This window comes from Mytilus trossulus, chromosome 2, assembly GCF_036588685.1.
Source record: "Mytilus trossulus isolate FHL-02 chromosome 2, PNRI_Mtr1.1.1.hap1, whole genome shotgun sequence".
NCBI classification, from domain to species: Eukaryota; Metazoa; Mollusca; class Bivalvia; order Mytilida; family Mytilidae; genus Mytilus; species Mytilus trossulus.
In genome coordinates, this window is record NC_086374.1 from 14,835,377 (window position 1) to 14,954,377 (window position 119,001).

General features: G+C 31.3%; 4 protein-coding genes across 8 annotated transcripts; 2 read left to right on the forward strand and 2 right to left on the reverse strand.

Moving 5' to 3' along the window:
• Positions 1 to 2,415: 2,415 nt before the first annotated feature.
• On the reverse strand, positions 2,416 to 8,163 carry LOC134706568 (uncharacterized). The gene is made up of 7 exons (XM_063565608.1): positions 8,024 to 8,163; positions 7,029 to 7,148; positions 5,688 to 5,757; positions 5,194 to 5,298; positions 4,392 to 4,499; positions 3,719 to 3,796; positions 2,416 to 3,126 (listed from the first exon to the last, which is right to left on the reverse strand). The coding sequence occupies exons 1-7, from the start codon at positions 8,110 to 8,112 to the stop codon at positions 3,070 to 3,072; spliced, it is 627 nt and encodes a 208-aa protein (XP_063421678.1). The 5' UTR covers positions 8,113 to 8,163; the 3' UTR covers positions 2,416 to 3,069.
• Positions 8,164 to 8,327: 164 nt separating this feature from the next.
• On the forward strand, positions 8,328 to 53,465 carry LOC134706566 (nostrin-like). 3 transcript variants are annotated; one of them, XM_063565606.1, is made up of 16 exons: positions 8,328 to 8,453; positions 20,796 to 20,881; positions 23,239 to 23,319; positions 40,026 to 40,088; positions 41,048 to 41,129; positions 41,730 to 41,792; positions 42,540 to 42,647; positions 43,428 to 43,544; positions 44,254 to 44,361; positions 44,853 to 44,972; positions 45,625 to 45,733; positions 50,630 to 50,718; positions 51,620 to 51,748; positions 52,279 to 52,405; positions 52,742 to 52,834; positions 53,111 to 53,462. In XM_063565606.1, exons 1-16 carry the CDS (start codon positions 8,427 to 8,429, stop codon positions 53,212 to 53,214), a joined length of 1,506 nt encoding a protein of 501 aa, XP_063421676.1. In that variant the 5' UTR covers positions 8,328 to 8,426; the 3' UTR covers positions 53,215 to 53,462. The 3 variants fall into 3 exon arrangements, with proteins under 3 accessions (XP_063421676.1, XP_063421675.1, XP_063421677.1); XM_063565605.1 differs by lacking the exon at positions 8,328 to 8,453 and adding an exon at positions 15,615 to 16,051 and having other exon boundaries at positions 53,111 to 53,465; XM_063565607.1 differs by lacking the exon at positions 8,328 to 8,453 and adding an exon at positions 16,863 to 16,950 and having other exon boundaries at positions 53,111 to 53,463.
• A 9,076-nt stretch (positions 53,466 to 62,541) lies between these two features.
• On the reverse strand, positions 62,542 to 81,555 carry LOC134706570 (uncharacterized). 3 transcript variants are annotated; one of them, XM_063565613.1, is made up of 10 exons: positions 81,496 to 81,555; positions 70,890 to 70,974; positions 69,660 to 70,409; positions 68,944 to 69,141; positions 68,350 to 68,565; positions 67,933 to 68,070; positions 66,997 to 67,382; positions 66,314 to 66,431; positions 65,721 to 65,800; positions 62,542 to 62,882 (listed from the first exon to the last, which is right to left on the reverse strand). In XM_063565613.1, the coding sequence occupies exons 2-10, from the start codon at positions 70,972 to 70,974 to the stop codon at positions 62,847 to 62,849; spliced, it is 2,007 nt and encodes a 668-aa protein (XP_063421683.1). In that variant the 5' UTR covers positions 81,496 to 81,555; the 3' UTR covers positions 62,542 to 62,846. The 3 variants fall into 3 exon arrangements, with proteins under 3 accessions (XP_063421683.1, XP_063421682.1, XP_063421681.1); XM_063565612.1 differs by lacking the exon at positions 81,496 to 81,555 and adding an exon at positions 72,654 to 72,720; XM_063565611.1 differs by lacking the exon at positions 81,496 to 81,555 and adding an exon at positions 72,570 to 72,693.
• Positions 81,423 to 116,665, forward strand: LOC134706569 (multidrug resistance-associated protein 1-like). Its single transcript, XM_063565609.1, has 31 exons — positions 81,423 to 81,569; positions 83,813 to 83,989; positions 84,308 to 84,430; positions 84,827 to 84,955; positions 85,596 to 85,727; positions 86,208 to 86,269; positions 87,193 to 87,330; positions 90,271 to 90,549; positions 91,002 to 91,191; positions 92,601 to 92,787; positions 94,560 to 94,693; positions 95,468 to 95,605; positions 101,828 to 101,974; positions 102,481 to 102,565; positions 104,096 to 104,162; positions 105,537 to 105,663; positions 106,250 to 106,426; positions 106,825 to 106,992; positions 107,583 to 107,784; positions 108,647 to 108,734; positions 109,017 to 109,167; positions 109,510 to 109,741; positions 109,978 to 110,288; positions 110,596 to 110,795; positions 111,754 to 111,877; positions 112,254 to 112,355; positions 112,888 to 113,034; positions 113,431 to 113,589; positions 113,917 to 114,083; positions 114,492 to 114,686; positions 115,510 to 116,665. Exons 1-31 carry the CDS (start codon positions 81,528 to 81,530, stop codon positions 115,622 to 115,624), a joined length of 4,695 nt encoding a protein of 1,564 aa, XP_063421679.1. The 5' UTR covers positions 81,423 to 81,527; the 3' UTR covers positions 115,625 to 116,665.
• Positions 116,666 to 119,001: the final 2,336 nt, after the last annotated feature.

Below are 119,001 nucleotides of genomic sequence, written 5' to 3' on the forward strand. Positions count from 1 at the left end.
TAATGAAAAACATACTACAAGGAACAGCGCTTTTTTACTGTCCTTCATCTCAAAGTCACAGTGAGCCCTCAAAACGAATAAAAACAACTCGCACCTCACTGCAACTTTAATACCACCCCTAGCACCGGCACATGTAGAATTCTTTGCAAAAAAATTATTAGGATAAACTTTGTATAATGTAACACCAGCCAATCGGACACTGTCTAATAAGAACATATTTGAAAGTAGTATATTATTAAAACAGAATATTTCCTACGCACAGGTGTAAATTTTAAAATTAAGGGCATATAGCCGGTTTCTCAGATACGAAGTGCCTTGTTTGATGAAGCCTGTATCCAGTGCAGTGCGATCTGATGTATAAATACGGGTATATTAATCCCGTATCCATAATAAAATTGAGAATGGAAATGAGGAATGTGTCAAAGAGACAACCCGACCATAGAAGAGACAACAGCAGAAGGTCACCAATAGGCCTCAAATGCAGCGAGAAACTCCCGCATGCGGAGGCGTCCTTCAGCCGGTTCCTACACAAATACATGTACTGGTTCACTGATAATAATCGCCAGACTAAGTACACTTACAAGTAAAACACGGAAAATCTGGAGAAAATTTGGCTGTGGCTACTTTTTTTCCTGTGATTTTTTTATCCAAATTTCGTTAAATTGATTCTTGGTATTTAATTAATTACATACACCCTTAGGTATGTCAAATTGTTGTACCGTATTTAGATAGTCTACAATAAGACAAGGCGTGTTTGTGGCACAAGTTTTCACAGTAACTGTTTTTTAAACTAAAAATTAAACATTGCATTGTATAAAGCTTGATTGTATTTGAATCATGGACTCCAATTTTAAAAAATAACTAAATTGATATTTTGAGAGAAAAAAAAATAAAATCTTCCGCAATTGTAAAGGGCATTACTCTATAACAGTATAAGTGACAGCACCAAAATTCAAACTTGATCTGTAAATAGGGGTAATAAGCATTGTTTACAAGTTTCATAACATTTGGGTGAGAGAGCAGAAACAAAAAAAAATACAATTTTTCCATTTGTGATGTGGCATAACTCTAGAACGGTAAAGGTGACACCACCAAAATTGAAACTTGATCTGTATTTAGTGGTAATAAGCATTGTATATAAGTTTGATAACATTTCGTTGAGGCAACTACAGTTAGAGAATGGAAACCAACTTTGGACTAACTGCCCCCTCTGCTATATTGGGGGAATAAAAATCATGTTTTCTTCAAGTGGTCATTGAACCATTAAATGAGGTGAATAATAACTGGCATATTCTAGACTTAAGTTGTCTCTATCTCCCATAATATAAGACACTTGTAACTAGATAACAAGAATAATTTTAGTTTCTTGTGTATAATTTGGAGTTTAGTATGATGTCCCTTATCACTGAACTAGTATACATTTTTGTTATGGGGCCAGCTGAAGCACACCTTCTGGTGGGAAAGTTTCTCATTGCATTTAAGACCCATTGGTGGCCTTCGGCTATTGTCTGCTCTTCTGTCAGGTTGCTGTCTTTTTGACACATTCCCAATTTCCATTCTCAATGTTGTCATAAAAGGATCACAACATTCCTACTCTTAACTACAACATTGATTACCATCCCAATTCCATCATCTTGAGCAATTCAATTTGCGAAAATCACCAGCAGTCTTTTTAACAAGAGCTTTTTTAGTATAGCAAATAGAGATACACTTTTAAGTTCTTAGTCTGCAGCAAATGTAAGTTGTTATCTTCAATCTGTTGATTACAGACAGAAATGCAAAGATTAAACTATACATTGCTATCCTAAATTTTAGAGGAGCATAGAAAATAAAATAAAAGCAGTGTTGACTGGCTATTAATTACAGTGGTTACTAAATAGACCACTCAGCTGGCGAGGCTCCCTTAGCTTATGAAAATATACATGAAATTTTAAGAATGAACAGTAAAAAAATAGTTTTATATTTTGTAAGTTTTTATTTCATTTTTATGTAACATTACCAATTGTAAGAACTGCACGGGTTGGAAAACTGATAAACATATCATGCAAAAATAATACACCAGAGAGCACAACCATTTTGTTTTATATATATATATATATATATGTTACATCATTTTATTGAAAAAATATAAAAATTATTATTTTATCACTAAGGAAATGTGCTAGAAAAGAAGAGGGAAACCAAATATTAGTATAAGCATAGTGGGTAAAATACTTTTGTGTTTGCAAAAAACTAATTAAGTAATTATAACATTTAATTCTATGCACAGTAGGAAATGCAACATTAATGCAACATTGCATTTAAAATAACTTGGCAACATATTTGTCTTCTCTGGTCAAGTTGTTGTAAGCTGTTGGTAGTTTTCTACAGGCACTTTTGTTTAAAGCCATATAGATGAAAATCAAAGCAGAAAAACACATTTTGAATATTTATTCATTTCAAGAAATATACATTTAATTAATACAAATTAGTTGTTCACAGGACTTTTTACTTGTATGTTGCTAGTTATTACTAGTGAACCTTTGAAGGGATTATAAAGCTTAAACTGATATTTACTCATTTCCAGTATTAAGCCAGTATTAAGCCATCATTCATAACCCCTCTGAAATCCACTGATAAACATACAGAATTGTTGTATAAGAAAATGGCGATGTTGAGTCAAGATCAGAAGAACATTTGTATTGTTAGATGAATGATTATCATGTATGAGGCTGTATAAATGTTTCTATTGGATGAATAATTGTGGTGAATAAACATTCTTACAATTTTTAACAAAACAACATGATCCAAAAATAAACATTTAAAACAAATACTAACAAACACTCGATTTCCTTGACATGATCCAATGAACATTTAATATAAAAACAAATGTGAGTGGTTTTACAGTAATGAGGACATTAGAAGTCCAGGCTTAGGCAACATAAAACTGTTTTCTGTATATGTCAATCTCAATATGTGATTATTTTGTTATTTGTGATAATTAATCCAAAATTTTGGTGGAATTCTAGGCATAGTTTTTATATTGTTCCCCAATGCAGTCACTAGAAGCTATCAAAACTGGATTTTCAATTATTCTAAATCAGGTAAATCTTCATCATCACTATCACTGGATTCCTTATCATTCTCCTGAAAAATAAACATCAAAATCATAACAACAATCTACAGGTATAAATAGGATATATCAATCAAGGGTATTACTACAATATTTTTTTATATTACATGTACCTTCATAGGTAATACTTTACTTAACAAACCCAAAGTTTTTTTCCACTGGTGGCTCTATTTTAACATGCCTTTACCAAAGACATTAAATTCTTACACACACAGTAACCTGCACAACTATACCTTTAATTTTCATGGAATATAGTGTGAATACAGAATTTTCTTTATTTTTCATTTTGTCCTAGTCTTCAAAACTAATATGTTTTTCCTATTTCAACAAGGAAATGAATATAAAGAGTTATCTCCCATACACTACAGTTAAAGCCAAAACAAAAAGATATGTATGACTATGTCAGGACTCAAAATTAATTGGGTGTAAATTTAAGTAATCTACCATTAAGAACAGTTTGTGTGATGGCTTTAATTTTGAGTAAGCTATATTTCCATAAGACAGCAGTAAAACAACGAAAAAAAACAAATAAACAAATTAGCAGCAAAACAACACCTTATCCAGTAACATACAGACATATGAAAAAAATAAAATTCTAATACTTACCATATCACCGCCTGCATCCATACCTCCCATGCCGCCCATGCCTCCCATACCGCCCATGCCACCCATGCCCTGCATCATCTGTAAAATATCACATGTTCTCTATGAGAAATTTACAAACATCAAAACTTTTATAAATCATTATTTATGGGCACTAACTCCTTTAAATGTATATAGGTCACGTGTCAACTGATAATTTATGCCATATTAACAAATCTGTAGATTCTTTTTTGTTTTTAATTTTGCTTTTAAAAGACCAACCTACTATCTTTTTGTTGAAAATTGCTAAAATTTATTAACTTCATCCTGAAAGGCAATTACTGCAATACTGAAACAACCAAAACTTTTGCCATGTGTTTTTAAAATTTGGAGATCTTGAAGACCAGCTGTGGAGGAGTCTGCCAGATAGTTATTCTCCAAAAGAATTAGACTTATTGTCATGTATTTTTTTGTTCTGTGTTATCATCTCACCTTGATTTACTTCTTTACACAAATTTCATGGACATGATGGAATGAAGAAAACATATATTTTCATGGATAAATGATTTGATAGATTTGCCTGTATTAAAGCATTTATTGATCTTTCAAATTGAGGTTCATCCATATCCATGAAATCAAAAGAAAACTGGTATCCCACTCATCCTAATGAATTTACAGTATCCTGTGATTAACTTACAGACTCTAAATCCATATCACCGGCCCCTCCTTCTCCACCTCCTGCTCCTTCATAATCAGAGTCATCTTCATCTTTCCATTTATTAAAATCTGTCTTTAACCAATGTACCTACAATCAAAGATTACCACATCAATAAACAGATTATTCTTTATAATTTGTTTAACAAAACTTGTTTCTATGAACAATTCTATCAAAGTGTCAAATGTGAAAAAAAAATGTAAATCATATACATTTAAAAAAAAAAAACCATTTGTTTACATCATTTCTATCAATATCTTTCAAGATAAAGGAACAAGACCAGATGCAGGTGTATAATTGACTGAAATCTGGAAGTGAGAAGGTGTATAATTAACTGAAATATGAAAGTATTGCCAACAGATAGTAGCTACAGGGCAGATATGAATATTGCTTAATACACACTACATTTCACCATTGTCAAACTGAAAAAGCAAACATAAAACCATTCTATTTCAAAGAAGCCAAGAAAACTTTGAAGTTTTCTAATTAATTTTTTTTGGAAAATATGGACAGAATGATATATGGAGTAGAGCAGTTCTAGTTTCACACAATGCAACATAGGGAAAAAAAGAGTTTTTGTTCTAGTTCTATTGCTATTTCACAATTTCAGGTATTATTTTTAAGTTTTTCATAGATAGTTCTTTGCTTAAAAGATACCTGTATCTCCCCTTTCTAATTAAACACATTTGTCATATGACAAAGTGTATCTCTTTGTAAAATAATGATAAATTAATGGTCCATTCATTTGAATTTTACCTGGAAAGAATCTGTACAACAAACTTACTTTTGTTTTTTCTTTTAATAATCTCGGCCAAAAATGTTCTTCTGTGGTGTCTTTCTTTTTTAAAATCAATGATATATGTCTAGGTAAAACTGCATACTTTGATTCCTGCAATATATAAATAAAAATACTTGTGAAATATGTAAAATTACATACAATCCTTACCAAAATTTATTCTAAGAAAAAATATAAAAAATTTATCACCTAGATGTCTTACTTTGACATGGTGTGTAAATAATGGAAATTATTTGAAATCTTCATTATCATTCTGACATATATTAATTATCTGAAATCAACAAAAGCCAATTCAAAATTCAATTCCTGTTAAGGTACATGTACATGTATAAATGTACATGTACATGTATAAATGTACATAGGCATACTTTTTCTACAGAGCAAAATATTTTTTAATTCTATAGAGGACTCGTTTCAATCCTCTTAGTTTTGCTAAAACATCAGATTTAAATTTAAGATGCCGTATACTGATATTTTCTTACTTTGCTATCTATTTCTTTGAAAAAGTCTATTTTTGCTTCATGTAGTTTATTTTCTGTTCCTCCTTTGCCCCTGAAATAGATATATATGTTGTTTAATAACATGTTTTAAGTAGTGACATATCAAAATAAAGTTATAATAAGATGACTTGCATATATTGTTATACTATAATACATTTATTCTTTATTGATTTCATAGACTAATGAAGTGGTCAAGGAACATTTATCTAGTCTATCCTTTCACACATTCATCTATATGTAATTAGTTCACAAACAAAATGTTTTCAATTTCTCATTTAAAGACTTAAAACCAAGAGCTTAAATGTAACCCTGATAAATTACAAATGTAAAATCACAGTGCAACCCAAAAGGTGAATCAGTCTAAAATTAGGGATGGAAATTTCACAGGGTTCCATTGGCCCATTTATGTAATTTTTACTATACTTTTGCAGTTGCTTGATCCTAGAACAAATGCATTAACATTGAGTTGGCTACAACTTAAAAATCTTATACATTTACTCCATCCCTGAAATTGTGTGTTGCATGTACAAATGTAGTCCAAATAATTATGACGTCTTGAAAGGCTATGATATACTTTTTCTTTAACATCTCACATCTATGTCAATACACATAACTCTAAACTCATATTTTAAGTTGGACTTTGAGAGGCAATTTACTGTTTTATTAAAACATTTAGCTGACTTCTCCTCAAGATGCTTCATTTAAGGAGTACAAGATATATTTTTGATCCAAACTCAGTAAAATTAGACGGACCTGCATTTCCTAATAATGTCATACAAAGGCTCCAGAAATTCGAGTCTGTCAAATTTTACCGAGTTTGGTTCAATTTTTTTTTTACAATCTCCTAAAAAGAAATCAGATAAACGTTCTAAAAAAAGCAGTCCACATATTCCAATCGCATATAGATCATAACTTATTTTATTATTACTGTAGGGATTAATAGGAAATATTTTGCCCAAACAAACACGTAAAAGTTACGAATTTCTATATATATGCAAATTTTTGTAGCCTTCATGTAAATTTTACAGGTAATGTGGTCTCAAAGTTGAGAACAAAATATGCTCTGAAAGTCCAACCGAAAATGGTGGATTCAGCATTATGACGTCGATGTAAGGCGTCAAAGAAAAAAATTGCATAGCCTTTTAAGACGTCATAATTATTTGGACTAGTACAAATGGTAATCAATATATATAATATATATTGAAATCACATAACCAGGATTTTGTACATGTACATATCAACTGACTTATTTGGTCCTTAATAAGTCACAATGTAAGTTCCCAAAACTGATTTCAGGAGTAATTACATTGTGGAAATACTTACTTGAAGTGTAAACCTGTGTCCGTTATATCTATGTTTGGTTCTTTACAGTCTTCTAATACAATGGTCAGTAACACTCTATCTTTTCGTTGGGCCCATTCCATAGGTGTATGTAATACTTGACTGAAAAATAAAATCATTTAAAATTATGCTTGTACATACACATGAATGTTGACAATTTCGTTTGTCAATATGATCTCATGTTATTTAAGTTTTTTTAAGCTTCTTGATTTGTGCATGTTTTAAAACAGACCTATCTTAACAATATAAATGTAACAACTTTATCCCCTTAGAAGCCAAAGATATCCCTTGTTATCAATATTTCAAATCGAGTCTACCTTTGAGAAATTTTATAACAAATTGATTATTCTAAAGTTTATCAAGTGTTTTAATAATCTGTTACTACATTCCAGTGCTTCTTCAATTATTCAGACAGACCTTTAATCACTTCAAAGGTATAAAATTAAAAAAATAAGGCTTCTCTATAAATAATTAGTTTCTTTAACTCAAACAGCAGAGGAGGATGAAGAGGGTGGGTTAGGGTCCACATAAAGTAGTTTTGTGTATGCTGAGGGCATAGGTTATTCTTTTTACCAGTATTACACTCCAAACATTGGCTTGCCAGAGGCCCCCCCTTTTTTTAAATTCTGGATCTGCACTGAAAAGTGATTGATTAGGGAAATAACTGCTGTAACAGTAGGTATATATATTTAGTTCTTTCACCAATTATGCGAAATTTCATTCATAAATGGAAAGTACTAATGTGAACATTTCAGCAGGGCCATAAATGTTTCTCAAACTTTCTGGAATCTTCTAGAAGTTGTCTTCAGTATCCCGTGCATTTAAATAATACGTGGGATTTACACCCCTACTTCTTGTTTAAATCAATTATGCAAGAATATATGGTAAATATATAATGTTATAATGTCATCCATTCAAACTATTATTGAAAAACGTTCTTGTTTCAATATTTTCTTTCGTTTCCACATGTAACTTACTCTTGATCGGCCATTTTCAACGCCATGTGAATTAGACTGGTAATTAAAAAAAATCCATATGAAGAGTAACACAATAGAAACGAGATCATGATAGTAAACCAGTTTTTTAAAGTGCTTGGACTGGTTACTCTAAAATATTTTTCAAAGGAGTAAAGGAGAGAAAAAAAGCCAGATGGGTTTTTTAAGCGAAACCACGTTTTATTGTAAAATTACACTATCGGTATCACAAAAGCTCGATGACAAATAAAAAAAATATGACATGAAATAAAAAAAAAAATAAGTGATTACCTTTGATGATTTTTAAAAATAAAATAATTGACTGCAGAATTTGTTGACCTTGACACTTTGAATAACTGGATAGGTATTTCACGTAAAAATAATCATAAAATGGAATGAAAGTGACATGGCTCTTTTTACGGAAAATTTTAGAGTAAGTGACAGCTATGATGATCTGGAAAAGAAAGTATATAATATTGATTAAGGATATAGACAAAAATAAATCATGATCAACTCACTGATCAAAATTATAAAAAAAAAGAAATCTGCAGTCTACATAAATTATTAATCACAATAATGATTATACACATATATGTATATACATGTACAACCCTATTTGTACACAGAAGGATGTTTGTAAGGAAACTATGTGTCATTAGTCTTTTCTTCAGTTGTTTTCATTAGCTTTATCAAGTTCATGGCAATCTGTTTAGACAAGAGCTCTAACTTAGTTACTAGTAATATGAGGCAGGTGTTACCATAGGCTATCTGTGTAACCGTAACTCTTGTGGTCATTTTTTATTTTATTTTTTTATTTTATGGACTTAAGAGCTATGGTTCAGCAACTTGTGTTACCTGACACAGTCTATCAATTATTTTTTTTTATTCTAACACATTTTTTACATGTTTAATGTTAAAAAGAACCGGAAATACTGTAATGTTTGCAATGTTGGTCCTATTTTACTCATAGTCTCATGACAAACGAGACCGGAAAAAAGAGATTTCTAAAGCCTCGGTCACACCTTACCGGATAGCTGGAACGGACGCCTAACGGAGAACTTTTTTTCAATCCGCTGATGTCTGTTAGACATTCGTTCTTATCTGTTAGGCGTCTGTCCATATCCGTTGCATGTCTGTTAAGGGTACGTTTTATCTGTCGATGTCTGTTCTGTCTGGTGGAAAATTTTGAGCATGTTCAAAACTTTGAACGGATAAAATGTCCGTCAGTCGTCCGTTTCGTTTCCGTTTTGTATCCGTTACATGTCCATTATACATCCGTTGGAGGTCTGGCAGATAAATTCACAAACGGACTTCTAACAGACTTCTAACGGATAAAACGGATGTTGAACAAATGTGAAACGGACTTCTACCGGATTTATAACGGACAAAACAGAAGATGAATGAATCTGAAACGGATAAATGCCAATTGGAAATTTCTTGTCAGAAATGCCAATTAGATTTCTTTAAGGTTTATGAATTCTTATTATTCATAATCGATCTTAGAGTAAGGGCACATCTTCACAATCAAGCAGCTGTTATTCAGGTCAGACACTGCCCTTTAGCGGCATTTTGAAGAACAAACCAAAACCAGTTACACAGAACATTTTCAATATTAATGCGATGTCCATTTTATCCAGTACGCCTATGTTAGGTGTCCGTTTTATGCGGTACTCGTCTGTTGGATGTACGTTCGACATCCGTTCTGTCCGTTACGGTCTCCGTTTCTCGTCTGTTGCATACCTGTTGCATGTCCATTATGCATTCATTAGCCTAATAGGCGTCCGTTATAGTTGGTCAGTACATCAACGGATGCCAAACGGATAACAATTTTGTCAACGGACAACTTTTATTTTCATCCATTAGGCGTCCGTTCATCTTATCCGGTAAGGTGTGACCGAGGCTTAAGCAAATGCGGAAAAGTTAGAAAAAAAGTTAACAATTTTCAGTACATTTATCATGTTTATAGTACATTCGAATTTTTAATTTTTTTAATTGATTTTTCTACTGTTTGAGGGGAACTTTGTCTCCTTACTATTAATGTTTCTGTACAACCTCTGTCCTTTTCAAGGGGATAGTTAAAGCTCAAATACATGTTAACCATCCAAATACTTGTGGGTGGCGACTGTTTACAAGGTGATAGGACATGCCACTGGAATATGTGAATTTTTCAGGCTTAAAACTATGAATAGGTCAGGAAAACTATCAGAAATATATGATAAGGTCAATAAAGTTCTCACAACATCTTCATCTTTTTTGTCGTTCCTGCCTGTGTTTTATCAACCTATTTCCCCCCTTTTGGCACTTTGGTATTACACTGTTTCATTACACACCAAACAATATGGGAAAAGAGTAACACTTTTACATACGCAATACATGTATATATATACATGAAAAAGTATACATTTTTGAAATTTAAATTGTATGAAAAGGGTGGGGGTAACAGAAACCAAAAGGCACCCCCTATCAATTAAGTATTGAAGTGGCCCCTGAGCTATGACTTACGGAGGCAGATGTAAGCAAATTTAAGTTGTGGTACAGATTAAAAATTTGTAACAGCAACTTATTTATTGGTTTTAAATAACAATTTTTATCATTGAATTATATAGAGTTATTGCCCTTTGTCCTTTAGCCATGATTTTGCTGATTTATTCACTTTTGACAAAATTATAGAAATGAAGATATACTGTAATCAACAAAAATAACCAAGGCAAAATTTTTTACAATTGCGTCTATATACATGTACATGTATCATATATATTAGTGTTGTCACTAGTTAACCAGTTAATCTGTCGAACGACCAAATACCGTATACCAAAAACGCTAACCGGTTAACAGGACTTCTTTTGTAATTTCAATAGATTTTATATAAATTTGTGTTGAAAATCAAATCATTAAAAATTTATGTTTTATTTAAAAATTGTCGTCGAGGTTATTAGTTTGACAGATCAATTGTCCAGTATATTGATTGCTATTGTTAATCCTTAATAAATTAATTAGAGTTCTGGGTAGGATCTTTAAAAAACATAATTAGTAAACATGTTTTTTTTAACAGTAACTTTAAATCAGTTATGATTACTGATTTAAAGTTACTGTTAAACTAATGAGATTTAATTTTACTAATTACTTCATTATTTTGTTTTTGATCTTATTTTGTGTAAACCTAAATTTAAATGTGCAACCTCCGTAGTGCAAGGGTTAGTCTTACTTTAAATTCAAAAATTGTGAAAAACAAACCAATGTGAATGTACTCAATGTATACGTGAAAGTACAAGTAACATGCTTAAAGAAAAACTCGGCGAAGAAACAGGTCTTACAGCATGTACAATGACCTATAGTTGTTAATTTCTGTGTCATTTTGGTCTCTTTGAAGAATTGTCTCATTGGCAATCATACCACATCTTCTTTCTTTAATTTTAAAATCATTTCAAATTGAAACACACTCCATTATTTTTGGAGACAACAAGAGAAAAGGAAAGAATAATTGGTTTCAGACATATGACATATTCAATTCTACGAGATTAAGATTGTTTTTTTGATTTTTTAATCTGAAGTTGGTACAAACACTATAGTTGGATATGGTGTTTTTGATTATTAAAAGTCAAACTTCGCCAGGAATCCTCACTGCCAAGCCTTATAATGCTAAAGAAAAGATCAATTCTAAAAGCGTATTTATGACTTGGATGAAAGGTTGTCAAATTGACACTCATACCACATCTAATATCTATGTGTAGGGTTCTATTGATAAGGCTTTCAAACACCAACTTTAATTACCGGTTAATCGGTCGAACGATTATTCGAGTAACCGGTTAGGCAAAAGTGTACGATTTGACAACACTAATATATATATATATATATATCCAATTGTTTTTTAGAAAGGTTGTAATGCATGTAATGGTAAAACATTCTTATTACAGTTCTTGTGTTGATATGGTTTACAATTGGATAGGTATATAGAAAACGAGATGTTGTATGACTATCATGACTATGATCATGATGATAACCAAGTATATACAACTCTTCAAAAGAGACCTAATGAAATAGAAATCTTATAGCTTTAGGTCTCTGTACTGCCTTAAACAATGAGCAAAGCCTATAGTGCATAGTTAGCTATAAAAGTCCCATAAATCACAAATATGAAATAACTCAAAGGAGAAAAGTAAGGGCCTTTTATTGTAAAATAGGGAAACAAAAAAAACAAATGTGACACAGCAAGAAATGACCACCACTAAATTACAGACTCCTGACTTGGGACAGGTACATACCTACATAATGTGGCAGGATTAATCATGATAGCGGAATCCCAACCCTCCCCTAACCTGAGACAGTAGTTTAACAGTACATCACAAGACAAACTATACAAATCAGTTGAAAAAGGCTCAACTCATCTGATGGAAAAAATAGAATTACATACATGTATAACATAACACAGAGTGCACATGGTTGGGTTATTTGTTTTGAATTATGCACCTTTTTGTGCTAATGCGGCGTAAAGCAACCAACCAACAATCAATCAATCAATTGAATTATGCATATACATGATATATGTGTTAAATTTGTTGGTATGAAATGTAATTTAGATTCACAAATTTAAATAATCAGAAAGGTCCTATGAGATGTTGTTAAAGCAAGTAACAGATCATTTATATTATGTATTTTCACACAGTTTAATAATCTCAGTTCTATAAAAGCATATGTTGCTATGTTGGAGAGTTGCCATTGTTGAAGATGCACACTAACCCAAGTGATCCTGAACTAAATGTCAGTGTCAATCTAATACTGACTACCATGTTACCGCAGTTTATGTACAATGCAGCTTTATTTACATGTACTTTCTTTCACAAAAGTAGGTGACAGCTAACATGTGTACCTTGATTTTTCTTTTTCTTTTGAGTGTGATCCATGATCACTCAATGTAATTTTAATTTTTTTTTAAATTCAACTGTAAAAGACAATAATGATAGGACATTACGTGTAATAAGTTAAATAAAACTTTGCTGAGAGGGTGATAGAGCAGATTGATACCCCTAAAAAAAACATTGTCAACCTTGGCTTCACCACAGTTGATAATGTTTCTAAGGGTAACAATCTGCTATGTGTTATTTATATGATATATATGAGGCAATTAGATTTGAAAAAATTTAAGGAAAAATGAATATACAGCTACTATTATATGTAAGTATGTTGAATATATATATATATATATTTAGATAAGCAGTTAATTTATTCAATTATTCAACTAGCCAGTCAACACTGACATGACTGAGGTTATGAGTTTGAACCCTGTTCGTGTGTGTGTACTTGACTCCAATCTTAGTTGTCTAAGATTATCAGTTTTCCTATCGAAGGTCGATGGTTTTTCTCCCACCACTCCAGCTTGCTTCACCAATAAATACTGGCTGCCATGAACTAGCCCAAAAGCGATGCTTTAAAGTGGCGTTAAAACACCAAAATCAATCAATCAATATTATTTTTTTTTAAATTTTTACAGACTTTGAAGATTAAGTTATCCAGTCTAACTTGTCTTTCATTTAGGACTGCCAGTGTTGCCTTCAATACGTCTTTTGGTTATTAATATTGTTGATGTAACTCAAATTCTTAAATGAAAAAAAATTTCATTGTGAAAAATTTAAGAAGCACAGTAAGCAGCACTCTATAGAACAGTCCCAGTGATAACCCCTATTATCTTACTGAACAGATTCAAATTTCTGTTGGACAGATCATCCATAGAGGCAAGGTATCTAAAAAAAATGTTTAATTATTTAATGGTGTACTAAAACATGGATTAAATTACAAATGTATTTACTTTCTCAGCGTCTAGAAATGTTCAGAAGTTGTTTTTTCCTAAGGTGCCAATAAACTGCAAGCATCATTAATATTGTTATGGATATAGTACAGGTAGAAGGCTCAGGTCTATATCTTAAGGATATACTATTAAAAATGTTGTCAGATTCACATTTACTTGTACAAGTATGATCAAAATTATACTATACTTGTATGAATGGAGTTTAGTTTTACAATACTGATCTTTTGAATCAGTGGTGATCATGAAGTTTTCAGAAAGGGGGGCCCAATATTCAACCATTTTTTTCCACTAAAAGGGGGGGTGCAAGCACTTTACCATTGATACTAAGCAGTAATTAAATTACATGTTTATTTGTTTCACAAGAATCTGTTAGTTGATTGGCTTTCAAAAACAAAACAACAAAATCACTTATGTTTTAAAGTTTTTTTTTATTTACAATGTATTTAATCTTCCTTTCATTTCCTTATAAAGTGGGAAAAGGTCAGGTATAGAGAGGAATTCTCAGTTTCTCAGTTTAACAGTTTTACCTTCAACTACCTGCTTTTCTTCATATAGTGTTTCCGGTAATTTTGAATGTATTTACAATGATATTCTGATTTAAACTTTTTGTTAGGAATGAAAGATACTGCCTGTGTATAGTTGCTATAAAACATACTGTTCTAAAATATTAATGAAAATAATGCTTTGATTGTGTAAATATTTATCTGTTATCTTCTTGTTGTAGAGATAATGTCTTATTATGAGCAGGCAGGCTCTACCATTGTCTACAGGTATTACATCTCTGAAGTATTTTAGGGTTAAGATTTGAATAGTTAGCCATTTGCCAAAAAAACAAGAACAAATTGTTGGTCTCAATGATAAGGGGATATTAATCAGTACCAATGTTTGAATTTACAAAATACATAAATGCTTGTTCAAGCATGGATTGTAACTCATGTCTATGTAAACAAACACTAGAACTTGTGTAGAATGATCAGTTTTATTTTTGTAGATAAATGTTGGTTCTTATAAGTCTGTTACTTGGATGATACCTTGTAACTATTTGTAGATGGTTTGAATAATGATAAATATATTAAATGACTTTAATAGTTGTTTTTCAAAGGATAACATTACCCCTTAGGAGCCTTTATTACAATCATTGCCAATTAGTTTGATTAACATTGTGGCACTTTTTTTGTGATGTTATGATGTTATAGAACAACCTGTAGGCTTATGTTTTACATAATAATGTTTTCTGTTTATTTCTAATATCTTACCAAAATCTTCAGACTTTTTCGTGTAATTAAGTTGTGTCCTCGGGTCATTTCATGTACATTGTATTTGACTTTTCTGATGGTCGGCTATTTATATTTTTTCTAATTGATTGGAAATATTAATTCTTATTGATGTCTATGTAGGGGGATATTGTGACAGAATTTATGAGTATATCAGATGTCTGCTGTCCTGGAAATGTCTCTATCCTCACTGTAATAAAAAAAATTGGACAATACGTAGATCGATATGAATTATAATGTTGGAATACAATTGTCAATATCACATAGACAAGAAGATTGCAATTTGTGATATCTTGGATAGTATTATAGACTACAATTCCAGTAATTCTATAAGCTAATGAATGGCATTTTGAAAATATTTGTCTTTGCAGTTTTTGATTGATGAAACTTGTGTTTACAACATTTCAAAATTATATGATAAATGTTTTGACAATATACTTGTGAATATAATATTTTTATATTATAACTTTGATGCCTATTCATACAAGTTTAAGAAAAGTGTTGTATATATTCAAAAAAACAAGTGGGATTTAATGAGTTAGGAAGCTATTACATACACAGATTTGGATTTATTACAACAGTGATGAAAATTGGATGTTAAACTTTCATGATGGGATTGAATATTTTTGAAAATTTGATCAGAATTGAAAACCTGAAAATTCTGTTATGTTTCAATCAACAAATCAGTGGTTTTTAGGTCTGTTGGAAATCACATGTTTTCAATTAGCATAAAATCTATTTTGAATTAAATGATTGTTTTTTTGGAATATTCCATTTTGAAGTTGTTAAAACACAATAATGAGTAATACCCATCCTTTCTGTAAACATTGCCACATATGTAACCCTCCTAGGAACAAACGTCCTTTACAAAGACAGAAAAGTTTCTTCCCGGAATCAGTTCAAAACTGGATTAGAGGAATGAAATCCCCCTATGGATTACATGATATAACACAGGTAATTAAACAATGTAAAGATAGTGCTGTAATTGATGTACACCTAATGTATTTTCATGTTTATATTGATCATCAGGTAAAGATATTCAATAACTGTAAGTGTGTAGAATTATGAATACTTACTAGCATCTTTAAAACATGATACATACATTTGGTTATGAGGGGGAAATCATGTTAAGTAACACATGTTTGACTTGGTATTGGGTTGGGGGGGTGGGGGTGGGGTATTTAGCTTAATTTCACTGAGGAAGAGATTTTGATGTGGATTTTGAAAATTCAGAAAATTATTCTTAGTTTTGTAAGATAATTTTATAGCAATTTGTAAGCAATTGTTTTTTTTATTATTTACTCAGGAGTTACAACCAGTTACACCTGTATGAGGTCAAAAGCAGAGCTTCTTTTTATTGTCCACAATATCTTCTGAATTTCAACTACAATTCATCAGAAATGGGTTCCAGGAACTGAATTATCAAGTCAAATATTTTATTTCTAATAACAAACACATTTTTTTTAAATCTTTTATCTTGACACATGTGCTCCGAAAAAAATATTGAAATTTGCATATTTTTAATTAAATTTGTTTAAAAAAATTAAGATTTATGCTTGTTATGACATCATACAAAGAAACCTGATATGTAAATTTACAAAGTATCTATTTCCTATATAGTCATTGTTTAATATTTGATACATCATGTACATCTTGATTTTTGCCATTCAATCCTAAATTGAAAGTTAAGATAGAAATAGGGGCCAAATAAGGGGTCTTATCAGTCATACTCCTTTATAATCTCTAACTTTTATAATCTAAATTTTCAATAAACAAATAATGTAAAAGTATTTCTTCCTGCTATCTAATATGTCTAACTTCCTGCTTACCTGTATATAGAAATGGAAAATCAGGTAAGATGGTTTATTTGATGCTTATTATCAATCATTATTTATATTTGCACATAAGTAAAAGATGTGCACAGCCTATAAGGTCATTACTTAATACAGTAGAAGTTAAGAGGCTTATAATTGAGTTGTATTTATATTCAGACCTATTGATTCATTCTGAGACTATAACACATAGAAGTAGCAGATACGTAAATTTGTATTGAAACCAAGTTAGTGTTCATGTCTGGTATGACTACTACAGATTTCTTTATTTGTGTAAAACTTAGTTTATGTGGAATGAGGAGACAGTTATTCACAATTGATTTCATTGTTTTAATAAATTCTACTTATAATCTTATAACTAATAGGAATTTTTTAGTTCTCTTTAAATGGAAAGGAAATCTTTATTTTGTTGAACATTTAAATTTATGATTCACTTAAACCCACTTACAACCAGGATTGTACCCCAATAAAGATATTATAGCCACAGATCATCAAACATGTAACTATTTCTCAGTAATCATGTAAATGTTTTATTTAACTTTTTATTTATGCTTTATGATTTAAAAATTTCAATATACTTTGTTGTTAACCTTCATTGCTTGTAAGAGTTAAAATTGTAATACCTTCTTACATTCTTAAGAAATCTGAATATTCAAATAGTTTATGAATGCATACATGGCATAGAGGCATGATTTTTTTTTCATGAGTAAGTGGCTTTGAAAGTTGCTGCCGGTAACTGCATGTTCTCTCAGATATGTACTTAATGTCTTTTTGTTGTTGGGATGTACAAGTACCCAGCCACGTCCACTCTGCATATTTGTTTTTAAGATGTATTTCTAATTGGTTTCCATCCTTTTTAAACTGATTTTTAATAGTTTGTTCTTATGTTGTACTGTGACACTCCTGTACCAGGGTACGGGTAGGGTAAGGATCCCTCCAACATGTTTTACCCTGTCACATTCTGTATATATATGTAATAGCCTGTAATTCAGTTGTTGTTGTTTGTTGCTGTGTTACAGATTAGTTTTACATGTCATTTTTTGGTCTTTTATAGATGACTAATAGTCTATGCAGTAGGGTCTTTCCTCAATGTTGAAGACCATAAGGTTACCTTTAGTTATTAATTGCTGAATCATTTGGTCTCTTATGAAGAGTTGTCTTATTGACAATCATATCTCATCTTCTTTTTGAAATGTCGGTGTTATCACCCTCTGGGCTAGCATCAAAATATTCACTTATTATACCTGTGAAAACAAGTTATGCAGGAGTATAATGGAATCAGCTTGTCACTGCATCTGTCTGTAGGAGTCAACTTTTGAGCCTTTAATTGTTCAATTTCATGCAATGTTCATTTGTATGTAAAACACTTTTAAACAGATTTTAAACCACAATGTCATGAAATAAGTCTTGCAGCAAAATACCTTACATACATGTACAACAAGAATGTGTCCAAAGTACACGGATGCCCCACTCACACTATCATTTTCCATGTTCAATGGACCGTGAAATAAGATAAAAAAATATAATTAGGCATTAAAATTAGAAAAATAATATCATAGGGAACATGTGTACTAAGTTTCAAGATGATTGGACATCAACTTCATCAAAAACTACCTTGACCAAAAACTTTTACCTGAAACATGCACTTTCATTTTCTATGTTCAGTGGACCGTGAAATTGGGGTCAAAAGTTTAATTTGGCTTGAAGATTAGAAAGATCATATCATAAGGAACATGTGTACTAAGTTTCAAGTTGATTGGACTTCAACTTCATCAAAAACTACCTTGACCAAAAACTTTAACCTGAAGCGAACGGACGCACAGACGGACGGACGGACAAACGGAGGCACAGACCAGAAAACATAATGCCCCTCTACTATCGTAGGTGGGGCATAAAAATGTATAGAATAGAATAGAATATTTTTATTTACCAAATTAGGGCCCCAGGAGGGCATATGATACAGACAATATTATTATAAACAATAACAAATGCAATACACACACAATAAAAGATATGTAACAAGTGTTATAAAAATAATAAAATAAAATAATATACCACAGAAAATTCACTCTACAAAATAGTAGCAATGTATTATTATTCAATGAATACTATGTTGAAATTGACTCAAGTGCACCCAGTAAGTGTATCTTCACTTTGAAAAGACAAACATGATGCATAAGTAGTTTGTGCGGAGAAATGTCAATATAAAAAAAAAATACAAAAAGAACCCAATAAAAAACAAAGCAATTAAGCACTCCCACATTTGACTATGATGTATACTGCAAATAACAAAGTATATTTAATATGACTTATCTGCAGAAAGCACCAAGAGTCGGTGCTAAAAGGGGAGTCCCTACTTGTACTTAATGTAGATGAGTCAAGCTCCTTAATTATTGAAAAAATATTTTGAAAACATATTTTTAAGATTATAGATTCTGTGTCCAGCCAGCAAAGATCATCAAGGGACGGTGCCAAAGAATTTGAAATTCTTCTTATGATCTGTGCAGGCTTAACAGGGTATCCAAATTCATATTAAAGAGTTATAATGAATTAGTTATTGCAGATGAAGTTGTACTTTAATTCTTAGTATCTTCTATATATTTGTAAAATGCAAATAGTACATTGGGATCCTCATTATTCATTATCCAAATTAATTTGTTATCAATATTTAAATTTTATAATGTATATACAAATTGTGAAAATGAGTCAGTAGTTCAAAATTAATATATTAATGTATATTATTTTTATATTGTTTTAGGCTTTAAACTATTTTAAAAGAAGCTTTTTAAAATATGCTAATACCTAAATTTATAACAAACAAACACCATAGAATTCACTAAAAGATAATTATTCATAGTCAAATCAAAACCTATAAAAAGTTACTTTTAATACTTTAGTACTTTCTCCTTTGAAACTATTTACTGTAGATTTATACGGTTTCCACATGTGGAGCAGGATCTGCGTACCTTTCTGGAGCACATGAGATCACCCCTTGTTTTAAGTGGGGTTTGTGTTGTTTTTTCTTTAGTTTTCTATGCTGTGTCATGTGTTCTATTGTTTGTCTGTTTGGTATGGTATCTTTCGTCCCTCTTTTATTATTATTTGATGGGACCCATTTTTCGTGGGTACAGGTAAACTAAGCATTCAAATTTTCAACAAAGTTTTAAATGTTTGTAGTTTTGTAAGGAGACATCATGAACATTGGCAAATGAAATCAATCAATTATTCAGAAAAATAGAATATTTTGCCAATCCAAAAATATGATATCCACAAAACTAAATAATTCCACTTTAAACAATTGAACCTTCTTTTACTGGGATAGGAAAATTAGCTAATTATATTTGTATTCATGTTGTTACATCTACTGTATAAATACATGTAGACTCTGGTGATAAATATCTATGTATTTGATTTCAATTGCAGTACATTGTTTTGTTTCCATGAGGAAATCAGAATTAAATATTTTCCCAGTTTACGTCAAAATTAGAAGAAAACACTTAAAAATCATTGATAAATTCAGTAATACATGTAGCTGTTCTTTAAAATTGAAAAAGATGAATCAAGCCATGAATTGGATATATGGAAAAGTTTCAAATGATTTTGTGAATGAAGAGGCAAATTATTTAATTGAATCAATTAATTTCTATATATATTTATAGAAAAAATATTACCAGTGTTTATAACAAATGTGTTTTCTGGAAGAATTTTATTTTACTGTAATTTTAGTGCATAACAGGGGATCATATGGGGGGATCCAGGAAAGATGTTGGATGTGTGGGGGAAAAAAGCAGGATGTGTTTCTTAATGAATTGCAGTTTATGTTACCTTTTAATTTATTTTACATATTTTTATTTTCTCTTTTTCAGAGCCTTAACGGGTTTGAAGAGCTTAGGAAGTACATAAAACATGGAAGTGAGTTCTGTAAAGAAGTGGCTAATATTTTACAAGAGAGGTTAGTCTATAGGATTTACTTATTTTTACATGGACACTGCTTTCAGATTTTAGAGACTTGTTGAAGAAAATGGATCTTGTTTGACTTCACCAACACTTTGGGCATTTATGACTACATACATGTACATTTGTGACTACATACATGTACATAAATGTCAAATTCAAGGAAGCATCAAATGAATCCAAGGTTTTTCATATTTTATAATTTACAAATTAAGATATCATTTTTAGGTACATGACTTAAATGAGTCATTGGTTGTCATGATATACATGTATATCTTAAACTTTGATAATTTTTATTTGTCAAGTTGAAGTTCAAATACAATGCAGTATAATATATTTGATAAAGACTTTTTTAGATTAGAATATTAGATTTATATTTTGAACTGTAGTGTTGTATGTTTTTTTGTTTTAACTGTATTTGTGATACTGATTACCATACTCTTTACATTTGTATGAAATTGTCATATTTTTTTATTATTTTTTTTGCAACTGAGTGTAAGCTCATTAAGATTAGAATCTTAAGAATTTAGAGTTTCAAATATCAGTTAAAACAAAACAGAAAATGAACGAAGTTTATTGATGATTTTACACAAATAAAATTAATATTGTATTCATCAAAAGGGGTTGTGAAGATGGACACTCCACCCTCTATGTTCCCACTGCTTCAATATTTTTAAATGTTATAAATTGCCATATTTAGTCAAATAGTACTGTTCACATGAAAGTTTGTAATTATACAGAGGAAGTGTTTTAATTATTTAGTGTGTACACATAACCCAGGAAGACATTCTCTGTAGTACACTGCTGTTGTCCTTAGTGAAGTAATTATGTCAGATAAAATTTGGGAACCCTCCGCCCTCATTAAAGTTTGCAATTCAGGAAGTAAGAATATATAAACCTTTTTGACTTAAGCCACTTCAAAGGGGGAAATTGAAACAGAGAATAAAAAGGAAAAAGATTTAAAGTTGAAAAAATAAGCTATAAGACACACTATAACTAACAGAATAAGTAAATACGCAAATCAACTCATCTGCAAATTTGACTTTGGTGGAGTTTTCTTCTGTCTTGGTTTCCACTGTCCTTTCTCTAGTCCTAGTAGAAATGTCTAACCCTTATCCATGGGTAAAAAAAGTGGAATTTCATTTGGAACAAATATGTTAGGAGAAATGAATTGAAGATAGAGATGTGGCTCCTCATATCAGACTGCACTGTACAAAGTATCTATTTAAGGAAAAAAAAAACTCCATTTTTAGGAGTTGCTTCCTTGATAAAAGATTTGTTTCTTGCAAATGCAGATAAACAGTGTTGCAGAGTGGAGCCAATCAAATGGATATTTGTAACCTTCGAATTCTAAATTTTTCATAACAGTATATTCATTGTATAGTTATTTCTATTCTTGTAATACTGTGCTAGTCAATTATTTGTAGATGTGCAAGAACTATAAGAATTTGTATATATTTTTTTTAAATATATATTTAATATTTAATATGCAAATATCTTTGGAATGAGTAAATACACATTTTATGGTCTCTTGAAAACTGGTAAAATGTACTTATTTGCATCAGATTTTCTGAACATGTTTACTGTTTTACTGGGTAAGAAAAAGAAACTCTTGTGCTCTTATCTGAACTACATTTTGAATTGATCTAGATTAAAACATGCTGCTTGATGCACTCGAACAAGATACCTTCTAGTAACCTATACATCAATCTCTATTTGTTTTTATTAATGAGTCAACTGGTGCAAATGACATCATTGAAAATCACCTAATAATAAATGCATTGTGACAAAGGAAATGTTCAGGGAAAGTGCATGAATTTGAATGTCTACTATCATGACTATAGTACACTTCAATATGAATTTAAATTTCCCATTTTCAAGAAGGTTTTGAATGCAAACTCTTTAGTCAAGCTTTACTGGTTTTGATAAATGTAATGTTATGTATAGATGTACCTAGAAAGTAAAGTATACTTACTTCTATATTCAGTTAACAAAATTGTAGTTTGATACCCATCATATTGCCGTTTTCTTTATATTTTTCATTTATATTTACGGTAAAAGTTGTAAGTTATAAGAACAAATTATAAAAAGAAGAACTTGTTTTTAGCAGGAAACAACATGTTCATGACAAAAGCTAGAATAATGTTTCATAGAAATGTCATGAAAAAATAATGTACTTCCATTACTTCCATTATGCCTATTACACTATATTATAGCTAACATAGATTTTTGACAAATAGCAATGAAATGATATATTTTGATAGTTCTGTGCAGGCCAATGAATGAATTCCAACGAATTTATCATTCAGCTGAAAACAATACCAGATGCTAACCATCATTTCTTAATTATTTCAGATCTGATTTAGAAAGCAATTATGCAAAAAATCTACAGAGACTGAGTGGAAAATTGTTAAAAGTTACTTCTAATAATATTGGGTAAGTTAACTACAGTGGAAAGAGTACATAGAGTTATAGGGCTTTGTTTTAAAAGTGTACAAAAGGTACAGATTACACATAAAGATATCTAATATAATTATTTCAAAAAAATTAGAAAAGTAAATTTGTAGACTAAACTGGTACACATCAAGATAAAAACAAGGTTAGTAATCTTTATATATATACCTATGAAAGAAATAAACAGCTGTTGGGGCACTCAGCCAAAACACCCTGAATACATAGTAGATTTTATTGTAGTTGATGTATTGAATTCTAATTAAAAAGCAAATTTCTGATATTAAAGTTTATATTTTAGTACATATATATAGTGTCTTATTGCCTTTTTTATGGTTTAATCAATATGTTTTAACTCAAAGAAACCACTGACTTTCCGAGTGCACTGAAAAATAACATGAATAAGTAGTGTATCATGTATCTTATTGTTATATGTATGGCACGCCTGAACCACTTTTATAGATAATCCTAAATTATCTCAGATAAACCAGGATTTTCTCAGATAAACTAGGATTATCTCAATTTTTTACATTAAGCTCAGATAAACCGGGATTATCTCGATTTTTCCAGATAATGCCGGTTTATCTCAGAATTTTCAGATAAACCGGGATTTTCTCCAGATAATGAATTTTCTATATTTTCTCAGATAAACTAGAATTTTTTCGAATTTGAATTAAGCTGAGATAATCTTAGTTTATCTGAGATAAACCGGGATTATCTGAGAAAATCCGGGATTATCTGAAAATTCTGAGAAAATTAATTATCTGAAAAAAGGAGCCAATAGAAAGTCACGACACATTGGAAGAAAATTTCATGGTCATAAGGGATAAGATATAGAGACCATGGAGCATCTATACAGACAGAATAATGAAAGATAAGGCTCTTACGGGAAAAGTTTTAGAACGTTTATTTTTTTTCTAAATTTTATAAAAAATACCAATTGATTTATTCAGGATGTACATGTATTATAAGTATTTCGATATTAATGAAGATCAGAGGGAAGTTGTCTTGAACGTTTCTTTTAAGAGAATTTGAACGTAATATCCGTATTTTTCCTTATAAAGATAAAGAAATGTGTTACATAAATCTGACATCCGCACAATTAACTAGGACAAATAACTTTAATGTTGAAATAAGTTAAGCACAGTTGAAATACACCATTTAGAAGTCCTAAAGAGTTTCCTTTTAGAAAGTTTTAATCTTAATTAAAAAAGATACCACGCTCCATTTTCTTTACGTAATTTTCTCTATTAAAACAGTGAAATATGGTATCATACATTTTATTGCTTAAATATACATTTTAGTACTTACATTTTGTGTTTAGTAAATTGAAATTTAAAATTTTAAGTGTTTTTGACAATTAGATAATCTAATCATGAAGATGGCAAATGCCCAATACCTGAAATATTTATTACCTTACAACTTTATTATATTGTTTATTGGTTTGTTATTTACAACACGTGCGACTGCCCAGTGCAATGTTAACCATTAAACAAACGCTGTTTATCTGTTTATACGGGTGTTTGATCGGTTCATTCTCATTTATCAAACTTTTAAAAAAAATATGTAGTACAGGTAAAAAAAAAAGTTGGATAGATGAGATCAAAGGTAATCAAGAACAAAGTTTTTTTTAATTAGAATTTGGGTTGAAAAATAAGAGTGAAAATTATACCGGATTAAATTTTCTGTAGTTAGCTGGCGTTCTTTGTTCCCGCAAATTGGCAAAAATTGACGTTGCGCACGATATTGGTGTCACTTTCGAAATACGGGTTTGAAGGCGGGTTATTCAAATTCAAGCACTTATCCTATACAATAACTATCCCTGTTATGCATATCATTCGAAAGGAAATGTACCATAGAAATCAATAACATAGATTATTTGATTTGTCTATTTTTTAATGAAAAACTTTGCTCATTTCGATGCCTATAACGTTATTTCAAGGGTGTCCGTTGTTACAATTTTGTTTTATGTGCGTCTTTGAAATCCCAGTGCGGTCGGATTCATAAGTAAGAAGAATGGTTTAAAATTTTACAACTGTATTGTATACATTTAAAGTTAAACGAAGTAGCAGACGTTTTTAACTGTAAGGGTAGGAATATCGTCAGAAGTGTTTAAATAAAAAATAGAAAAAATGTCCCAATTAGCTGCTCAACCCGCAAAAAAAAATTCTGCCTTAATTTTCATAGGATATAACGGACGAAAATAGATTTTAATAATATCAGATAAAAGATACATGTTCTGAAGAAGCTTTCTGCAGTCACCATTATCTAACTGCGGTCTGAATTTAAAAACATCGTCATTTTTCCCGTGTCCAATAAAATGTCCCGATGTACAAAATAACACAAAGAATAATTCAGAGGCTTTTTATCAAACGAAATTCTACTGTATCGCAAGTTTGTAACACATGTAAACTGATATGAACGGAAAATACATTTAATTTTCTTTAAATTGATATGATATATACTTTTGTTTGAATTGCAGGTAGAAAATCCGAAACGATCTAAGATGTCCAATGACATGTCCCCGTATTACGGTTTAACCGTAATTTGACGTTCGCGTTATAATAACGTTAAACTGATACGACTTTTCTTGCATATTTGTCATAACATAATTCATGAAATGGTCTGATATATATAAAATAAAGTTCTCGTTGAATAAGCATTAAAATAAAGATCTCAGAGTCATTGTTTCAAGGATACGATATGTCGAAATATTTAACTCGGATACTCAATAAAGGCAAGACCCCGGAGCTATAACAAAGAGACAACTTACTTATGACCACACTACCACTTTATAAAAGATGAATTGCAAAAGAAAATGCGATCAAAAGTGAGATCTCAATTTTCCTCCTTAGTCAGATAGTATTTGCAAAGTCCTAGCGTTGCTATTAAAGAGAAATCTTTCTAAAATATTATATACAAAAATATGTAAATTTTAATACACTTAATTTTACTGATAAACTCGTGATAATACTTAATCCATCAACACCAAATGATGTAAAAGCAGTTGTTTCTTTTATTAAAGAGTAATTAGAATTGAGGAAAGGAGAACAGTAACTGTTTTTATCATATTTCTTATAATATTGTCGAGTTTTCGTTATGTTTCATTATGTTTGTTTGTCAATGTATTTGCCACAAACAAAATTGGTTTTTGTATGTTTTGCAAATAAAGATATATATATTAAAAGATTCGAAGCTATACAAATGAATGAAAATTCTCAAAAAAAACTTATGAGAAAAAGTACTCCTTGGTCGTGAACCTTTCAGTAAAAAACGTGCAATCGACTCATTTAACAAAAAGTTTTATCCGAGAAATACTCGTATGTCGTATGTCATTTTTTATCAACTGTGAGTAGAACAATTCCTAGTCATCCACCTAGCAATGTGTGAATGAAAAATAAGGTTATTACATTTAGAAGTAGTGTAGCAGAATGAAGTTTATTTTCTCGAATCTCCAACAGAATTGCCTGGTACATAGGCATGTGATGAAACTAGCTAATTGAAATCGAAACTTTTTTTTATCATAATTTGAGAACTTGAGAACAAACGAGAGGGAGAGGGAGAGAAGTGGTCCGACATATATGATGGATGGCACATAAACATGCAGCAACAAGCTCCAATGTATTAATTTACAGATACTCCCAACTCTTTCGAGAAAAAAATATAACTAATCAATCTGCTGGGTGCAGATTATTCTATTTTTTATGTGTAAAGCAGACCTTTTTCATCTTTGCAGAGCGCCACGAAACATAGCTGAAATATTGATTTTTACATCGCGATGACCGTGAGGGCATTCGGATGTTTTGTTGCCACAGAGATTTGACTTTCGTTTTTGACTGGTAACCGATCGTATAAATACGTGGATATCATCGAGTGCAAAATAACATTTTTTATCACTAGTTATAAATTCATTTCTTCAATGAATACTCATAAGAACAGAAACTATTAATACAAAAATATTTTATCGTTAAAATATTAATAAGAATTAAAATCTATTGAAACCGAAAACATTGAAATAATCAGTTTGGGAACGGTTTTAAAAAAAATTGTCAAAGAAGATTTAGTGTAAACCGATACTCAGTTATATGCATGTTGAAAATGTAAGCGCTGAACCAAAAACAAAGTATTGTATCAAAAGTGCATGAAATGCATTCCTAGTCCATATATAGTTTTTTGCCTGAGAAAACACGTGTAATTGTAGAAAAGAGACAGAAACAAGAAACGAAATATTTACAATCTTACTAGCAAATATAGGAGACGTATTCTGGCAAATAGAACATTGCTTAATTATAAGAACTAGAAGAAACTGTTAATACACAAATATTAAAAAGAAAAGAAAATAAGACAACAAAGGTTATAAGCAAAGACAGCTAATGTGATATGGTGTAAGCACGCTCGTCCTAAGAGTAAAAAGGTTATACTCAGATTTGTCCTGTATTTGTTTCACTCATAGTATCAAACTAAATTTTAAAGATTTAAAAAATTCTGAAGATAAAAAAACGCCAAAAAATATACAAAACAGACTTTTCCGTTTAATTTTTAACATAAATTAGGCAGTTAGTTTTCTCGTCTGAATTGTTTTACATTGTCATTTCGGGGCTTTTTATATCAGACTATGCGGTATGGGCTTCACTCATTGTTGAAGGCCGTACAATGACCTATAGTTGTTAATTTCTGTGTCATTTTGATCTCTTGTGGAGAGTTCTGTCATTGGCAATCATACCACATCTTCTTTTTATATATTTAAATCAGTTTACAAGACACCAAAATTGCTATTGTGTGTTATTGTTGCAGACAATTCTTAAAACCATATAAAGAAGCAAGTTCGAAAATATCTGTACTTTAAGCGGCATTTTTACATGAGTAGAATATAAGGTCAACGTTTGAAACTTTCCGTGGAACAACGTCAAAATCCTTGTTTTATTAGGAACGTCGTGTAACGTTGAGTGGCACCAATACCGTGCGTAACTACTTTTCCGGAAAAAAAAAGATGACGTTTCCGGAAAAAAAAGTTTACGTTTCCGCAAATAAATATCTTACTTTTCCGGAAAAAAGTAACCATTCCGCAAAAAATAAATTATTACTTTTCCGCATATAATTATATATAACGAGTGGTGTTAAATATTCAGAGTGGTGATAGATATACAGAGTGGTGATAGATATTCAGAGAGGTGATATATATTCAGAGGGGTGATATATATACAGGGTGGTTGATAATAGACAAAGTTAGATAGCTATTCAGATCAGAGGTAGATAAACAGACTGTTGGTAGATATACAGAGTGGTAATAGATATACAGAGTGTTGATATACCTACAACGTGATGATATATATACAGAGTGGTGATAGATGTACCGAGTGGAATAAGATATACAGAGATGTGATAGATATACAGAGTGGTTATAGATATACAGAGTGGTTATAGATATACAGAGTGATGATATATACATACAAAGTGTTGACAGATATAGAGAATGCTGATGGATATACATAATGGTGATAAGTATACAGAGTGGTGTTAGATATTCACTGTGGTGATAGATATTCAGAGGGTCGATAGATATACAGATTGGTGATAGGTGTACATAGTGGTGATATATATTCAGAGGGGTGATAGTTATTCAGAGGGTTGATAAATATTCAGAGGGATAATAGATATACACAGTGGTGATAGACATACAGAGTGGTAATAGATATACAGAGTGGTGATATATGTACAGAGTGGTAATAGATATTCAGATTGGTGATAGATATACAGAGTGGTAATAGATATACAGATAAGTGTTAGATATTCATAGGGGTGATAGATACTCAAGAGTGTCGATATTTATATAGATGTACAGAGTGGTAGTAGATATATACAGAGTGGTGATATATATACAGAGTGGTAATAGATATACATAGTGGTGTAAGTTATTCAGAAAGATGATAGATTTACACAGTCGTTATAGCTATACAGAGTGGTGATAGATATACAGAGTGGTAGTGATACACATATAGAGTGGTGATAGATATACAGAGTGGTAATAGATATTCAGATTGGTGATAGATATACAGAGTGGTGTTAGATATTCAGAGGGGTAATAGATGTACAGAGTGGTGATAGATTTACAGGGTGGTTGATAATAGACAAAGTTGTAATAGCTATTCAGATCAGAGGTAGATATACAGAGTGTTGGTATTCAGAGGGGTGATAGATATACACAGTGGTGATATGTGTACAGAGTGGTTATATATATACAGGGTGGTTGATAATAGACAAAGTTGTGATTGATATTCAGATCAGAGGTAGATATACAGAGTGGTGATATTCAGAGGGGTGATAGATATTCAGAGGTTCCATAGATATACAGAGTGGTGATATGTGTACAGAGTTGTGATAGATATTCAGATTGGTGATAGAAATACAGAGTGGTAATAGATATACAGATAAGTGTTAGATATTCAGAGGGGTGATAGATACTCAAGAATGTCGATATATATAAAGAGTGGTGATAGATGTACAGAGTGGTAGTAGATATATACAGAGTGGTGATATATATACAGAGTGGTAATAGATATACAGAGTGGTGTAAGTTATTCAGAAAGATGATAGATATACACAGTCGTTATAGCTATACAGAGTGGTGATATATATACAGAGTGGTGATATATGTACAGAGTGGTGATAGATATTCAGATTAGTGATAGATATACAAAGTGGTGATAGATATACAAATAAGTGTAAGATATTCAGAGGGTTGATATATACTCCGAGTGTCGATAGATATACAGAGTGGTGATAGATGTACAGAGTGATAGCAGATATATACAGAGTGGTGATATATATACAGAGTGGTAATAGATATACAGAGTGGTGTAAGTTATTCAGAAAGATGATAGATTTACACAGTCGTTATAGCTATACAGAGTGGTGATAGATATACAGAGTGGTTGATAATAGACAAAGTTGTGATTGATATTCAGATCAGAGGTAGATATACAGAGTGGTGATATTCAGAGGGGTGATAGATATTCAGAGGTTTGAAAGATATACAGAGTGGTGATATGTGTACAGAGTGGTGATAGATATACAGAGTGGTAATAGATATACAGATAAGTGTTAGATATTCAGAGGGGTGATAGATACTCAAGAGTGTCGATATATATACAGAGTGGTGATAGATGTACAGAGTGGTAGTAGATATATACAGAGTGGTAGTAGATATATACAGAGTGGTGATATATATACAGAGTGGTGATAGATATTCAGAGGGTTGATAGATATTCAGAGGGGGGATAGATATACACAGTGGTGATATATATATACAGAGTGGTTATAGATATACAGGGTGGTTGATAATAGACAAAGTTGTGATTGATATTCAGATCAGAGGTAGATATACAGAGTGGTGATATTCAGAGTTGTGATAGAAACTCAGAGGTTCGAAAGATATACAGAGTGGTGATATGTGTTCAGAGTTGTGATAGATATACAAAGTGATGATAGATGTACAGAGTGGTGATATATATACAGAGTGGTGATAGATATTCAGAGTTGTTATAGTTATTCAGAGTGGTGATAGATATTCAGAGGGTTGATAGATATTCAGAGGGGTGATAGATATACACAGTGGTGATATATATACAGAGTGTTGATGGATGTACATAGTGGTGATAGATATTCAGATTGGTGATAGATATACAAAGTGGTGATAGATATACAGAGTGGTGTTAAATATTCAGAGTGGTGATAGATATACAGAGTGGTGATAGATATTCGAGAGGTGATAGATATTCAGAGGGGTGATAGATATACAGGGTGGTTGTTAATAGACAAAGTTAGATAGATATTTAGATCAGAGGTAGATAAACAGAGTGTTGGTAGATATACAGAGTGGTGATATACCTTCAGAGTGTTGATAGATATACAGAGTGATGATAGATGTACAGAGGGATTGATAAACATACAGAGTGGTGATAAATATACAGAGATGTGATATATATACAGAGTGGTTGTAGATATACAGAGTGATGATATATATACAGAGTTGTGACAGATATAGAGAATACTGATGGATATACAGAGGGACGATAAGTATACAGAGTGGTGTTAGATATTCACTTTGGTGATAGATACATAGTGGTGATATATATATATATACAGAGTTGAAATAGATATACAGATTGTAAGATATTCAGAGGGGTGATAGATATTCAGAGGGTCGATAGATATACAGAGTGGTGATATGTGTACAGAATGGTGATAGATATACAGAGTGATGATAGATGTACAGAGTGGTGATAGATATACAGAGTGGTGTTAGATATACAGAGGGGTGATATATAATCAGAGAGTCGATAGATATACATAGTGGTGATAGATGAACAGAGTGGTAGTAGATATACAGAGTGGTGATATTTATATACAGAGTGGTAATAGATATACAGAGTGGTATAAGATATTCAGAGGGGTGATAGATATACAGAGTGGTGATAGGTGTACAGAGTGGTGATATTTATATACAGAGTGGTAATAGATATACAGAGTGGTATAAGATATTCAGAGGGGTGATAGATATACAGAGTGGTGATAGGTGTACAGAGTGGTGATAGATATACAGAGTGGTTGATAATAGACAAACTTGTGATTATATTTAGATCAAAGGTAGATATACAGAGTGATGGTAGATATACAGAGTGGTAATAGGTGTACACATTGGTGATAGATATGCAGAGTGATTATAGATGTACAGATAGGTGATATATATACAGAGTGTGATAGATATTCAGAGGGGGGATAGATATACACAGTGGTGATAGACATACAGAGTGGTGATAAATATACAGAGTGGTGATAAATGCACAGAGTGTCGATAGATATTCAGACTTTTTGTCCTGTGATTTTCTACATTCGTTTTAAATACATTCAAACAGAGTCTCAGAGGATTATCAACTTCCTTAGTTTACTATTGTCATGTCAATTGACTGTCTGGAAAAATAAATAATTAAAACTTGTAGAATGAAATTTTAAAAAACATGTTATTTATTTACCTTAAAAAGAAACAAAGTGAAAGTGAGATTTTTTTCTTATAATAATCTTGACTTTTATTTTTGTAACGAGTGCCTCCGTTTTAATAAATTATCTTGTCTTGTTGGTAAACGGACAGAAAGTCACAGGAAATAAAGTCACAAATTTGATAGGACAAAAAGTCACAAATATTTTTTTGACAATTGTTCAAATATATTTTGAAATATTTTCTTTAAGTTTTTATTACATATAATCCTTTTTAAGTTAAGAAAAAAGGTCATAAACCTTGATAATTGAAGATGTATTAAATTTTAATCATGCAAAGAATATTTATATTGGCAAAATGAAGCCATTTAGGTTCCAAGTCACTTTGACATTTTATTTTCATAACAATTACTTGATCGTTATTGATATTTATTGAGAAGATTTTTATTACAAAGTTGCTTGAAGCATAAAACTTCAAGAAAAATGTGAAAAAAATATTTTCAAAATAAATGTGTTCTTGTTCAAAAGTAATCTCAAAACTGAATTGTGACTTTTTGTCCTGTGACTTTCTGTCATACGTTCGCCTTGTCTTACAAGTTTGATGAATTTATCTTGTCTTGCCAATTTTATGAAATCATTTATTTTTACTTATAAATCGACTAAATAATTGAATTGTCTCCTCCATTTTTCATGCTTAGGACCAGCATTTTACAACTTGGTAGAGTTATTTTAATTATGTACAAAATATGCTGAAACATCTGTGTTTGTTACAACACAGAGACAATACCAATATCATCAAGAGGTATGTGAAATTCAGATGGATTTTTGGTTGAACTGGATGAAGTTCCATTCTTTCTTTGTACACGGATTGACGAACACATTTTAGATTTCTTTTCTTTCTTTTCTATATGTTCTTCGTCAATTTTGAAGAGCTCTGAATTAATTATTATAGAAGGATATTTCCTGTGAGAAGGATCTAATTCAAGAAATAAAATTCATATCACTGGATTGTGATTTTGTGTCTTGTGTGTTAAAATATGCTAGTTTTTGAGTCAAGATTCTTTATTTCTTAAACACCATAAAGATACAATGGTACAAAGAAGTTCATCAAAAGTCATATATCATAACACAAACACACATGACAAGATGAGATGAAAATAACAAATAATAGATAATAAACAGTATAGTAAAGAAGAGTGGTGATTAACCAGGAAGACTCACTTGAAAAGTTATAATCCTGATAAATTTGCACAGCTTTTTCAACTTATTTTTTATTTTTAACTGAAATAGTTTTTAAATTTTAGTATGTTACATCTGTGTAAGAAAAAGTATCCAAATATTGTGCTTGAAAATTTGCCAAAGAACTACACTGCAAAGTGTAATGAAATTCATCACCAATCTCGTTACAATGACATAAGTTACAATATCTAAGGTTTCGCTCAATCTTATTCCATCTACCAGTTTCGATGGGTAACTTATGGTTACCCGTACGAAATCAACAATATGTAATTCTATCTTTATCATTTAAAATATTCAGATATTCCTCAAATTCAAAATTTTGTTAATACAATTTGTAGGCCAAACCTTTTGGCGAACAGTCAATATCAGCTCTCCATTTCTGTTGAAACTGATCAAATAACTTTTGTTTTAAACTAATACCCAACCACTTAGAATTGAAATTTCCTTGTGACAACCAAATATTGCTGTGTCCACATTTATCTAATATATTTTTAATGTGTTTCAACCAACCTGACCTACTGTTATCATCCCCGTTAACCATTTTTGACCAAAAATTAACCATACGCAGCTGTATATATAAAGACATGGGATAAATACCAAGTTCACCATAAATCATAAAATTGAGTGTCGACTTCTTAAGGTTTAATAATAGTTTACAAAATTTTAGATGCACTTTTTCTATAATATCAGTATTACTGAAACCCCAAATCTCACACCCATACAGGAGAATTGGCTTCACAATTTTATCAAAAAGATCATATTGTGATTTCACTGACAAGTTGTGCAACCTCCCATTTTTCAATACTTCATACATTGCTTTATTTGCTTTTCAACTAAAATCTTCTTAGCACTCATAAAGCTACCTGTTCTTGAAAAATTCAACCCAAGATATGTCAATTCATTGACTATCTCCAATGCATTTCCGTCATATATAAAGTTAATATTTTTGGGTAATCTACCACCAGAAAAAAATATTATCTTAGTTTTACTTGTGTTAACTTTTAATTTCCAGGTACTGCAATATTCAAAGAATACATCTAATTGCAACTGTAGATTGGATGCATTATCCGAAAATAACACTGTATCATCTGCGTATAATAACACAAACAGTTTTAAGTAGATATCAAACTCATTCTCTATTTCATCAGTAATACAATTTAAACCTCATACATTTTTTTCTTCAATAAACTGTTGAAGGTCGTTCAAATACAATGAAAATAAAAAAGAGACATATTTTCACCCTGTCTTACACCGATATTGCATGAAAAGTATTCTGACATTTAACCATTATACATAATACGAGATTTAATACCAGTGTACATATTAAAAATTACATTAAACATTTTATCGTTAATATCATTCACAAGTAATTTATGCCAAAGACCCTTTCTCCAAACAGTATCAAAGGCTTTAGCAAAATCTACGAATGCACAGAACAGTTTCTTTTTCTTATTTTTCATGATACTAATAAGCATGTAAATAACAAATAAATTATCTGTAGTAGAATAACCTTCTCTGAAACCAGCTTGATTCTGACATAGTAAACAAAAATCATCGGAAAATTTATTCAAACGTGAATTCAAAATAGAAGTAAATAATTTCCCAAAGCACCTTATAACTGTTATAGGTCTAAAATTGCTAGGATCATGTTTGTTAGGGCACAGGACGTTTGCGCTTTTTTACCTGTTAAACGATAGGACATTTGCGCTTCAAATACTATGGACATTTGCGCTTTTAATTTTGACTAGAACACACCCGCGAAATCGCGGGCATACAGAGCGTAGTTTAAAGTATGTAAAGTGTCGTTGGAAGAATTTTGTAAAATATTGAATGACTGGAGAATTTCAGCAAAAGTATCAGAAGTCATAGGTTATTGGGGACAGGAAAATATTTTTTTTTTATCCCTCCTCCTTTCCAATATTCCCATTTTTGGTTTTCTATCAATTTCAATATGAACATACATTAGTATGTTATGAACATACATTAGTATGTTATGAACATACATTAGTATGTTATGAACATTCAAGTAAGGAGCTGTAATTCAGTGGTTGTTGTTTGTTTATGTGTTACATATTTGTTTTTCGTTCATTTTTTTTTTACATAAATAAGGCCGCTAGTTTTCTGGTTTGAATTGTTTTACATTGTCAGTTCGGGGCCTTTTAAAGCTGAGTATGCGGTATGGGCTTTGCTCGTTGTTGAAGGTCGTACCGTAACCTATAGTTGTCAATATCTGTGTCATATTGGAGGGGGGATAGGAAGGGTCCTGATCCCGAAATCCCGGACTTAAAAAAAACGAAATCCCGAGGTCCCGAATTTATACAAAGTAAATCCTGACGTCCCGAAATCCGAAAAAAGGAATTCCCGGATCCCGAAACGGCTAATTCTGAAATCAAGAGCTTAAAAACACCCGATTCCGCAGTCCCGATAAAGGTATATAAAATAGTGTGTTTACTATCAAAAGTTCTCATGAATATTTTTAGCGCTTATCTGTTTATTATGAACATTCATTACTATATAAATATAGTGTGTTTACTTTCAATTCTAAGTTTACTAATCGATCCATAGTGGTCATTGATATAGTATGCAGACCCTCTCTATTTAATAAATTATGTGACTGCCGTGGATAGGAAACTTGAAAATGATAGCAGATAGAATTCTGAAAATATACTTTATTCTTTGTATATATATGTTCAAAGTATACAGAAAAACGAAAACCGGAAGTCTAATCTGACTTAAAATTTCGTCCAATGACGGGACAATATCCGGATGCTTTTTTTCTCGTTTTTCTCCAAAAATAACTCAATCTGAATAATCATATAAATGGATGACAAATGGCACTATGCACTGTACCTATAGGTTACAAGAGCGCAATTATTTGTTTACATTTTACCGGCAAGTTTTTTACCCGATGGTACTCAGAATAGAATCCTATACGGCTTCTGATTGGTTGGTACAGGATTGGAATTACATTTAATCGAAAGCTTATCCAATTATGTTTAAAAATTGCCGAAAATCATATTCACATTTTATGAAGTATAGAAAATATCTTCAATTTCTGCACGTCGGAGCCATTAAAAATATGCCTTTTTCAGTAAGCGAAAAAAGTAGACGATTTTTTTCAACTGCATTTTTAATAGGTCAATTTGAGCCGCATGACCCTATATTTTTTTTTGTTTGTAATGCAACACTGGCATTTCTAGTAACAGGACCTGCCACCCGTTTTTCCATAGTTTGTGTAGTCTTCGAGAAAAAAAATACGGAACACTAGTGGTATCCTATGGAAAATGCATTACGAATAATTGCGCTCTTGTAACCTATAGGACACAGAGGCGTGTTGATTAATTTATTGTGGAAAGAAGAGAAGCGACACCAAAAATTAGGTCTTCTCGTTTAATAGTATAGATAGATTCACATGTATTAAATTGATCGGACATTTGCGCTTTTTCCCTATAGTCGACTACATGTAATATTAATGAGAAGTTATCATTACGTAAATACATTTAACTTATATTTGTCATTAGTTAGTTCACATTTACACAGTCTTGATCATGGATTTTAAAGTTATAGAGACTAGACCGGGTTATGGTTGTTGTTAGAAATTTATTTCCATCAGCTCTCTTGAAGTGCTGCTGTTTCAATCTGTCCAAAGCCTGGTGGAGAAAATTTCAAGCATTAGGACTCTCTAAAGAATACAAGGAATGTACAACTGAAGTGGGAAGGAGAAACTCGATCATTTATTTGAGATGTGGGCTAAGTACCAATCAGGACAGATAACAAGAGCAAGATTTGTTCACTCATTGGGCTTCAAATATCAAGCTAAAACTGACCTGTACTTGATTTTATTTATTAAGAATGTTTACTTTTAGCTGTACATAAACTTTTAAACACATATCAACAATGTGCTATGAAATGAATTTTAAACTTTTAAAGCCCGGATAAAAGAGGAGGGAAGTCACAGATATATATATATAAAAAAGCGCAAATGTCCTATGTTTTGAAGCGCAAGTGTCCACTAAAAAAGCGCAAATGTCCTATGAAAAAGCGCAAACGTCCCGTGCCGGTTTGTTACCTTTATTCTTAAATAAAGGTATTATATTTCCAGACAGCCAATTTTCAGGGATAGTTCCACTGTCAAATATAATATTAAAAAGTTTCACAAACACCTGTGACATAACACTAAAAGAGTGTTTTAAATATTCATTTACAATCATATCATCACCAGAGGATTTATTATTTTTTTTAACTTTCTCGAAGATTTTTCAATTTCCTCTTCTGTAATAGGTGAATTTAATATAACATTTAAATCTTTTACATTGTTCTGATTTTCTAAAACAATCTCTTCATCTCCATAATTTCCTATATTTAAATTCTTAAAATAATCAAACAAAATATAAATATGTACACATGGATTGTTTCCCCTTTTACCACCGTTCAAAATCTTCCAGTATTCTTTCGGGTTAATCGATTTTAAGTTTTCTATCTTGTGTCTAATTTGCTTTCTATGTTTACGAATGCTCTTATCCATTACTCGCTTATAACTCTTTTTTAGTTTCAGTCAGAAGTGATAATTTAATTTAGAATAAAAGATAAGAGAAAAATATAAAACAGAAACCTTAGGAATGTTAATCTTTCAAAATATCTTTTTCGTGCATGAGTTATTTTTTGTTTTGTTTTGAGCAGTCTTAAAATAAACTTTTATTACTTTTTTCCTGTTATGTCAACATTTATTGGGGGAGGTTGTATATTTATTTCCCATATAACAGGCATAGGTTTGACAATCATGCATGTCACCCGTAATTACATTTACATGTAAAAATTTCCCTATTTGGATCCAGATTTAAAAACAGAATGAAGAGGGTTTCTCTTGTTTCTTAGCGAGTAAGCAAACATTTAGTATTTCCGACAATGTACATGCATTGTTTATATCCTACAATTTAAATCTGGCATTAAGGTTTAAACTCTGATTTGTGTATTTAATTATTTTGAAAGCAAAATGAAAAGTATGTCATATCAATAACCATGATGAAATAATTGTTTTCCCATTATTGAATCGTGCATTATTTGTGTATTGGATTACTTGATTTTCATCTCTATTTGTTTACTGACACATGACGAAATAGTTAAATTTAATTATTTTACAAAACCGTTGTCATTATCAAAAGATTAAAATCTACTGATTAAATGAATATGAGAGTTCAATTATTATCGGCGATGTCGAAATTAGCCGTCAGTAATAAACAGTCAGTTAGCGTCAAAACAGCTAACAAATGTGTTTATTAAGTATGTTTAAAGTATATGATGTTTAAAGTATATGATGTATATTGTATGTAATCAGCCCTTCTGTATTTCACAGGTTTTTTTTTTAATGTATTCAACAAATTACGCTTGTCCAGGTGTCAATAACGATGATGTCCACACCATAAGTAGTTTTGCGTGCCGTGTGCAGAACGTCGCCCCTCTTCTAAAAAAAAGGACGGTATAAAAACTATTTTTCATATAAAATCTTGCAAACGATTGTAGTCCAATTATAACACTCGTTACATTGTTCTTTGGTATATTTAGAATCCGTAATAAACCTTAATTATCTGGAAAATGAGATAATGAATTATCTGACGGTATTTTTTAAAATAATCTGGCAAACGATTGTCGTCCAATCAGAACACTTGTTACATTATTCTTTGGTATATTTAAAACTAAATTATCTGGAAAATGAGATAATGAATTATCTGGAATTCAGATAATCAATTATCTGGAGATAAATTAGGATTATCTGAAAATCGTTCAGATAAACCTAGCTTTTCTTAATATTTTCAAATAAACCGGGATTTTCTCCAGATAATGAATTTTCTGTATTATCTGAGATAAACTAGGATTTTTTCGAATTTGAATTAAGCTGAGATAATCTAAGTTTATCTGAGATAAACCGGGATTATCTCAGATAAACCGGGATTATCTCAGATAAACCTAATTTATCTGAGATAATCTAAGATTAATTAATAAAAGTGGTTCAGGCGTGCCATATATATGTTTAAAAAGCAGGTTAAATTATGTTAATTCCATTTGCAAATAAAACATGTAAAAGATGCGTGGGAAAGTAGATCATTATCAAAACAACTATATTACAGAAATGGAAATAAGAATGTATTTTTTTAAAGTATTTTTTAAAGTATTTTCAGTATTATACAAAAATCTTCAGTAAATAAATTACTACCAGGTCATATTATAATTCTTAAATATACTAATTTTGATTATGTATGTATCTCGTATAAATTTTCTTTGATGATGAGGTAGATCTTTCCAGAGTTAAGTTTCCTATAATGATTTGATATTTTGGCAGAGTTAAAGTTTCTGCATGCATTATGATGTGTAAGCAAAAGTTGAAAAATTGCAAAAGCTGGCATAAATACAGAAATTTGTCTAGTTGGATTTACATAAACTTTACTGATTTTATTTTTTAGAACATTAGCGGAAGGATGGAAGGCTGTAGCTTCTATGATGGAACAGGAGTCAGAACTCCATAAGTAAGTCATCAGACAATGATACACAGTCATGTCTACATTAGAGTATTCTATAGTTTGTAAATTACAGCTCACTTGAAAACTAAACTCAGATCAACAAACTAGCTTCATAGTTTTCTTAGTCTTCAAAAGTTTTAAATCAGTTTATGGGGTATTTTGTTTTCTTAAATCAAACTATACAGACTTAAAAATCAAGTACTTAAAAAGACCTGACTTGCAATAGCAAGTAGCAAAGTAAACAGACTTCATGCATGTTCTTCAATATTTCTCCAGATAATATTGTTTTAGAATTGAGCCTGCTTTTGTAAAAACACAGGCAGAATAATGATCAATAACATAACATGTAACATGAAAAGCAGATTAAGATAACTTAAAAGCCAAATATATCCAAACATATAAAATGTAAGCAGAAAACTTATATGTGCCTGAAATGAATTATAAGAAAACCTTATGTTCTATTACAAACACCTGAACTGCTTCATGATTTATAATTCTTTAAAACAAAGGTGTTTGGTTTGGTGCTACATAGAAGGTTAATTTTGACTTGCACACACGTTAAGGTAACTGAACCCCCAGAAAGACTTTCTCTATCATGGCTATTGAAAAAATAAAAGCCCATTTGTCTCATTTAAACTTTCCAACAGTTAATTTTATCCCTGAGTAATAGAAGCAAAGACTATTTGACTAACATTCAGAATAATGTGCCTGGGTTGGATGGAATGGGTGGCTACAAACTGTTTGCAAGAATGTGAAAAAATTAGGTTCAGCTTCTGGATGTACGTTAAAGCCGGGATAACACCATAAACAACATTTACGGCTTTTCATCCAAAGTTTTAAATGATTTCTCATAAGAATTAAAACATCCTTAATTAATGAAGGTTTTGTATTACTATAACATGTATTAGATACTGTATCTTCAAACAAGGATGTGTTCTTTGACATATGATAACCTCTTATTTCAGAAATCTAGCATTAGCGTTTGTTGAAGAAATAAGTAAACCTTTAAAGCTCTTGGTAGAAGCACAGATTAAAGCCAGAAAACCTGTGAGTTTATTGTAAAATAAAATGAAACATAGATTAGTTTGTATTTACTTAGAATTGGACAAAACATTGTATGTTTTGCACCACCTTGAGAGTACATTTTGATGTCCATATAAAGCAACACTAATACCTTGACCTGTGGTATTTATAGTATCTATAGCACAATAACAATACAAATATCTAATAATAAAGATATCAAAGTTCATGTCCTATAGTGTTAGGTAAAATGTTTAACATAATTATGACCAGTGATAAAATAATTATTACTTTTTGATGTATCACTTATTGCCTATAGATAAATATAAAGTTGTTTGATTTTACTAAATCAAGATACCTAGTTGAGTTGTTATTGATAAATACTTTACTATCAGTTTTTATGAATAAATTTACCTTAAGTCAGTCCATATTTTTGAAATATTGTACATTTTTAATTTAAGAATTTATCCTGAAAATCTGATAGCTGATGAAAAAAATAACAAGTTTTTAGGTAAATTTTTGCTTTAATTGTAGTGTATACAAATATTGCCTCCTCCTTGTTGAAGACATTGAGTAACCAGTAAACAATTAACTGGTCATAAATTGTGTTCTTATTTGTGTTTGCAGATTGAGGTAGTTGTTGATAAAAGTTTAAAGAATCTAACAGACAAAAGGACAGAAGAATATAGAGTAAGTTCAGATAATGTTATAAATATAATAATCAGGTTAAAATCAAAGAGGGTAAAAAAAATGCAAAATTGTTTAAAAGGTTATAGAAATTTCAGTCAGAACTTATTCAAAATTTGTGTTTTATACTACAAATTAAGAATAGAAAAAGACAATGTGTCAAAGAGACAACAACCTGACCAAAGAGCTGAAATCCAAGACCACTATAATTAGTTTTCGAAATAGCGAAAAAAATCACACACCCAGAGGCGTGCATTAGTTGGTTGTCTGTATCCAAGCTAGAAGTATTTTTGCATAAAACACTTTTAAAATATTGTTTATGTCTATTGACATAGGAATATGAATACAATATCAGGACTTCTTTTTGGACCCCTTTCATGTTAAGTCTATGCTTATTCTGTCAATAAACAGGAAGTTGAAAAGTGAATAATTCAAGAATTCAAACAGCAATCAATATGTGCAATAAAGAATCAATTAGAGTGTTTAAAAAAAATTCAAGAGTTCAAAACTCAAACATATAAGTTGAAAGGGAGTTATAAATACGAATCTATAGAACAATACATGAAGTAGACAAATCATAAACCTCAAAACAGGTGTACATAGTAGACAAAGACCAAGGTAAAATTATTAAATATAACCTTAACATCCAATTCCAGTATGTGATATGTGAAAAAGTGAAAGGCCTTAGATATAACATGTATTAGCATCAGACATTAGACATGTAACTTTGTTATATATTTATTTATGTAGGCAAAGAAATCTGCATATGCATGTGCTAAAGATTATGAGAAAGGAGAAGAATCCAAAAATGACTCAAAGGCTGGAAATAAAAAACACTCCGACAAAGATAAAATTAAGGTATAATTTACAAGATATCAAAATGTAATATTCCTGATGGGGTTACAGTTTTTTGCCTGATTACTTGAAACTGATTAAAAGTGAATAAAATACATTGTAATGTCATTTATTTACATGCATATAAATTGACAATTATGAACCGATGCAATATTCATGCCTAGAGAAATTCATTTTATACCAGAATTCACGATAAACTTGTGTCAAAAAGTTACTTAAAGTCATGTCAGCTGGTTTAAGGATACATCTTTATATATTAGCCACATATTTACATTTTAAAGTCAGTGCTGAAGCTTATAGGTTTGTTTCTAAACTGGGTCAAACAAGGCATTTGCTTATTTTCAACTAACCATTCAAAAAATAAGAGTAAGAGCAAAGATTTGTTTGTCTAGATGTTGAATTTTGTGTCCTGGTCAGATGACATGTTTTCCAGTAGAGTGTTACCCTGAGAAATAGTTCTTTCAAATTCAGTAAAAAAGCTAATTACATTCACATCACACTATCATGATACCATGCTCAGTTGAAATATACTTATACCTACAATCATATAACTTATAATAGAATGAGTAATAGAATGCATTTAAGTATATCATTCTATTCTCAATATAAAGTTACCATAGCCTTTTTTTCTCACTTTAAGGTCAAGGTTTAGTTTTAGGTCCTTGTTTATTTTTTAGATACAAATTTATGAACATTTCTAGTAGTATCTTGTATTGTGTTTAATTAGAAGTATGTATAAGTAAAGGTTATTAATATTTATGATGGTGAGTTTTATACTTGTAGTTGGAGAAGAAATGTGACCAGTACAGTAAATCATTAAAGAAAGCTGACAAAGATTACTGTGAATTATGTGAGAAGGCAGAAGCAGCAAGACAAGAATGGGACTTAAATGTATTAAAGGTGTGTATTATAGTAGACTGAAGTGGGACTTAACTGTGTGTAAGTTGTGTATTACAACAGACTGGGGTTGGCTTTAATGTGTGCTAGTTGTGTATTACAATAGACTGACTTTGGCCTAAATGTGTGTAAGTTGTGTATGACAAAAGACTGCAATATGACTGAAATGAAACTTACATGTGGATTACAACAAACAGAAGTGGGAGTTTAATGTATGTAAGGCAATGTCTAGATATATAGATGTATAAGGTAAGGTATAAAAGTAGGCTGGAATTGGATTTTAAGCATAATAGTATCCAGCTTTTAAAAAGAAATAAAAATCACTATAAATGAAGAAATTAGACCTGAACAATTGGGATCCTATTTTGGTGCAGTATCTTATATACATTTGAAAATAACAACAAGCAAATACCCTCTCTCTGAAAGTGAACTTTTTGTTTAGTAATCTTTTTTAATGCCTCCACTGTTTTACCTTTGTCAACTGTACTTCTGTCAGTACATAGGTCTGTAGTTTGTCTCAATGAAATTTTATAAAACTTGTACACAATGTTTTTCACCACAAAATACAAATAACCTTTGAATTTTGGTAATGTCACTTTTATTGTTCTTGAGTTATGTCCATTTATAAAGTTGTATGCAAGTGGGGGCATCATCTTTTATTTTTTTTAAAAAGATTATTTTGTTCCTGATTTACACTTTAATATGCTTTTAGGGAAGTGCCCAGCTACAGTCTTTAGAAGAGGAACGAATATCAAAGATGTCAGAATATTTAAACCAATACAATAGTCACATGTCAGTGATGGGGCCAAAAATAACTCAGGTATGATCTGTTAGAAGTTTACTACCATTATTCTCAAATCTTACAGGGATGTAGGAACCACAACAAAATTATATTGTATGGAATTCTTTTTTATTTTAAGTATTGTAATTTTTACGTTTGATTAGAATGTGAAGTCACAGGCTTCAACCATTAGCAAGATAAACCAAATCTTTCTGATTTTTTCCAATACAACTTTATAGCCATCACTCAGATTTTATGTATACTTTAATTATGAGAACAAGTAAAATCTAAATACTCATACTTGTAGATAATTAGCTACTTTTAAGCATGAAATCATAAGTAAAAAGTAGAAGTGGTATGATTGCTTATGGAGACTAAGTGACATGGGAGTAAACAACTTTTAGGTTACATATAAATATGATTAGCAGCAGATCAATGTCATACATGTTGCTCTTGTTTTCTCTTGTTTAAATTTTTTGTATTAAAAATAGTTCAAGTATTAAAAAAAATAATACATTTTGTTTTTATAGTGTTGTGATAGACTGAATGAGGCAGTGGTGTCAGTAGATTTACAAGGAGACCTGAGGACCATAGTGCAGCAGAAAGGATCAGGAGTAGCTGCTTCAGAACAGATATTAATTGACTGTTATGTAAGTAAAGGAAATACTTTGATATCATAAATGTTAGCTCAATCCGCCAAGGGTGAAGAGAAAGGGAGTGGATTGTAACCCTTGGCTAGCGAAGATGGATTTAGGTACAAAGCAACAAATAAAAACTAACATAATTTTCAGCAACCAACACATCCCACTGAGTTACAGGCTTTTTCTTAACTTTGGACAGGCACATACTTAATGTATGTAAGCGTGCAGAAAATACAAAAGGGAGACACAAAGGTCAAAAGTAAGGGACTGACACTAACATGGCCAACATTTTAAATGCCTCAAAAAGACAATTAAAAGTCTAAAAAACACTACATAGCAAATCTAAAGACTGGGCAACATGAACCCAACCGAGGCAGTGTGATCTCAGGGGTTAAAGAAAAGTAAGCAGATCCTTCTCATCATGTGGGACCTGCTGTGTTATTCATGTTGAGGACATTACAAATCATGAAAGAGAATTTTGTAGCATTACTTTGAGTTATAAAAACCATAAACAAACTTTTCATTTGATGCTATTTGTTTACACAACTTCCTTAGTAGAAAAAAATGTGAATAGATATCATCATAAGCCTTGATCTTTTCTTACATTTATATAAATGTGTCCTGTTTTTGAATCTTTATTTAGCAATTTTTTTTATTTCAGGCAGAAGATATGCAATTTTCTATGAAACCAGAACGACGAAAAAATTCATTGCAAAATTATTTATTATTTATAAGACAATCAATAGAAAGAGAAAGAAAAGGACGAGAAGGTATGAACATTTTTAAAATGCACCAGGTCATTTTAATTTAAGGCCACAGGTTATTTTATAAAAAGTTATCAGGAGAAACTAAAGGTAGCAATTAAATGTTGAAAATAAAAAGAAACACCTGTTCCTGGGATCTATTTTAATTGCTCATTTTTGTCGAGCCTGCAACTTTTGTTGCAGAAAGCTTGACATAGGGATAGTGATCCGGCGGCGGCAGCGGCGGCGTTAGCTCACTTCTTAAAAGCTTTATATTTTAGAAGGTGGAAGACTTGGATGCTTCATACTTTGTATATAGATGCTTCATGTTACGAAGTTTCCATCAGTCACATGTCCAATGTCCTTGACCTCATTTTCATGGTTCAGTGACCACTTGAAAAAAAAGTTAAGATTTTTTGTAATGTTGAATTCTCTCTTATTATAAGTAATAGGATAACTATATTTGATGTGCGTACCTTGCAAGGTCCTCATGTCTGTCAGACAGTTTTCAGTTGACCTCGACCTCATTTCATGGATCAGTGAACAAGGTTAAGTTTTGGTGGTCAAGTCCATATCTCAGATACTATAAGCAATAGGGCTTGTATATTCAGTGTATGGAAGGACTGTAAGGTGTACATGTCCAACTAGCAGGTGTCATCTGACCTTGACCTCATTTTCATGGTTCAGTTGTTATAGTTAAGTTTTTTGTTTTGGTGTGTTTTTCTCATACTAAATGCAATAGGTCTACTATATTTGTTGTATGGAATGATTGTAAGGTGTACATGTCTAGCTGGCAGATGTCATGTGACCTTGACCTCATTTTCATGGTTCAGTGGTCAAAGTTAAGTTTTTGAGTTTTGGTCTTTTTATTTAATACTATATGCCATAGGTCAACTATATTTGGTGTATGGAAATATTTTATGATCTTTATATCAGTCGCACAGGTTTTATTTGACAGTGACCTCATTTTCACGGTTCATTGCACAGTGTTACGTTTTTGTGTTTTTGTTTATTTTTCTTAAACTATAAGTAATAGGTCAACTATATTTGTTATATGTTAGCATTGTTAGCTGTACATGTCTGCCTAGCATGGTTGATCTGACCTTGACCTCATTTTCATGGTTCATTGGTCTTTGTTTAGTTTTCATGGTTAATGTTAAGTGCATGTGACAGTTTTTGTTTAGCCTGCAACTTTTTTTGCAGAAAGCTCGACATAGGGATAGTGATCCGGCGGCGGCAGCGGCGGCGGTGTTAGCTCACTTCTTAAAAGCTTTATATTTTAGAAGGTAGAAGACCTGGATGCTTCATACTTTGTATATAGATGCCTCATATTACGAACTTTCCGTCAGTCACATGTCCAATGTCCTTGACCTCATTTTCATGGTTAAGTGACTACTTGAAAAAAAAGTTAAGATTTTTTGTAATGTTAAATTCTCTCTTATTATAAGTAATTGGATAACTATATTTGGTATGTGCGTACCTTGCAAGGTCCTCATGTCTGTCAGACAGTTTTCACTTGACCTCGACCTGATTTCATGGATCAGTGAACAAGGTTAAGTTTTCGTGGTCAAGTCCATATCTCAGATACTATAAGTAATATGTCTAGTATATTCTGTGTATGGAAGGACTGTAAGGTGTACATGTCCAACTGGTAGGTGTCATCTGACCTTGACCTCATTTTCATGGTTCAGTGGTTATAGTTAAGTTTTTGTGTTTTGGTCTGTTTTTCTTATACTATATGCAATAGGTCTACTATAATTGGTGTATGGAATGATTGTTAGGTATACATGTCTTGCTGACAGATGTCATGTGACCTTGACCTCATTTTCATGGTTCAGTGGTCAAAGTTAAGTTTTAGAGTCTTGGTCTATTTTTCTAATACTTTATGCATTAGGTCAACTAAATTTGTGTATGGAAATATTTTATGATCTATATGTCTGTTACGCAGGTTTTATTTGACCTTGACCTCATTTTCACGGTCCATTGCTAAGTTTTAAGAGTTTGTGTTTTGGGCTGTTTTCTTTATTTATAAGCAATAAGTCAACTGTATTTGTTGTATTGAAGAATTGTTAGCTGTACATGTCTGCCTGGCATGCTTCATCTGACCTTGACCTCATTTTCTTGGTTCATTGATTAATGTTTCATTTTCTTAGTTAATGTTGAGTGTATGTGACAGTTGTAATAAAGCTTTATATTTAGATCTATCAAGACAGTATCAAGGATTAGTAAAGAAGGCGAGACATTTCAGTGTGTGCACTCTTGTTAATAAAGCTTTATACTAAGTACTATCAACATAATATCAATGATAAGTATAGAAGGCGAGACATTTCAGTGTGTGCACTCTTGTTAAAAGTAAACTTATTTCTGACAAATGCAACATTTCCATAAAACTTACTTTTTTCCCTGGATAAATCATGTGGTATATTACGGGACTTGTTTGGGTATCTTAAGGTATATCATGGAAGTATTATATTGACAGGAACTACAAAGATTAATTAGCATTTATTTTTTAACCCGGGTAGCCCTGTAGAAAAGATATGAAAACTGTCTAATTAGTACGCTGTCGTTAATTTCTTTTGTGACTATCTGCGATGCCGCGGTCATAAATTGACCAGAGATACTTCTTATCGATCACATGGTTTTAATCGAGACAGCTTAACAATATTACCTGTCGGAAAACACCTTTACTTATTTCAATCATGTCGGTAAACTTTTATTAATGAACAACTTATTTAAACAAATTGACTGATGCATAAAAAATGAAAATCGGCCCAGAATTAATTATTCTACAACTATTTGAAATAGTGAGTGACATTATTTTATTAGTTTGTGGGTGAAGTTTTAAAAATTGTGATTAAGGTGTGTTCCAGTTACCGCCGGTTAACAATAAATATATTTGATAAATATTAAGACTGAAGTTTATAGTAATATATATGGTTAAGTTACTAGATAATCCTGGAAAGTAGAAATTTCCATATCTGCCAACTTTTCAAAATGCCCATGGGGGTTTTGTGCAAAATGGCTCCCATAGTCCCAGTAATCCTTCAAGGGGGCCTTCAAATACATTTTAATGTTGTTTCTTGGCTTCTTCATACTTTAACAAGCCTATAGCCATTGTTAGATTAATTGTTTTGTTTGAAACTGTGGACAAAATTGCTCTATTAAAATTTCCATTTGGTAGCCTCCATGGGGGAAATCCCCCGCAAATAGTGACAGTTGGTAGGTATGAATTTCCAGTTTGCAATACGAAAAATAATCGAGCAAGTATCAATCAACAAAATAAAGCAGAAGAAAACAGAGATCTATATCTACGTTATATAGCTAATTATGTTCCCTAAAATATGTTATCACTATCCGACCAAATGAAACCGTCCAAATGATACTGGTAAATATTATTGAACAGTCGCACAAGAATTTGTATAATGTCACTATACAAATCCTTGAGTCCCAGCACTAAAAAAAATTTCAGCACATCAGGGTTCATCGCTGAACATTTGTATATGCCAACCAATGATCTTAGGAAGCTTAATAATTCCTAAAATTTCTTTGATCTTTAGATTTTATCAGAACGATCATTTACAATCGTCTTAAATATGCAGGAAATGTGTGCAACTCAGTGGAGTAAACACTGTAGTTATGATTTATTACATTGGTTGCAATAAATTACATTGATTTCCCAGTTAGATAAAAACCGATAATTTCACATGTGAAATAAACGTGGTTATTTCACTCTCTGACGTCATACAACAATAGGCGTTGTCAAGACGTCGATAACGTCGGATCAAAACAAATTGAGAATGCGTAGGAAAAACATATAGTTCCTTATATTTTCTACATTAATTTCAGGAAAAAAAAGCCATTAGCCAATGTAATAAAAAGTATAACTAATCACAACTTATAGTCAAATTTGTAACGAAAAATAAATCAATAAAAATGGGGCATTTATTCAATAAATTTGGTACAAATTTCCATCGTCAATGTGTTTTTCTATAGAATTAATGATGACTCGCATTCATGCATCAATCACTCAATCAGCACACATATGCAGATGTAAAACGGAATCTTCCAAGGTTTTCAGATTGCTGTTTCCTAATAATTTATCTCAACTTTCGATTTCTTTGTATATTTCCGTAATCCATAAAGCAACCGAGAATGTCAATAGTGTAGGGCACCACAAGCTGGTATGTAAATAACGTGCCATGTTTCAAGCTAATTAACATGTCATTAAATTACGTGTGGCATCACAGATGAAACGTTTGAAGTCGGTTCGTAGTAGTTCCTGTCAATATATACTTCCATGGGTATATTAAGCTATGGTTAAAGGTGTGCATTATAACAAATAATGAAAATTTAGTCTATAAAAAATCTATTGCATTTTTGTATAAATGGGCACAAATTGGGTAGTGGGTGCAATTTGGGTACCATAACTTGATTTCTAATTTAAAATATATTTTTAGAGAAAATATTGTTGAATAATTTAATTGCTTCTTTCATCGTAATAAACAAATTTTGCAAGTACAGTTTTGTTTGTAAATTTGTAATGCAGACACTAAATTTACTAGTAAAAGTCAATAAAAACATATTTATTAAACTTTTTGCTGAAATTGAAATACTTTTCATTATGGGTTTTTTCGATATCATGTCTTGAACATTACTGGTTGTCAACTTAGAGATGGTTTCAAAAGAAAAATGCTGATTAAGAATAAATTCTTAAATGATTGGAGTATTATTACTTTTGATACCTTTGTCCTGAAAACACCAAACTAATTTTTTAAACATGTGAACCAATAAAAGTTGCAGTAACCTCAATAGTTGTTGCCAATGACTTGATATTTTGATAACTTTGTACAAATTCCTACTTGTTAGTTAAATTGCTTTTTAAATCAAGAGTATCATTTTTATTATAATTTTGAATGTTTTCAGGTGTAGAAAAATTAGTAGAAGTATATAACCAAAGACCTGGTTTTGCAGACCCAGAAACACAAATTGAGACCAAACAGAGGTTACTACAGGTATGAAACTCAATTATTTACTAGTTTTGGAAGCCTTGGTTTCCAAGTGGTCTAAGTAGTTCTACTAATGTAATCACTAGCCAGCCAACACTGATGTAGAGAGTTTGAACACTGCAGGTGCAGGTGGACTCAACTTCAATCTTAATTGACTAGGATTGCCAGTTTTCCTATTGAAGGTCAGTGGGGTTTTTTCTGGGAAATTGGGCTTCCTCTACCAATAAAAACTCTATGCCACAAGTGGCATTAAAACAACAACAATCAATAATTACTATTTCTATGTTAAAAACAAGTACAAACAAGTACACAATCTAAATCATGTTGTAGATCTAGTAAAGCCAATGTTACCTAATCTATGTTTGCTAATACTTTGAAATTTGAACCAAACAATATTAAACTTATACACAATGCTAATTACCACTAAACACAGATTAAGTTCTAATTTGGGCGGTATGATTTTCACTGTCCTTATATTTGTTCATTAATAAATTGAAAAATTAAAAAAAATTGCTGTTCCACACTTACTTTCCATCAATCAGTAGTTATGAAACTTATACACAATGCTTAATAAAACCAAATACAAATTAAGATTGAAATTGGGTGGTGTAACCTTTCTGCAGTTACTCCATTACTGTTTCTAATTGACAAATCCAAACACTGAAACTCAGCAGAAATCTTTAATAACAACATAAAAAAACAAATTTCATTAAGTGTTACAGAACGAAAAAATCTTAATAGGTTTAAATGTTGACATTGACTAGCATATTCACAAGTGGGGCATCTGTGTCCTATAAACAAATTCTTCTTTTTTTATAAACTACTGTTCTTTAAAATGCAGACAGAGAAATGAGGGATATTTATTATATGCGAGTCTAAAATCTTTATTGTGATATTTATCTTATAGGTTACATATATGATGAATTTCTTAGAAGCTAGCCATTTTAAATTAGCCAACAGTTTTGCTTCATTAGATAAACAACAGAAAATGGAACACAAATTTGCCCAGTATATAGAAACTACAAGAGATAAACAGGTAGGACATTCAACATTGGAATACATTCGATTGTTATAGAAAAATTGCTGAATCAGAATATTTAAGAGTATGGACTGTTTCACCGGATGTACTCTTAAGATATGGATATGGTTTGGTTAATCAATTGTTTGAAATTGTGTCCTTCAATAACATTCACTTCAAATATTGTGCATATTTGTAGAAGTCATTATAAATTCCACAAAACTAATCATTTGCTGGTAAAAAGTCAGACATCATTAGCTGTCAGGGGTCACTAAATAGTCTTGGTAATCAATTTATACTGGTCAAAAGTCACACAATAGAAGAAGTAAAAAATAAAAGTATAATTGTAAATAAAATCCTTATGCATAACTGGTCAAGTAATGATTTTCAGATCTTACTGACAAAACAAAAACTCTTTTGTGACACTTTGAAGGAAAAATGGTAAAACAGAATTATAAACTGAATTGTATATATGGTTTGATTTAATTCATGTGCTATACTTACCCAAGATATACTGTAATATCTATCTTTATTATTGATTTTGGCAGGGAGTAGCAGTATCAACATTACGGTTACCAGCAAACATGGCCAATGAAGGGAATTCAGGATACGATGTGACATCGGTTACACTTACTACCCTTGCTAGTCAAGGCAATGAGAATGAAACAGGTTTTGGTAGGTACACTTACTACCCTTGCTAGTTAAGGCAATGAGAATGAAACAGGTTTTGGTACGTACAAAATCTGATATCCACAGTGCTTTGTTATACTTTAAAACGTCAAAATAAAATAAAGTTTAATTTTATATTCTATTTGAACATGTTGTGAACATGATATTTTAACTGAGACACATAATTTCTTGGAGAATTCCTACTCTTCTTACTTGTTTCTTTATTTTCATTTAAAGTTTTCTCAAGAAGAATGATTTTTCTGCTTTTATAAATGTTTAAAAGATTATTTTTTTGATTTATTTGTCTAGTTGGTAAAAATTAATGTATTTGATTTATTTCAGCTGATGATGAGTTTGAGACAGAATCTATAGGACAATGTAGAGCCTTGTATGGTTATGAAGCTACACAACATGATGAGTTGACCTTAACTGAAGGTAAAATAAATAAATTACAAATATACAATATCAGGTCAATGTCATAAAAATATATAAACTTTTTTTGTATGAGGCTGTGAAATTGAAGAAGGGTGAGGTTCTACCCAGCCCTTCCCCAGTTTTGCACCTTTTAAACTTGTTCACAAATGGTTAAACCATTGTTAAGGAGAAAAAGAGACAGTCATTTAATCTATTGAAAAGGGTTTAGTGATTATGGTGATTCAAGTTTAGTAATTCAGGGGTATGTTTTATTAATTCAAATGTTGTGTTTTTCAGGAGATATAATAAACTTGTATGATAAACAACAAGATGGCTGGTGGCAGGGAGAATGTGGAGGCAAAATTGGTATATTTCCAGCAACTTATGTACAGGAAATGTGATAGTCTCCATGATCAATAGTGTTAAGATATAAATGGTAAAAGATATTTAACATGGCATTCAATAGTTTTTAAAATTTGTAATTGTGCTATTGTTCTACTGAAGTGAACTACAAAGCTTGTAAAGTAATAATCCCAAATATTTTGTTGACAGATTTGATGAACCTTTTGCACAGCCTTTACATTTTTTAATTGAAGAAATGCTGAATAATTTTAAATTTAATGTAAAGGAGGACTTGTTACAATATATATGTATATATATATATATAAGTACGTCCGAGTCAGTGACAACCCTACAACAGATGTATCCATCGGATCGCCATCAATGATGGTGATACATGGCTGTGTACGTAATGTATATACAACTCGTGTTGGGTTGATGTTTAGACGAGTTGTATATATATATATATATGACTCAGACGTATTTATTAATATAATTATTTTCTGTGACTGTATCTTACATTAATTTGTAGGATCCTTTACTATAGATAATTTAGCTGATCTGTAACAATAACATCTTCATGCCTCATATATCATGTACTGTAGTACGCCGCTAGATTAAAACTGACGTGGAAAGGTAACACATGCCCACCGAAAGCTCTTTTTTTGAGAGCCCAGGTGGTCGTGTGGTCTAGCGGGACGACTGCAGTGCAGGCGATTTGGTGTCACGATATCACAGTAGCATGGGTTCGAATCCCGTCGAGGGAATAACCAAAAAATTTGCGAAAGCAAATTTACAGATCTAACATTGTTGGGTTGATGTTTAGACGAGTTGTATATACATTATGTACACAGCCATGTATCACCATCATTGATGGCGATCCGATGGATACATCTGTTGTAGGGTTGTCACTGACTCAGACGTACTTATGAATATAATTATTTTCTGTGACTGTATCTTACATTAATTTGTAGGATCCTTTACTATAGATAATTTAGCTGATCTGTAACAATAACATCTTCATGCCTCATATATCATGTACTGTAGTACGCCGCTAGATTAAAACTGACGTGGAAAGGTAACACATGCCCACCGAAAGCTCTTTTTTTGAGAGCCCAGGTGGTCGTGTGGTCTAGCGGGACGACTGCAGTGCAGGCGATTTGGTGTCACAATATCACAGTAGCATGGGTTCGAATCCCGTCGAGGGAATAACCAAAAATTTGCGAAAGCAAATTTACAGATCTAACATTGTTGGGTTGATGTTTAGACGAGTTGTATATATATATATATATATATATATAAAGGAAAAGGCATCAAAAGTTTTATCTGTGAAGTATTTGTGATCACAATTCAAATTTTGAAATTGTTAATTATTATACAGATATATTATATAGATAAGTACAAAAAAGGTTATGCTGCTAAAACACAAATAAAGGTGATTGTATTTTTTTTTATAAATTGTCTCATTTCAAAATATATATTATAAGTACATGCATTACACATTTTACATGATTCCTGCTTACCAGTGTAGTTCATTTTCAAATATCATTAAAGTTTTGACTTTATATAGATTATTTAGCCTGCCATTTTTCACATTTTTATTTTATTAATTACATATTATTTTAGGCATTAGCTTTATTATACAATTTTGTTGTATTTCTTTAAATCAAACTCTTTAGTTGTTTAGATTTTTATAAAGCTCCAAAGTGTGTCAGAATGTATGGTTAGAAAAAAATTTACTGTGTTGAAATATTTTTTTGATATTATTATGAAGTTATGTCATATCAGAAAGTGCAATAAAATTTTGAGATTTGCCAGTTTGCATAATCTTTCAACTGTTACCTCAAGTGCATGAATGTATGTTACTAATAAAATAAACACTTCTGTTATATTTAAAAAAAGATGTTGGGAAACTTGCTAAATAGCTGAATGATTTAATGTTATCTGTGTATAAAAAATGGAAATGTTGGCAAAAATTAAGAAACAAGTTGATATTAGGACAAAATTGATGTATAATTGCTTGCATTTAGTAAGTTGCAATGAAATAATGGTAAAGTAAAGACATGTCATAGTATATTATTTTTCTCACCAAAATATTTTACACTGCTGTCTTATATGTATTTTTCAAGTTTAAGAATTTTAAATCAAACAAAGATACAAAATGAACTATTGTATGTTAGCATAATGTATTGTATATATTTATGTATCAGAAATAAGTGCTATTAATGTAACCGTTTGTTTGCTTTGTGAAACATGTATTGTTCTATCCCATATTTTTCAATTTCTAAAGGAATTTTCTGTTTTTCAATGAGATACATGTTGACATGTTCTTATTTTATTAATTTAGATAATTTCCTTAATTTATGATGTTTCACCAAAGATTTGAATTCAAAGATCAGTGTTATTAGTTTATTTTTGTTCACATTGCTGAATGCCAATATCTGATACATTACTAATTTAATAGGTATATTGAAAGACCCATCCCTATATGATTCAAACATTGCAACAGTCACACATTTAGTGTCTATCGTCAAATTATATCTATGTTTAACAGTATCCAACATGTCTGAGGATCGCCAAAACACCCATTCATCTAGAAGCCGATAGGGAATATTCATTTTGTTAACACTAAACTGTATTGTTTAACTTGGCCCTGGAAATTCCCTTAAAAACATTACCCCATGAATAGTTGTATTACTCTGTGGTATTGAACCAAATATTGATAAGATAATCCTATTGTGGTACTGTTTTACATTCATGGAATAATAAACACCTTGGACCAAGACAGCAGATAATGTTGAAAAAATTATGAATAGAAGTTGAGTATTCCAGTACATGTCTTAAATGAATGCTGACACAATTATGCAAGCAATACTTGTGCTATATGTCAGGATTAACAATGATGACCAGCTAGTTTGTTTTGCTTTTAGATCATTTCATCATTATTCTGCTTTGTTTTCTATACAATATTTTATTAGACTGACAGGTTTTTGTTACTGTAGTTTTCTTTATAAAGATTTTCAAATCATCATTACATAACTTTTTACTTTATGATATACCTATCCTGAAAAAAAAGTTGAATACTATTTGCTACAAAATATTTCCAAGTATATGAGCAGATTAGATGTTATATTTTCAAAAGCTATTAAATGAAAGTACAGCATTTCTGAAAATGCCTAATGAAGTGAACTGTGACGTTTGACAAAATTCACAGATCTTTATGTTTTATTCTGGATATTAATTACATGCAGAATGAGGTTTTCGGAGATAGGATAAAGAGATTATCTAGAAATATATCTGAAGGTTGTACATGTTTATAATATAATTTTATTATCTTTCTTTAAAAACAATTCACAAACTTACTCCCACATGAAGAATTTGAATGAAAGCTCACTTGTTAACTTGATCATATCTTTAGTTCTTGTTACCTGTTGTTTATGTATCATAGCAATTTATGATAGTTACATGTTTGTGTCTTCTTGTTAGATGTAAATAATGTTAATGGTTACACTGAAACTCATTGCAGAATATATATTTAATTGTTACACCGAAACTCATTGCAGAATATATTATATTATTACTGCTTATTATATATGTGTTCATGTTGTTATCAAAATTGTGATCTATATCATGTTTGAAAACCCTGTTTCATTTAAAAGTAAAGAAAACTGTTGAATTGTTTTATAATACCAGAAAACACATTTACAAAGTTGAAAGAAGGTTTTCAAAGTGTGATTTCATAAATTATGATATATTGAATAAATCTATTAGAAGAATAAATGTTACAGTATTTGTTTGATTTGATCTTTAGAATCTATATGTTGTAATTGTATAAAAGCATAGCTGTGTACAGCTAATTTCATAATGCATGTAGAGCAAGACATTGGTTAGCTTGTTTGCTTTGTTTGTATATTGTAAAAAAGTAATGCGAATAACTTCAAATCAAATTTAAATATAATTTATACAGGTTTAACTATGCCTATAAATATTTTTCAAGATGTCAATCTTAATTACAAATCTTTGGTAGATAGATATAGGAAGATGTGGTGTGAGTGCCAATGAGACAACTCTCCATCCAAATGTTTAAACAAACAAAGCAAGCAAGCCAACCATAGTTTTTCTCTACAAGCATAAGAAATAAGCTGGAATACAAAGGAATCACTTCTGTTGTCCTCATTCCTTAAAACAGCTTGATCTGACAGATTTTTATGGTTTCCTTAACCAAAGTCATGGCACTGTTTTCTAAATTTGGAGATGTTAGGTATACTTTGTTTCACCATCAACCAAATAACGAAACTATAAAAAACATAGAGAGTAACATGCATTCTTCAACAATAGGCAGTTGTCTAATTCGAGCTCCGAATGGTCCTAAAGTCTTATAAAAGTTGTGAATCAATTCAGCAGAAACAAAATGTTGCAATTATCACCAAATTCTCCAAGTTTAAAAAAAACATAACTTGAAGATATAAAACAGTACAACCTTTGATAAGGTTCCTGACTTGGAACAGGCATATAAATATATATGATGTATGAATATATATTCCATCCACCATCAATTTTCTGGCAAATCTATAGGAAATAGCTTTAAAATGTACATTGCAATATCAATAATGATCAGCATGGCAAGATATTTCTATCCTGGCTATTGAAAGAATATTTATTAACTTGGTTTGGTGTAAACTACTTGAAATAATTTTTTGGGTGTTACGAAAGGAGATGTTTTACAAGTGTAAACTGCTTACATAATTAGCATGGTAAGATCTATCTTTATTATGCAATTTTCATTTGTGTATTAAAAAGTATGATAGATAGATAAATCAGGCAAATGCAAAAATGATCAGCAAGACAATATATTCTAATAAGTCAACATGGCCCGTATTTGAATAAACGCATCTTAGATACCATGATTAAAATTTTATATTAAAGCCAGACACGCATTTCGTCTACTAAAGACTCATCAGTGAGGCTCAAATAAAAAAATATGTTTAAAAGGCCAAATAGTGTATGAAGTGATTGCACTTTAATGACCAGTGTATTCATTCTAGTATTTTGCCAATTACATGTATCTTGAAAATCATCTGTTATCTTGAAAATTAAAAGATAGATACTTTAAAAACTAGTTGAGTTCAATCTTGCAATTCATGGTTAATATCAGATTACAAATGTGTTTTAAAAATATGACAACTTTATGCCCTTGGAGTTAAAAATCAGAAAATATTTGAGAAATAGCAATAATCAGGTGGAACAAGAGGCGTTAATGGTATTGGCTGTGAGTATTAACTATTTTAGTAAGAAATAAAAAAAACCGGACATTTTGGCAGATATGGCTTGCCAATTATAAATCCCGAGAGTCACATTTAAGTCAGCTAGGATGGGTTACTGTAACAACAAAGTAATAATTGAATGAAAGAGAAATACAGTTGGGTCAATGTTTATCTCTCAATGTCGTACCAAAATCGATAAATAGAACGAAAATGCGGCTTACATGTATCTATTACAATTGAAATATTGACAAAACGATAAAAACAAGAATGTGTCCACAGTACACGGATGCTTCACTCGCACTATCATTTTCTATGTTTAGTGGACCGTGAAATTGGAATAAATTCTCTAATTTTGCATGAAAATTAGAATGATCTATCAAAGGGAACATGTATACAAAGTTTCAAGTTGATTGGACTTCTACTTTATCAAAAACTACCTTGACCAAAAACTTTAACCTGAAATTTGCACTATCATTTTCTATGTTCAGTGAACCGTAAAATTGGGGTCACAACTTCAATTTGGCATTCAAAATAGAAAGATCATATCATACGGCACATGAATACTAAGTTTTAAGTTGATTGGACTGTGGATGTTCATAATTGACACTGATTGTAGATTTTCCTCTAAAAGGTCATATAAACTGATCTTCATAACATTTCTGCAATAAGGGGCACGAAAAACATTAATAAAAAAACAAAAAGTAGACGAGATGCACAGATAGTTCCAATTAGAATACATTTCACTTTATCTCCAAAGTGAGCATACAGACTATCAAGCAAAACATTATAATAGCGTTATTCAGAAGAATCGAAAAATGTTTTGCAGAACATTTACTGAATGCAATATAAAACATAATTTATAAATTTGATTAGGAATTAAGGAGTCTAATAATAATGGTTCTTGTCCATTCGTTTTTTATGTGTTTTGTCTGATTTAATTTTCCTCTGAATTCAGTATTTTTGTGATTTTACTTTATACGTTGTAAAATCTTTTGTCATTCTAAATAGCAGCTTTCAGTTTAATCGATTTTGATGTGAGTTCATTTACGAGACAGTATAAACAGTATAAACAAGTATACACAAATCATTTATCTATGTTAAATTATATTGCCCGACTTCAGCATATCAACTAAACATCAAAATAAGCAAAGGTTAAAAATGCATGCATTTGCATCACACACAAAAGCACACGAACCATAAACATGGAAATGTCACATAAACACATAAATAAAGGCAATAGTTTCATACCGCTGTTCAAAAGTCATAAATTGATTGCGGGAAAACAAATCGGGGTTAAAAAAAAAAACCAGGGGGAAACACGTCAACTATGAAAGGGGAAAAAAAGGACCAACAGGAACATCGAAGTGCAACAAAAACAAACGCCAATCCGTAGACACGAACTACTAGTATTTGATAACAACTGTCATTTTCCTGACTTGGTACAGGACATAACTTATTATTAAAACAAAGAGTTTTGAAGTAAACTAAAATTAATTTGCAATGCATAGGCAGAAAACCCTAGTACATGTATAAGTAAACAGAAAAAAAGGTTAAAACCGTAAAATAGATACATGTGTATAGAAAAGAAAAAAAAATCGGGGATTTTAGGTACTTAGACACTTCAATACGTTTAAGCCCCTCACCAGCTAGATATGTAATTTGTTCTTAAGTCTTTTCAATCGAGCTATTTAGTTGTATGGAGTTTTCATTTACGATTAACATTATAATGCATGTATTTATTTTAGGAGAACGGTAATTTTCATCAGGTTTCTGCTCAAATTTTCAGTAAAAGAAAAGGAAATCGATTATTAATTTCCCACATTCTCCCAGTTAATTTTAGAGATGAATGTTGTATCAGTCTCTTCTATGAAAAAAACACAGCCCTCGGTCTTTGTCAATGGTAAGATACTTGTACATTAACAAGAACTTGAAAATATCAAATTTAACAATTACATTTAACAGATGTATTTTGAATAAGTTAGTTGTTATTTTTTTCAGACTTGTTAAGACAATTGTACGGATTACTGTTGCATATCTGTTTAAAATAAGGGCGGAAACAGTGTTAGTATTGTTTATGAAACTACTTTGAATATGTTGAATTCCACAATAATTTGATTTGTGAATGATGAGTTTTAAGATTTGTAAATATTTTTCTAATACACATACGATAAAGAATCTTACAAAGCAGTCATGTGTAGCTCGACAGCATCATTACACGTCTTCCTTTGAAGACACACATTTAGTAACATGGACCTAAAATTCAAACCATTTGTCTTTGCTGTAACTAAACCTGACAAAAAGCGTCACTTTTTGTGACGTTGATCTATTCATGTAACGCGTAGCTTATATTAATTTGTGGTGTCCTTGTGTGAAAGGTGTCTGTTATTTTCTATATGTTGTAATGCACTATTATGTTATTTATTTACTCATTCCTATGTGTCGAGTCTTGTGTTTTCTTTGAACTGTATTTCTGTCATGAGTGTTGATAATTGTAGTTCAGTGTTCTCTTTTCCTTTTATAATTTCCCTCTGTTTTAGTATTTATCCTTATTTTGTTTTTGCTTAATCGAATTACGACTATTGAACAGCTTTAAACTACTTTTGCCTTTATTTACTAACAAGGTGACAGAAGCTCAATGACATTTAGTATTGAAGATCAAGTGAAATTTCATTAGAATCTAATGCCAATATAATTGAAAAATATCTACTGATTTTTCCCATTTTTGTTGAGCATGCGACAAACAGCAAAAGTAGGTGATTTAAACTAGCTTTTAATGATTACTCGTACTCAATTCCCTTTCCCTCTTCGAACATTTCTTTATAAATGTATTTTGTCTTACGTTAGTTTGCTACATTGAAAGGTTTCAACTCCCATAGGCCTTAGTTGACCTTAGACGGACTGTGCTATTATTTTTATGTCCTTTTTGGTCATATGATGATTCCTGTACATCCTTGGCATTTAAATATTTGGCTGTAAGTGTCAAAGCATGCACATCAAATAGCTTCGGACACATGCAGTTTATTAAGTGTTGTTTTCATTGTTTACAGTACTTGGCCGAGACCGATGGTGGTGGACTGTCGTCCATGAAGGTATCATCGGCTCAGTAGTAGAAAATTCGGTACGGACTGATGAAGGTCCATCCAGAAAAGTATAAATATAAACTGTGTATATTTTTTTTCTAGAGTTTGAATATTCTTTCGAAGTCTTATTAGTTAAACTAGATACTTTACTACAATGGTATTACATGTGTCTGGTTAAGATTCGCGTTTTGTATGTTAATTAGTCTCCGTTGAAAATTATGGCTTTTTACTCTGTATGTTAAACTACCGCACAATCTTATCAAAGAGAAACGTTTTTTTCTTTTTGTTAATGGTTTTCTTGATATATCTATTGTAGTTGTGACAATTTCTTTCTTTTTGTCAGTTATAAAACTTGAAAAGTACACACTTATTTGACATGTTAATGATTGTTTGAAGGAATTACATACTTGCTCGATAATATTTTGTTTGGAAAATTAAAATACGACACATTTGATTAGTTTTTCGATGGTTTTTTCAAATATGTGCCTGCTTATACTTTCTCATAAAATCCGCTGGTCGTAAATATTTGACGTCTGCCATAATTATTCGTTTGTTTTAGGTCAAATCAAGAAATCCCTCTTTTAAGCGTTTCCAATTTTGTCATCTCGGTGTCCTTTATACAAAATTTAATCCTGGCAACTATGATGAGTTTATTATAACTTATTTTACGATATGGGGTTTGCTCATTAATGATTACCACATTTAAATATCTTCATTTTTCTAGTACATATTGTAAATAGTTGCAAGCTTGTAACATATATTGTGTCGAATCTTTCTTTTGTGTCATCTTTCGTGATTTTTCATCCGACTTACAAATATCTCCTGGTATGTATTGGTTTATGGTGAACAATGCAGTTTTTTTTCAACTTATAGACGAATATGATAACTTTGATTAATTAGTAAATGGTTGAAACACTATGCATGAGAACGTGTATTAACCATTTGTACATTTTTATGGTCTGAAAAATACCATGGAGTCTTTGGAGTTTTGACATTTGAACCAGTATTTTAAATACCCTTTACACATGCATGCAGATTCAGTAAGTAGTTATAAATACTTTTATTATTTAAAAAATAAATACATTCAACTATACAAATGTAGTTGTATATGGTTAACGTAACAGTATGCTTGTATGGACTTTTTTGTTGTTGTTTTGTTATGTTGACAACAATTGTTCTTAACAATCTATGCAATCGATCTATACATTTTGAATATTTCTGTGGCAGTTATTGCAATTCATTACAATTAAATCCATTCAAGTTGTTATCATTTTAAATTCAGCATGTAAAACATTGGGTTTATATGAGTTGAGCACTATCGACAGCAGGAACTATGTACAGGTACTACTATCAAACTTCGTTAGGATCGCATAAATATATTTTTACCTGAAAATAAAAAAATATGATTTTACCAAACATGATGTATGTATAACAAAGAAGATGTGAAATGACACATACTTAACAGCTATAGGTCACTGTACGGCCTTCAAACAATGAGCAAATTTTTTATCTACATAAAGTGATAAAATCTGTGTGTATTTTGCGGCTTTGATGTTAACTTTAAATTCTAAGGTATACTCAATGTTCTACAAATTCTTAAAACACGTTATAAAATGAAATTTGTGTAATGGTAAAAAACGAAAGCGAAAATCTTTTCACGAATCAGCGGATGACATTTTTTTAGGTATTACTCACTCATGCAGATTGCTCGATGTTTAATACTTGAGAAGACAGTAGTTTAAGTTTAAATCATCAAATCAAATAATTTAACCAGATGCTCCGCAGGGCGTAGCTTTATACGACCGCAGAGGTTGAACCCTGAACAGTTGTGGCAAGTATGGACACAACATTCAAGCTGGATTCAGCTCTAAATTTGGATTGTGATTAAATAGTTGACACAGCATAGGTTTCTGACACAAAATGAATGTGTTCTAATGAACTTAAATTTTTTGTTTTCTCTTAGAGCAATTCACTATGCTGTTGAATATTAATCCTCTCAAAAAAATGTTTATGAAATTTCAAATGATAAAATTGAACCCATTTTTTTAATCACATCCCCCTTTCCCTTATTCCAAAACTAATCTCAATTAAAATTTCTAATGGAGTTTGCAACAATAACTACTCATTTAAATACATCATAAAATATTAAGATGTAAAAAAAACTGCTTGTTATCACTGAATGGTAAAGATTATTCTAATTTATCAGTTGGTAGTTAAAAGTGAATATACATTGTATATTGTATATAACAAAGATTTAAGTTGATTCTGGACAAAGAAAGATAACTCCAATTAAAAAAAAATCTTGCAATTGCACAATATTATGCAATTAGATATTTCTTGCTTACTATTCTGGACAAAGAAAGATAACTCTAATAAAAAGATAATTTGCTATTTCACAATATTGTGCAATTAGATATTTCTTGCCATTGTGCAATACTGTGCAATTGAAAAGACTTGCTATTGCACAATACTTAATATAATAATTTTAGATCCTGATTTGGACCAACTTGAAAACTGGGCCCATAATCAAAAATCTAAGTACATGTTTGGATTCAGCATATCAAAGAACCCCAAGATTTCAATTTTTGTTAAAATCAAACTAAGTTTAATTTTGGACCCTTTGGACTTTAATGTAGACCAATTTGAAAACAAGACCAAAAATGAAGAATCTACATACCTACATACAAGTTAGATTTGGCATATCAAAGAACCCCAATAATTCAATTTTTGATGAAATCAAACAAAGTTTAATTTTGGACCCCGTTTTGGACCAACTTGAAAACTGGGCCAATAATCAAGAATCTAAGTACCTTTTTAGATTCAGCATATCAAAGAACCCAACCGATTCATTTTTTGTCAAAATCAAAATAAGTTTAATTTTTGACCCTTTGGACCTTAATGTAGACCAATTTGAATACGCGACCAAAGGTTAAGAATCTACATACATAGTTAGATTCGGCATATCAAAGAACCCCAATTATTCAATTTTGATGAAATCAAACAAAGTTTAATTTTGGACCCTTTAGGCCCCTTATTCCTAAACTGTTGGGACCAAAACTCCAAAAATCAATACCAACCTTCCTTTTATGGTCATAAACCTTGTGTTTAAATTTCATAGATTTCTATTTACTTATACTAACGTTATGGTGCGAAAACCAAGAAAAATGCTTATTTGGGTCCCTTTTTGACCCCTAATTCCTAAACTGTTGGGACCTAAACTCCCAAAATCAATACCAACCTTCCTTTTGTGGTCATAATCATTGTGTTTAAATTTCATTGATTTCTATTTACTTAAACTAAAGTTATTGTGCGAAAACCAAGAATAATGCTTATTTGGGCCCTTTTTTGGCCCCTAATTCCTAAACTGTTGAAACCAAAACTCCCAAAATCAATCCCAACCTTTCTTTTGTGGTCATAAACCTTGTGTTAAAATTTCATAGATTTCTATTAACTTAAACTAAAGTTATAGTGCGAAAACCAAGAAAATGCTTATTTGGGCCCTTTTTGGCCCCTAATTCCTAAAATGTTGGGACCAAAACTCCCAAAATAACTACCAACCTTCCTTTTGTGGTCATAAACCTTGTGTTAAAATTTCATAGATTTCTATTCACCTTTACTAAAGTTAGAGTGCGAAAACTAAAAGTATTCGGACGACGACGACGACGACGCAGACGACGACGCCAACGTGATAGCAATATACGACGAAATTTTTTTCAAAATTTGCGGTCGTATAAAAATCAATGATTATAGAAAATGTAGTTAAAAATAGATATTCATTTCTAAAAGGGAGTTAAAATAGATTCGTTAAGCTCAGGATAACAAGATGTTCTATCACTCAACCACGTTTTATTTATATAATTTGTATAGATTCATTGAAAGAGATACACCTGTATATGTTAATCTGGTATGTTTTGTGTAACTCTGACAGCAGTTGGTAGTTTTCATGATTTAATTACATCACTGTTTCATTACTTTCTTTTTTTCAACTTGATTTCAATATGACATAGGAATAATTATTGCGAGATATGTCTTAATGTGCACACTGATTTGGAAAGTACTGGTCATGCTTTTAATGAATACGTTGTTCTGGCAATTTCTATTTTTATTTAGTTATAATATTTTCGGGAAGGGAAAGGGAATGGTGGCTAATGCCATCCATTGCGCTATATGTATAGAAATTATGAGTGAAAATTATTTTTTATTCTTATCTAATACCAAGCATACCTCGTCAATATAGCCAACAAATCCGTCGTTCATGTTACAATTACCAACCATCACTGGCTCAACACTGGGTTTGATTCTTCCTATAAAATATCAATAAAAGAATATGTTAACTTAAATAAATATAATTAAAGAATATGTTAACTTAAATAAATATAAACAAAAGAATATGATACCTTGACTAAATACATTTTTTTATATGTAAATTGTCTAATCGTCACATTGGGCGTTGGACAGTAAAATGCATTATTGCAATGTCGGCATTCGTCATTATGTAAATCCAGAAAAGTGTTTCACTATTAAAAAGCGTGCTTCATCATAATCAAGCATTAAACAAAAAGAGAACTAGCAAAATGTTTGCGATGATATAACAAGTAGATCATTATCGAGCGATAATCTAGAAAAAAGTTATTTTCATGTGATCGGTAATCAATATCGAGCATTGTAAGCAGCTTAGTGTCTTTGGTATCAATTGAAACATATATAAAAATTACATTTAAAAATCTTTGTCTTTTTTGTCTTTACATTTTGATAGTAAGAAAAGTCACCTTTTTTATACATGTTATTTTAGAAACGCAGTATTTTTGTTGACATACCCTTTAAATCTTTAACATCGTTGACCTGTGTTGATGAGCCATCAGCCTGGAATGTTTGTACGGTAGCATTTAACTGTTGGTTTATGTACTTCATCTCTACCACTGTCCAACTTCCTGGCTGAAATTATTAAAAAAAAAACTGTTGATTCATCGTTGTTCAAAGGTAAAAGCTACATGCATAAAGTTTTTTTAATATTCGGGAATATTATGACTTTAATGAACTGCACTACATAAGAAAATTACTATACCAAGTCAGGAATATGACAGTTGATATCCATTTGTTTGATGTGATTTATCTTTTGATTTTGCCATTTGATAACGGACTTTCCGTTTTGAATTTTCGTCGGAGTTCAGTATTTTCGTGATTTTACTTTGTGTTATGAAGACTTATTTAAAATCGAGAGGGAGTAAACACATTGTCCATCTATTTATGACTCAAAATCACATTTGTTCAAATCTTAAAAAGTAAAATAATGATAAATAGTCATTAAAAAATTATGGTTTAAAAATATTAATATTTGGAGTTATGAACACTGATATACACAATTTTTACTTCTTCTGTCTTGTGGAGGGCCTATCATACGTATAATTAAAAATGGAAATGAGGAATGTGTCTAATGGACAACAAAATGGTACCCAGATACTACTGTATTACAAAAATAAAATCTACGTATACATCTTACCGTGTATGGCAATGAAATTGAAGCAGTTCCACCAGACTTGTCCATGTTTCCTTGTTTAGTCGAAATAAAGAAAATAATTTGATTTTTTGTCTTTGAAAGAAGAATTGCAAACGATGGTGATAGTTCGTTGCTGGATACTGTCTTACAGTTAGAGATCAGTACTTGTGAATCATATCCTTCTTTGCCATTGTGATAAAATCTCATTTGAACAACCAAGTGTCTCTCGATGTTCTGATTAGACTTGAAGTATGGAACAGAGATCGCTGCTCGTCCGTTGAATCGACCACCTGATCTTTCTGTTAATGTAACGTTGCTTGTTTCGATATAACTGCGACCGCTGATGACTCTTTTACCGTTAAATGATATGTCTGTAGTCGGCACACATCCTGTTAGAATGAACAATTTTTATGAGTTAAAATGTTCATTACTTTAATATTTTGAAATATTATAAGTTAGCACCAGGTCATTTTCTTATAGAATATACACATATTGGTGTCTATACTCTTCTCTTAAACTTTAATTCTTAGAGAAATGCAAACAACAATCAATGTATGTGGATCAAAATAGGACAAAAAAGAGACTACAAATATATTAGTGAAAGTGATAAGTAATATAACAACTAACTCTGTCATAGATGTTGATAAATACCTTTGACGATTTTTGTCATGTAGGTCAATATCCTAACTCGTCAACATACCATTTTGTTTAATTTTAAGCTCTGATCTTTTTAACATAGTTACAAAGAGATGTAAAATTAAATGTAAAGGTTAGAAAATAAAACTGTGTACACATTATATGTGTACAGTATCACACTGTTTGAATACATCATCTCTCTATTCTTTAATCTAATTCAAAATAGTTTCTCTTATGATCGATGTTCATTACACAAAAACAAAATGGAAAAAAACTTGGTGTTTTGAGGGCTTCCTCACTTACTGATTCTTTTGAAAACAGCTCGAACACATGTGCATTGCTCCTCATCAAAGCGTGTTCCAGTGGCACAATTCATTACTGTCCCGTAATATTTCAGGACATATAGTGATTCATCTTTTGGGTGACTTTCAAAGGGACAGCCTAAAATAAAAAAGATTGTGTTACATTATTATTCACGTATAGTTTATTACGATTTACAGAAAATATATTACGATCACTTTCTTTTGGTGATTTGAATACACTTGAGAAAGAAGTAATTCGGCACAGCTGCTACAGATTTATCAATCGTGAATAGTTACAACTTCGATCTAAGAAAGGAACAATAAGTCGCTTTAAAAGTATAGTCGATACAATTAACATTGCAGTTACAAAAAAAACAAATCTTTATTTCATTTCTCCACTTAACAATAATTGACTTACTGTTTTTCTTCTTCTTTTCTGGCATATCACCTCTCAATTTATATGGACATTCAGCGTCATCTATCTTACAGGAATCGCTTGCTTGGCAGAAGCCGTTTTCATAAGCCTCATTAGCAGGACAACATTCTGCATCTGACCGACCATTAACACAGGTCCAGTAACTTCTGCAGTTCAAACCTGACGGGTAACTCTTGAGTGTTCTATCTCTACATGGATCTACATATACAAAATAAAACAATTCAGAGAGATGATTTCGAAGCCGCTGCTTGTTTTCTTCCAGTGTAATACCAGATCACACAAAACAACTGCCAACGTCTTTCTTTAAATTATGATTGGTGGCATAACAAAACGTACTTTTATAGAATGATAAAAAAAGACAGACTATCACAGACCACAAAATATCAAGACATTTGCATAATAGAATTCTCTAATTTACAAAGAACATTGTTTTCGTCCGTGACTAGATGTACATTACACTTCAGAACTGTTCAAACTCATCGTGTATCGTTTTTTTCTTTTCATGCTGTTCAGTTGTTGGCATTGGTTATAAAAAAAAATTGTACTTTATGTACAACTAAACCATATGCAACTTACCATTTGGACATACTACGTTTGATGCAGTATCACATGTATTTTTCATTCTAGACCAAAAGGTTCCAAAAGCACAATTCATTTCTAGAGCCTCCATGCCAGCACCCTCAGCACTAGCCGTACAACGAATGTATTTCCTACAGTCACCAGGATGTTCAAAATAACAGTCGGTGCTATAACAGTTTTGAATTTCACATATCCCTATTATAAAACAACGAAATATGATTAGAATGGAAAAGTGTATTTCTGTGAGAAATACTAGATAAAAAGAAATGCTTTGAAGCACTGATATATTCTACAAACAAGATATTTATGTTTAATTTCATTCGAGATAAGTTAGCATTAAATAAAGAAAATATAATTATTTGGAAAGGAAACGTTTTGTGTATAAAAAGGATCACATACTGTGTAGTTCAGTGGTTGTTATATATTATTTGGGTTGAAAAAAGGATTAAAAAAAGTGTAGCTAGTTCAGTTGTTGTTGTTGTGTGCGTTTGACATAATTGCTTTTTATTTTTATGTTTTTGTTTTACGTTTTTCTTCTTCTAATTGTTTCTGATTTTGTTATCATTGGCCTTTTATAGCTTTCACAATAGTACTCGTTTTTGCATTTTTAATTGATTATATCCTTGTATTTTTTATCTGAAATGGATTGTTGTACATTGTAAATCATGCAGCATCTGTTTTTTAAATGCATTTTGATATATTAAAATACGTACTTTGATCGGCAAAAAGTTGTCTGAAATATCTAATTGGTTTCTCAGTTGTTGGTACATCAAACTCCATTCCGAGTTGTTCATCTCTTCTTAAAGCACCATTAAAATCAATGTCTGACGAAAAAGCTCCATCTTTTCTCAACACATTTCTTGTATCTGTGTTTGACGTTCTTACTGTTTGTGGGTTCAATTGTACTGAACCACTAGTTTGGGATCTCTCGGAAACTACTGTTCTAGTACTGCTTGTTTGTCCTTTAGAGTTCTTTGCAGTATTGGTTTTTGTTCCAGTAGTTGACTGTCTTGATACCTCTTGATTTACTCTATTCTGTTGTCTGTTACTTCTTGTTGTAGTATCGATTTCTGTTTTCTGTTTTTTATTCCTTTTTCTTGGTACACGTCGGTTTGAACTACGTGAATTAGATGACGCTGTGTCACTTGCTTTAACGGCGTTCACATCTGTACGTCTGTTTTCTTTCGAAACTGTTGTCCCTGCACTTTGGACATTGTTTGTCTGACTTGTACTGGTTCCAGTGGAACTGATTGCGGCGTTTTCAGTTTTTAAATTTTCAGCACCCACAACTGGTTCCTTGTCTAATCCTTGAACATTAGTTTCTTTTCTTGTCGAAATGTGTCTTGTCGTAGAAGATTTACTTGTCTTGATTGCAGTTTTGTCTGAACTAGTACTTGATTTCATATTACCAAACGGGTCTACACCCGGGGTTGCAAAGGGGTCATTTTTCACATTAAGATTAACTGAAAGGGAGAATGGTTTAAATTTATACATATATTTATCTTATGAAATCTAAAAAAAATCAGATCATCAGCCATAACGAAATAATAATAATAAAATTAAATAATAATAACAATTACAAAAAATGAAAAAAATTGTTTTTGCAAAATTGCTAATGAGTAGAAGTTAAAATGTTCTCATAATTAATTGTGATTAATGAAATATTGAATCTGAATCTGTATCGCACTAAATTTAAGAAAAAAAATCATACAATACCAATATATAAATAAGCAAATAAACCAAAAAAGGTTAATTTTACTAAGAATATTGCATCAAAGAATCTTACAATTTTAAAGATTACTTTCAGTTGATTTGATTATTCATTCAAATTAAACAAAAAACAAAACAAAACAAAACATAACAGATATGTCAACCCTTTTATTTCCATGGAAAACGAAACTGTTTTATCGATCATTGCAGGGTTCTGTTCTCAGAAAACTTACCTCCAACGTTCTGAACATCTTGTGCGTAAATATATGTGTGGAAAAATATGGATAATACAACAATTTTATGGATTTCTGTAAACATCTGAAATGGAAACAAATATATACAATTTAAGTTTCAATGAATCTGTATTGATTTTGTTTTCTTTTTTCAAAATTCCTCAAGCAGGTCAAACATTGACATTTTACTGTTACAAATACATTAATATTGAGTGGTGACAAAGACTAGCTGTTCAATATGAATTGAGACGAACGCTGTGTATAGGGATGTGGTCCGGTCCAATTATCAGTTTCTTCTTGACAGTTCTAATACGGTGGTTGGTTACCTTTTAAATCATTTTACTTTTATATGATGAATGTTATAAGTAAAACAATGCAAATAAAAGAGTTTTTCATATTTTCATTAAATATTGAATTTAGACATTTAACTTTATATTGCTATGATGTTTCATTCGTTCTTACGTTTTGTTTTATACTGATTTTAGTTTATTTTATTTCTCTGTCATTTCAATTCTTAAACCAAGTCTTGATATAATCAAGAAAAAAACGTAAATTCTGTTAACTTGTAATAGATAGGTGATTACAGTCCATTTATAATCAGGTCAGTGCTCACCATTCATTATCTGCAATACCTTTGTCTTGTCATGCATTATAATGAGCGATGCATTTTCGTGTTTTAAAGTTTTTCCGAAAATCAATGGACCTGGTATATGTATGTATTTCTGTCCAATATGACATATCTAATTATCTTTATACGCCTGATACACTTTTTGACCTTATATTTAAATGAACACCAGGATAAATGAGCAAACATGTCATATGATAATCATCTTGTCATGAATACCATCGTAAAGTCATTCAAAAATTGTCACAATAATACTATGTACGTAAACATACATGCATATTTTTATAGAATTATAAATTTATTCATAATTATGCATTATTTACCTCATATCCTTTGTTTAAAAAGTAAAAAATGGTCTTTTCTGGTCAACATAAATTTAAGTCGTGCAGCAAACAGAATTTATGAAATTAAAATTAACTAATAAACTGACACGACAAGGTTGTCAGCTATTCCCTATTAACTAGATCATGTTGTTTATTGGAATAAGATTGGTTTTGTTGATCAATATAATATTGGTTGTTTTATCGTTTGTGTGTTAGAAAATTAGAAAATCAGTTACTAGTATCATTAGTGGAGATCGGTAGTTAAAAGCACCATTGTTTGTCAAATTATTTATTTAACAAATCATAACTAAATCTGCAATTTTATATTCTGAGCACTTTGAAATTAAAATTTATATAATATATTAAATCAGGTTTAGTTCATCATTTTTCAAACAAGGAATGGATGTTCAAAGTCAGGAATCTGACAGTTGTTTTCCATTCGTTCGCCATGATTTGTTTTAGCTTTTATTTTTTGCATTTTATAATGAACTCTGCTTTTTGAGTTTTCCTTGAAGTTCTATAATTGTTTTTTATTTTACATTTTACAAAGAATATATATCTATATCAAGAAAGAATAGTTCGAAATTAGCGTACATGTATACATTTTTTCCATACACAACTGACTAAATATAAATATTACACATAAATATAAATATACAAGTTATTATGTGTTACTTTCAATACCGAAGTTATTGTTTAATGACTTCCTATTATAACAAAATATAAACTTACCTTGTTCTTGTTAAAATAAATAAGACTGGGACTGTAAGTGATAAATTATATAAATAAAATACAACAATTAACTGGATTGATTACCTTTGTTTCGCAGTTTGTGCATGAGTCCCTATATTTATATATTAGTACACGGAAGACGTAGCCTCGAGCAAAAGTAATTCATTTGTTGTTTGCATCGTGCACGTAAGAGTTTTTTGCATATGTAGGAGAATAACATTTAATAACACACCCAAAATACGTTTGAATATTTAATGGTGAACCAAAATTTGTTGTTTAACAATTAAAATGACCAATGACAATCAATTGATAAGTTGTTTGAAATATGTCACCTGTTTGTTCCAGTTGTGTATATGTTAGCCCACTAATAAGTTTGTATTATGACGCCTTTTACATGAGTGTAATGCGTTTAATACTTCATTTTAAAAAAAATCAATAACATGCATATATTAGAAAGACATTATTGTGATGAAGCAGTTTATGCTAATTAGTAAATGATAAACAACATGTAGCATGTTCGTCCGGAAATAAACATGTTCCCAGGAAGGTTTATACAGCGTGGGCTTTTATGTGTTCTTTAATGAAACCCAAATGATAAAGATTTGTATGAAAATTAGAGATTCATTATTAAATGGGTATATGTATGAAGCGTCTTACATCTGTCGGTTAGGAAAAGAGTATAGGTTATGTGTAACCAACTTCTTCTACAGTTTCAAATCTAGAGACCGCTGAAATTTTCTATCTATCAGAGCAAAGTGTGTGTACACATTTGGAGACATTGTTATTTTCAGCAGCTTTCTAGATGTAGGGTTTCCCTCAAGCACCTTCAACTGCATAGAATATTTGTGTAAACAATGAAAATGGAAATATAAATAGTTTGATGTGTTGAACATTGACTTTGAGCTTTAATTAGCTTTGAGTATCTGCGAAAACTCTTAAACACTTATATGTATCTTTTGACGTTTTGTTAGTTGCCATTGTGCATAGAACCTATCTTTTTAGTCGAGCACTTACAATTCATTTTTACAGTTAATTCCAATGTTGAGTTCAGTGCTTCGAAAATTTAAAATGTTGGGGAAGATTTACCTCTCACAAACATATGAAACCTCGATAATTGTTTATGCGCAAACAAAAGACAGTCACCCGTAGTTCAGTCGTTGATGGCAGTCTGTTTTATTTATTTAGTCATTAAATTATAATACATTGTTGGCTGCTGTATGTTAGACATTTTTATCTATTATGTCTGGTTGTTTTGTTCACGCATCGTTGTCAATATAATTGAATTTGATGCGACTTTCATACAGGGAGAGGTTATAAAACCAGGTTCAATCAACCATTTTCTCATAAGAAAATGTCTGTACAAAGTCAGGAATGTCAGAGTTGTTAACCATTCGTTTGCTGTGTTTGAGATTTTGATATTCCGTTTTGAATTTTCCCCGTAGTTCAGTATATTTGTGATTTTACTTAATAATTATTGGTGTTTAATATTATCCTACATATTAATAGCTTAAATCAGGCTTTTACTTTTGTTTCACATACTGATCTCATTTGTCTTAGCTTACTATACGGTTGAGTTTAAGGTAACCTGCATATTTGTTTACATCATTGTCTCTTGGTCTATTACTTGATGTACTAGAAGGTTTAGATTTATGTTTACAACAACATTTTGAAGGGTCTCAATAGGGTAAGTATTAACCTTTTATATCAGCTAAACAAGATTTACAAAAAAATGCACAATAAGCTTAACAACTGAAACCAACAATTGACTACGCTACTGGTGGACTATCAGTCCCGGATGGTATCATCAGATCTGATGAGTATAGTCAATACTTCGTTACCATTTTCTACATTTGAAAATGCCAGTATCAAGTTAGGAATATGACAGTTCTTGTCCATTCGTTTTTGATGGGTTTTGTTATTTGATTTTGCAATGTGATTATGGACTTTCCGAATTGATTTTCCTCTAAGTTCAGTATTTTAGTGATTTTACTTTTTACTCTTATGGTCTATAACAAATCTGTCTTAAATTGTCTGTTTGGAAAAATGAAAATTATTAGGAAACTAAGATTTAACCCCCAAGTTTACACATTATTGTCAATATAATGGAATTATATGCAACTGTCATATAAATGGGAGGTTTAGTGCTATAAAACTATGTTAAATACACTATTTTCTACATAAAACAGTACGAAATCATTGACAGTTGTTATCCATTCGTTTGATGTGTTTGAGCTTTTGATTTTGCCATTTGATGATTTGATTAGGGACTTTCCGTTTGAACTTCTCCTTGGAGTTTGGTATTTGTGTTATTTTACTTTATTCGTGCAAAGTTGACCGTAGATGTATTTGGCTTTTATTCTGTATGGTCCTTTCATGTCTTACAGCTCGTAATTGCTTCTGTTGTTATACCCTTTGCTTTCATATATATGGTTTACTTTTTAAATTGTTACTTGGATGGAGAGTTGTCTCATTGGCACTCACACCACATCTTCCTATATCTATATTATGAGCGTTCCCTGTATGGGTGAATTAAGAAAACTCTTCGGTAGTATGACATTATAAAGTGCTATTTTATTTATTTTTTATTGCATTGGGTATATATACATGTACCGCTGCTTGTGGACTATCAGTCCACGAGGGTATCATCGAAAATAAATAAAGCTGTCATTGTACAACTTTGTAAAATCTCAAGAAACGAAGGTTTCAACTCCATCCGACAAATTGTACCTTAAATATAAGATAGATTCGGCTATTATTTAAGTCCTAAATGTGGTAATATACTAAAGCTGTTGATTGTGTTTTGCGCGTTCTTGGTGAAGGTTAATCCAGCACAGCGCATATTTTTCTTATATATATTATACATTCAGTTATAACACTCTAAATGGATTTAGCCTACTGTATTTTTAGATACTGTTGATCATTTATGTGTTTCTTTTCGTATACAATCTTGGCATTCAAATATTCGTCCTAATGAATGTAAATCTAGAACAGAGCTTCGGACGCATGCAATTATAAAGTGATATTTTCATTTATTTATACAAAATTGCCTAGGATTTTATATAGGACAATTATGCTCATCACGTTTTCAAGTGTAATTCGACTTTGACTTTCAAATTTTGGCTTTTGAGTTTTAAAAGTGACTCGGACGCACTAAATGATAAAAATCTTATTTTCGTTTATTATTACAGGGTCGATACCACTACTTGTGGATTATTTGTCCACGTGGACAGCATCAACCTATTGGTCAGTACTTCAGGACTGACAAGATTTATAACATGTTTTTCTTTAAAATTCTCCGTCGATAAATTAATAAATAAAAAAGTAAGACTCCAACTCCCTAAGGCAAGGTAAACCTTAAATAATCCTCTCGTTGTCAAATCTTATATGAAGGTAAATTAAAAAAAAAAACACGCTCCGAACGAAAACTATACAAGTGTTATTTTCAGTTATAGAAATTCTGATTTTGTATGAATCATACTGTTCTGCCTTTTACGTTGAGATTTTCCTTAATAGACAGAAACTGAAACAGCAATAAAGGTAAACAATACAAGAGTCTACAAAAATGTGCAAGATTGGAACCATCAATTTTAAAACACCTTGTACGAGTATTTGCGGTAAAATGATGATACAGGTATCGTTTAACTGTTTAGCTGATTCATAATTGATAAAAGGTATAACAAAATACTCGAAACTCCAGGGCAAATTCAAACAGAATGATTCTGAAGAAGCTGACAAAAACACATCAAACGCTATCAATCTACTCAACAAATGATAATTAACTGCCATATTCCTGACTTGATTCAGGCATTGTCCGAGGAAACTGGTGAACGCTAAACCTGGTTCCATAGCTAGCTAAATCTCCCACTTGTATGAAAGTTGTTTATAGTTCCAATATATTGACAAAACTGGGTAGGCAACCAAAAAGACTTAACAGGTTAATGCGACAATGCTTGGGATTCAGCAGCAGCGTAAAAAGTAAAATAACAAAAATACCAAACTCCGGGGAAACTTCTTTACGGAAAGTCACTAAACAAATGGAAATATCAAAAGCTCAAAATCGTCAAACTACTGTCATATTCCTGACTTTGTAGCGGCATTTTGTTATGTTTTGTTTTGTTACCCCTCACCCATTTTCTCAAAATTTTGACTAAAAGACTGACTTGATCGGTCGTAAATTTTGAAAACAGGATTACTCAAAAACTATTCATTGTAAATACACAATTTTTTCACAGAGTTATGTTTTATTATAATATTTCTAAAATTAAAACTATTTTATAGTGTACCCTAAATTTCTTTGTTGTGATGTTACACTATTGTTTCGAGTTGGGTGAAGGTTAGAGCCTATGCATTTGTTTGAACCTATTCTAAGGCAGGAACCTGATGTTAAGTGGTTATCGTTTTTATTATGTTTAATAAGTGTTTCTTGTTTCTCGTTTTTTTTTATAAATAGATTAGACGTTGTTTTTTCTACTTGAATTGCAACTGCACTAGTCACTTTTGGACCCTTTGTAGCCCGCTGTTCGGTATTAGTCAAGGCTTCGTGTTGGAGGCCGTACTTTGACCTATACTGGTTTAGTTTTTACAAACTGTGACCGATGGAGAGTTGTCTCATTGACACTCATATATACCACATCTTCTTTTACATTTAGGTAAAGGGCCCTACCCTGGGACGGTGATGTACCAGTACAAAGTAAGAACAAAGTATAAATCCTGTTGAACTCTTCAGATCGAAACAAAGCAGAAAAAATGTCTAACTAGATTAAAAACACAGACCGAACTTGCCAGGGTACTTATACATTCCTAACACAAATTAAGACACAAAATACAATTCTGAGAGTTCTCGTAGTTACAGACGGCTTGTTCAAATCGAATAACAAATAATAAAAAATACAAGTTTTTAAGACTAAAAAAACAATCAATATAGTTCTAATTTCTCGTGCTGTTAGGTTAACACAACAGTTCTATATACCGGTATATACCAGGTTTAAAATACCAATACCGGGTTTTCTATACCAATAACATGTCCCAAAACCTATCTTATATAACCTCCTTATTCATACACACCATTAGTGCAAATTTTAGAAACAATTTGTTGCACTATTTAACAAAAACGATAACTCGTATAACACTACCAGTAAAAAGGAAGTCTATAAGTGTTCAACAAGTGGTTAATTTTTCCTGTATCAAATTATGTGTACTTCTGAATAGATACTTGTCTAGACGATTTGTTAAAGTCTAAATATGTTTTTGTTTGTATGTGTGTCCTTTAGTTGTTGTCTCTTTGGTGAAAATACTATAAGTATAAGGCTCAGATGGCCTTGGGAGGTCAACAATTTTGCTCCATCAATCATTCGTAATGCTAATCCTTTTAGATCTGTCAAACCCCGTAGATTCCACAGTTTTTTACACTTTATAATGGATAAGTAAATGTCTCTTCACTAAAGATGATATAAAAGATTATAGACTAGTGGTACAGTTAAATTATCAAACCCTTTAATAAATGAGCAAAATTCGAAATCCAGGGGCAATAACTCGTCGAGAGAGCCCACTGATCATTTGCCTTATCGGACTTATTTTTTAGATCTTTGTTATCAGATCATGTTATAGTTCAATGTATTGGCTCTGGCCTTTGTTTAATATAGTCTTGTATGATTTTTAATTTTAGTTTCTTGTGTATAATTCGGAGTTAAGTATGACGTCCATTATCACTGTACTAGTATACCTATTTTTAAGGGGCCAGCTGAAGGACGGGTACGGGAGTTTCTCGCTACATTGAAGACCCATTGGTGGTCTTCGGCTGTTGTCTGCTCTATGGTCGGGTTGTTGTCGCTTTGACATATTCCCCATTTCCTTTATCAATTTCATCTTTGTTTATTATAGTTTTTCGAAGTATAATAAAAAATAACACACACAAAATGATAAATCTCCTCTTTCAAGGACAATGAATCCTACATGGCAGTTATTCCTTTAACAGTTTCGGTCAAGTAAAATTGTATGTATATTTTTCTTTCTGTACCGAAGTTTCTCTTTGTCTTATCAATCCAGAATAATAACAACAAAACTACTTTTGTGCAAATGAACATTGCAAAAATACATATTTTATTTTGAAATTAAAAAATCTTATACAATCTTTATTCACAATGTGTTGAAAAGGATGTGCTGAAACAAGTACCACATGCTATCTTAATCTATCTTCTTGTTGAATTGGATACAAAAAATATATAAAACAAAATCTACACTATCATGCTACGTGCTCTTTTCAATACAAAATAAAAATATTGAAAAGTTGCATGATGAATATTAAAAATCATACAACTTTCAAGATGAAATACGAACCGGTATATTGTGTGAATTATTAGTTCGTCAACTTTAAAGATTTAAATATGAACATGTGTGCATTTAGAAATAAACTTAAGTATTCTTCATTTGAAGTCAGATTTAAGATATTTGATAGTAATTCAGCATTATGTTCATTTTCGGAGGAGAACTTATGAAATGAGTGCGTACATGGATGTTTAGTAACCAACACAGTTATTTTTTATTTTAAACTTTGTGGTATTAGTAAAATGCTGCACAACTTGAGACCACAAAAGAAAAGCATCATCTGTGCAATAATGGAAGTATTTATTTCACAACAGCATTCAAAAATACATAATTTAGCAATCAAATTCTAGTAAAATTCATATGTATATCAACTTGCGTGCTCGTACATATAAGAGCATAAAGATATCTGAGAACTTAAGTTTTTAATCAGAATAACAATTTTGTTAATCCTGTTGCTACATGGTTAAAGTTACATGATAGACTATTTTTGAATGAAATATCTTCAAAAGTGTATACATTGATTGATTGATTGATTCTCTTTATTTCCTCCATTATACTGAAGATTTACATTTTATAACACAAAATAAGAAATGTTTGATAATGTTAATTCATGTAGTCAATACTTATATTGGTAACATGATAAAGGCAATGCTTATATTGGTAACATGATAAAGGCAATACTTATATTGGTAACATGATAAAGGCAATACTTATATTGGTAACATGATAAAGGATAGAAATAAATTTGGTAATACCAGTATATTGAAAACGTAAATTATAGTTATAAAAAGTTAAAGGTTCTTTATGGTGGCCGGTTAAGGCCATTTCGCGTTTTCGCGTTTTCGCGTTTTCGCCCATCATATTATATAGGGCGAAAACGCGAAAACGCGAAATCGCGAAGTCGAAAACGCGAAGTCGAAAACGCGAAAACGCGAAATATTTTTTCTTTCCGATTTCGCGTTTTCGACTTCGCGTTTTCGCGTTTTCGACTTCGCGTTTTCGCGTTTTCGCGTTTTTGACTTCGCGATTTCGCGTTTTCGCCTTTTCGCGTTTTCGCCTTTTCGCGTTTTCGCGTTTTCGCGTTTTCGCGTTTTCGCGATTTCGCCTTTTCGCCTTTTCGCGATTTCGCGATTTCGCCTTTTCGCGTTTTCGCGATTTCGCGTTTTCGCCTTTTCGCCTTTTTGTCCCCGATATTGGTCTAATGTAAAATTTTTGTTAAAAAAAATCTGATTCATATTTTATTTATCATGTTTATAGTGTATAAAATCTATTTTTTTTTCACAAATAAATACATTAAAATTGTTTGATTTTGGATTCATTAATCATGTTAATTAAAAGATGACAAAAATGTGAAAAAATGTACATTTAAGGTACATTTGTAATATCGATTCTATCTTGAAGAAAACATGCAACTTGGGGGTATAATTTAGAGTACCAAAAAATCAACATAAGCTTTATAGAAAGACAAAAACATATATGTACATTTTGTGATAACCAAATAGAAGATGAAATCAACTTTTTCTTTTCTGTATTTCAAACAAATCATTAAGACAAGAATTTATTGAAAATTGTAAAAAAAAAAGCAATAAAAATTTAGAGGAATTAGATGATTCAGATAAACTGGTATATATTTTAATTTTCTTGATGTTGAGTTTTTTTTTTTAAGTTAGAATTTAAAAAAACGAATCGGAATTAATTGATATCTCAGTTTAAACTTACATTGCTGGCGGATCAAGCCATTTTAAAAAGGGTGTTCCAAACCAGGAAATGGGTGGTGGTGTCCAACCATATGTCCCCATCAGGTACTTTCTAGATTTTCCAAATGCCTGGTCCCCATTCAAAAGCATTGATCGTCAAACCCATTAAACTAGACGTTCCCGTGGGCATTTTTTGTTACATATCATAGAGTGATAGACAAACAATAAACAATCTATCACTGACACTGTCCCAGGGTTTAAACTGGTATTTTTTTCAATTTTGCAAGGAATTGCAATAAAAGTAAGTATAAGTAAGTCAAACTTTATTTGGATTCGGCATATTGACAAACAATACAAACATAAGCTCTAATGAGCTTTTCACCGAATATAAAAACATATGCAATAACAAATAAAACAAGGCATGCAGCATGCAATAAATAATAAGAAGCAGCACCAAAAATTAACTCTAAGCAAATAGCATATACATGTATCTTGCAAAATACCAAAACATATATATGAAGCACTAAAAAATTTTGAAAAAATTTCAGTTTAAAAATTGATTTTTAAATTATTTATGATTTATAAAGTAAAAATTTCAAATCTTTCAAATTTTAAAAGGTAAAAAACAAAATTTCAGTTTAACTACACATTTTTAAATAGCCCATTAAAAATCACTCTTCAGCTTACAAGGTAATAAGTTTTAAAATAGAATGTTATATAATTCTGCTTTTTAAATTTTCAACAATACAGTTTCATTTTACATGTACTACTAAAGCGATTTAATTGTCGGTCACGGGTCATTGACATTATTACAGTTATTCGAATATTCGATTTTCTACCTTGCAATAGACTGAATAGTGTCAACATTTAGAACGGCGCCCACACTATTACTGTATAAACAATACCTTGATGCATTTCTTGCAGTATTCGAGGGAACATGGATGATATAGAAAGCTTCTGTGGAGCGTCAGAAATCTGGGTAAGAATTGTGTTAAAACCTGATTAATTTGATAAATATGATATATTTATTGCAAGTCAATGACCTATTTAATTTTTAATAGGTTGTATATATGTCACAGGCAAACAATGCGAGGTATATTTATACATTTTATAAACTACTGGTACCTGCTGGTACTATTATATATATCGTATGGATAAGGGCAAAACATTATTTGTAAACTTACACTAACTACTATACAAATCCTTGAACACATTCATTTGATCTTAACTAATCATTTGAAGTAAAAATAAGTTGAAATATTTAGAGAAAACACACAGACAATTATCTTTTTTTTTGTCAAACTTATTGTCTGTGTGGTTTCTATAAGACTAACAAATAATAATATAAATAATATAGGGTTATTGCATGAATATTGGGGAATATTGTCCCGAGTAGAATTTTATATTGCACGAGCTTGCGAGTGCAATATATGTTCTACGAGGGACAATATTTCCCAATATTCATGCAATAACCCTTTTATTGTATAGCAATATAATATTTGAAAGTAAAAATTGGTTTAAACTAAGATTTAAACGTTGATGACGTCATGAATTTCAAAGATTTATTGCACTAGTGCAATATTAGAATTTATTGCACGCTAACTTTTGGTTACGTTCTGTGGGAAATATTATATTGCTATACAATAATATAGAGTTATTGCATGAATATTAAGGAATATTGTCCCGAGTAGAATTTTATATTGCACTAGCTTGCGAGTGCAATATATGTTCTATGAGGGACAATATTCACCAATATTCATGCAATAACCTTTTTTATTGTATATCAATATAAAATTTGAAAGTAAAAATTGGTTTAACTAAGATTTTGTTGTTGATGACATCATGAAATTTTAGAATTTATTGCACTTTTAGTTACTTTCTGTGGGAAATATTTTATTGCTATACAATAATATACAAATATAGCCTTTGTATGAGGTCGATACAAGGATATATTGACCTAAAAGAAGTATATTGACTGAGGACGAAGTCCAAGGTCGATATACTTCTTTGGGTCGATATATCCTGTATTGACCTCATACAAAGGCTATATTTGTTATATTATTAATTTCCGACCATATTTGTATCAAAATCGTCATTTAGGCTTGTTGGAATTTTATTGATATTACATTGTCTTCTTGATAATAACAACATATTAGTTGTTATTTCACTTATTTTTTTTTTTGACATCCGTATTTGAAGACTTTTTTCGTAAAATAATCGATCACAGATATCATGTGTTTCAAAACGTTAAACAATATCCTCAAATTCATTACATGACGTCACAAAGTATATCGGTTTTTAGATATTCTAAAAATAACCGTGCGATATGCATTTTGCCGGTCAATATGCTTTTTGCTATCCGCCGTTTTCTCTCTACCTTCGAAAATATAGTTTAACATGTGACTATCCCTAAACGAATCAAATTTGTTAAAATATACGAATTAATAATATTAATATTTATTCCGGTAAAGACTATATATACAATTACATAATACAACCTTAAAATATATCCATGTTACATATGTACCACTAATGCCTTAACCCAAGGATGACCCACGAAAGCGAACAAGATTATTTACAATGGGGTCCTTTTACTCTTGATCTTAAAACGAATCATTTTTTAATCAATTTTACAGCTCTAATAGTATCTATGATACACAGCAGAACTTATTCATACTAAAAAAAATAGTCTGAAACAATCATGACAAGAGTAATTTTTGATAATTTTTATATGATTATTTTCTATATATGATATTAGTTGGCCTTAGAGATCAACATTTGTTTTCACTGGGGGGGTTTCTTATCTGAACCAGGGGCTCATTTGGGTATATTATAGGACCAGACAGGGTTGATGTGATTACAAAGAACATCAATGTTCTGCTTGTTAGTGATGTAGCATGCCTTGCCTAACATTTTTTACTAAGAAGATAGAGAAGGAAAAAGTAAGATAGAATTTATGTTTTCCATATTTAAGAGTGAAAATTAAAGGTTCCAAACATTAGAATTACATCTACACTTAACACACATATACTCCTTATCATTAACTTAAAAACTATAAGAAAAAAAAGGTGTCATATATATCTTGTGTAGAAATCCAGAACAACCATATTTTAGTTGTTCGTATATTGCAAGTCATTTTAGGTAGCAAGTTTATACAAAGATTTAATTCCATGAACATTATTCTTAGAAATAATAAATGAATGTATACAATATAATCCACAGGATGAAACGCTCCTGTCAAACAATACATTCCCAGAGTTTACAGACTGTTTCCAGAACACTATATTAGTCTGGATACCATGTGGATTTCTATGGATTACAGCACCATGTTACCTTTACGCCCTTCTCAGTTACAAGGGTTCTCCAAGACAACACTCTTTTCTGAACATTGCAAAGACAGTGAGTATAAACTATAACATATATATGATATTTTTGGGAAACACCATTTTAGCCTCCCCTTTTTCTGTCAATCTATTGGAGAAAGATGAACACCCTTTGTCATGGCTATTTCATTTAACTCGTTTTGCTTTTAAATGATGTGAATGAATTATATATGATAACTTTTACAAATTCATAAGTCACCACAGAGACCTTTTTGAATTAAAATTGAATAAAAGAATATCAAGTATTTTAGGACCAACATATTTCATACACGAACTAGACAAACCATAAGCAAATACCTTATCATTGTTGTCAAACAAAGTTTATATTTTACAGTTTATAAGTGGTATACTGTTCATCTTAACAATAGTGGATATCTTCAAAGCAATCAGTGACCATAGAGCTAATCCTACACCAATAGCTGTGTATCTGGCTGCAGCAATAAAACTCCTCTCTTATGTAAGTGTTATAAGACTGAAAACAACATGCCATAAGTGTGGGATGTATACTTTTTAGTCTAACATGAAAAGTAATGATTAAAAGTTCTGTTTGAATCTTTATTTCATTAGATATGAATCACAGCATTAGAACTCAAGCTAGCAAAATACTTTTTTTCAATTTCCACAAGAATAAAATTTTCAATACTCCTGAAAATATTTGAACTTTTTCAGTTAGCTTCATATAATGACTTAATCTTTATATTTAACTTTTCTCAAATTAAGTCAAAATGAAAAAAAAAAAAATTACAAGACAAATAGACTGTCAAACCAATTATCCAATTAATATATCCAAAGTTTGTGGAAGTGATGTGTTTATTTTGTTATTTTAGATTTTTTTATGTTTTCTATTTTGCAGTTTCTAACCATCTGTGAGATACAACTAGAAAGGATAAGAGGATTTGTTACATCAGGGATCCTCTTCATTTTCTGGTTTACCAGTTTAATAGCATCAGTAATACCATTCTATACCCTGATAATCAAAGAGGTGAGTATTGCAGGGAGCAGGAACTATAAGTTATTACAGTGTTTACTTAATTTCCTTATACTTTAAATTCAGAAATTACTGTGAAAAATGCGACACAGTTGTAAAAGCAATAATTTAAACTCACATTTTGAAATATTTTATATGAATTAAACTATATTTTTCTGAAAATCGTAAAATTTAAAATCGCAAAAATAAATGCACACAATAATTTCTGAATTTACAGTAAATGATAGTATCAGTAGTCGATAATTGAAGATTTGAGATAAAAAAAAATAATATTTCTCTATTAAACTGAATGCATGTTCCTCATGATGTGAACTTTTTAAGATTAATGCCAAATAAAGGTTTTGACCTAGATTCTGCAGTTCACTGAACATGGAAATGTGATATTGTGAGTTAATTGGCCACGGTGTCCAATTACCAATATCACATACATTATGATATAATAATTTTTAGAATATTATAAACCTTGTAGTTTAAAGCAATTGTTATGCCTTATTCTGATTTATAAATTCACATCTGTTCTGAAATAAATATAACACTTCCTATACAATTTGAAAGGAAGGTTGGAATAATTTTATGTGATAATAATGATTTATTTATTAAAAATGTGTCACATTACACTTTATGTTCATTTCAGGTTTACAGTGATGACATACTTAGATTCAGTTTGTTTTTCCTGTATTTTATTCTCCTTCTATCCCAGTTTATACTTCATTGTATTGCAGAGGAGGTGTCGGAGAGCTCTTCTGGCAAATACAATATTGGTATTGTGAGTATTAATGTATTTAATAACAAAGAATACAATGCAAAATACACAAAACTTCATTTTTAAAGCAATATTAGTGACCTTCTGCTGTTGTCTGCTCTATGGTCGGGTTGTTGTCTCTTTGGCATATTCCCCATTTCCATTCTCAATTTTATATAATTAAGTGCAACAAACTTGATGAAACTCTGAGGTGGAGATTTTGTATTTTTCTAAATGATTGGTATAACAAAATCTTTCTTGATCAGGATTGTGATGTTTTCTATTGCATATATTGGCAGTATTTCCTAATATTTTAGCTATTGCTATAAATTGATATGGATCTGTCTTGTAAATTAACTAAAAGGTGAATGGAAAGTTTTCCCCATTTGGCTAACAGAACTGTGTAAAATGTTAACTAGGAGCTAGCAGCATTTTGTTAAAAGAATAACCATTATAACGAATTTTAAAAGTTGAAAACAAATTTGTTCATTGTTTTTTTTTCAGAAACCTTGTTTAGAAGTACAGGCTTCATTTTTGTCCAGAATTACATATTGGTGGATGAATGGGTAATATTATAATTATCTCAGCATGATTTCTGCACCTCTTTAAAACCATGTATTGAAGAAATCTTGGTGACATGCACGCTTTAGGTATATATTTGAAACACAGTTACATAGATATAATTGTTTTTTCTATGCTGTATAGTTGGTGAACATTGCAACAAAGCAACAAATGAAAAGCATATGAGATGGACAGCAACCTATGAATACAACTGAATTACAAGATCCTGACTTTTGACATCACATCGTCCCTGGGATACAACAAATTGAGACAAATTTGTCAAAATGACAAAAAAACACATAGTATCAATATGAGTACTTACAATTACTGAAAGCTCTAATAGTTCAAAGCCAATAGACAACTTTTGAGTTCTTCTGTCACCGGCAAAAATTCGTCAATTATGCACGCCTTTATGAAGTCAGTTACCAGATAGAGGGGGTCGCCTGTATCCCTGCACTATTTACGTTCATCAAGCGTCTTAGTGATCGTCATTGTGCAGGATAAACTAGAAATAATAGTTGCTCTGTAGGTTCTTACTGACAATTCCCTAATGACAGCAGTGTTGATTGATTGTCAATTTTGAGAATTCAATTTCCCAAATAATTCGTACAATATAGAATTAAAATTTTCCAACCACTCGCTCAACATTTGAAGGGAAGTGAAGACGCCCCTAAACGCACTAATGACATTCACTAAAACCAGAGTTTTTGACGGAAATGCATCGAACTCGAAAGTTGTCTATTCCAACTATCAAATGAACCATGTATTCTCAGACTATTTACATATCAAGTCAGTACACATCTAATGGATTTAGTATAAAGATCTGATAAACAATCTGAGAAAGGAATGGCTTTGTGCAATGCTAAACTACATGAATTGTTTATTTCATCTTTGTAAAACTTTACTTTACTTTCCCTGTTTTTTTCAGGCTTATTATCACAGGTTATAAAAAGGATTTGGAGGAAACAGATATTGCAGATCTCCACCCTAGAGACAAAAGTGACCAAGTTGTTCCAAATTTTGAAAAAGTATGGAAGAAAGAATTAAAGAAACATGCAGTCAGAGAGTAGGTTGAGAGGTTTTAAATTTCCAATAGAAATAAAGATTTAATTATAGGCTTTAAAAGAAAGTAAAATTTAAAAAAGATACAATGTTTAAAGCCTCGGTCACACCTTACCGGATAGCTCGAACGGACGCCTAACGGATAAAAAAAAAGTTATCTGTTGACAAAATTTTTATCCGTTGGGAGTCCGTTGGTGTACTAACGGACATGTAACGAATGCCTAACGGACACACAACGGACATTGAACGTACGTGAAACGGATACATACCGGACAGAACGGACGTCGAACGTACATCCAACGGACGAGTACCGGATAAAACGGACACCTAAAGGAAGCGTAACGGATAAAACGGATGAACAAAATAATCTGAAAATTAAAGGCAATAAACCATCTAAAAATTAAAGGCAATAAACCATCTGAAAATTAAAAGAAATAAACCATCTGAAAATTAAAAGCGCGTCAGATGGACATGGTATCTAGTATATATGTTATAATATTTGCTTCTGGGAAAGTCTGGTCAGTAGGACAGTTATCAAGGTCACACGTACCAAACAAATTGAACAATTTATCCGTTTTTTTTACGTTTCTTCACACGAGGGTCACTTTTTGAGTTAACTGGTTTAGTTGATTTTATTTTGTATTGCGTCTTGTTTAGCATGATATGTGTGCAAATATAGAGCTCCTCTGATTAAAAAAAATCAAGGTAGAAGCAGTGGGTAATTCAGTCTTATAGAGTTTAAGTTGATTTTCTGAATTTGTATATATTATGTACCTCTGGTATGAAAACGGATGTGGTGTTATGCGGAACTCTCCATCCGTATTGCATGCTACGATATTTTGCTCCAGAAGCAAGGTGTCTAACTTAAGTGTAATTGCTAACTTGAGTCCTGGTTCCAGCGGATTTCTGTAAAAGGTATTCTGCTTGGCTTTGCAAGGCCCAACCCACTGCAATATCTTGTCGAACATCTCTGTGGGGATTCGAAGGAAGTGAACAAAGGAATGCCGATCCTCCCGCCTAAGTTGGGTCATGAGTTGGTCATATAGACCAAAACTGCGTAGTCTTTCAGGACTAAGCCATGGTCGTGTCCACCATCTCCTTTGTCTTCTCCTTTCGACAGCTATACGGTTTATATTTGCTACATTTAAGTTGAGTCTGGCCTGAATAAGAGCTGCTTGGTAGCGAAGACGTGCTCTTACTCCAAGATCCATCACGAATAATAAATAGTCAGGACACTCAAGAAAATCTAACATACCATATATTGGCATTTCTGACGCGAAATTTCAATTGGCATTTGTCCGTTTTACATCTAGTATTTTTGAATTTTATGCATTTCTAATGCCTATTTTTTTTTTTTTTTTATGTATATTATTTTTCAACTTCTCTGTAACCTTTGTACTTGCATGGTTTTATGAGAATAAACTATCAGTAGGCATCCGTTTTATCCGTTATCCTTCCGTTAATGTCCGTTTCACATCCGTTTTATCCGTTAGGCGTCCGTTAGGTGTCCGTTAGGTGTCTGGTAGACGTTCGTTGGTGAATTGGTCTACCGGATCTCCAACGGATGCATAACGGACACGTAACGGATACAAAACGGACGAGTACCGTACAAAATGGACGCCTAACGGACGCCTAACAGACGTTCAACGGACATTTTATCCGTTGGACGTCCGTTCAAAGTTTTGAACATGCTCAAAATTTTCCACCGGACAGAACGGACGTCAACAGATAAAACGGACACTTAACGGACACGCAACGGATATGGACGGACGCCTAACGGATAAGAACGGAGGTCTAACGGACATCAACGGATTGAAAAAAAGTTATCCGTTAGGCGTCCGTTCGAGCTATCCGGTAAGGTGTGACCGAGGCTTAAAGTAAATTTTCTTTTTACACCAATAAGAAGTTGAGGTATAAATTTACCATTGTCTGTCATTTTGCCCCTGCTTTATAGTACTTTTCAATCTAACATATAAGATTTCTATATTTTTTTCTCTTTGCTTGCTGAAATGTAGTGACTTTTAGGTACTGTGGATTCATTTATTTTCGTGGGTATTAATTTTCGTGGATTAAGGAAAACTTACAATTTCGTGGATATTTGAATTCGTGGTTTGCCGATTTCTGTGTACAAAGCGTATAGGAAATTTGTAATTCGTTGAATATATGAATTCGTGGTTCACCTGTACCCACGAAAGCCACGAAAATTGGTATCCAACGAATAATAATGAATCCACAGTATGTTACAGTGGTGTATTGATTAGCATCAGTCGATGTTTTGTTCTGGTTGACTTATTTTTTATGTCATTACAACCTTTAGGTATTTATATATTTAATGATATGTGAAAGAAAATCTAACATTGTCATTTTACTGTGAGAAGATGATGTAATTATTGACCTACTTGGAATAAAGTATTTCTATTTTAATAGGAAATTTTATAACTTTAATGCATGGTCAAAACACATCTATTTGATTTTATGAAGCAAACATGTTATAGAAAATCAACCATTTCAGGATAAAACAAATATACAAATTCTTGTTACCTTACTTTCAGAATAGCGAGCAGCAATGTCCACTTTGGTTTCCCTCATTATTCAAAACACAGCTGATATATCTTATAAGGTATCTTATATATTTTATGAGATATCTAAGATATAATATGAGATATCTAAGATATAATATGAAATATCTTATATATTAAATGAAATATCTTAAAAGTTAGAAAAAATGGTAAAATGGCTTTCCATGCATAACAATTTTCAGTGGGATAGACAACCTTGGAATCCAAATATAATGGAAGATATTTATCAAAAATATGAGTTGGGTAACTTTTGTTAGATTCATGTTTATAGATATATTTTTTACTAGAGATCAGTGCCTGTAGTATCTCTGTGCAAATCAGATCTCTTAGATTGAATAAAATTATCTGGATTTAATATTTTTCAGTATCAGACCAACTACTTCAACCCCAGTGCCAAGTGCTTCAACCAGTGTTAAACAACGTAAAATGCAAAGACAGGATAAAATACAAGAGGAAACACCATTTTTGGGAAATGAGAATGAGGCTGATGTGACAATTAAGGAGGGTGCCAAACCAGAAAAGCCTCAAAACAAGGCATCCCTCACAAAAACATTGTTTAAGGTGTATGGAGTCGACTTGTTTAAATCCTGGGGATGTAAATTGGTATATGATTTTCTACAATTTACCTCCCCTCTACTACTTAAGTAAGTGAACTTGATTCCATTTAACAGATTTCTTAAATATAGAATATGATCTGGTAGTGATATTTTATTTTGGTGTGATTTTGTTTCTTAATCTGTTATATTTTACATATTTTATGTATTTTATAGATAACTACACTTGATCCAATACTTGAAAATAGCAAAATCATGTTTGTTATTCTCATAAGAATTCAAAACTATACTTATTATTTCAATGTGACGTTTTTCTCTCTTGGAAGTTTGATAATAACATATGTACCTCATGTTTTGTTGGAATTAGAACATGGCTTTGCATGGTTTTGCAAAATTTGTGTATAAAGCAAAAGAAGGGCATAATATTTTAATCTGAAATAGTTGGAAGTACTTAATAATGATGAGGAATTATAAGCTACCTTGATCTTTCTTGGTTTGAAATGGGTTCATCTTCGGGGTTTTTTTTTCTCGTTTTTTTTCAGTGCTTTGATTGGCTACACAAACAAGAGAAATGCTGGTCATCCTGTATCAGAATGGCAAGGATATATATTAGCTGCTGGATTTTTTGTTGTTGCAATTTTCCAATCAACATTTTTCCATCAAAATTTCCATATCTCTATGACAACAGGAATGAGAGCAAGGTCAGCACTGATTGCTGCAGTGTTTAAAAAGGTACTGTAATGTGTTAAGAAAAGTAAGTTACTGTAGATTCATTAATATTTGTTGGATTCCAATTTTTGTGGATTTCTTGCGTACAGTAGAACCATGAACTTAAGTGTTCAACAAATTACAAATGTATGCAGACTTTGCCACACCAAGAAATCAAATTAGAAATCCACAAAAATGCAAGTTGTCCTCAAATCACGAAATCTGGTAACCACAAATTTAACAAATGAATCTTTGTAATGTGTTTGTAAAGGTATGCCGGTTGCTTCTGTTTCCAAAGATGATATGGCAATGCCACGCATTGTTCTAGACGGGTATACCAGGTAGATTATATAAAGAAAAAGGCTCAGTACAGTACAAGTACAACTATAAAGACAGTACAACCATTTTTTAAGTTTGAATCAAAGTTCATCAACTCATTTGATATCTAGTCTGTTTCAGTGGCAGATCCAGAAATGTCTAAGAGGGGGCATGCTCCAGTCGTGCTTCAGTGATTCCCTATATAATCAACCAATTTTTCCCAGAAAAAAGGGGGGCCCTGGGACCCATCTAAATCTTCATCTGTGTTTAAGATATTAACTGATGACTAAGCTCCTGTTATGGAACACTGTTTTTATCAAAAAGATAGAACACTATTTTTTTTAAAGACAGAACAACCATTTTTTAAGTTTGAATCAAAGTTCATCAAATCATTTGGTATTTAGTCTGTTTCAGTGGCAGATCCAGAAATGTTCTTAAGTGGGGACCCACTGATTGCTTAAAGGGGGCCTGCTCCAGTCGTGCTTCAGTGATTCCCTATATAATCAACCAATTTTTTCCAGGAAAAAGGGGGGCCCTGGGACCCATCTAAATCTGCATCTGTGTTTAAGATATTATCTGATGACTAAGCTCCTGGTATGGAACACTGTTTTTATCAAAAAGACAGAACACTATTTTTTTTTATTGAAATCAGAATTTGTAAATTTATATATACAACTAATATTTTCCTTGTTTCTTTGACTGAATGTTTGGAGCTTGTTATTGTCATAAATGTCACACTTATTTTGTCCTTATATGTTGTTTGTCACTATTCATATTGAGACCATGATTGAAACATACTAATTTCTACATTTTATGATCATTCAATACATTAATATAGTTTACAAATTTTCAAATAATTGCATCTCAGAAAATTAATAATACATACAGTGTTTATGATTTATCTAATATTCATATGCTGTGCCATGCATACAAGTTGCTCAACTATGTTGAATTGGCATAAGAATATATCAGTTTGCCAGTTTTTACACTAAATCCATGTATAAGAATTAAGATGATGGTCTAAAATTTGATGTTATGCCAATTTAAACTTTGTGGTTTATAGTAACAGTCTTTTTTCTGAAATTGCAAGAAATGAATGTAGATTTTATTTTCAGTCACTGACGATGAACAATGAAGCAAGGAAGTCATCAACAGTTGGAGAAATTGTCAACTTGATGTCAGTTGATTGTCAGAGATTTCAGGATGTGGCTGGTCAGTTATGGATGATCTGGTCAGCTCCATTACAGATTATACTTGCCACAGTGTTGTTATGGCAACAACTTGGTCCCTCTGTATTAGCAGGTACATATTTAAAAATTCAAAAAGAATACTGAAAGAAGGCAATGTTAAAACTGATTTTACAATAGCATTGCATTGCATATTTAAGGTGCCTTTCTTAGGAAACAGAAGTTGATTTCACACAAAAACTTTGAACTAAGATTAATTGTAAGTATACTGATTTTTTCATGACCAATCTTAGTTGTAGTGTTTTTGTGAAACCTACCCCAGAATAGCAGGATATATATCAGATACCTGAGGATTCCAACATCCTATTTCATCTGACACATTTTCATGGTCCTAAAATCTGCTAATCCTTGCAGAAAAAAACCTGAGTATTTCAACATCCTATTTTATCTGACACATTTTCATGGTCCTAAAATCTGCTAATCTTGCAGAAAAAACCTGAGTATTCCAACACCTTGTTTTATCCCACATATTTTTTCTGGTAACCCTGTGCATATATATAATACATACTCAGAAATTAAGTGATTTATTTTGCTCATTAAAATGATGATAAGATGGTTTGGTTGTGATACTATTACAATGATTCTAGTCAATACTGTTCTACCAATTTATATATTACACAAAGATTAGTTTAATTTTTATTCAAGACAGTGATTTTCCACCAATAGGTCATTGCTGTAATCATGTCTTTCCCCTGAAAAAGATCGTCAATTTTGCATGCCTTTATGAAGTCATATACCAGATAGAATGCGCTCCTGTATCCCTGCTCTAGTAAATGTTTCCAGCACTTTCATAAATGGGTAGTATAGAAATAATTAATGTTCCGTAAGTACATAATCGTGATTGCCGTATGACTGAGGGAGGGTGACCATCCTTTTTTCAATTTTAATTTCCCAAACATTTTGTGCAGTATATAATAAAACTTTTTCACCCGTTTGCTCAACATTTGTTGGAAATTTCTATGCATACTTTTTTGTCACATGGTGATGGAAGTCACAGGACAGATTCGTCTGAAAACCGTATCCCGGAACTGTCCTATGAAATGTAAATTGTAATATATAGCAAGGATGGTGAAAACTGGTTACAGTTTATCATTACATCGAGAGTCACGTCTCAGTCATTAGAGCTGAACGGGCATGCTGGGCCAGCTCTCCTTTACCCGCTATCTTCGATGAGGGTTAAAAGTTAGATGTTCAACGACTTACTACTTTAGATGACAGAAACCAATCCAAGGCGTACAGATAGGCATAGTAGTGGTGTACCCGCGTAAACATGCACTCCAAAACCATTGTATCATGGGTAGTGTTATGCCGATTATATAAACGTCCGAGGGCTGTATCCATTCCTAGGTGTTGGGTGATACAACCATCATTTCACTGCCTTACGGCTTTGGTCCTGATAACGCTTCCTGTCATCTATAATACTACGTCCGAGATCATCTACCAGTACTCCATCATCAAGGTTAGCGGGCTGCCAAGCTGACCAAACTGGCCCTGAAAGCAGCCGTTGTGTAGTAAAGAAAACAACAAAATAGTCAACAAAACAAAAAACAACTCACCAAAACCAAGATGGCGGCCTCCACTTGGCGTCCTTTGCTACCTGTTCCTGACCCAAGGCACAAAATATTCAAACGTTCACCAATCGCCTTCGGGCACCGAGCTGACCGTGCGAGGGCTGAAAAGCCAGTCAAGGTCGTTAAACACTTCCATATATATGGTTACAGTCAATTGCTGATTGATATATGTAGTCTTTACCAGTATTAATAATGTGCACAATCAACAGAATAATATCATTAAAACTTTAACTTATTTTATTAATTGTAATTTTAGGAGTGGGAGTCATGTTATTACTAATCCCAATAAATATTGTCATATCAACCAAACAACGGAAACTACAGGCAGACCTGATGAGATATAAAGATAACAGAATTAAAATGATGAATGAAATACTTAGTGGTATGAAGGTAGGTTGAAGGTTATCTACAGTTACTAAGACCATATGAAAATAAAAATATTAACCTAAAAGCCTATTGATTTCAGGTTTGAATGTCAAATGTCCTGTGGCTTTGGGACCCTGATATATTAGATAGGAATGCCCTTTATCATCAAGCCTCAAACATACCTTTTTAACTATTAGTCAAGTCAAATGAGCCTTTGTTTTAACCCACAAATCATCAAATCTCTTTCTGTATCTTTAGCGTCAAATGCAGTAAAACATTTATCTTTCTCATTTTAGCAAATATCTTACTGTCATTTGTCATATGGGTTACCCCACTCTGACCCTCATATCAATATTTGAAAGTAATGTTAAAAATTAGGATGAAATTTCATTTCAAGCTGGTATATTCACAAATATGACTTAAAAATGCATGATAAGATATTTATAATAAGTTTTATATTTCAAAGGTAAGAGCGATAAAAGCCATAGACAATCTGTTATCTTAAGGTAACAGGTACATACATGAGCCATTTTATAGATTTTTTATAAAATTTAGCGTTTAACAAGAACATCAAGAATCTGAATCACATTTTAAGATAAAAATTTATTTCTTTAAACTTTGTCCTTTTAGAGATATAGGAAATTAAATATATGGCAGGTATATGTATAACTGTAAAGAATACTTGTTGATATCCTTTTAAAATTATTCTATCTCAAAATCCTCTCCAACACTCTAAATAGATTTTTTTTTTGATTGAAATGTTCATTTTATTGAAACTAATTTTTACATATTTTGTAGGTATTGAAGCTGTATGCTTGGGAATCCTCTTTTCAAGACAAAGTAACAGCAATTAGAAAGAAGGAAGTAGATGTTTTAAGACAATATGCCTACCTCAATGCATTCAGTTCTTTCTCCTTCACTTGTGCTCCTTTTCTTGTAAGTACATTCAATAAGCTTTCTAGTTCATTACATTGTTGCAAAATTCGCCAAGTTTAGTAATCCAAATTGAGACAGCTTATTGATAATCCCAAGTTTTTGGGATACGATTGCTGTCAAGCAATCTGTAGACTTATACCATTGACCCTATGACACACTCCCTCACGTCATTCGTTTTATTCTAAACATTCGGCAACATCTCAGATTCTTATGATTGTCTTGCTTTAAAAGGTAAAAACAAGCAAAACAATTGAACATAAACAACTTTCCTGTAATGTTTTACTCATAATCTTCATGTATGATATTTTCCTTGACTTGTATGCGTGTTTTTAACAATACGGAAAATCAGAATTAAACAGTATTTATATTTAGTGTTTTTATAAATTTAGAAACACGTCAGAGGGAATTCCCAAATTTTGATAACTTGCGAGAGTTCTCTGAAAGCCGATCGATAATTCTATTTCTGTCACAAGAACTGAAGTGGAGTATTTCTATATTTTACCGTTATGAAACTGATATTTGATACTGTACTCTCATAAAGAAATGGAGAACCATTCATCATATCATTTAATAAACGTTCTTGTTCCAAATCGCAAGTCGAGGTTTGTTTATGTATTAATGTCCATGCGTGGTCTCACTAATTAGAGACAAAAAGAATTGTAGAGACAAAAAGCGTCAAGAAGCGACAAGAAGAATAATATTAGCAACAAGAAACTATTTAGCGACAAGAAAACATTTTTTTATTTATATTACTTATTCGAAATAAATATTAAAAAAATATGCAAAAGAAAACAATTTCAACGACAGGAAAGTTAATTTTGATAGGGGGGGAAATGAAACTTGTAAATCTAATTCAGTTGCTACATTTATTTACATGATATTTTATAAGGTATCACAAGAAGTATATTTTGTCTTTTTATTTGTTTTTAAAACCATTTTTGTACAATATATAATTAACTTGCAAAATGCATCATTTGTGCATAATTGTCCAGAAAATTCATACACAAATTGTGAAATACAAATTAAGAACTGAAATCAAACAAGAGGAAAACATAATTAAAATGTGAATATTTTTCATCATTTTATTTAGTGTATTGTCTCATTTAACGATATTTATCATGTTTATGCATATAGATTGAAGATTAAAGGAAACTGATGACAATCTTGAGTTTTCAACAGGTGTTCACTATTCGGTACACTAATTTTATATTCTGGTGCGTGTAATTGATGAAGGTGTTAATGGATGTTATTGTTGCAATAAAACAAAGGACACGCACCTAGTTAATCTCATTTGTTGCTCTTAATTGTGTATTACCTTAGAGTGAAGCCACAGCTAATGTTGGTCCTATCAGGAAAAATTAATTGTACAGTTAGGAAGGAAATAATATTTCATGTTTTTGTTTTATTAAATCCTTCAAAAGGAAGGTGACAAATCTGTTTTTATTATACGACCGCAAATTTTGAAAAAATTTTCGTCGTATATTGCTATCACGTTGGCGTCGTCGTCGTCGTCGTCGTCGTCGTCGTCCGAATACTTTTAGTTTTCGCACTCTAACTTTAGTAAAAGTGAATAGAAATCTATGAAATTTTAACACAAGGTTTATGACCATAAAAGGAAGGCTGGTATTGATTTTGGGAGTTTTGGTCCCAACATTTTAGGAATTAGGGGCCAAAAAGGGCCCAAATAAGCATTTTCTTGGTTTTTCGCATTATAACTTTAGTTTAAGTTAATAGAAATCTATGAAATTTTAACACAAGGTTTATGACCACAAAAGAAAGGTTGGGATTGATTTTGGGAGTTTTGGTTTCAACAGTTTAGGAATTAGGGGCCAAACAAGGGCCCAAATAAGCATTATTCTTGGTTTTCGCACAATAACTTTAGTTAAAGTAAATAGAAATCAATGAAATTTAAACACAATGTTTATGACCACAAAAGGAAGGTTGGTATTGATTTTGGGAGTTTCGGTCCCAACAGTTTAGGAATGAGGGGCCAAAAAGGGACCCAAATAAGCATTTTTCTTGGTTTTCCCACCATAGCGTTAGTATAAGTAAATAGAAATCTATGAAATTTAAACACAAGGTTTATGACTATAAAAGGAAGGTTGGTATTGATTTTGGGAGTTTTGGTCCCAACAGTTAAGGAAAAAGGGGCCCAAAGGGTCCAAAATTAAACTTTGTTTGATTTCATCAAAATTGAATAATTGGGGTTCTTTAATATGCCGATTCTAACTGTGTATGTAGATTCTTAATTTTTGGTCCCGTTTTCAAATTGGTCTACATGAAGGTCCAAAGGGTCCAAAATTAAACTTAGTTTGATTTTAACAAAAATTGAAACCTTGGGGTTCTTTAATATGCTGAATCTAAAAATGTACTTAGATTTTTGATTATTGGCCCAGTTTTCAAGTTGGCCCAAATCGAGGTCCAAAATTAAACATTGTTTGATTTTATCAAAAATTGAATAATTGGGGTTCTTTGATATGCCAAATCTAACTGTGTATGTAGATTCTTAATTTTTGGTCCAGTTTTAAAATTGGTCTAAATTAAAGTGCAAAGGGTCCAAAATTAAACTAAGTTTGATTTTAACAAAAATTAAATTCTTGGGCCTCTTTGATTTGCTGAATCTAAACATGTACTTAGATTTTTGATTATGCGCCCAGTTTTCAAGTTGGTCCAAATCAGGATCTAAAATTATTATATTAAGTATTGTGCAATAGCAAGTCTCTTCAATTGCACAGTATTGTGCAATGGCAAGAAATATCTAATTTCACAATATTGTGAAATAGCAAATTTTTTTTTAATTAAGAGTTATCTTTCTTTGTCCAGTATAGTAAGCAAGAAATATCTGCAAGATTTTTTTTTAATTGGAGTTATCTTTCATTGTCCAGAATCAACTTAAATCTTTGTTATATACAATATACAATGTATATTCACTTTTTACTACCAACTGATAAATTTAAATAATCTTTACCATTCAGTGATAACAAGCAGTTTTTTTACATCTTAATATTTTAGTATGTATTTAAATGAGTAGTAATTGTTGCAAACTCCATTAGAATATTTTAATTGAAATTAGTTTTGGAATAAGGGAAAGGGGGATGTGATTAAAAAATTGGGTTCAATTTTTCTCATTTGAAATTTCATAAATAAAAAGAAAATTTCTTCAAACATTTTTTTGAGAGGATTAATATTCAACAGCATAGTGAATTGCTCTAAGAGAAAACAAAAATTTTAAGTTCATTTGAATACATTCATTCTGTGTCAGAAACCTATGCTGTGTCAACTATTTAATCACAATCCAAATTTAGAGCGGAATCCAGCTTGAATGTTGTGTCCATACTTGCCCCAACCGTTCAGGGTTCAACCTCTGCGGTCGTATAAAGCTACGCCCTGCGGAGCATCTGGTTTTCATTTTATAGCGTTTACATTTCCTTTGCTCTTACACATGTTTAATTTCTACATCTATCAATATGATAATAAAAAGTACACAATCTCTTCATCGAATTTGTTTTTATTTCTTCATCTTTCAATATAATCCTAAAAAATATTTTAATGTATGTGATAACAAAATGTATTCTTGTCGCTAAATAGCTTCTTGTTGTCACTTATTATTTTTCTTCTTGTCGCTTCTTGACGCTTTTTGTCGCTAATTAGTGAGACCCCACATGCGTGTAGTTTTCCTGATTTCAAGGGGTATCAGATTGAGTGATTCCCCGCTTCATTGATTAATTTGAAACTCATGGGATTCTTTCTATGTCTGTCTGCATATGGAGGGCTATTGTTGTTGCATAATTTTAAATCACATGCATAATTTAAATTAAAATAAATGTTTCATCGTAAAAATTACCTATAACACCCCTTCAGCAGAAATGGAATCTTCCATGTTATCGTTTCGAGTTGTCTCCCGTTTCGAAGTATTCGTCAAGAAGAATTAACTCGTTAATGCCGGTAAACGTCGTATTATATTAAGAACGATCTCAATGTAAACAGAGGAGTGTGTACGGAAAGGAGTCATGCCCTCTGACCTAAAGGAACTTCAATAATTAAAGAGTAAGAAATGGGGTTCCTCCTAAACTGGTCCGCCGTTCTATATATAGCTTCGCACCGAAGGTCAGTGTAGCGATAAGTGAACACAATATGATAGGGGTCCAGTTTAGGGTTCCTCCTAGAATTGCGGTGATAAGATACGGAAGCAAGTTAACTCGTACCACGGCATTGGAACCAAAAAAGTTAACTTGTACTACTGGGAAGTCGTAACATTCAGAAAAATATATAAAAATATGATGTTTTATGGGTTTCTGTTTGTAAACTTAATAGAACAAAGTTGAATTACTTGAATTTAACACAGGAGTTAAATGAAAACATAGACAAAAATAAAGAATGTTTTAAAGCATTAAAATGTTTTAACTGATCTTTCAAACTAGAACATAGGCGGATCCAGCCCCCCCCCTTTTTTTGTGGAAAAAAATTGGTTGATAATAAAGGGAATCATTGAAGCATGACTGGAGCGGGCCTCCTCTTAGGTCAGTCAGCGGACTCCCCCTTAGGAAAAGTTCTGGATCCGCCACTGTAGAACTTAATCCAGAGGAAAGTTAAAACATTGCTTTAACTGTACCTTATTAAAATTGAACATGTTGAATATGTATATATCCAATTTAAGTTAATTAAAGCTGTAATCCATGATCACAAATTGAATGCTATGTTTACAATTGTTGAAAGCCATGTGCTTTTTTTGCGGGGAAAATGCGGACCCCCTTAACAGGAATCAGTTAAATTTCATTGTTACATTTATTTATAGACAGTAAAAATAATTTTGGCAATCATTTTGACTAACTGCTAAGATTTTATTATTCATGAAAAATTTTCTTCGGGTGAAACTGAATATACCTTAATTATCTACATCTGCCACAGTATTTTCTATCCAATATACAAGGAACATAAGCTACAAATTGGTCATTGTACTTTCAAATTATATACATTTTACAGACTTAAGAGGTATTGGGTGAAAGTAACATATATCATGTATATTCATCATTTAACACCATTTGAATGCATTTAAATAAGTTGGTACGAGTTAGCAATGGTTCGAGTTTTTTTTTTTTTTTAATGGTACGAGTTTACAATGGTACAGGATAACTATAATTCGATAAAACACAATAAGTACATGGCTCATACACTTGTAACGGGGATTGGCTATTCTTTAAGTTGAGTGACTATTCAGATTGTTACATTTTGCATGTGCAGTTGAATTAGTTTAGAGAATAATACTATCCAGCTGTACCAGGGTTACCGGCCAAAAATGCTTGAGACTCGCGCATGTTCATGCTTTTTTTGCAACAGTATTCTTGGATCTATTTCTTTCCTCTTTGATCTTTTGATTTAATTTTTCTTATGAGTTTGTACGTCCCTTTGGAATCTTTCACCTCTCTTTTCCTGGCCATGAATGTAATCATAAAAAAGTATGGTATGATTGCCAATAAGACAACTTTCCATACAGAACAAAGGACAAAGCTATGAAAGTATACAGATCACAATAAAAAAATTACAGTCGTTTATGATGAGCAAAACCCATACCATATAATGCAATCCATGGAAGAACAAAAAGTATTATAGTTCAAAAGGGAATCTAGAACATGAAATAATGACCCTTTCTGTAGATGCACTTGTTATATATTTCCTAAATAAAAACTCCTTGGATTTTTTTATATTTATGTGCACAATGTTGTTTCCTTTGTGTTTTTTCTGAAACAAAAGGTATGTCATTCCTTCATAATCATTGGTCTTTATTAATGGTACAGCTAATTTTCAAATGCTTGTAGAGTAAAACTTTGGTAAGGTTGCTTGCTCTGTTTGTATACACATTTATTCAAGCATTGTAATCAAAATTGACATCTTCAAACAATATATATAGGCAAATTTTAACCTATATATATTAAATTTAAATTTGATAGTACTTCATCCCAATTACAATAACTTTTTACAATATACAAACAAAACAAGCAAACTAACCAACATCTTGCTTTACATGCATTAGGAAATAAGCTGTAAATCAAGTTGATGTTTTTGTCTTCCCATGAAGTGTCTATTTGTTCTATTTTGAAGGTAACATTAGCCACCTTTGCCACTGCATGAAATGTCTATATGTATTATTTTCCAGGCATCATTAGCCACGTTTGCCACCTACATTATTTTTTTCCATCTAGTGTCTATTTTTTTTCTTTTCAGGTAACATTAGCCACGTTTGCCACCTACATTATGTCATCCACAGAGAACTATCTTGATGCTCAGAAAGCTTTTGTATCCCTGTCATTATTCAATATTCTCAGATTCCCCATCAATTTACTGCCAATGATGATCTCATTCATGATACAGGTAAATATTACACTATAATAAATGGTTTTCAATTTTGTAATTTTTGAATTGTACATGTGGAAAGAAAAAGCCTAAGAGTATGGAATTAATTTCATTTGATTTCGTTCTTTTTCTCAGGACTAGAAAATCATAACCTTTAATTTGAAACTGTTAAATTCAAACTGGATGTCTTGATATAATACCTCTAGTATCAACAATGTAGCTGTATGATATAACTCCATGAAATTTAAGATTTAAAAAAAAAAGAAAAAAAAGGAAAGAATAAGAGCAACCAATAGAATAAATATATTACATGTATAGACATTTTGGGTTGATCATATGCTCTCCAACTGTAGACTTGCTTATATAAATGAATGTCAAAAATGAATTGCTTTAAGTCTTTGCAAGTTTTGATTTTTAAATCAGTTTAGAGAAAAATGGTTCTTGAATATGGCAACTGTAAATTATGTAATCATAACACAACATTTTAACACATTTAATGTTTAAAGAAATGATTTATTTTTCAGACAAATGTTTCAATCAAGAGATTATCAGCCTTTCTAAAGAGTGGTGATTTAAACTTAGATAATGTACAACATGAACAGATTTCCGGTATGTTTTATAAGTGGATTACACGTTATTGTAGCTTATATAAGATGAGAGGGATCAATAAAAACACTTGACATTAACTTGACATTCATACTCAGTTTTTTAATTAACGTAATTTCTGAGCTTCAGCAATTCAAATAGCAACCAAATATTAACAAAATTAGATAACCATGCATGAATATCAAGAAACATGGTCATTAAACAATCGATACAACAAAACAGATTTGTTAAAAATGTTATTTAATTTCTTATTGAAGTTATAACTTGTTCTTATATGATATGACTTAATATTCTATCTGTGTCCTTCCATCTGTCAGACAAAAATTTGGTCACTTTTAAGCTCACTTCATTGTCTGTTGTCAGATTTAAGGTTGGTGTATTTTGTAAATATTTATAATGATTGTGAATATGATTGTTTGATATAAAAGAGTTTTATAAAATACAAAAAGAATAAAAATATGATATGAACATGTAAATAACATTCTATATTTTTATCTGAAGTTTTGCAAATGGAAATATGATTTTGAATTTTGTTTAATCATTTGAATTTGAAATATAGTTTTATAGAACTAATTGATAGGCATTGTTGAGAAATATTTATACTATGAAAGATGTGTTTTACATTTTAAATATAAAAGGTTCTGATAAAGTAAATATTATTCACAGGTAGATCTATGTGATTTTCATACTAGAGGATGATATTATTGCAGTAAAATTGTCATCGTCCATCTTCTTTAACTTTTACAAAAATCTTATCCTCTGAAACTACTGGGCTAAATTTAACCAAACTTGGCCACAACCATCATTGGGTTGTCTAGTTTAATAAATGTGTCCGGTGACCCGGCCAACCAACTAAGTAGGCCGCCATGGCTAAAAATAGAACATAGGGGTAAAATGTAGATTTTGAATTATAACTCTGAAACCAAAGCATTAAGAGCAAACCTGGCAGAAATTTAATTGTTCATCAATTCAATATCTATCTGCCCTGAAATTTTCAGATGAATTGGACAACTGGTTGTTGGGTTGCTGCCCCCAATTGGTATTTTTTTTTAAAATGCCCTTTTGGTTATTATCTTGAAAACTATTATAGATAAAGATAAACTGTACACAGCACTAATGTTCAGCAAAGAAAGATCTACAAATAAGTCAACAAGACTAAAATGGTCAGATGACCCCTTTATAAGTTATTGCCCTTTATAGTTAATTTTTAACAATTTTCACAAATTTGGTTAATTTTTGAAAATTTTTACAAAATATTATCCTCTGTAACTAAAGGGCCAAGTTTATTATAGATAGAGAAAATTGTAAGTAGTAAGAATGTTCAGTAAAGTAAGATCTACAAACACATTACCATCACCAAAACACAATTTTGTCATGAATCCATCTGTGTCCTTTGTTTGATATGCACATAGACCAAGGTGAGCGACACTTAGTTTCTTTTTAGGCTCCCTGAAATTTGGTATCAAGTTTTAGTTTACTTATGTTATTATCACACATTTGCTGTAAAAGATTATGTTCACATTATCATTGCAGGAAAAGTGATCAAAGTAGAGAATGGAACCTTCACCTGGGACAGTGAAGCACCTCCTGCACTTAAAAAGTAAGATTGTAATTTGTATTAGAAATATAATCAGATTAACATACTGATCAAGATGGAATGGGGCAGAGTTTAATAATAGATCTTAAAAATTTGTATTAGGCACTAAAAAGGAAATTCAGAGCTCACCATCTTATTTCAGGGATAAGAAGCATAGACAGATCCAGGGGGTATCCTGATTGCGGTGCTTTGCTTTTGCGCCAATTGGCATTTCATTTGCGCCAAAAAAATCTTTCATTTGCGCCACAAACCATATTTCATTTGCGCCAAAAACTAAATCTTTCATTTGCGCCAATATTACAGGTAAGTACAGGTAAATACACGTAAATACATGTAGATACAGGTAATAATAGTATAAAACATAAAAAAAAATCAAAAAGTCTTTTGATAATAAAGAACAAATTCCTCAGAAATCAGTTATCATAAAATCATACAAGTTGTGCTAAAACCTCGATAAAATCATACAAGTTATGCTAAAACCTTGATAAAATCATACAAGTAATGCTAATATCATACAAGTAATGTTAAACCTGAATAAAACCTTGATAAAATCATGAAAGTAATGTTAAAACCTTGATAAAAACAAGAGAAAGCACTATACACTAGAGTACATCATTGAGACATTTGTTAGCACTATAGTAAAGTTAAAAGTCTGTTCTGGCACAAAATTTATATCCAACGTTATGATCCAATTTTGATGTACGTTGTAGCCTGAATCTTCTTTACAACGTCAACATATATCCAGGGGGAGTTATGTACAAAAAAGCAAAATAATTGTAAATAATATTTAACTTTTCCGTTATATTACCTGTCATACCTGTAACATGGCGCAAATGAAGGGTTGTTTTTTTGGCGCAAATGATATATAACCTTGTGGCGCAAATGAAAGGTTTGATTTTTTTAAAATTGGCGCAAATGAAATGCGCCCCCTGATTGGCTGGTCCCCTTTTTGTGGGGAAAATTTGGTTGATTATATAGGGAATCACTAAAGCATGACTGAAATTTGTGGTCTGTCAGTGCCCCTTTATAACAAGTTCTGAAACTATCACTGAGGAGGCTTTCACATTGTACAGTAAGCTGTAAATTTACATAAGGAAATTGACATTTGATTTAGTCATTTATGAAATAGTTATTATTATTTAAAGATATGATTATTGCAGAGATCAACAATTCCATCTTTGAATGAAAAAAACATAAATTTTCACCTTAGTCCAAAAATATTTGATGTCCTACAATTTTTGCTGACCCTACTATGGAATGGACATTCTTTTACTTGCAAAAAGATTTTTGTACACCTTCCAAATTTATTTTTTCATATATTTTATATGAAAATGGAAGAACAAGAATAAATTATGTATATTTTTTTTTTTATTCCAGCATTGATTTAGAGGTAGCTGAGGGAGAATTAATTGCTGTAGTAGGAACTGTTGGATCAGGAAAGTCATCATTGATATCTGCATTTCTGGGAGAAATGGACAAGTTACAAGGAAAGGTCAATGTTAAGGTCAGTTTGACGTATTTCTGATCCCCTTTGCTGCTTTTGATATAAACAGAAAGTAGCCCTGCCCATAATTTGTTTATTCAGCCATTATGGTTTAAAAATGACTGTTAATTTGCTTAGAAATATATAAGTCATAAATTAATGCTCAGTTTTGATTTAATATTTATAAATGGCCACCTGTTCCCTTGTGCAAGCATTTTCTTCCATGCCATAAATGTTGCATTGTATATACTTTTCTTCTGCACAAGAAATAAAACAAGATATCAGAATCTGTCCCCAGATAATATAAAATAAAAAAGTGACATTAATGCAGTCAACCATTACTCCTATATAATAGAACAGATAAATGTACAGTTCATTATTTTATAATAAGTAGATTATCTGAATTATCTCCCATTAATAAGAATTTGTTGAATTTTGGGGGAATCTGAAAAAAGATGCCAAATTTAATTTATGTGAAAATGTAGACTAACCAATTGTGGTCATTTGCAAGCATATATGGCAGAATACTCCCATACTGATGTAATGCAGGCAATGCTAGATTCTTCACTATATAGAGACTGTACCATAGCCAATGTGTATTTTATAGGGGAAAATAGCATATGTACCACAACAGGCATGGATACAGAATGCCACTGTTAAAGATAATATTTTGTTTGGAAGAGAAATGAACCTGTCAAAATATGATCAAGTGATTGAATCTTGTTCTTTGAAAAGAGATTTTGAAATCCTAACAGGAGGTGACATGACAGAGATTGGTGAGAAGGTATGTATGAGGTGACTTTTATCCAACTCAGTCTGTAATTATCCATAGCATGGCAATCAACACTGTCACATTATACTAATAATTACGAACGTTCTGGTAATGTGAATTTTGAGGGGATGGCTTCTGATCTTTAGGTTAACTGTATTGAGAATTCACAATTTTAAGTCAAATTGGCAATAAAATGGCTAAAGACATTACATAGCATTTTTATACCATATCAAATATAACTAGGATAGTTATCTTAAACAAAATTTAGTGATAGAAAATGAATGAATGAAAATTTGTATTCAACAAAACATTATTGATCCAAAGTATTATTATATATTATAAAATATGTTAGAACATTTTACACTTGTTGTTATAAATAAAAGGTTAATTTATTGATATTTGAATTGCAGGGAATAAATTTGAGTGCTGGCCAGAAACAGAGAATCAGTTTAGCGAGAGCTGTCTATAACAATGCTGATATTTACTTGTTGGATGATCCACTGAGTGCTGTTGATTCACATGTTGGTAAACACATGTTTAAAAATGTCTTTGGCAAGAAAGGACTCTTAAAAAATAAGGTAATATTTCACTAGACCATATGCCAAAAAAATAAATTAAGCTAGATACAAATCTAATTTAATTTGTACAACAAGAAGGTGATGGGCATCCTCTTTAACATGAAGACCATTGCTCATTATGGTACAATTGACATCAACCTAAAAAATGAAACCCATTTCATTGTCTGTCCATTCTTTCAACAAATAATTCTATCACAATATTTCTTTTTTTATACGTTCTATAAACTTAACTGAATTATTTCATATTTGCAATCGGGTTGCATCACTTTTACCGTTCATGAGTTATGCCCTTTATTAATGGAAAGATTATTGAATTTTCCATTGCCATTCTCTAACTTTAGTTTGCCTCAACCAATTGTTATGAAACTAATATACAAAATGCTTATTACCTCAAAACACAGATCCAGTTTTAATGTGGGTGACATCACTTTTATAGTTCGCTAGTTATGTCCCTTCATAATGTTATGTGCAAGTGGGACATTTTTCTCTATTTATTTTAACTTGTATATATATGTCATATGCTCAATATGCCATTCTGGAGTACTTTCAAAAAGGTACTTCCTTTAAATATATCTGTGACTAATTTTCAGACAAGAATTTTAGTAACACATGGTATCCAATGGTTACCAATGGTTGACAGAGTAATAGTGTTGGTGGATGGACAGATTTCAGAAATGGGAACATATGAGGAGTTATTAAGTCACGAAGGAGCATTTGCACAGTTTCTGAATGCTTATTTCACTGAGGTCAAAGAGGAGGATGAGGAGGTTGACCTTGATAATGATCCTGAAGGTGAAAATGTACCTTATGCATGAAAAGATGATATCATATATAAAGATAATCTACAAGATGTTATGAAGTTTGTCATTAAGAACATTATAAGATATATCAAAAAATGATAACATTTCACTTTACACTAGCTACATATATCATTCTGACCATGGTGGCTTAAGTTTCATGCTTGAAGGGCTTAAAGTAAATAATAAAAGTCACACCCTATATTTTTCTGTATCTCCTTTAGTTTAAACATATTTATTTAGAGTGGATTGGGAAACAAGTTTTGCAACTTATATTAATCCCTTTTCACTTTGCGGGTATGAGTGCTGCCTTGTAGCGGCATTAGCCTACTCTTTTTTCGAAAATCTACAAGGTGTCTTTAATGTGCAAGAGATATGGCTCTCTCTTAACACGGGTCAGCCATTTATCGTCCCCTTCCGATGAACTATCATCGTTTCCTTAAGACCATACTCGCAAATGGTGTCAAGGGAGAGCAGAAAATTGAGTTCCTGAAATTTTCATCCCAAACGGGAATCGAACCAGGAACCTTTGTGTTAGTAGTCCGATGCACTAACCACTACACCACGGCTCTCTATCTGTGTATCTCCTTTGGGTATGGAAATCATTTTATTAAGTACAAAACTATTTCTGTAGTATAATGATCAACAGTGTCCTTCTTAACCCTATATATTTAATGGACCAGTCCCAGACTTATTTGGCAGATTCACTTTATTGAAGTGATAAGTTTGATTTGCAAATAAATGTTTATTTTTATCTTATAGTAAATTATTGTTTGTTGTGTTACTATTTATCTATAGAACTATTATAAGTCTTATAAAATCAAAATCAAATGTTTTTTTAAAAATTTATTTTGTAGTGATTGAAGAAAAGTGTCGTATCCTTGAAAGATTTCAGAGTGTGACACATGAAAAATGTTGGTTTGACAAGGGAAAGCAAACTGAAAGGTACAGATTTATAATAAGAATTTCTAACTTTAATAATTTTATGTCCATTTATAGTTTCACTGAAATTTTCTTTTCATCCTTTATTTAATACATGTGCGATAATGCTTTTTACACAGATGCGTGAAATTATTGATTAAAAGTTCTATATCCGTGTTGTATAATTTCATGAAAAAAAAGGAAACTGATAGATTCTCCTTCATTATTAAAATACCAAAAAAACCTGATAGTTTTTTCGTTGAAAATTGAAATTGAATTGTTTGGAACATTTCATTTTCTAAACAGGAGGGCAGATAAGTTACAGAAGAAGGCTAAGTTAATAAGAACAATCTCTATGATAGACCAGAGTGCCTTACCTTCTACAGAGAATAAAGTGAAACAACCAGAGAAAAAAGTGGACAAATTAATTGAGAAGGAGAAAGAAGGACAAGGAAAGGTATATGAAAATGCATTGTTGTAGTAGCTAAACAATGGGTAATAGTCTGTGTGTTATTCTTTATAGTGAACCCTTTTAACTTTGCTGTTGTTAGAAAATTAAAAAAATACTTTCATGTTGTTAAAATAGAAAGGTTAACACTTTTTAAAAGAGTGCAAAAAAAATGAAACAGGTATAAAACACATTGCTGCTGTTTAAAAGGCATCATGTGTACATTTTTATTTTACAAATATTTCAAGAGAGTTGTCATCTGCTTATTTATTAAATAAAACTTATTGTTTTCCCAACACTTCAATTCAGATTCCTTATATAGTAACATAGTTTTACCTTATCTATTTATAGATTGAATGGAAGGTTTTCATGTCATACTTTAGAGCAGTAGGGATTCCCGCTATGGTCATTATCTTCCTGTTATTTTCGGTTTACCAAGGAACCAGTATTTTTGCTAACATTTGGCTCAGCTGGTGGAGTGACGATGATCTGTTAGCTAATAGAACTTTATCCAACACAACTTTATATTCTGATAGAAATACAATGTATTTAGGAGTGTATGGAGGTCTTGGAGTAGTGCAAGGTATGATATTTATATTTTAGGAATTGTCTCTCAAAACTAAAGTTTTCTATGTTCAACTAAAACAAGTAGATCAACTAAAATATCAAAATGGGATGATTTTAAAAGTTTATTAAGATATTGGAATAGTTCTTCTATTGTAATACTGATTGAAAACAAAATCTATCAAAACTTTTCAAAATTTGAGCTCCAGGCCTGTAGAATTAAAGTTTATCTGATACGAATGATTTTCTTTACAGCTGTTTTGATATTGATATATTCACTGCTTGGTACTCTGTCTTATCTGAAAGCTGCTGCTAAACTTCATCACAACATGCTTGTCGGCATCATGAGAGCTCCAATGTCATTCTTTGACACCACACCATCTGGGAGAATTGTGAATCGTTTCTCTGGAGATGTACAGACTATTGATGTGACCTTGCCAATGACCTTTAGAATGTGGATCATGATTGCCTTCCAGACATTAAGCACAGTGATTGTTATATCAATCAGTACACCTATATTTTTAAGCGTCATCGTTCCATTGGGAATATTTTACTACTTCATTCAGGTAATATTAAATATCACAACAGCACACTTATTTTGTCTGTTTGAAGATAAAAAAAAATCATCTCTTCAACAAATGTAAAATCTTGAAAAAATTTCAATTACAGTCAGACAGTATATTAATGAAATTTGAAAGTAGAAAGTATGGACCTTATATGTCATGTTTAAAATGTAAGACTTTATTTTAATTTTTTGGTACTAGCATCCCAAGTAAATAGCCTCTAGTAAATCACATTGGGATGATTTCTTATTGTTTTCTCTTAAACAGCATCTAGTGAATTGTATTGAGATGATTTGTTTATGTTTTCCAGAGATTTTATATTCCATCATCAAGACAGTTGCAGAGACTAGAATCTACATCAAAATCTCCCATTTTCAACCACTTTAGTGAAACATTGAGTGGAGCTACAAGTCTGAGGGCATATAAAGCACAGGACAGATTCATCCAGGAATCACTCTACAGAGTGGACAAAAATATTAGTTACTATTTCACTAAAATAGCTTCACAGAGGTAGGTCTAGTTTTATTATAATCACTCTGTGGAGTGGAAAAAAAGTATAAGTTTATTTTATTGAACTTTTACCTTGCTGTACACATCTATATTTTATGTTTGGATTTGGTAGTAAACTTAGGATAAAATTATTAAAAGAAATATTGCTGCATTTTGTTTATTACAATTTGTTTATGCATGAGCCATGTGGACACTCAGCAATTTTCACAAGAGTTTGTAACAATGGTATGCAGTGAGAACATTTTCAAACAATTACACAATTAGGCCACAGAGGCTCCTGATCTAGAAGGTCACCTATAATAGAGGGGGGAATAGGACCTTTATCGGAACTCTGGAATCATGTGTTTTTTAAGCTCAGGATTTCGGGATTGATCCTTTCGGGATCCGGGAATTCTTTTTTTCTGATTTCGGGACGTCGGGATTTCGGGATTTCGTGTTTTTAAACCCAGGATTTCGGGATCAGGACCCTCCTATCCCCCTCATAATATGCTAGATAATCAGTATCATTGGCCTGTGTATAAATACAACAAAAAAGTTATTTGTTAAAACACATGTGATTGTTTAAAATAATATTTTGCTTCTAATAGATATATGAAGATGGGGTGTGAGTGCCAATGAGACAACTCTCCATCCAAATAACAATTTAAAAATTAAACCATTATAGGTTAAAGTACGGCCTTCAACACGGAGCCTTGGCTCACACCGAACAACAAGCTATAAAGGGCCCCAAAATTACTAGTGTAAAACCATTCAAACGGTCTTCTTTATTTGTATACTGTAAATTCATTATTAATTGTTGAATACCAATTTCTGTTGCATGTCATTTTCCTTTGATGATATAAAACTCCTTGAGATGGTATACTATATCATTTTGAATTCAATGTAAGTTATATATATTGTATACGGCTGGGTTATATGATATCATCTTGAATTCAATGTTTGTGTATATATATTGTAGATGGCTGGGATGGAGATTAGAGTTGATAGGGAATCTCATTGTATTTGCAGCAGCATTATTTGCTGTGTTGACACCAAATGTAGAAGGAGGGGTTGTAGGCTTGTCGATATCTTATGCTTTACAGGTATGTATAGGCTTTATATACGAAAAGAAGATGTGGTATGATTGGCAATGAGAAAACTCTACACAAAAGACCAAATGATACAGAAATTAAAAACAATAGGTCACTGTACGGCCTTCGACAATGAGCAAAGCCCACCGTATAGTCAGCTATAAAAGGTCCGGAAATAAGGTGTTTAGTAGACTTTATCATCTAAAAAATAACTTTCAAGACAAAGAGCAACAATTGAATGACTGTTACTTTGAGTAAAGGTTATTTCTGAGTTTTTAGTTTTAGGTACACCCTATAAATGTCCTTTCCAAGAGATGCAGACAGATGATTTTAAATACATTTTAAGTAATGAAATATTATTTCAACTAACAAAAGATATATCTTTTAGATAACTGGTGCTCTGAATATGTTTGTGAGGACCTCTAGTGACCTTGAATCTAATGTAGTATCTGTTGAGAGAACTAAAGAGTATGCTGAAGTGGAAAGGGAGGTAATTTCAAACTTTTTAACTTTTAAGCTTCTTTACTTACTTTGATTTTCAAAGATTTTGGTTATACTATATTTTACCTTATCTGTTTTATTCTTGATTTTAAATTGAATAGAAACCATGTAATTAACATTTTCAATAAACAAATTATTCATTGAGAGGACAAAACTAGTTTCTTTGAAATTCAAAATGAGATGCCTATGTATAAATTATTCCTTATGAAAAGGAAAGAACAAGTCGGGCAGAAGAGAAACTGTTGCATTCCATATTTGGACAACAAGTTGTTTGATTGATGCAAACAAAATGAAAAAAGTATCCATATATGGTCTTTTAAAAGTATCTTAATATTGCCAAAATATATTTCTGTAAGAGTTGAACAGTTCTTTAGCTTTAACTTGAACAAGCAATAGATTAAAGCTCAAAGCTCAGCACACAGACAGGAAATCTTTCTACTGAATTTCTGAGATATGTTGGTCTTGCACTTGTTTCAGTGTTAAATTGAATAACATTAATATTATTGTATTTCTTATGACAGGCCGAATGGATAAATCCTAACAAGAGACCCCCATCAGACTGGCCTGTTTCAGGAGAGTGTAAATTTGAGAATTACCAGACGAGATACAGAGCTGGATTAGATTTAGTGATAAGAGGAATCACATGTAATATTGCTGGAGGACAAAAGGTCAGTTTGGAAAATTTATCATGAATTTGTCTTAAATTTTTTATCAAAAATAATATTCCTTTATAACTCATCGTCAATACTTTAAGGACATCATTTAAAATAAGCTGGTTGGCATTGATAGCTTAACCTTGATTTGGAAATATTCAACAATGATACATGAAAGAGTTTTGAAGTTTCAATAAGAATTCAGAGGTTTTATTTATTACTTTTATCTAAGTAATAGACTTTGAGTCACCTGTGTATAATCTGGCCCTTACCTTTATTAAGCAAACTAAGAATAATCATTTAAAATAGATTGAAAAAATATTTTAGACATAAAAAGAAGATCTCTGATGGCTGTATAGGATACAAATAGCACGTAAATTGTGTGACTATAAGTTATCATTGTTTTTATAGGTTGGAATTGTGGGTAGAACTGGTGCTGGAAAGTCTTCCTTGGCAATGGCATTGTTCCGTCTCATTGAGTCTGCCGAGGGTAAAATCATTATTGATGGAGAATGTATTGCTGAAATGGGATTACATGATCTTCGTCAAAAACTAACAATCCTTCCTCAGGTAACTTTTTATTTACAATTAAGACATGTGTTAAAAATAAAAAAAATGGGATAATTTGGCTGTAGTTATAGTTTGGTTTATTTATTGCAAAAAATAAGAGCGACAAAATTATAAATGACTTTGACTTTGATATTAATTAATGCTTGTTTATATCCAATTTATACATGAGAATACACCATTTATAGAAAGTAGTTTTACACTTCAGAATATATGATTGTACAATGTATAATTTTCTGAAATGAAACATTTAACTAAAATTTTAAAGTAATATGTAGATTTTTTACAGCAGAAATAAGTACATGGTAATATTTTTTATTTTCTTTCCAGGACCCTGTTTTATTTTCTGGATCTCTCAGAATGAACCTTGACCCAATTGAGGAATACAGTGATGAACAGTTATGGAAATCATTGGAGCATGCCCATTTAAAAAATTATGTTGAAGGTCTAGCTGATAAATTAGACTATGAATGTGGTGAAGGAGGGCAAAATCTCAGGTAAACAGGCTTAAATAAATAAATGTAAAAGACCTAACAATCTGTTAAGGAAGCAGACTTAACCTCTTTAAAGAGAATATATATATCAATTTAAAATCAGTCTTATAGAATTGTCACTCTATCCTTTTCGACTTAAATTTGTTCAACTTAATTGTTCCTTTTATCCATTTGGCGAGGGATAAAAAATATTTTGTCTGTGCATCTGTGCATTCTGTAAAACTTTATGAAGAGTTATCTGAGACAGTTTATTCCATATGATGTAAAATAGAGGACACAAACACAAAAATAATGTATATAAAATTGAATTGAAATTATCCTTTCCCAAAACTTTACTTTAATAACTATTGACATTGATTAACAGTTGTTATGCATTGTATAATACAAATGTAAATGATTAAATTTTTTCAGTGTTGGTCAAAGACAGTTGGTCTGCTTGGGTCGTTCCTTACTTCACAAAACTAAGATACTGATTCTAGATGAGGCCACAGCTGCTGTTGACATGGAAACAGATGAGTTAATTCAGAAAACAATTCGCTCTGAGTTTAAAGATTGTACTATACTTACCATTGCTCACAGACTTAATACAATTTTGGATTATGATAAGTGAGTTATTAATAAAATTCTTTGTAATTATAAAAAAGAAGATGTGGTGTAATTGCCAATGAGACAACTCTTCACAAGAGACCAAATGACACAGAAATTAACAAGTATAGGTCACTGTATGGTCTTCAACAATAAGCAAATCCCATATTGCATAGTCATCTTCAAATTGTATTTGTTGGATATATAGTGGACATTAAATGCATGGGTAATATTGCAAATTTTTACACACATTTATATCATTTACTCGATTTCACATGTTACAAAAGTCTAACGTTTCAGGCATGTTGCAAGGGTTTAATTCTATACATAAATATATATAGAAGACAGCAACCAAATACTTCCACTGAATTATAGGCTCCTGACTTGACCACCAAGAATGTGACTGGATAAAACTTATCATTCATCCCTCTACCTTAATTACATGGGACAGTGATAACACTTTTAACAGTGAAACAGCATAACATTTTACAAGTGAAACTTTTACCAGTGAAACAGCATAACATTTTACCAGTTGGAAAATACTTGACTTATCAAATCAACACTGAGCACAATGGAACGGTGTTTTGAACAAAATTTTAACGAGAAAATGTCTAACTGCAAAATCTAATATGAAAACAAAATGTAAAGGAAATAAATGTAAGAGGGAACTCTACCATTTTTTGAGGTTTTGAAAGTTGACAGCTATGACCTTACACTTTAAAATATTCTTTCCAAGTTTAATTCAAATTGCAAAGATGTTTTGAATATGATAAGTTAAAAAAGAATAAGGCCAGCTGAGCTCAAAGTATTGCTTATAGTTCATTTCATGGATTTTGTTTTACAGGGTTATGGTTTTAGATCAGGGGAAAATTGCAGAGTTTGATGGACCAAATGAATTATTAGAGGACAAGAATTCAATATTTCATGGAATGGCTAAGGCAGCTAATATTGTATCTTAAATAGTTTTTAAAAACTAACAGACTTGAGGATATTTTGTCAGAACAAATTAATGTCCTTGGTATATTTGTGTGCCATAGAATTGTATCATGTTTATTTTGCAATTTGAAAAGACATGAACTATTTATGCATTGCATGTTATTCAATATGGTTTAAAGGCCAGTCTGAAAATCAAAAAAAAAAATTAGCAGTATTGTCTAACTACTCCACCATTGATGTCATTGTTGTGTTATATCATTGTTAAACGATATTTGTTTTGTTAGGCAGCTTTATGTCAGTTTATTTTATTGTATGTAGTTATATATAAGATATTTAAAATCAACTAAAACTTGTTTTTGTAAGAAACTGTAAACTACTAAAATGTTCAGTTATTGAAATAGGCAAAGAACTGATCTGATGCAGTATTCTGTTATTTAAAATATTCAGTTATTAACCTAGGCGCAAAAAAAACGATTGGACAAGAACTGTCATATTCCTGACTTAGAAGGGGCATTTTCAAATGTAGAAAATAATTTGCATTATTTCCTGTGCTTGAAATTTTTAATGAATTCCATGTTTATTCTGTATTATAATGTTGTGTGCGGCGCACAACACTTTCTATTACAAAGGAGATAGCACATTTTCAATAGAATGTGCTGTGCCACGCACTACACTATCTATTCAAAATACACTGTAGAAAGTGTCATTCACTGCACAAAACATATTAATACAGAATAAACATGGAATTTATCAAATATTTCCAACACAAGAAATTATGCAAATTCCATAATTAAAAATAATTCCAAGTTCAAATAATAGCCTGTCCTAAGGCAAACTACTGAAATATTCAGTTATTAATCTAGGGAAACAACTTATATCTTCAGTCAGTTGCCAAGGTTAACAATTTGAATAGGATCCCTTTGTTTTTTTTGGGAAAAGTATAACTTTTTTATTATTGTCTGGTTTTGTTCTACTGTTAGACAATGGATCTTTGGAAAGTAGTTTTACCTGATACTAAATACATTTCTGTCTGTGAACAAACAGAGGCTTAAACTTGTGCAGAACCATTAAATTTAATGAATTAAAAAATATTTATTCAATTTGATGAAAGGAAATGGTCTTTAGTTATTTGCAAGCTTATATAATTTTATGTTTACAGCTTGTACGTTTCATTGTTATGTTGATTTTTTTTATAACACCATATTTGTGTCTATAAGTTTGAATGTTGCATATAATTTGGAATATTTTGAATGATTTCTAACCGGAAAGGGTAAATATTCTGCAAAAACCTCTTTCCAGAGTTAAATGTAGAGACACACTTATGTTTAAACTTGCTTGATGTAAACATTACTTGAGACAATCCAATAGGCTTCACTAGTTTGTTTTTAAGCTTTTTCTATTTATGATGACTTGATCAATCTTTTTACATTGTATATATAACGTGTTGTATTTTGGTGTATATGATATTTTAATGTAAGCTTTTTAGTAGCGAGCATGTATTTTAATATTGGAACAAATATTTTTATACTTTCTTTTATACATATATATATAGTAGTTAATTATATTTCATTAGTTCTTTCTACCTTTTTAAATGGCAGCTTTAAAAAAATGGGTAATTTTAAGAATCTTTTATATTTCCATAGTGCAATTTCTGACATGTATGAACTCAATTTTAATTAAAAACTGATCTCTCATTGCTTCCGTTTTCTGATATGCCGCTTGGGAGATCTAACGAAACCCACTTTGAGGTCACATGTGAGTGACCTCATAGGTGTGTCTTGTTCTACCAATAAAAATGAGTCTTCGACGATCTTGAAAGTTTATTGTGAGGTAAAGGGATGTAACTCATTTTATTTACAAGGAAATCGTCAGTCTAAATAATCCATACACTTTTTTGATTGGCTTATTCATAGGTCGTCAACTCATTTGCATATCATTATAAATTCATAACTTCCAGTTCACTCAGATGTGACCTCAAAGCCGCTTTGGTTAGATCTCCAATTCAACATATCTGAAAACAGGAGCGATGAGAGATTGGTTATTAGTATGATTGGTGTGACTTATAGTGTTTGATAGTAAACTATTTGAAATATGTATACTTTTGTTATCAATTTTATTAGTTAATTATATTCCCCTTATCAAATGGAGGTTAGGATGTGATAAAAAATTAGGGGTTTTGTTGGATTATGTGAGTCTGCATGAGAGTATGTCTTATTTCACATCAACATAAATAGTACAGAATCAGAAAAACTGACATAAACATTTCTTCCATGTTGTTAAGATAAAACTTTGAGGGTTATTATTTATTTTTCTATACTAACCCATGTGTGCTAAATCTAGAGTGATTTTATATACAATTTTAGAAGAATATATTGTTAGTTTATTATTATATGTTTAGGTAATAAAAGAATATATTAAAAGGCACTTTGTTTTTAACTGTCTATATTTCTTTTACTAATTGTATTACTACCTCAACATGTTAACATGAAAGTTGTAAAGTTGGGAAATGAACTTTTGGGCCCTTTATATCTTGTTCTTCGGTGTGAGCCAAGGCTCTGTGTTGAAGGCCGTACATTGACCTATTATGGTTAAATTTTATAAATTGTTATTTGGATGGAGAGTTGTCTCATTGGCACTCACACCACATCTTCCTATATCTATATACATGTAGTATGTTTAAAGAGTTGGCATTGATTGTCTCAAATGTAGTTTTACTAGTGACACAAACAAAGCAGGATTACCTCACAAAGGAATAACACTTATATATTGAACTTATTCATTGGCTGTGTTTACTTCTTAAATCTAGATATCTCATTAACACTGAGTTTTTGAGGTTGGTGGTGTTCGATCTTTGAAATAATTGAATGCATGTGTTCAAGAATTTAGCATGACTTTTATTGCAAAGTAAAATCCTTATAGTTATTACTTGTCAATTTACAGCAAGCAGTGGACATACAATTTTTAATTCTTCACAATGATTAGCTCACCTGACCTAAAGAATCAAATGAGCTATTCTCATCACTACAAGTCTGTCGACCATTGTTATCATCTGCCTACTAGAACCAAGCTTGGCTTCAAATATCATTAGGGTATATAGCTATAAAAAAAAACGTCTCTCCCAGGATAGATACTACCAAACATAACAAACTTGGCTAAAAATAATACACAGGGGTAAAATGCAAATGTGAAAACTGCAATAGAGAGAGAATATGACGGCAAATATGTTCAGAATGTCAAAATCTACTTACTGCCTATTTACAAGAAAACCAAGACAATATAAAAAAAAAGATGTGGTATGATTGCCAATGAGACAACTCTCCACAAGAGACCAAATGACACAGACTTTAATAACTATAGGTCACTGTATGGCCTTCAACAATGAGCAAAGCCCATACCACAT

Excerpts from the sequence above, each read along its gene's own strand:
- LOC134706569 (XM_063565609.1), top strand. The coding sequence starts at position 81,528 with ATGGATGATATAGAAAGCTTCTGTGGAGCGTCAGAAATCTGG. Across the intron at positions 83,990-84,307 it reads TTCTGAACATTGCAAAGACA|TTTATAAGTGGTATACTGTT; the intron begins GTGAGTATAAAC and ends TATATTTTACAG. Across the intron at positions 94,694-95,467 it reads AAATACTTAGTGGTATGAAG|GTATTGAAGCTGTATGCTTG; the intron begins GTAGGTTGAAGG and ends CATATTTTGTAG.
- LOC134706568 (XM_063565608.1), bottom strand. The coding sequence starts at position 8,112 with ATGATCTCGTTTCTATTGTGTTACTCTTCATATGGATTTTTTTTAATT. Across the intron at positions 3,797-4,391 it reads GTGATATGGATTTAGAGTCT|ATGATGCAGGGCATGGGTGG; the intron begins GTAAGTTAATCA and ends GATATTTTACAG. Across the intron at positions 3,127-3,718 it reads TGGATGCAGGCGGTGATATG|GAGAATGATAAGGAATCCAG; the intron begins GTAAGTATTAGA and ends TTTATTTTTCAG.
- LOC134706566 (XM_063565605.1), top strand. The coding sequence starts at position 15,896 with ATGAGTAATACCCATCCTTTCTGTAAACATTGCCACATATGTAACCCT. Across the intron at positions 20,882-23,238 it reads GCTAATATTTTACAAGAGAG|ATCTGATTTAGAAAGCAATT; the intron begins GTTAGTCTATAG and ends TAATTATTTCAG. Across the intron at positions 44,973-45,624 it reads AGATATTAATTGACTGTTAT|GCAGAAGATATGCAATTTTC; the intron begins GTAAGTAAAGGA and ends TTTTTATTTCAG.
- LOC134706570 (XM_063565613.1), bottom strand. The coding sequence starts at position 70,974 with ATGTTTACAGAAATCCATAAAATTGTTGTATTATCCATATTTTTCCAC. Across the intron at positions 69,142-69,659 it reads ACAACTTTTTGCCGATCAAA|GGATATGTGAAATTCAAAAC; the intron begins GTACGTATTTTA and ends GTTTTATAATAG. Across the intron at positions 62,883-65,720 it reads TTGTTGGCTATATTGACGAG|GTAAAAATATATTTATGCGA; the intron begins GTATGCTTGGTA and ends TTTTATTTTCAG.